Below are 123,462 nucleotides of genomic sequence, written 5' to 3'. Positions count from 1 at the left end.
TCGTGCACTGGATACGTCCTGTATTGGTTCTAAGATAAGGCTATTAAGTTACACTACATCTCATTAACTACTATCATTTGATAAAAAGAGATGATGGGATGTGAGACTTTAAGCTTCCATTATTATGGACATTTGGATAAGAGGATTGAGTGGAGGGTTGGATTACAAAGGTCTCAGTCCAAAACTAATAATTCATTGAAGAATCTCAACAAGGCCAATGAGGGCCTCACCTTCTTTTTCTTTCTTTTTATCACATATATATAGTGACTTCAAACAAGTGGGAAAGGTTGCCAGTCTCACTACAATGTCTATTGTTCCTGTAGGAGACAAAATACTTTCTGAAGCCATAAGAAAAAAAATCTAAAATTTCTACTTTTGTTCATACCTGCATCCACATCTGAAAGTGACCTGTGTGTGAATTTTTTTTTTTTTTTTTTTTTTTGGTGCTAAAATCTATTCATTTCCTTGATTCAAAAAAGAGGTTACAGTATCCAAAATTTCCCCATGAAAGAGGGGATACCAAGAAAACAGTCTCGGGTCTAGATAGAGCCCACTTCGAGATACGATGAGCCAGGCCATTTTCAGCCCGGTTAATGTGATCAAAGCAACAAAAGAAAAATGCAGTTTTGAGGGAAACAATATCCTGCACAATACAAGAAATAGAGGAGGGAGGGGGACAGACATTTGATGAGGGAGAGACAATCCGAATATAGAGATACCAAGGTAATCCCCAACCTGCGAGCAGACGAGAGGGCTAAAAGGATTGTCAGTGCCTCACCAACCACTGCCGGCCCCAAGGCGAAATGCTCTGAAGCAATCAAACAAATATCTCCACCTGGATCAAAAGCAACACAACCCACACTGAGAGCTCTAGGGATATCACAAGTAGCAGCATCCATAAAAAAAGAGAAGGTTCCCTCAGGCCGATTAAGGGGAGCAAGGGTCGAGGTCCCAAGCGAGCAAGAGTTTGAGGAGCTCGACAAGAGGGAGAGAGCATCCTCAATCTCTTTATCAATCGAAGAAATCCAAGTCCTGAAGGGGGGTATCGAAGATTTGAAGCAGCGCGCATTCCTCATCTTCCAAATCTCCCAAGAGACTATAGCATGGGAGGTAAAGCACACTCTTCGATCTTTCTTTAGAGCTCCAGGGGGGCCACTCCACTTCAGAATCCACTCCGAAAGGGAGAGGATGGGAAAGGCATCCACTCTCAGTGCCACCGCCGATGCAAACCATGCCTGCTTTGCCACCGGACAATAGAAGAGGGCATGCTCAGTTGATTCAGCTTCAGCACCACAACCACCACAAACATCTGAGGCAACAATCTGACGTTGCTTTAAGTTCTGTAACACTCCAATTGCACCAAGGCAAGCTTTCCACAAAAAGGTCTTAACTTCAGGGGGGGTAAGGGAGTTCCAAATACTGTTCCAAACCTCTTTTGGAGTAAGGTTGGCCTTCTTTGCAGACTTTGAGAAGTAGCTCATCTGTTGAGAACCCAACCTATATGCCGACTTCACTGAGAAAATGTCATTTGGAGCCGGGCCCCAACACAACTTGTCACTGCATCCTTCAGAGCTAATAAGGATTTGCAAGATACAAGCAACTTCGAAGGGCAAGAAGAAAGATCGCAGCTTCCCAACATCCCATTTGCCTTGGGAATCAATAAGGTCAGAAACACACTGAAAGGGACAGTCCGAAGACCTAGGGAGGTGAAGCCGAAAACCTTCAATCGATGGAATCCATGGGTCATCCCAAATATGGATAGAGAGGCCATCTCCGACAATCCACATCAACCCCTGGTCCAACAGCTGCTTACCAAACAAAATACTCCTCCAAGCCCAAGAGGGCCTACTCCCCGCTTGGGCCAACAAGAAGGAGGACGATGGTTAGTAGATACTCTTCAACAATCTTGCCCACAGGGATTCTTCATTTGATATCAGCTGCCACCCCAGCTTACCCAAGAGAGCTTGGTTTTGGATATACAAATCTTTAAAGCCAAGACCTCCATCAAGCTTTGGAAGTTGAATACAATCCTTACCAACCCAATGAATCTTCCTGTGTGTGACTTTGTGTGTACCTCAAGGGACACTCAAGTACAACTAGAAATATTTTGAGTAAGAATATGTACTAATAAAAAGAGGTGAATTTTTATCATCTTCTTGAAGAGAATCTTATGCTTCTCTTGGGAGAGAATGAATAGGGAGTCACCACCTAGATTAGGTTTTACAATCTACAAATAAAACATGACTTCATTTGAACCGGTCCGATCGTAAGATCAGGTTCAAGCCAGATTGCAATCTATGGAAAGCGTCAAGCATCCGAGTCCACTTAGTTAAACAGGTATTTTCATTTCTTGGCATTTTTATTAGATAATAAATATTCGTAACTAATATATAGATTAGGTTTAATGCAAACAACTAAAGAAAAAAAAAAAGAAAAGAGATGATGAAAACTTACATGATGCATTTGGCTACAAAATAAGAGTTAAAATGGATAGGATAACATAAAAACTACATTGAATATGTTAACATTCCTAAACAAGAAGTTATTTATAGAAATGACACTATAAACGTTAAACAAAACCCTAATACATGAAACAAAAATAATATGAACTGACGTGTAAATTATTGAAACATTTATATTGAATATATTTTTGGTGATTACTAACTTGTGTTTATTGATGAAAATTTTTAAATATAAATGGTCAAATTGATATCCTCTCAAACATCAAGAAGTTGCATGAAAGGCAAGCCCAAGAAAGTGAATGAAGTCACTAAGAAAACTTCACTAATTGGAAGATCATATCAAGTTTGGATGATATTACGAGCATGAAGTTGAGAAGTCTACTTGAAGATCAAGCTTCCCTTCTGGAAGGCCAAGTGGAAAGCGTCTCAAAGTATAGGCTAGACCATATCCATGGATGTTCATCATCGACGTTGAAGACTTAGAATTCGTTTAAACTTGTAACATAATTTTTTTTCAAAGTTATGAAGTGATTCTCAACCTCTTAGACCCATAGGAGTAAGCCTCATAAGTACCCAAACATGGCTTAATGGTTTAGCCTTAGTTAGGCGACTTTGTTTATAACCATATGAGAGCATTTTGGACTTATATTGGTATATGAGTAGGCATGTTGACAGAACAACTATGGGAGTCAAAATGCCATATATTCATGCATTTCAAGTCTAAAAAGTCGATCCGGTCGGTGTCCCGACCGGTCTGAAGCCCATCTACGTTATTTGAGGACAGTGTTGTCTAGAACCCTGTTCTTGCACAACCTGCAACTTCAAGGGAAATTTAAGAAGTCTTTCAAACGTAATCGGCCAAAGCTTAAAAGATATTGATCGATGATCTTATGAGTTAGATTTCATATGGTCCAAAATTAGGTCAATTCGGGCTCGGAAGAATAGGTTATGGACTTTTTATTGACCAGAGGTTTAGGCGAACTGGGGTGGTTGGACTATTCACAGGGCTTGGTCTGTTGCCCAAACTGCTATAACATGGTTATTTTTTAAAAGAAATTTCCTAATGAGTTGACCATCCATCAAGGCGGTCGACCAACTCTGCTGGCCACATATTGTTATACCCGCACCCGGTACCCTAATATTTTTCTTTCTTTTATCCTTGTGACGTGTAGAGGGTGCTGCCATGTATGCCGGTGAGCTGTTCACAATGGTAGTCAAACCAAGCTACAAGATTGTTGACTTCGACACGGGTTTGCCAGTCGAGGAAAGATTCCTCAATCGGGAGTGGGGAAAATTCATCGACGGTGACTTCATCGACTACCCTCCAAGTACCAGTCCCAAGAGTGAGGAGTATCGGGCAGCACACCCCGTATCGCCCTACTTAGACACTTCACTTGGTGACGAACTTAGCGTCGCGGTGGGAAAACTCTTCGGGATCACAGAGGTTGCACCTTGACGTGATAGGGGTAAGTGGTTGACCAAATTTTTGTTGTGTGTTTACTGCCCCCTCAAAGCCCTCGAAGTGTGGCCCAAAGGCCCTGACCCCTTATGGTGGGAACCACCTTCCTACTCGCATCGGATGCAAGGTTACTGGCTGCCTCCGACCTTGCATCCAATGCTGCTGACAAGGACCCTTGTGAGTGAGACCCTGTGGCTAAGGTGCTATTGGTGCCCTGCCATGTTTGACCCTACCCAAATAGACCCTAGGGTGCACTTATGAGGCCTTATCCTTATAGGCCATTAATAGTGGTTTTCTATAAGAGAGAGGTGGGTAGGACTATTCATTAGTCTTGGCTCATTTCTACCTAACCTAACCTAACCGTGCTTGAGAAGGGAGTTATGAGGAGAGAGGGCTAGCAAGGAGAAGGAAGGGAAAAAGAAGAAGGAAACGGCTGTTGAGTTTGGAGCTTTAAAGAGGGCACCTCGAGTGTACCTCAAACCAGGTGAGCCAAGTGCCCTTTTCTCCCTTTTTTCTCTCCTCCCCCTTGCTCGTTTGAGCTTGGGTGGTTCGTTGGTTGCAGCCCCAAGTTGGGGTTTTTTTTCCTTTTGAAACCCAAAGGGGTAGCTTGAACCATGTTTGGTTTCCCCTTGTAGGATGCTATCCTACTTTTCCTACATCCCTTGGGATCTCCAACTGGGTCTCTCGACCTAAGGTTCCAACCACCTAGGAACCCCAAATCTGGACTCGGAGTTGTTGGCTCCTTTAAACCCCCCCCCCTTAGATCTTTAGGTGTTGGGTGTTTCTAAGACCCAAATAGACTCCAAGACACCCCCCTCCCTAGTCCCTTGAGGCTTAGAGAACCAAATGGGACAACCCTGGGCTTTTAAGACCTTGAAATCGCACTTGGGTTGCATCGGAGGCAAGTCTGTGTGCCTCCGATGTTGCCTCCGATGTGGTCTGAGCCTGCAGAAAAGGTCGGAGGCAAGGTCGGAGGCAAGCCTGTTGAGTCCGACATTGCCTCCGACATGGTTTTCAAGGCCTATGACTTATGCAAACTGCGGGGCTTTTCATTGAGGCCTCTCCTACACTCTCTCATACTCTTATTCACTTCCGTAGGCGCCAACACTTGTGCTAGGGGGTGATCTCGTGCGGGAATCGTTACAATTAATCAAATTCCTAATTCAAGTAAACGGTGAGTGGGTTTGGGTGACTGTTTGAGCTTGCTTACTATTGTTTATTCATGCATTTATGACATTATCATTCAAGCATGATTGCATACTTGCATTTATTCTTATTTGATGATGATAATTGATTAGGATGATATGGATCTGTGTTGGGTTACAGTGCCAGGAAGTACTGGCACCGGAACCCCCGAATTACGTGGAATTGTATATTGCATCTCATTCTTGTCTGTATGCGCCGTGTTGTGCTGGTACCCGGGTGTTAGATGGAATGGGACGTTGACACACCCGGATGTACCTCTCAACACGATAGGATTCATGTAGTATATCTGTGGTTAGGCTCAGTTCCCTATGCTACGACCCTTACCAACAGGGGTTTAGGTGTTGGGTAACCGAGCACCTGCGCTGTGGAGAGTTAGAGAGGCCAGGCCAGGGGTAGTAATGGTTATCGGGTCTCCCTCTCGGGTGGTGATGACTACGACCGGCGCGGGCTCCATGGTAATAATTGAGGTTGCATTGTGGTGAGAATGGAAGGATCCACAGTGTCTTCCCGAATTATTGCAGTAGCATATACCCATTGACTTAGCATTGTGTGTTAGGTGGTAAATGAATTAATAATGGCATGCACCATGGACTATTTGTGATTGTGTGATTGTGCATCCCCTTTTCTCTCTCACTGGCTCGGTGGAGCTAACCCCTCTTGTGCACACCTTTTAGGTGAGGTCACAGGAGATGCTTATTTTGCAGGGACTCGAGGTTCGTGCCTCGGAGTACGATGATATCGGCACAGAGGACCCTGAGGCCGTGACCGAGGAGCACGGTGATGGGTGTCCTTGTGACGACTGCGCCTACGGGCCGTATTGATACATGGGACGTGTTCCCTTCTTTTGTCTTTTTGGGGCCGCGTGCCTTGTATAAACATTTATTGCTATACTTGTTTTGGGGTAGTTATGCTATGGTCACTCGGGATATCCATCCAACTATTTATGTATCATTTAACCGTATGAACATGAGGTAACTACTATAAACGCTTCCGCTTATTTTATGATCGTTGGAAATGGAATATTCCTTGCCTTTTGTACTCTGAATCTTATGGTATGTTCTTTTAGACTAAGACTGTGCGTTGGGACACTGCAAATCGTGATTCTGGTAGTCTTATGGGATGACACGTATCGTCCTAGTCACCCCTTTATCATTAGTTTATTTCTTAACGGGATGGGGGCGTGACACATATTTTGGTCATTCCTTCTCTACTTAAGAGAGTTTAAGAGAGTTTAAGGGACTTTCAATTAAGACTCTTGCACACATTTTCGTACCTTATAATCTTGGTTTAAAGGGTTTTTGAAAAATGGAATTATTAACGGTACAGGGTACCCTAGTTATTTATCCAAACAGACCTTGCTCATTCGAAAAGAAAAAAAAAATCACTGAAACACTTTTTTTTTTGGGTAAAGCTGAAACACTCTATTCTAGCTTCTAGATGAAAATGATTGATCACCAAACCTTTTTCTGTTTTGGGGTAACACACTTAACACTTCAGAGTTAACTCATCGATCATGTCTCACATGTTTTATGTATTCCGTTTTCCTTTGCTTGGCGTTGGGCGCGCATGAATGAATATCCCGCTTTCTACCCAAAAAAACAAAATCATGCCTCACATGTTTAGAGAATAAAGGTTAGTAGATAAATGCACCTATGTACAAATCACTTGCAATGGAGTGGTGGAACTTTTGGCAAAACTAGTGTTGCATTAGGCTGGCGAACTATTTTCCGGCTAGACAAAAGTGAGCTGGACAGCCCCTCTCTTTTTTATTGTTTTTGCCATGGTGCCCTTGCTGTTCAAGTCTGTAAGCTTGACACGTGGAAGATGCTTCATCCAACGGAGCAAGCTCGAGTAGATCCAAACTGCAAAGGCACCGTAAGATTAAGCACTGTAGACGATTTTTATCCAAGTAGATAATGCAATAGTATAAAGGAATTTTTTTTATGGAAAAAAGTTGTGCACAACGCTACCTCAAAAATGAAATTGTACCACCCCTCCCCCTCACATATCATTGTTCATGTGAGGGGGTGATATGTCATAAATGTCAATTTCCAAAGGGGGTTCTCTCATTGGCTAGAAATAATCCTCTCCCTTTAATTATAGTTTTATATACCCTTTAAAGTGTAAAATAATTTGTAATATAATTTTTTTGCTCTTCTGGTATAAATTTGTGGGAAAAGGAACACTAACCGGTGCTATGGCTCGGCATGTACCTAAGCCCCAGTACAGTCGCACGCGAAATGATCGGTGCACCCTTGATCCTTTCCACCTTTCCAGGGGGTGCACCGATCATTTCGCATGCGGTTGTGCCTAGGCACAGGTATACACCGAGGCACAACACCGGTTAGCGTTCTTTCTCTCTAAATTTATTTTTATTTTCTTTATTTTTTGGTAAACTTATTTTTATTTTCAATGAGTGTAAATCCTATCATTTAACATATGAACTTGAAGAATCTGCAAGACAATGCCAACTTTTGTTTATGACATAATCAAGTCATTTGCAATTTTTTTATACCCTTTTTAACTGTTGACTTAAAGAACTTTTAGGAATAAGACAAGAGGTAATCGAAAGAATGTGTTAAATTCTAAATGCACCCCACTATAGAAGTATAGATAGTGGAAAAAGTGGATGATTCTTAAAGATGTGACTTAGGGATAAAGTTCTCCGCACCAAGGGCGTAGGGTGTGCCCAAACACATAAGGGTGGGCAAAATGATCGACTTGCCCCTCCTAAATGCCCAAAAAATCCTTCCCCTATCCTACCCCATGTGTCTGGGTGCAGTCTACACTCCAATGCGCTGCCAGACAGAGAGTGTGCGCCCATTTATATATTACTATTATGTTTCTCTCAAAAAGGAATGTGCTATTTAATATGGCAAAATGGGATGCAAATCAAATTTGGACCCCTAATTTGATTATGTGAACTTAAAGTTAATACATAAATAGAGGAATGTGAGATTTATTACTTCCTAAAATTTTGATTCCACCTGATTTACCATATGATAGATATGGCCAGAGGAGCTGCACCTTGATGCAACTTCATGTGACTTGCGTTGCACACTGCACACCCAACTAACATTTGTGAGATGGAACTGACATATGATATGCTCACATGCACACTTGTTAAAAGAGCTCCCAAAACCTGTTAGAATGGCATGTGCTTTAGATGTCCTTCAAGAAATATGTCAAAATAAAGCAAAGAAAAATGTATCAACTTTGAACCCAATCTCCTCTCTACCCACCCCATTTAAAAAGTGGAAAATTTTGACGCTGGTTATTTATGTCATGTGAATGGATGATTTGATCATTCCAATTGTTCAAATTCAAATAATTTATAAAAGTATACTGACAACTCTACCCCTACCACAAAAACAATACTATTGACGTATTAATACTTGAAGAAATGGGATATGACTAGAAAATAACCATGACTAAACAAGAGAGGGAAAACATATAAGTGTAAGTAGGATGCTCTATTACCATAATTGGTGCAGAATGGATCTCATAGAGGTGTAAGTGGGGCCCTATCAGTGAGTCAAACCTAATCAGTCCATACCAATTTAAGACCCCACACCATTACCAATCGGTTAAATAATCGAGCTTCGTAGGCAAGGCATGGGCATGTTTCTATTTGATCGGTCAATTATCAGCTCATAATCAGGTTCATGGTAATTGGGGTAATCGGGCTATAATCGGGTTAATCAGACTATAAACATGCTAAATTGGATTGTAAATGGCTAATCTGCTAATTAGACTATTAATGATCCATAAATAATCGGTTAACGGTCGGGTAATTGTGCCAATCAGTCTCGATCAGGCGCCCATCAGAGTAGAACCAAACGCCCTTACTGATCGGTCCATAATCGGGCTAGTTCCGACACTGGTCCATTTACTAACCAATCAGTTTGGTGTGGGCCAGCATTTAACAACCCTACGATAGACCATGAGATTTACTGACTGAACCAATTGGCACCTTCAGCAAAGTGGGCAACTAGGAATGGCCAATGAAAGAAAAAAATAATTTTGTAATATTTGGGGACAATGTAGACATTTTCTATTTAATGAAAAAAAAAAAAAACTAGGAATGGCCAAACATGTGGGACCAGGTTTGGCTCAATGTGCAAACTTTGAAAATATATTATGAAAAACTAGCCATTAAAGTCAATAAATATATTAATCCAAGGTTCTTACTAACCTCACAACAAAGGGTGTCACATGTTGCTCATTGTCCTATTTGAACATGCCAATTTGAAATTCTCGACGTAACCTTCTGGAAAAGAGAGTAAGAAAATAAAAATCAATTTTTTCAAATGCATTACTGGAAAACTAGGTATTGACTCAAGCGACTTAAAAAAAAGGGGACGTTGTTCTCTACTTGGGAGCACATCTTGGTGTTTGTTGTGCTTAGACACATGGGGCAGGATTCCGATCATTCAGGGGGCGGGCCAGTCATTTCCCCCACCCCATGTGTCTGGGTGCATCATGCGCCCGCAGTGAGACTTAAGTGTCTTGAAGATTTTTCTAGCATTAAAAAGTGACAAGACTTAGTCCGAATATTCCTGAGTCGAATGTTTCTCCTCTCAAGTTCCCTGTCCGGTCAGGTTCATAGGTTCCTCTCATAGGGAGGGCAAAAATGACGACCTCACCCCATCCGGGCAGTGTGTTCGGGCAGGGGGTGAGATCATCATTTCCGGCCCCCTATGAGAGGAACCTACGAACCTGACCGGGCAGGAACCTGAGAGGAGTTAGATTCGACTGAGTCGCTTCTGATTGCGTATTTTTATGGACCTTTATCTACGAATTTTTCTCATCTCAGGTTCCCTGCCCAGTCAGGTTCGTAGGTTCCTCTCATAAGGAGGGTGGAAATGACAACCTCACCCCACCCGGGCAATGTGTTTGGGCAAGGGGTGAGGTCGTCATTTCCGGCCCCCTATGAGAGGAACCTAACCTAGCAGGGAACCTAAGAAGAGTTAGAGAGGCCAAAAATGACCATCCTACCCCTGCCCGAACACATTACCCGGGTGGGATTCACCAACCCCCCTCTATTAGAGGAATTTGGAGAAATGGAATAGATAAAAATATGTAGTTTTATATAGCATGAAGTGTCTCAAATGTTTTCAACCGCATGATTATGTTCCACCCAACTCTCCTTGAGTATCCAAAATGTTCTCACCTTGGGAAAAAATCGTGACTAGCCCAGCTCTCACCAAGTTTTGTTGAGGACAAGTCGAGTGTGAAAACATGATTTTCCATCAATGCTAAGATCTGAACTCATGTGTTTGGAATTTGGAATTTCATTCTCAAAAAACCTATGAGATTAGTGTTATCTTTGATTTAAAAAAAAAAAAAATCTTGAATCAAATGTTAACAGGGTGTGTAATCGGGATTAACTCAACATTCAATTAACAATGAACTTTAATCCTCAATTTCTATCCAAAAAAAAAAACTTTAATCCTCAATGTATTGGTCACCCTAGTTGCAACGAACCCAAGTTTTTCATCTATGCAACTCAGGCTCCATTTGGTTGCAAGGGTAAGTAAAGGAAGGTTTCCATCAAAAAAAAAAAAAAAGGGTAAGTAAAGGAAGGGGAAATAACAATGTCAAACTTACAAAAAAAAAAAATTTTGCAATAATTATCTCACGTGATTGTATCATTAACTCCATCCATTCTATATTTTTAAATTTCATTTTCTTTGCATGGAAATCTCTTGTATTTAAAAAGTTGAAAGAAAAAAAATTACATCTAAAATATATCATTACTATAAATCTGATAAGAAAATTTAAGTAATTTTATGTTGTCATGTTGGATGATGATTACATAAGCAACCAAACGGAACCTTAAAACCATGTCCCTTGGAGTTAGGATTTTGGCCAACTTGAGAGTAGGCCAATAAAAAAGGATCAATGGCGGGGAAGGAAACGTTGGAAGGGTTTAGCAGGTTTGGGTGGATTAGGCCAATGAATTGCCAATAGATCTCTTGCAACCAAACAGAGCCTTAGAACCTTCTCCCTTGGAGTTTGGATTTTAGCAAACTTGTGAGTGGGGCAATCAAAAAGAATCCTAACCCAACAGTGAGAAGGTGGAGGGGGAAGGAATGGACATGTTTATATTCGATCTCCATAATCAGGCTTATGCTAATTGAGCTATAATAGGTCTTTAATGGGCTAATCGGGCTACGAACAAGCTATAAACAGTCGGTCCAGGTAGATCTCGGTCAGCCTACAACCATGCACCGAGAATGAACAAATCTATCTAAACCCAACACTAAGCCATTTACTAACCGATTGGTCCGATTTCGAGCTTTAACTGATTATCGGAACCAGTGCCGGGTCAGCTTTTGACACCCTTACTGATCTCATAATAACATCAAAGAGGCTTTGAGCTAAGGGCTTAGCAAAGTTAAAATTGGACTAGGTCCCAACATGATCTTTTTCCCCTTCAAAATTTGATGTTGAGGTTTCTTCTCATTAGTCTCCTTTCCCTAAAGGCACTCTTATGTAATTTATTACATCACTTTGGCAATGATTGATCGCCAAAATTTTATTATGTTTTGGGTAAATTTCACGGACACCCCCTGTGAGTATAGGAAATGTCACAAGACTTACCAAACTTGGGAAAAATATCATAGACACTCCTTATTTTATGATTTTATTTCTACTTAGTCCACTCTGTTATGTCTGTGCGGTTAAGTGACTGTTAACTCTTTTTAAATGGTAAAATTACCCTTATCATAAGGTGAACTCCCCATAATACCCTTAAAGATAAAACCCAAATACAAACACCGTTGGAGACCGAAACTCAGAGGGAGGGGACCTGCAATTCATCTATGCTTCTGGAATTGATCCTTTGTCCAGCCAAATATGACTATTATCCTTTCAGATTCTCTTCCTTACCTTGTTTTTGCGGCTTTTCACTAATTCCTTCAAACTGTATATCGTCAGTAGAGATAGGGTTTTGTGTTTGTCAGTTTGAGCTCTTCAACTCCTTTTCCTTTTCGACCAAGAAAACCCTCGGTGTTCTCTATCATCTTTCTCGTGTTTCAGTTCAACCTTACAGACGAGGTATGCTTCACTACTGTTGCTTCCTCAGCTTCGAAATAGGAACTAGAAACAATTTTTAATTCCAGGAACTGAAAGGGTGGACCCTAAGTCAAAGCCAGCAAAAACAGGGACGGAGGAGGTTAGGTTATTGGTGAAATCAAAGATGTGATAAGGATTTAGAGATTTCGATCAATGAAGCAGAAGAGGGTTTAGATGCAGCAGTAAATAGATGCTGGCAACTCATTTTGGGTAAAGTAGAAAATGGAATTGGGGTTTCGGATGATGGGAACTAGAGGTTTCAAATAGGAACGGTTTCTTGGTAGTTGCAGGGAAGGTAGAGATGGGGAAGAAAACAAGTGGAGAAAAGAAAATAGAAATGGGGAGGATGACGGTTGTGGGTGGAGTTCAAAAAACAAGGAAAATAAAGAAATTTATGGTGAATTATACAGTAGGAAAGAAATTTTGTTCCACCAAAAGAGGGATGATGGGCGATTTTTAAGCTTTGTTGATATTTCTGTTCATGGCGGAAATCTTCAGCAAGATGATGTTAATTCAATAATCCGTCTACTCAGTTTGAAATGGAAAATTAGACTATTTAGGGAGAATTAAAGCACATTAGGTCCATTTCCATAAGAAAATCAGGTAATATTTCTGCAGTGATCGTCGCCTGAGATGGAGTGAGGGAAGAAGAGGGAATGCGAATTTTTTTTATTTAAATAATTAAGGGGGTTAAAATGGACATTTCTACTTTGAGTGCTAACTGTGCTTAACATCAGGGGGAAGGTTGATATTTTGACATAGTTTGACAAGTTTGTGACATTTCCTATACTTACAGGGGGTGTCTGTGAAATTTACCCTTATGATTTTGTACAACAGTACAACACACTTAACTCAAGAGTTTTAACTTCTCATGTATCATATGTTTAGAGAATCTAGATTGGTGGAGAAAATGTGTGTATCACATGTTTAGAGAATTTAGATTGGTAGATAAAATGCGTATAAACACGTGCAATAAAATTGTGGAATTTTTTGCAAGACTAGAGTTGGATAGAGCAAGGGGAATTTAGGGATAAAATTCTCTATACTGGGGGCGCAGGGTGCGCCTAGACGAGATTACCTCGCCCCATGTGTCTAGGCGCAAACTACTTCCAGTTGTGCTTTCGGACAGAGAACATGTGCCCTTTTTTTTAATCTGAAGTAGAGATTGCAAAAGTATAAACGATGTAAAATGTTTTGGTAACTTTTATAGATAATGGAGGAAAATGAGGATGTTAAGAGATTTGGATATGTGTGATTGTAATTTCTTGATAGATAGCTAATACATGCTCACTGTTGTGTTTCTCAGGGGTGGGTGAAATGACCAGCCCACCACCTGGATGACCCAAACCTCGCCCCATGTGTCTAGGCGCAAACTACATCCAGTTGTGCTTTCGGACAGAGAACATGTGCCCTTTTTTTTAATCTGAAGTAGAGATTGCAAAAGTATAAACGATGTAAAATGTTTTGGTAACTTTTATAGATAATGGAGGAAAATGAGGATGTTAAGAGATTTGGATATGTGTGATTGTAATTTCTTGATAGATAGCTAATACATGCTCACTGTTGTGTTTCTCAGGGGTGGGTGAAATGACCAGCCCACCACCTGGATGACCCAAACCTCGCCCCATGTGTCTAGGCGCAAACTACTTCCAGTTGTGCTTTCGGACAGAGAACATGTGCCCTTTTTTTTAATCTGAAATAGAGATTGCAAAAGTATAAACGATGTAAAATGTTTTGGTAACTTTTATAGATAATGGAGGAAAATGAGGATGTTAAGAGATTTGGATATGTGTGATTGTAATTTCTTGATAGATAGCTAATACATGCTCACTGTTGTGTTTCTCAGGGGTGGGTGAAATGACCAGCCCACCACCTGGATGACCCAAAACTCGCCCCATGTGTCTAGGCGCAAACTACTTCCAGTTGTGCTTTCGGACAGTGAACATGTGCCCTTTTTTTTAATCTGAAGTAGAGATTGCAAAAGTATAAACGATGTAAAATGTTTTGATAACTTTTATAGATAATGGAGGAAAATGAGGATGTTAAGAGATTTGGATATGTGTGATTGTAATTTCTTGATAGATAGCTAATACATGCTCACTGTTGTGTTTCTCCCTTTGGGTTTACCCTCATCAGGGTTATTGGAAGTTTTCTTTTCTTGAGGATCTTCTTGATGTTACACCTCAATTTTTATCGTTGGAGGATCAATAAATTCTTTCTTTTTAGTAAAGTATCAATAAATTCTTCGGTTGACCTATTGTAAAAAAAATATGGCAAAATGGATTTAAGTCTAGCAAAGTGCATGGCAAATGCAATTCTGTGCTTTTATTTTTTTCATGTGACATGCCAACTAGATAAAATTTGAATAATTGAATGGAAAAGGACACTATGTATTAGTTAGACGCCAAATTTAAGCCCCTAATTCGATCATGTGGTCCATCAGGTATTATACATTACCCCTTGTATTTCAAAAATTAGGCTCAAAGTTGATACACATGTAGGGGAATGTGGGACTTATCACTCATTAAAATTTGGATTCCACCTAACTTACCACGTGATAGATATGATCATTAGAGTTGAGACTTGTTGCATTAGTTGACAAGGACCAACATCTACTACCAAGGGGAGGAGGGGGAGAAGGGATGCCTAATTGACACAAAAACAATTGAAGAGAATCAATATCTTGACCTCCTAGGTGACATGCACTCAACCGACAATGCCTCCAACCAACCGGGCTAGTAGTTGATTGCGACTCATTCCATTTCACACACTTGTTTAAGGGCTCTCAGGACAAACTAGAATTATTAATTTTTTTTTGGTAAAAAATTAGAATTATTTGAGACCTTAAACCTAGGGTTTTGGTCTTGCATTATCACTTTTTCCTTTTGTTGGAGTGTGATTGGGCTGAGATGTGATTTGATTTATCATACGAATAACCAATCCTGATCGAGGGACAAGAATCCTTTCCTTCTCCACCTACTAACGAGTAACGACTAAATCACCCAAGTGGTTTTCCTGCTTTTGTTTTTATTTGCATGCGAGAATGGAAAACAAGGGAAAAGAAAAGAAAAGAGAACAAAGGAAAATAGGAACGTATCTGTTTTAATTGGTCGTCCCAACTGGACTCATTGAATGAATTTTATAAAAAGCATTTGAAAAAGTCACTTAGAGATCATCCATGATATTAAAATGTTAATCACTTATTGTAGAGATTGTTCAATCCACTATATTACTAGGGAGATTAATAGCGTGACTGAGTTCTTGGTTAGGAAGGTATTGTCATGTGCGTGTGAGACTACTCGACTATTTTCCACTCTTTGATTGTTAAATCTTTGTAATCTTAACATCTTACGTTGGACACGTTTCAATAAATAATCACGTTTTGTATATTTAAAAAAAAAAAAAAAAAAAAGAGGGATAAATTACACGTCACCCTTGGTTTTTAAACGAAATTCAAATCATCCCTTGATTTTTGAAAATATTCATCTGTCCCTCTCTACAGTAATGGTGTTAGTCTGATGTTAATTATTACTGTGAAATGACTATTTTACCCTTATACTAAAACATTATAATTCAATTTACAATACTACTCTTCAAAATCTATGTTTGGATGTCAAGAATAGTTTAGAGATTTAAATTTATTTAATCGACTGACATCATCACTTAACAGCATAAAACTAACGATAGAGACTCATATGTCATATTGGGGTCTAATACAGGGGGTGATTTGAGTATTTTAAAAAATCAGGGGTGATTGAGTTTCGTTTAAAAGCCAGAGGGTGACGTGTAATTTACCCAAAAATAAAGACATTTAGAAATAAATGTTTGTCACTGTTTTTTGGATTTCTTATATGTACTTAGTGTTGTGGTCCATGAAAAAGAGAACCGTAAGGAACATAGTGGAGAGCTTTGCGTTTTCCTAAACTAAACATCTACCGATATTAGAGTGGCCATGCAACCGGTATGTAGTAGAGGATATTCTTCATTTAGCTTTATACTTCAGTGAATGTAGGTTTGAGAATTTATTTTTTGTTTTTGGTTTTTGTAAACTAGGTTTGAGAAAATTGGCATCTACCAATAGAGGGTATTCTTTATTTAGCTTTTTACTTCAATGATTGTAGAGTGGCCATGCAACGTGTAGTGGAGGATATTTTTTATAGGAAAAAGAAGGCTGCTTGGTCACGCCAGACACATGGGTTGTGAAATGGCCACTTCACCCCCCATATCGGATGCTTGGATGTGTGCTCCCAATAGTCCTCGTACTGACACATGGGCCAAGCTACCAAATAGCGTTCTCTCTCCCATTATTTATTTAGCTTTCTACTTCAGTGAATTTACATTCAAGAAAATTGGCCTTTTGGTATGCCATACAATTTTTTTTCAATAAGAACAATATATTATTTCACATGTATACTCGAAAAATATGCATAGCAATGACATCTTTTGACAATGACATAATGATATATCACTTTTAACTTATTTTTGAAAACTCTTTTATACCCATATTTTAGGAACCTTTTGAAGATAAGGCAAGAGGTAATTGAAAGAAAGGAAAAAGAATGATGCTTGGTCATGTTGTTCTTGCACTTAGACATAGGAGTACATGAATTTATCATCTTGCCCCTTATAAAATAAAAAAATCCAATTCATTCTTAGTGATTCCCCTGTGCGCTCTCATTGGCCCCATGTTGGTGTAGGCTACTTGAACAAACAACAATCTCTTGCCTAAGAAAGAAAATGTCAAAGTTCTAAATGCACCAATAGAAACGTCATTCATACGCACCCTTTAAACTATTAGGAACTGAAAAAACTAATATAATCTGAGTGGGGGAATCAAAGTTACCTCTAGAGTCGGTCATGCGGTAGAATAGAGCTGCTTGGAGGTAAGGGTGTTAAACGGTCCGATTTCGGTTAAACGGTTTGGTTTAGTTCGATTTTGATTGCTTGAGGGTAGAAACCGTAACCAGACCATTTAACTAAATGATCTCATAATCAAAACCTAGACCGTTTAGTAAACGGTTTCGGTTAAATGGTTCTATACGGTTTTACATAGTTTTGGTTAGACGGTTCTATACACATTTTCTACTCTATTTATTAATACTAGTTATTAGTTAATAGTTATTACTTGGTACTTACTAAGTTATTAATCTTTTGTTTGGAAAAAGGAAATCATTAATGAAGAAACATGGACTTAATAGTTGCTACTTGTTAGGTTTTGACTTTTTGTTTATTAAAAATAAATTTTGTTAAGTTTTTAAAGGGTTAGACGATTTGGTTATAATCGGTTTTAATTGGATTACACGGTTTGAAACCATTGGATTAATCGACCTAAATCGAACCAAACCGATTAAATAAACGGTGTCATTTCTAAAACCATAATCGGACCATTTAACTAAACGGTTTGCCGGTTTCAGTTTAAATGGTTCGGTTCTATTTCAGTTTAGTTTTGACACCCTTACTTGGAGGGAACAAAGAGGCAAGCTTTTGAAAGTGGAGGCGTGGAACTCAGCTCGTTTAGCATCCACTTATCGAATGCGAATCCCCGCAGGTTGAGGTCTCTGCTATTGCGTTATTCTTGTTGGCAATAGCTGTCTATCACTATCTCTATCTCTATCCTCTCCACCCCAATTGATGAATCGTATCCTAAGTCCTGAGTCTATTAGCAAAAACGTGTTTAAAATAGAGTTTTAAACGCGTTCTCATTTTTTACCATTTTAAACATGTGTTTACCGTATGTTTTTCAAACATATGGGAAAAATGACAAATGGCAAGCATTCCTGTTTTAAACACGTTTAAAATGTTTCCATTTTTATTTTATTTTTTAACGTTTTTTAAGACCTTGGACTTAAGTGACCATTTCTCTCTCTCCCAAATTGTAATCGGTGTGATTCTTCACCAACGTAAAGATGATTTGAAGGGTTACATTTTTCATGAAATCACCTTCAACTTAAGGTCAATGCGCGGTTACCAAAATTAAAAGCATGTATTTGAAATAAAAATTTCTCAATTTATATGAGAATAGTATGTGCCGTTTTATTGGTTCCGTGTTTTTTGAAATATAAACCTTTAAAACCCATAACGTTTGTTTTTCGTTTTTTACCGTTCCCTATTTTTTTGACCGTTTTATTTGATCATTTGTTTGCATTTTTTACCATTTAAAACCCGTACAGTAAGACTTCATTTTTTATTTTTTTTATTATTCCCATTTTTGCTAACTATACTCCTGACTCACGCACTTCACCCCATTGGCCGACCCCTTATCCAATTGATTCAGGGAATTCTCTCTTATTCATTTAAAATTAGGAATCGGATCGAAATCAGCTGACACCGATCCCGATTTCCACCATTTGTAATCGTTGCTTCTTGAATTGGATCCGGACGATTTTAGGTAATTGGGATAATTCTTTTCCAATTCTGGTCCAAGGGGGATCAATCAGAACCATCTTGTTTATTAAACGGTCCCAAAACTAGGATCCGATCCCGTTTAATAATGGGATGGTTTGGTTCCGATTCCTAAACAATTCTAGACACTCAAAATCTCAAATAATCAAATATGTGCAAAATTCCTTGGTATTCAAATAAATTCCCCATTCATATAAATAATTGAATACATTCCTCAGCACAAAAATAATCAGACATCAATTCTTAAGAATACAAACACTCAACGAAGCCCAAAATAATTGATTACCCTTATTTTTTTTTTTTTGTAATTACAATATAACTCGTGTATAAGTTATAATTTTTAAGTATTAACTAATTTTAAATCAGTAGTTTAGGCATTTTAAACAAGTCTTGATGATTCCGATTCTAGACGATTCCTTATTGGGTTTCGGTTTTGGTCTTGTTGGAACTCATCTCAAAACCGTCCCATCCTAATTGGTCCCAAAATCAGCTCCCTAACCATCCCATTTAGTAGTGGAACCAATCAATTGTGGATGTTAGCAGGATGATTTTGAGACGGTTTTTCGATTCCGGACCCAAATTGACACCCTTAAACTCTATCAATATCGATACGAATTGACTGCTATCAATACTAATTCCTCAAACCATGCTCACGAGGGAGGAGAGTCTTAGGTAAAAGGAGATTCTTATCTAGGATGCAAGCAGTAAAATTTTAGTCGGATCCACACCTCATATATTAAGGGTATAAGTTTTGGATCGGAACCAACTCACCCAATAATTTATTGATCTGGTTTTGGATCTACTGATTAAGTTATTGGTCCGGTTTTGGATTTACCGATTAAGTTATTGATCTCCCAACGGTTCTAGAACCAATAGACCAACTAGGAACCGTTGGAACCAGAACCGATGGAATTAGTACAAATCCACATCTTAACCCTATAAACTAATAGTTAAGGGGTCAAGCTCTTTATTTTTCCAGTGTTTCAATTTTGATTCGTACCTTTTGATTCATACAATATTTTACTAAAGATTCAAATGTTAATTTAATGAGGCACAAACAGGAGAATTTGTCTTGAAAGCGGTACAACTATTTAAACTCCGTGAAAAGTCCATTTGAGAAGGAAAATTATCACCTCCAATTTGCTGACCGGCCCAGTTCCCCAGTTCCTCTAATAGGGGGATGGTGGACCCCACCCGGGCAGGGTGTTTGGGCATGGGTAGAGAGGTCATTTCAGCCCCCCTTTGTTAGAGGAACTGGGGAACTGGGCCGGTCAGCAAACTGGAGGTGATAAAGATCCCATTTGAGAATGCTAACTTAATAAGATCCTTTAAAATAATCTTGGTTTATGAACGTGGAGTTGTTCCTATTTATTAATTACATATATAATAAAAGGTATTTATATGGACTCATTTTGTGATTTGAGAAAAAAATCCATTGTGGGGTGCATATCTCATGTGATTCAAATTACATTTATTATAACATTATTGAATATATATATAATATATGAGAAGGTTTCTTTACCCAAAAATAAAATAAAATAAAATGAGGTTTCTAAAATTGGACTGTTTGAAACTAATTAGGAACTGGAACTGGTCCAACCATTAGTTAAGGATTCCAAATCTTGATTAACTTATTAATCTGGTCCTAACCTTCTAGGGCCGGAATCGTTGAACAACTTGACCGATATTCTAGAACCCAACCAATTGACACCGCTAGCCCACATGGAGACCTTTCTCCACTTGCATCTTTTATGGGGTATTGGGCCACCTTTGTAGTGTGGGATCCATAGGATCTACACCTAGGGAAGGTGTGAGATCCCATTGAAGGTCCCCCCACCATATGGAAGTGTGAATTTGATTGCCAACATGATGTCATCATTTGCCCTTATCGTCCACGTCGGTGCCATGTATTTAAAAATTAGAAGTTAATCCTAATCGTTTGTTCTTCAAATTTCTTCTTTTTAAAGGGAAGTGTGGCCTACGCTAGCACTCCCATGTGTCTATCTCTCTCCTCCTTAAAACAAAGGGGTAGAGGTGTCTTTTTAAATAAGGAGAGAGATAGACTCATGGGAGTGCTGGCGTAGGCCACACTCCCAGACAGAAAACTGCTTCCCTTTAAATTATGGAACCCCAGGTCCCAAGACTCTCGGTGAGTCCCTGTCTCCCAACCCCTACTTTATTAATTAAATTAAGGGAGAAAGGATGCCACCCGATCATGTGCTAGGGTGTGTACCTATGCCTAGACACAGGCGGACACAAAATAACCATCTCATCCCATGGAAATACAGGGGTGTGTCAGTCATTTTGCACTCATCTGTGTTTGGGCACAGGTACACGCCACAACACACAATCAGGTGGCATTTCTATTCCCTTAAATTAAAAATAAAGGACAAAAAAAAAATACTTGAACTCTTTTTGCTGTTTTTGGTATTATTTTATTTTTTATTTTTTTGACAAGTGTTTGATGTCATTTATAAACCCTTTTTTTTTTTTTTTTTAAAAACATCAAAATAATAGAAAAACTAGGGATGTAAATGGATAATTGAAAATTTGAATCGATCCGCTTCTGTATCCATTTAGGGACATCCGTATTCGTTTAGAGATATCTGGAAAAAATATTCAACTAATCTGATAAAAATCCGTTTGAAAAAAAAAATCCGAATACTTAACAATAAAAAATTAAGTAAATAATGATCTAGAAAGTTTTTGAAGATTATCGGGTTACACAAGACAGAGATGTAGACAGGTGATCGAAAATCCAAATTTGATCCGCATCTGAATCTATTTAGAAGTATCCGTATTCGACTAGAGAATTGGATCCAATCACATCCGATCCAAATCCAAGCCGAATCCAATCCATTTACATCCCTCTCTAGAACACCTAGGGAAGGTGTGAGATCCCGTTGAAGGTCCCCATATGGGAGTGTGAATTTGGCTGCCAACATGATGTCATCATTTGCCCTTATCGTCCACATCGTGCCGTTATTTAAAAATTAGAATCTAAACCAATCCTTGATTCTTCAAATTTCTTCTTTTCTAAATTATGGAACCCCAGGTCGCAAGATTCTCCGTGAGTCCCTATCTTCCCACCCCTACTTGATAAATTAAATTAAGGGAGAAAGGAAGCCACCCGGTCGTGTACTGGGGTGTGTACCTGCATCAGACACAGGCAAGTACAAAATAACCGCTCCATCTCCATGAAAATGCTGGGGTGTGTCAATCATTTTGCACCCGTCTGTGTTTGGGCACAGGTACACGCCACAACACACAACCGGGTGGCGTTTCTTTTTCCTTAAATTAAAAATAAAGGATAAAAAAAATCACTTGAACTCTTTTTGCCGTTTTTGGTATTATTTTATTTTTAGTTTTTGACAAAAAAAAATGTTTTTACAAGTGTTTGATATCATGTATGAATTCTATTTTTATTTAAAAAGCATCAAAATAATAGAAAAATTAGGGATGTAAATGGATAACCAAAAATCGGAATCGATCCGCATCTGTATCCATTTAGGGACATCCGTATTCTTTTAGAGATATCCTAAAAAAAAATTTGAATACTTAATAATAGAAAATTAAGTAAATAATGATCTCAAGGGTTTTTGAAGATTCAATAGGTTCTAGAATCATGATCTAAGAGATATGGATTGAGAGTGAATTGTATCCACTAGTGGGAGGAAGGTACGAGTTACACAAGGCAGAGATGTAAAATAAAAAATCGAAATTCGATCCGCATCTGAATCCGTTTAGCAATCTATATCCGATCTGAATCCCATCTGTTTACATCCCTAACAAAACCATAATAGAATTGAGACTTGAGACACTAAACCTTAGTAGGTATTTTGGTATTTTGGTCATGCACAGGTTGTTTCTGCTTAAATCACCCCATGCTTAGTAGGTGACCACTAAACCCTTAAGAAGGACAAAAAAACACAATTCAGATCGTCTACGGTGCAGCTGCCAGTAGCGGCCTGTGCGGCGCAGACAGAGCCGTGCATTCAATAACCGCCTTACCTCGTTCAAACAAGGCATTTGCAGCAGAGATAACTAGGGATGTAAATGGATCGAATTAAGCTTAGATAGTGCTATATCCGTATCCGTATCCGTTTAGCTTTTAGATGGATTCAGATAGTGCTAAACGAATACGGACATGGATACAGATTGGATATTTTATCCGTTTACATGTAAATATAGCTTTTCGGATAACTATAGCCTATCCATATCCGTTTAGCTTTCGGACAGATTTGAATAGTGCTATATGAATATGGACACGGATATGAAAGCAGATTTCGATAAATTTATTTACATCCCTAAAGATAAGATGGTCTTTGCACGTGCCACTCAATCTATGCCGCTCAGGCCACTATGGAGAGCGCACCGTAGAGGATCTGGATCCATAAAAATAACCCATGTCCATGCTCCTCCTTATTATCCCAAGTTCCAAGTTCCAACAAACACCTTTAATATCTCTATATAAATACAAAACGGAACGAACGATCCCGCACACCTCTCGGGCTTCTGAGTATCAACAAGGCCTTCAAGCCAGGTGTGACTTTGGAAGGGAAGAGAGAGAGAGGGAGAGGGGGCCGTATCGGATTTCTCTCGTGGGAGGTGAAGGTGAAAGTCGAGGTGGAGGTGGAGAAGAACAAGTTCAAACTTCAGATCACAATAATAGGGCAGGAAACCAAAAACCAAATCAGCAAAGAATAAAAGATCTCTCTTTCATTCTTCTTCTGTTTGATTCTTTTTTGGACTAAAATCGTCATGGCCGTCTCTAGCTGCGCTAGAGTTCTACCTTCTTTTGACTGCCGCCCCGATCCCCATTTCTCCGGTAACCCACGCGCTGAGATGCCCTCCTTCTCTTCTTCTGCCAATACCAAGACCAAGACTCGCTCCCTTCCCATCCATGGAGGATCGGCGGCGGGTCTGTCTTCTTTGATCCTCAAGTTCCCTCCCAACTTCGTTCGCCAGCTCAGCACCAAAGCCCGGAGGAATTGCAGCAACATCGGCGTTGCTCAAGTCGTTGCGGCTTCGTGGTCCAACAACTCTTCTTCTGCTGTTCCTGCTTCTGCTACCGACGTTAACCCCATCACCACTGCTCCCCTCGAAGACATCCACGTCGTCGACGGTCCCCAGCCGGTGGTCGATGGTGATTCTTGTAATACTGGTAGTCCTGTACAGTTTAAGGGTTCGGCCGCTCTGAAGGCCTCATTTTTGCGCTCCGATGGGAGCCTCGCTGTTCATGCTGGTACCCCCACTATCTCTTTCTGTCTATCTCAAACGTACTCTTACATACACTAATTCGATTCCAGTAACTGTATGTTTATTACTTCACTTCCTCCTTCCTTGAAATCATCTTTTCTTTTCTGCTATTTTTTTTTTAATCAATCCTGATTTAGAGCTATAGTTCAGTTTGTGGTTTTGAATTTTGATGCTTCTTATTAATCGGGAAGACATCCATTTGAAGCTGGTGCTTCCACTTCATCTGCAGACCAGAGCTTTCAGTGACTATGAACACTTGGTTATTAAGTCTTGATGTGCACCCACAACTTATGCTGCATGTTTGCTTATTTATTGATATTCTCTGTCTTCCAAACATTTAGAATTATCACAGTAATTTCTTGAGGTGGAGAGTAAAAAAGGAGGGTGTGGGGTTGGAAAGAAGATGCTTATGATGGACCTTCTCACTTGATCAGAACTGACAGAATAGGGTAAACCACTTTTAATCTCGGTGCCCAAATTTTCAATCTTCCATCACCCGTATCCTTCTGAGTTCACGGAAGACCCATCATTCAGCCCCTTGACCTTCCACTTTCTCTTTGATGGTTTTCCAATCTCACCATTTAGATTCACCATAGATAACGTTGTCGAGCCATTGTGACCCTTAAAACCCATCAATTACTGATTTTCACTTTTTTGATGAGTTTCCAATTCATTGATACAAAGAAGGGAAAATATGTAAAGGGAAGGGAACCGAAGGAAGGAAGTCAGAAAACCCATACCATGGGATTTATCGTGAATAAATTTCATGAATCTTTGTTGATTTTATGATTGTATGATGTAATTATATGATTAATCCGATTTGGAGAAGGGAAAAGCTAAGGCAAAAGAGAATTTGTTGTTTTGATTATTATTTTGTATTCCACTGAGGTGATTTTACTGTCTGTACTTGTATTCTTTTCTAGTATAACCATCATATATTTTTCTCCCTTATGGATTGTTCAGGTGAAAGATTAGGTCGCGGTATAGTTACTGATGCAATCACCACCCCAGTCGTCAATACTTCTGCCTACTGCTTTCAGAATACTGATCAGCTCCTTGATTTCAAGGTCTGTACAATAGCTGATATTCTAGCAAACTAGCCCCAGTCCTATTGTCGTAAATGTTCTTGTGCATCATTTTGCATTATTATATGAGTTTCGGTCCTAATTAATCTTTTTGAAGAAATGCCGATCAATATTTGTGAAGTATTTTATAATCAACTACTCACTACCAGGAACTGATTAACTAGTGAAGTATGTTGAATTGATTGGTGTAACTATTGTGCCCATACTTCTGAGGCATTACACTTTAGATATCAGTTGAATCAAGTTAAACTGTGTTCTGGTTGTCTGTATAATATCTGATATTTTACCTTATATATACTCTCATCGTCTGACAGGAGGGACGCTATGACAGTTTTGAATATGGGCGCTATGGAAATCCAACTACAGTGGTTGCTGAGGAAAAGCTAAGGTTTGTCCTGCTTCTCAATGTGTATGTCCACTGGCACTTGTACCATGGGATAATATTATTTCGTAATTAATGAGGTCTACCTGTCTTCTTAATGGAGCAGTGCACTTGAGGGGGCTGAATCAACACAGTTGATGGCATCAGGAATGTATGCTAGTATAGTTATGCTGTTTGCATTGGTTCGAGCTGGTGGTCATGTCATAACAACGACAGATTGCTACAGGAAGACTAGAATATTTATTGAAACCATACTCCCCAAAATGGGGATCACGGTAATATGCTTTCGTACATACATGACTTTTGTGTGCTAAGTTCTTGGATTTGTTACTAATATGATTTCAATGCATTTTGGAACATTCTTTCCATCAATCCAGTCGGTTACTATGAGATTCTGTTTGGTGGTCATGGCTGTTTCAAATTGTTTGCAAGTTTCATCTGAGATCCCCAATAATTTGTCATGTTATAATTAGATATTTTTATATTGCTGAACCTCTCTGATTTCTTTATTACTGATTTTTCTCATCCTCAATTTGCAGGTTACCGTTATTGACCCTGCTGATATGGAGTCCCTGAAAAGTACACTGGATAAGCACGATGTTAGTAGCGAATAAAGTGGTTTTGCCTTTTTTATTAGAAGATGAGAGACCCACATGACTTCTTGATGAATTATTTTCTCTTGCAGGTAAATCTTTTCTTTACCGAATCTCCAACCAATCCATACCTTCGATGTGTTGACATTGAGCTGGTTTCAAAGCTTTGCCATAGTCATGGTGCACTGGTCTGTGTGGATGGAACATTTGCCACTCCTGTGAACCAGAAGGCCCTTGCCCTTGGTGCAGACATTGTTCTGCACTCTGCAACAAAGTACATTGGAGGTCACAATGATGTGAGTTGTACTGGTATTTTTTGCTATGTGTGCTTAAAGAGTAATTGGCGTTGAGATGCCATAGAATGAAAATTAAGCAGTAAAGGAATCTCCATCTGACAACTTGTAAGCAATGTCTCTGATGCTCTAGGAAAAGCACTGTTCTACAGATTGAGAGACAAGTGTGAGCTGGATGTATAAATTAATCAACACACTCACATGTTCCTATACAGGTTCTTGCAGGTTATGTTAGTGGTTCTGAAAAGATAATTTCTGAAGTCCGTAAGATCCATCACATTTTTGGTGGTGCCCTCAACCCAGTAAGTTATTCAAATTGGGTTAGCCTTCTCTTGTTTTGGGATTTCGATCTTTTGAATTTCACCCATTTAGTGTCTTTAAAAAGCAGTTGAAGTAAGTTGGAAACTATTTGTGGACGTCATACAAAGTGATAGGTGTGATTTGTAGTTCTCACTGTTCTTGAGTTTGCATCATAACTGTTGTCTCATTTTGCCTTAGAATGCCGCGTATCTGCTCATTCGGGGCATGAAAACATTGCATCTTCGTGTACAGCAACAAAATTCAACAGCATTGAGGATGGCTGAGATTTTAGAGGCACATCCTAAGGTACTTGAATTCTTTATCTTTCCTTTTGTTTTTCCCCATCTGATCAATATCAGCTATATTTTGTCAATTTAAAATAATGAGTGTATGCTAACCAATAATAATAATAATGAGTACATGATAGAGGGCTGGGGCAAGACTGGAGGACGGGGGGAGGGGATGATGAGATATACTGAAAGATAACCCCCAACAGGATAACTTGGACTGCCTATGATGCATCCCTAGGGCCTGCAGGCATTGGAAGGTTGTCTGCTATTTGATTGGATTAACTTGGGCCATTGGAAGCCAATTTAGAATCTCCTTATCTATGGGTCTTGAGAACATACAGGATGGTCCTAAACACCTTAGATAATAGACAAGTCACAAGCTCATGTTTGCATTGGGTTTTCGATTTTCAATACTTTGATGGTGTTTGATGTGAGATGTATGATTCTTCCAAACGTATCATTAAAGTTGGTCAACACAGAAAGTTGTAGTCAATCACGACAGAAATTTGTGCATCCTAAAGCCTTCTCATATATCACAAACGTAAATTTGTCAAGAACTGATTGACAAGGTCTGTTCAAAGCCAAAGAGGCAACAACAACAATACAGCCATAAGCAGAACCAAAAGAGGCTAAACAAGAAGAAGAACTTGCTGTCCATAGTACCATAGTTGTCAAGGCGCCTAGGAAACTATCGCCTTAGTGGTATCAAACCACGTTTGGCCCTTATTTATGCCAAATATAATTTAAGTAAAACTTACTTAAGATATTATTCATAAATAAGCAAATACTCCCCTCCCATTTGAATCCAATAAAATAATTAAAAATTCAAATTTAGAAAGGATAAAAAAGTCAACCCCTCAATTCAAGAACCAAAAATTAGATTTTCGATGGTAGGTGAAATTTTCAACTTTCTAATGCTGGGGTTTTTCTCAAATCTAAAAATTCCATAAATCTTAATATGGTAAAACATTGTTAAAAATAAAAAGAGTGGTAAAATGTTCATTTGTTTTGATATCAAAAGAAAAAAAAAATTCATTCAAAGCGATTTTGACAGCATTTGCAAACACCATATAAGGTTTAGCAGAACATAACTCCTTCAATATAAATCAGATTTAAGCAATCTTAGATTTGTTGGAAAGCTGGTTTTGTGCTCTACCTAATACAAAAAGTCTCATGTAAAAATAAAATCATTTTGACCAGTCAAGTTCTTAGTGAACGAGAACATTTCTCTAAATCGAGAGTAGTTTAATTATTTATAGATAAGATCATATTTTCTAATAACAGTTAAACCAAATTTGAGACTAAGTATACCAGGACAAGGACTAATTCCAAGAATAGTATAAATTAAATGTATGTTTGTATGTTTTGATTGTTTCAAACTTCCAATAGCTTGCTTCTTAGTTCTGTTGTCATTATAGTTCTATGTTGATTTTTGATGACTTGATGTTGCTTAATATTGGTTTTTGATGACTTGATGTGGCTTAATGTTGATTTTTGATGACTTTGTGGCTTAATGTTGACTTTTGATGATATAAGGTATATAATGTAGCATACTAAACAATGTTAGAAAAGAGGGGAAATGAAAAAATAACACTTGGGCACTTTGGTTGCCTAGGTGGGTGCCTTGTCGCCTAAGCGCTTAGGCACCTCTCCACTGTCTTGGGTCGCCTTGCTGCCTTGACAATTATGGTCCATACTATAATTGACGTAGAACAAGAAGTAGTGACAAAAGAAGATGAGAAGATTGTTGTTCCCGACGTGGATACAACCCTAACTGTTTCATCCCATTGCATAGTACATGAGGTTGTGGGTGAAACAACAGAAGACTACTACAGCGAAGGAGGATGTACCCATTGAGTTTGTTATTTCCCAGACATTTCAAGACGAGGATGCATCATTAATGTTTCATGTTCTAAACCTGGTTTGCGATAGGTGTGGAGCATGAGACACTCTTCTGGCTCTCCTATTCCTACCCTACTTCAAAACTTGAGTACGAGTTTTCTAGAACCAAGGGGGAATAATGCAGTTATGGTGCAACATTAGGGTCTGCTTTGATAGTACTTGGTTATGGGTTTTTGTTCTACATGTTTTTATTTGTAATGGATTCAATTATAATGCCTAAATTTAGGTCCATAGGAGGTACATGAATTTTGTCTTTTAATTTAGATTAGTAATGGGGTCCATTAGCTATTACCTAGGAATTTATTCTATTTATATTAGCTAACTGTCTTGTGGAGCACATCCTAGTCAATAGGATAAGTTTAGAAGTCTTTTTTTTTGGTTGATGGGGAGGGGATTTGTGTAAGACCGCTTTCAGAAATCAAAAGCTTAGTAAATGGGAGGGGGGTTGGTTTTGATATTTTAAGGGGATTTTATTCTCATCGAAGGGTTTCATATATGACAGTGCACTGTGCATGGCCATACATGAAACCTTTTTCCCTTTTTTTTTTTTATGAAAGTCTTATAGTCTTGTAGGAAGTCCACAGTAGGTGGAAGTCTATTTCCCTTCTTTTTTTTTTATTTAAAGAGATTTAAACCCCCCCCCCCCGCGGAAGGAGTAGAAAAAAATTGTTTTTGTTTGTAAAGTGAGATCGTAATCTCCTCATGATCTAGTTCTCCTTCTTTCTCTCCTATAGTATCTCTCTCCCTCTCATATTTCTTCTCTTTTTCTTTCTCCCTATTAGCCCCTTCTTTTCGCAATCAATACCCTATTTTCCCTCTCTTTGCTGCTGTTACTGCTATTAATGGCATGGGTCCCAGGAGCTTCTCCACTCTGTTATAATCTTACAAATCAAAATCTATATTCTCATATCAGGTTAATTTCAGATCTAATTTCTGTTAGTTCTCCTTTAATCTCTGTTCTGTTATAGACCAATTCCAGATCTGGTTTCTCTGTTAGTAAGCTTCGTAGCTACTGTCCTGAGTTGTTGGGTTTGGATTTGAAACCTATCTAAACAGTCGTAGTTCCTTAATTATTCACTCGTCTGTCAGCAGCCTAATCAACCAAGTCCTGATTTGAGGAATAAGGTTAAAAGGACTGCATCATTTGGTAACAGGAATCATCTGTCATGTTGATCAGATTTTCACCTAGTCCTCTTTCAACTCTTTTTAGACGGAAAAGCTTGATACAATCCCCCCCCCCCCACCGGCCATAGATGTGAAGCCTTCACAAAGGGTCCTAAACTAAAGTTTTTGCTGCCCTGTTGGTAACTAACTTCTTTTCTTCCTTTCTGTTGCTCTACCTGTTTTTTGATTAGTAATTCATCTGTCCATAAAGCTACTTCTGGTACTAGAATATAATTTGAACTTGTCAACTTAAATTAATGAAATAACCTGTTGGTAGCACTAACATTTCTCCTCCTCCCCTTTTTCTTTAGTTTCTTTATATTTAATAGATGAAATCTGTATAAAAGTAAGAAACAATGTATTTAGTTGATGAGAGGAAGTGATGGGCCCACCCGAACAATAGAAGGCTCAAATAAAAGGATTGATGGAAAAGTCCGTAAAGAAACTGGAGTTTATAATAAAGGATGCAACCAAACCCACTTTAATAAATATCCCGATTGAAGGTTATCGTCTTCAACTTCCAGAGCTTGAACCAGCGTCAATGCTCTTAGTTTCAAGTAATGGAAATCGGCTGCCACACACCTAACCAGGCTGGAACTTGGAGAATAAATTTGTAACCCGGGACCCTACTAGATGCAAGCTATAATCAGACTAGAAATCAGATTTACGACTATGCGAAACTCCTGGAACTGAACCTGGTGCTAGAAGGGAATCAGTTCTGCAAATCAAGTCGATCTCACAAGACCCATAAGGTTTTCCTACCAGACTATAGTGGTTAGGTCGGCCAAAGGACATGTAGCAAGGTTTCAACCTTCGAAGTGAAGAGAGTAGAGATATGGGAGATTGATTCAACAGTATATGAGTTATGCTACCGCTGGAAGAATGGTGGGGAGAGAGCTTAACTCTATGTTGGACTCATTAACTTCTAAATAGACTCTTATCACTAATTGGCTAAAACTAAAAAATTACAAGATAAATCCAACTAATAAAAATCTTAAAAATTAAAAAAAAAAACTAAGATATCCTTCTAAACCCCAAAAAACCTAATTGGACCCCGTTCGTCTTCACATGGGTCCCCTAATGGGTTTTGGCTGGTCCAAGGAATTGCTCCTGCATCAGGAAGACTTCAATGGCTAGTGATGACTGGATAAATTCCATTTCTTGTCTATCAAATATTTAGTTGGCCAACTTAATAACATGCTTCAGTTGCATTTGTTAACAATTCTCTGGAGTAATTTTGAGCTGTTTTTTGATTCTTTGGAGTGTTCTTTTCCTTTTTTGTTGGAGAGAAATAACTGAAAAATTGAAGATTGGGGAACATCTTACACACGAGGCTGAAGCCCCATAACTTGCTATGTCTCTGTGTTATAATTATTTGGACCAAGTCCTGCGCTCAGAATATGTACTTGAAAATCAGCTCATCTCCTGTGTGCCATTTTGTACTAGTATACTAACCTGTTATAATTGCAGGTGGCACGTGTCTATTATCCAGGCTTGCCAAGTCACCGAGAACATCACATAGCCAAGCGACAAATGACTGGTTTTGGTGGTGTTGTCAGTTTTGAGGTGACCGTTTTAATTAATATGTCAAATGTGTGGTTTTTAATATTGGTTTCCTTTGTACTATTTTATTTGAGGTTGATCTTGATTGGGGTTTCTTTTGGTGGTGGTTTTGGGAAATCGTTTGTTATTTGCTCATTCAGGTTGGAGGAGACTTGATGGCGGCCACGAAATTCATTGACAACTTAAAAATACCCTATAACGCTGCATCTTTTGGTGGCTGTGAGAGCATTGTAGAGCAGCCTGCAATCATATCCTACTGGTAAATATCTTGAGTTACATTCTTTTTTATTTTGTTTTGATTAGTTTGTTCATAAATCACTTCTGAGAAGATATCGATTACTGGTATTGCCTTTGACATCCCTCAGTTGGAGTGAAGATTGCACCATGCACCTTGAATATTGCTATATAATAGATTCATTATCATTTGTTAAACAATTCATACTATCTTAATGCACTTTTGAATCAGGGATCTGAAACAATCAGGAAGAGCTAAGGTTGGGATCAAAGAGAACTTGATAAGGTTCAGCTTTGGAGTAGAGGATTTTGAAGACTTGAAGGCTGATATACTCAACGCTCTAGAGACCATATAGGGGTGTGTAAGTGATTACTTTCAGTAGGTGTTCTGGTGGGACTATATCTAAATTCTGTCAGTGTTTTTCTGCTATGGTTATTCAAGGAAAAAAAAAAAAAGGTTCTATGTAATAGCCAGCCTGGACAATGATTTGATCTTTGAACTATAAGAAGACGCGAGTGCTTCTTTTTTGATATTTCAGTTCCTAATGCTATTGTTGATCAATTCAGATTTTCTTTTTAAGTTAAAAGATCAGCTCAATTTTTTCTACAGAATGGAAAATTATCAGCAGGTCCTGTGTTTTTTTTGCCTTGAGGAATAGTGATGTGACAATTCTAACTGTTGGATATTTAGGGAATTATACCTTCTCGTGAGCTCCTACTCCTTTTTATGTAATTTCAAGGATCATGATATCATAGAATCCAAGCTCAATTTATGGTGAGGTTTTTAGTTTACAGGGTTGGCCTTGGTGCAACGGTAAGATTGTTCCATTGTGATCAAGTGGTCATGGGTTTAAGTCTAGAAACAGCCTCTTTGTGAAAGCAGGGGTAAAGCTGAATACATTGTGACCCTTTCAAAACCCCGCAATGGCAGGAGTTTCGTGCAGTGGGTAAGTCCTTTAGCGAGGTTGCCAAATTTTATAGGTATTTTAGTTAATATTCATAAACTTGATCCATGTGCTATTGATGAATTGTGTGAAAGACCACATTTACTTCATACAGCACTTTTATCCCCTTATTTTTGGGGGTAAATTTCACGGACACCCTTGTATTTAGGCCTAATTACACAGACACCTCAAAAACTTTCAATAGTTCATGGATCACCCCCGATGTTATTGATCTATTACTATTAAGTCCATTCCATTAGGTGTTTACAATTAAGTGATGATATCATTGGGTTAACTCTTTGTAAAATGATGACTACCCTTACAACAAGGTGAACTTACCGTAATGCCCTTATTTCTTTTGCCTCTTCGCAAACCCATCACGACACCATGGAAGGATTTCAGGGTTTGTCGCTGCGCTTAACCATAGCAACTGAACTAAAAAAAGATTAACAAATACAATTTGCCAAAGCTATCATTGCTGAGTGTAGACTAAAGAACTAATTGGTCGTCCTAAAATTTTCACATGAGAAGCCCCAAAGAACATAAACCCAATTCAAACCATGAGCTGGAAATTCCCCCGAAATATCCAAATAAAAAATTGAATATTGATTTAAGGCTCATAACCCAGCATTCAAAATCCTCCAGAAAACCCTAGTTAGAGCTACAGGGCGAGCTCTGAAACAAAGAAAAGGCCAACTAAAAGTAGAAAGAGAAAGATCCTAGTTGAGATTCCATTGTACTTTTGGCATTCTATTTTCCATTAAAAGCTTTTACTGAAAATTTGTTGAATTTGGGATTCGTTCAAACAGTCCTCCGATGCTTAGAAGTTATTCACTGCCAAGTTATAGGTTCCGTATGAAAGACAAAGAGGAGATAAAGAGGGAGGAGAGAGATAAAAGGGTCTTTGAAGGAAGGAAGAAAGAACTAATGCCAAAGATTTTGCATTTATACCCACTTCTGCATAAGAAAAGAGTCATTAAATGATTAACCACTGCCCCACTGCTTTGCTACTGTAAGATATCTTTGTTTTGGCCTATTCTTTAGTGTCGGTTCTCACGTCCAATTGCCTCCCTACTTCTGCCGCCGGCTCCTTCTTCAAGCAAGATCTGGTAGATGAGTTCCACCTCAGGTACTCCATGACTCCCGCTCCCTTCCTTAGCATTGATGCCCCCATCGTCTCCATCATAACTCCGGCGACTTGAAGAAAGGTTAGGGTTTCTGTTGGTGAAGTGAACGAAGGTATGAACCAGATTTTGGGGGTTAAAATGGACATTTTAAGTTTTAACTTTTAAGTTAACGGTGTTAAATGTTAGGGAGAAGGTAGTAATATTGAAAATTTTGTGGTGTCTGGGTAATTAGGCCTAAATGCAGGTGGTATCTTTTTTTTAGAGGGGTGGGGGCATGGTTTGAGGTATCAGATCGGATCGGCCAATTTTGACCGGATCGGCTCGGTATCGGCCGAGATCGATCCGATCCAGCTGTACGAATGGGGGTAAAAATGTAAAAAATTAGTTTTTTTTTTTTAAAAATTTTTTTATTTATAAGAAAACAGGGACAAAAGTGTCATATTTGCTCGAGTTTGGGAGATCCCGATCTGTATCGACCGATCCAATCCCGATCCAATCCAATCCAGCCGATACCGAAATCACGAACCATGGGTGGGGGTTGGGGGGAGGGAAGTTATTACTGAGTATGCTCAATCCAAAAGCACTCTTGACATGGTGTAGACTGTAGACTTTTAAGCCATGTACACTTACAGTTGACAGGCCAACAGTATCGGTTTGGAATTCTTTGATGGATCATCTATCAAAATTGGTGACTTAATATCAAAATTTATAACCTACATGGAAGATCATTTTCCTTGGATTTTTCAATTGAAAGGGCTTGAAGCGATCACGATCAGATATATATATATGATTCCAGTCGAATCGGATTGAAATTAGCTGGATCCGATTCCTGTTATAAAAAAGCTGTCAACTTTTAGGGATCAGGTTGGGATTCTGGCTGAATCAGAATCAGAATTCGAATCTTGTTAAGGAGGTGCGAGAGGTAAGGAATTTTTGCTTTTAGGTATCTCCCTGAATCATGGTTTTAGTGCAGGACTCAGGGAGGGGGGACATGAGAGAGAGAGAGAGAGAATGTGTTTTGTAGAGGGACACAGGGAGGGGGAGGGAGACGGAAAGTGAAAGAGCAGAGGTGGAGAGAAATTGACAAGTGGCGGGGAGGAGAGGAAGAGGGAGGGGAGAGAGGGGTGAGGGGGAAAGAGAAAAGAGGGGGAGGGGGGGAGTTAACATAGTTCCCCTGCAACATATCGAGTACTTGGATTTATTCTCACACCATCTACAATTGAGCCTTGAGCCAAAGGGTGTCAATCAGTTCGGTTCAAGATACAAAATATCAAAACCAAAATCGAACCAAGAATATAAACACATGTTCAAATCAAAATCAAATCAAAATGACTCGGTTTGATTTAGTTTCAATACTTATTTAATTTCATATTCATATTTGGTTTCATTTAAACCAAAATCAAAATGATTTTTCTTCTATTTGATTGGGTCCGATTTTAGATGGTCGGTTTCGATTCCAAATTGACGCCCTTACTTGAGTTGGTCCGTTATCACGCTAACATTTTTCTTCTTGCAGCAATTGGGCCTTACACTCCCTCTAGCTCAACAAGTCCTAGGCAACTTGTCACAAGTCAATTTTGTAACCGCGTGGCGTTTCCTGCGCTAGGAAATGGCTTATCACTCAACGAGAAGCTGATTAATCACTTCTTGGAGGCTCAGAAGAGTAATGTTCGCCGTCCGGATTGCAACGGGAGGGAAGGGAGAGCAGCGAGGTGGTTGCAAGGGGAGAGGGAGGGGAATATTGACAATGTTTGAACCGGATTTTTTTTATACCAATTCCCTTGGCCGAGACCGATCCTAAATAGCCCAATTCTAATGGATTGAGGCCGAATTAATCCGATCCGGATCTGATACAAATCTTTAAAACCCTATGCCTCGGTCCGAATCAACTTGGGCGACCTATATTAAGGGAATGACACCTCCATTTTGGCTATTATGTCACCAGTCTCCGGCGGTGGCTGACACCTTGGTCCACGGCCGCATTTTTTGGCCCATTGGCAAGCTTTCTCCTTTCTGAGAGAGACATCCAGTTTTGTGTTTCTAGCATTATAACAGTACAGACAATATACCATGGTTTGAAATCGTTCCTTTGCAAATTAACAGTAACAAACTAAGAATTTCCTGGAAAATGAGAAACAAGAATTTCTAGCTTCTAATTAAAAGATTTCTAATTAAACCAAAGACAAATGATATATCGAAGTGAAACAAAAATCCTCAGTAAATTATAAATATGGGGTTGGGAGGGAGGCAAGCAGAAAGCTGAGTTTCATCAAAATTGAAGAAGTTTATTAAGGAGTGAGGGGAGGGGAAAACCTGAGGAGAATACTATTAATTGGGTTAATGGAGCTCGCTTTCATTGAGATTAAACTAAGATGGTATTGGGAGACTAATCCACAATGACTGTCTTTGTATAGCTTATGAGAAGGGAAATGCAAAATTGGCAAGTTCAGATTCGGATTTCTTCCTACACATCTCATCTCTCAACTTTTGCCCGGCCTATTATAATCACAAACTATCAAACACTTCCAAAAGAGAATAGAGAGAATGGTGGATGAGAAGACCCTTGGAATCTCAAAAATATCAACACATACTCTTATTACAAAAGTAATAATCCTGTATCCCCCTCCTCCCCCCTCCCCCTTTTTGAAGAACAAAGTGTTACATGTTTTGCTGAAGTGTCTATCCATGGATATAAATAACTAGTAGCTCTGCAAAGTTTTTCTTGCTATGGAGATCAAAAAAAAAAGTCAATTACATGTTTTGCCTTCCTAAACATGAATATGACCTGACATTCAATATCTCATATCTAGCAGAAAGTGCCGAGCTCAAGACCCATGGATTTTCATGTGTTGGTGACATTAATCTGCCACCTTCTCTCCAATAACCTGCAAACGCCTACTCATCTTCATCCTCGTCATGGTTGAAAGGTAGCGGCACTGACTTGAAGGCACGAAACTTACCGACGTTGTTTAAGTGCTCATTCTCCAACCTGATGAATTGATCATTCAATTTTCTCGTCAGAGAAAGTTCTCAGTATTGAGTTTAGGTACAATAATACTGTGTTGCTTGATTCTATTATAACATATATCAGGTGTTCATCATTTTACTTTCTGGCTTGGTAATCATATTGAGTAATAGCTGAGACTGCTTCCCAGTTTGCAAGTGTTGAAGTATGTACACCAGAATACCGTGGGGGTATTCTGGTCATGTTACAGATGTATTTTTACTTTCTTTGTATTTCCTAGTTAAGTCGGCTATGCTAAGGGTATTTTTGGTCATTAGTATGTAATCTCTTCTATTATAAATACAAGGCTTGTTTGATCATATTGATCACTCAAGCAATTACTCTCTAATTCAGATCTGTTAACATGGTATCAGAGCAAGTTTTGGATTAGGGCAGTCTCCTTTTTTTCCATTCTCGATTTCCCCTTTTCCTTCCTTTCATTCTCGAGCTCCTCTTCCCCTCTTTCCCCTTTTCCTCTTCATTCTCCCACTAGGGCAGCACTGATGAGGTGATCTACAGATCTAGTTGCTGCCCTCAATCACCTCATTCAATGTTATAGAATTTTTTCAGATCGATAGGAGCTTGTACTCTAACTGCGACTTTTGAAGACTTCAAGGTTTTTGGACTGATTCAATCTACTCTTACAAGGGATCTCTCCACATTGTTGAAGCTCAAGAACTGCAACAGATTCTTATTGGACAAGGTCCTATCTCCAGCCATACTGCGGCTTCTCTCCCTGATCGATTTTGCTCTTATATTGGTTTTTTTTAAAACCTTGCAAATATCGATCTTGGGGTTTTACTTCTCTGTTGATGCTGGTTTTTGGAAGGGTGGTTCAACACTACTACAAGTACACTCGATCCAAGTTTCAGCACATTATACTAGTTTTTTTGCTTGCACTCTACCCTACATCGATCTCACCAGAATCAAGGTTTTTTTTCAAAACCCTGAAAAAGTCGTTCTAGGGGATTGCCTCATTTGTTGCTGCTGGTTTTTTGGGACAACTCTTCCTACATTTAAAGAGGTTTCTCCTCCAATTTCCAGCTCATATCTTGGAGTATTTATTGGGTTTCTCATCACCACAGCCCCTCTCTGCGATTTGAGTTTCTCTGCTGAATAATGGCTGACTCTGAAGTCTCTACTGGCACTTCTTCTGCTGATGGGTATGGTAGGAATGACAGCCGTGACCTTCCTAATCCTATCAAATTGGATGGAAGCAATTACCTAATATGGTCTCGCTCTGCATACTTTGCCATTGCTGGCCGTGAGCTTACTGGCCATTGATGGTACTACTGTTATGACAACTAAAGTTGATCCTCTTCTGACCAGGTGGATCTCCAATAATGGTTTCCTCATCTCTTATTTGATTGGCTCTATGCAATCAGACCTTGCAAGTGGATTTCTTCTTCTAAATACAGTTGCTCAGATATGGTCTGCCTGCAAGGAAACATATGGACAGCTTGGTAATGATGCCAAGGTTTATAAACTCCGGAAGAAATTCCTTCATACCACTCGGGGGGAATTATCTGTCTCCAAGTACTATGCTACTCTTCGCAGCCTTTGGCAATAGTTGGATCATTTTTCTGATTACCATCCTTCCACTCCTAGTGATATTGTTGCTTATAAGAAGCATGTTGACAAGATACGGGTCTATGACTTCTTGGCTGGATTAAATGTGGATTATGATCAGATTCGGGTTCAAGTGTTGGTCACTCTCCTTTTCCCACACTTGAACAATCCTATGCCTTGGTCTCCTCTGAAGAAAACCGTAGGCCTACTATGCTCCATCCTCCACGTATTGAGAGATTTGCTCTCTAGACTGCTTCCACGGCCATCCCTGTCACTGTTGGAAACTCCTCTTTCGGTGATTATACTAAGGGCATTGTTACTTGTGAGCACTGTAACAAGCCCTACCATACCAAAGAAAAATGTTGGAAACTTCATGGGAAGCCAGCGGACTTTAAAGCCAAAGGTGCTGCCAAGAAGAAACCAAATAAGAAGGCCCATCACTCTGAGTCTGCTGCTACAGCCCCGACTACTAACACTAGTCTATCCCAGGAGGATCTACAGGCATTCCTACGTGTGCTAAGGACTTTTGCTGCTGCTGCCTCTACTACATCAGCTACTGCCAACTCCCCTACTCCTTCAGGTTCAAACTTTGCTCGGTCAGGTATTTCATTTGGTGGTCATTGCGCTTCAGTAGCTTCCCATCCTTGGATCATTGATTCTGGAGCTACAGACTATATAACCAGGTCCTCTAGCCTTTTCCATCGCTATTCTCCCACTTCTGGGAAAGACAAAGTCAAGGTAGTTGATGGTTCCCGTTCTTCCATCTCTGGAAAAGGAATCATCAACTGCACTTCATCTCTTCCTTTGTTTTCTGTTTAACACAATCCTAATTTTACTACGAACCTTCTTTTCATTAGTAGTATTACTCGTGATCTTAACTACAAAGTAACTTTTTTTCCTTCCCATTGTGTTTTTCAGGATCTGGCCTTTGGGAAGATGATTGGATTGGGTAAAGTGCATGGTGGCTTGTACCTGTTTGATGATGGTCGTCTCACTCCACCTTCATTACCTTCTCCACACTAGAACTCCTTAGTCTCTTCTGAAATTTACCAATGGCACTCTAAACTAGGTCACCCTCCATTAGGAATTTTAGCAACTTTATTTCCTACTTTGTTAAAAAATTGTGTTAAGAACGATTTTTTTATTTATGAGGCTTGTGTTCTGGCCAAACAAAATGCTCAACTTATTCTATTTCAAATAAAAGGAGTTCTTCACTTTTTCATTTGGCGCATAGGGCCCTAGTCGTAAAACTTCACTTTGTGGTAATTGTTGGTTTGTTTCCTTTATTGATTGTCACTCTAGACACACATGGGTATATCTTATGCACACAAAAAGTCAAGTTTTTTCATGTTTTCAGCATTTTCATAAAATGGTCCAAACTCAGTTCCAGGCTACTCTCAAAGTTTTGAGAAGTGATAATGGCACTGAGTATCGAGAAACTCAATTTCAAAAATATTTTGCTGATCATGGAATTATTCACCGGACCAGTTATGTTGATATCCCAGTCCAAAATGGTGTGGCTAAAAGGAAGAACCGCCACTTATTAGAATTGGCTAGGGCGTTGATGTTTTCACGCCATGTTCCCTCCCAATATTGGGGGGATGCTGTTATCACTGCAACTTATCTCATTAATCGGTTGCCTTCTCGTGTTCTTGACTCCCGCAGTCTAGCTGAGATTTTACATGGGAGTTCCTCCTTCGTGGTTTCTCCCAAAGTGTTTGGTTGTGTGTGTTATGCTAGAGATACAAAATCTCTTGGCAAACTTGAACCTCGTGGGTTGCGGCATATTTTTTTGGGTTACTCTCCAACCCAGAAAGGATATAAGTGTTACCATCCCCCTTCCCGTCGTACTCTGGTTAGTATGGATGTCGTTTTTCATGAAAGCCTTTCCTATTATTCTTCCTCACCTCTTCAGGGGGAGAGTTCTAGTTCTAGTGAAGATGTGGTTCCCCCTCTCTTATCTCCTATAGCTGCTGCCCCATCTCCTATAGCTGCTGCCCAACCTCCTTTGGCTGCTGCCCCTTCATTCGAAGGGAATCCTTTATAGGGGGAGCTTGTAGAAAATAATGGTGGTAATGTTCCTAGTCAGGGGGAGTTAACTCCAGTCCAGAGAACCATCAATGACTTTCAGAAGAGAGACAACTCCAACATTATCACCTATAAAGGGATGTTCCAAAAGAGGGCAGCTTCAATCCACTGTAGCACCAATACCTATCCAGTTGCCGACTCAGGATCTAAATCCTTCTTCTCTTGGTAAGACCTCTTCTTCTGACCTACCTATTGCTCATTGCAAAGGTACTAGGACTTGCACCCAACATCCCATTTCTCGCTTTATTTCTTATAGTTCTCTTTCTCCATCTTTTCATGCATTTGTGTCCTCTCTTTCTTCTGTTTCCATTCCTAAAAATTGGCAGGAAGCTTATACAAGAAGCTTATACAGATGGAAAGTGGAAGGCAACAATGTTGGAAGAAATGAGAGCATTGAAAAAAAATAATACTTGGGATCTTGTAGCTCTTCCCCCAGGGAAAAAACCAGTGGGATGTAAATGGGTGTTTGTGGTCAAACAAAAGGTTGATGGGACTATAGATCGATATAAGACACGTCTGGTTGCAAAGGGCTTCACTCAAACATATGGGATTGATTACCAGGAGACATTTGCTCCTGTTGCAAAGCTGAATATTGTTCGAGTTTTGCTATCTTGTGCAATCAATCTTGGATGGGATCTACAACAGCTAGATGTGAAGAATGCCTTGCTAAATGGAGAACTTGATGAAGAGGTGTACATGGATATTCCACCAGGTTTTTTTGTGACAGTAATCAAGGTAAAGTGTGCAAATTGAAGCGAGCACTTTATGGGCTGAAGCAGTTACCTCAAGCATGGTTTGGCCGGTTTCACAAGGCCATGATTTCTGTGGGTTATAAGCAGAGTAATGCTGATCACTCTCACTTTATAAAGAGGGTTGGTGGAAAACTCACTATTCTTATAGTCTATATTGACGACATTGTGGTTACTGACAATGATGGTGATGAGATCGGCCGATTGAAGAATTTTCTTGGTCAGGAGTTTGAGATTAAAGATCTAGGGAAGCTACGGTACTTTCTTAGGGTTGAGGTTGCCAGATCTTCTAAAGGTATCTTTCTCTCCCAAAGGAAGTATGTCCTAGATTTGTTGGCTAAAACTAGTTTGTTAGGATGTCACCCTTCAGATACTCCTATGGAGGCTACTGTCTGTCTCAAAGAAAAGGACGGTGAGCTTGTTGATAAAGGCCGATACCAAAGACTAGTGGGGAAGCTGATTTATCTCTCACACACACGTCCTGACATTGCCATCGCTGTGAGTACTGTGAGTCAGTTTATGCATGACCCCTATTCTTCTCATATGGAGGTTGTACTTCGGATTCTTAACTACTTGAAGTCAGCCCCTAGAAAAGGCATTCTCCTGTCTCCTCATGGTCACCTACGGGTAGAGGCGTATACCGATGCTGATTGGGCTGGTTCTACAGATCGCAAGTCTATCTCTGGGTATTGTTCTTTTGTAGGTGGCAATCTTGTCACTTGGCGTAGCAAGAAGCAGAATGTGGTGGCTCGTTCTAGTGCTGAAGCAGAGTTTCGTGCTATGGCACAAGGCATTTGTGAATTACTTTGGCTGAAAGGCTTGCTACAACACCTTGGTGTTCCTGTTCACCTTCCTATGATGTTATACTGTGACAACAAGGCTGCAATCAGCATTGCATACAACCTGGTACAGCATGATCGCACCAATCATGTTGAAGTGGACAGAAATTTCATCAAAAAGAAATTGGAAGAAGGTTTGATTTGTGTTCCCTTTGTGAAGTCTACTGATCAAATTGTTGATATTTTCACAAAGGGGTTGTCTGGAAAATTGTTCCATCATAATTTAGTCAAGTTGGGCATGATTGACATATTTGTTCCTACTTGAGGGGGAGTGTTGAATTATGTACACCAGAATACCATGGGGATATTTTGGTCATTTTATAGTTGTATTTTTACTTTCTTTGTACTTCCTAGTTAAGTCGGCTATGCTAGGGGGATTTTTGGTCATTAATATGTAATCTCTTCTATTATAAATACAAGCCTTGTTTGATCATATTGATCACTCAAGCAATTACTTTCTAATTCAGATCTGTTAACAGTAAGGTTGATCATAAACAGCACACACATAATTACCTGAAGAAAGTCCACATGCCCCGCCGAATTATCTCCAAGCAAGCCATGATGGCTGATAAGGCTTTTCTGTGCAAGAAAGGCGCTTCATGAAAATCCAGCACTGACTGCATCCAAGATAATCTCAGTAGGACATTAATAATCTGCATTATGGAAAGAAAAGCAATGTCAAAAGAATTGATCTTGTAGCTCCTGAAACTCTTCTTTGCACACTTTTTTCCCCCATACTAACCATGGCTGCAAAGTAGACTCTGTGATCTGACACGAGGAGTTTATCTCTCAACCACCGGTTTCTGGACGTCCGTTGCAGAAGACCCCAGTCCATGACAAGGTCCCAGTATGTACCGAATATTGTCGCAATGACTGAAGTAAGTCCAGCCATGATCTTCAGGGTCATACCCTTTTTTAGATCATAAGATGTTCTCATGACAACTGCAACAATTGTAGACAAGTATTTCATTCCATTATATGCATGATTTGCGCCTTTCTCTTCGAACAAGCGGCGGAGGCACTACAACACTATACTGTCATGAGTGGCCTTCTTAAGATACATAGACAAGCATAAAGATAAGGTGCAATTGAGCTACCTGAAGGAAGCGGATCCAATATGGAATTACTGCTACAATGATATAAAAGGCTTTATAAACATCGCTCTGCTGGCAATTGTTGCGCCTCCTTTTGAAGTCCCCCCAACCATAATAGCAAATGTAGAACTCCAGACTTCTAAAGGCCTGCACCTGAAGTAGAACGGAGGTAGATGTGGCATATGCATCATAAAAAAAACCAGTGTCAGTTGCATAACAGCCCAAAATTTTGAAAGATCAGTGAATTCATATTTTTATTGTGGTAAATGTATTTAAAGATATGGTATTGTATAATATTACTTCAGACAATTTCCTAATAAAATAGAAAACTGCCAAATGCATTGACAAAGTAAAGCAGAGAGAAGATGGTTCCAATGAAGCTATGTAGTCCATTTGGTTACTGAGGAAAATTTTAGAAATGAGGCCTTGAATATGATGATGTATCTAGTCTAGTTAGTTTTCACCTACAAACAGAAAGACCATTTTCTTTGTTTCTCTTTCATAACTGGCATATTAATCAATTGGATGTGAAGAATTCTAATTCAATCTAAACCTTCAAAGGATTATGATGGATCTCAAATGCAAACAGGCCCAGTGATAGGCTATTCAAAACCAGTTAGCAGGACCCTCCTCAGCACCAACGATTGGGAAGTAGACCTTACTGTCGGCAGCAAAACATATCATCCTAGGAAGAAGATCTTCTGTTGTTTCTGCTGAGTAACATCTTGTTGAAACTGAAGAATCAAAAACGAAGAAGAAATAATAGAAGAAGAACAAAGGAACAAAGGAAGAGAAGTGAGGAGAGAAAACGGATCGGGGGTGAGAGAAAGGGGAAGGGGGATTAATTGTAGGATCAAATGCAACCCAAGAGTGGGGTGAATTGGGTTTTCATAAATTTAAACATGATAATATCCATAATTACACAATGACAACCACACATAAAGATATAAGACACAAAAATATTGAGTGCCATGAAAGATCTTACCAAGTACTTGTAGTGTAGTGAATGCAAGGGAGAGATAGAGGTACAGACAATGTCGCACACATGAGATTTAAAGTGGTTTGGATTCACCAATCCTACATCCACCACCCGACCCACATAGGCCAAGGGTTTTCACTATCAAGGATCCTTTTCCAAATGGCAGGAATCAAGCCTTACACGTCTCAATCACAGTCCTTTGGAATGAGCACCCAGATCACATAGATCAAGGATTTCTTCCTCTTGTTGCAGAACACATTTGCAAGCACACGTACAAGAAGTACAAACTGAGCTACACAAGCTCACACATCATAATGACTTCTTACAAGCCTAAAACTATACCAAAATTTAAGCACACAATGATTCTTACAAGATCACAATCCTTCTCAAGATGATATTTTCATTCTAGTGCAGTTCCTTATTATTTCAAGTGACTCAAGCCTTTTTATAGGCAATAAACTAAGTATTGGAGTCAACAAATTAGCTGTTAGAGTCCAGAATTTGTTTCCTAAAAAATGGGAAGTATTAAAATCATTTTGGTCTTCAAGAAATCAACTTCAATATCCAAGAAAAACTAATTGGAGCTATTAACATCAATGAAGATGTTTGGAGTTCCCACTCAGTTGGTTAGAGTCAAAGTGATGCGTCTAATGTGTTTAAATCCAGTCAAACATCACTACTGCAGAACATTAAATGTTAATAGGATGGAAGTCCGTGGAAACAAGGACTCAGAAACCATGGTCTTTGTCGAGACGGAAGCAAGTAACAGAAGTCTGTTAAGACTATCTGTGAACAATCAATATAAGGCACAATTGTCCATTAGAGAGTTCTTAGTTTTGACTTAATTTACCATCATAAGCATGGATGACTATCACTATCTCACGGAAGTCTGTGATCAGTAAAGTCATTCAGTTTTCAAAGTCAAACCTCCTAATTTCTTCGGTTTGTTCATTTAGGTCTTTAGTTAACTTTTACTTGGGTTTTCTCATCTTGTGGACATCAACATAAGGATTACATGAATATATAAATACAGAGCAAATCTTATGTTTTCAACTTGATCCACTTTCATTTTCATACATTCTTCAATTTGTTCTTCAAAGTTGGATCAAGCTTTAGCTTCATGGAAGTCTGTCATCAACAGATCTTCTTCAATCAACTTTTCATTTCTTCCATCAAAGGTTCCACCTCAAGTACTTGGGCTTCATCAATCTCTCAGCACATTAACAAACATGCTAGAATATTCAAACACACACCATACAAGGTTTTGTTAAGATATGTACATAGAGGGAATGCATCTATCATGGTTTCCTTTAATACTTTAAGTCTTTGGTTGTTACTAGGAATTAGGAGTTCATAGTTAGTTATTTTCCTATGTTAAGTAAGTTTTCCTATTCTAACTATATGTAGAGTTGCAGACTTGCAGTACAGCTAAGTTTACCTTCTATAAATAAAGGACTGCAGCCCACGATAGACCTCAGTCTATTGTGGTCTGGGAATTCTTCCTCTCTTCTCTCTTTCGTCTTCTTTGGTTCTGGTTTCTCAAGTTCTTAAATTGTTACATGGTATCAATGCGATGAAGATTATTACCACTAGAAGATTACTGCTATCGATTCTTTGGTTCTTCCCCAGATTACATTATTTGGTTTTTTTTTTTGCTTAGCCGGTCCTATTTGTGTGGCCAGATTTTACAAAATTTCCATTGGTCAAGTATATTTGCAAATTTAATGCTTTAGTGGGTCCCGGTTCGCATCAGTTTAAAATTTGAATTTTTTTTTCGAAGATTGGTACTTGCATGGAGATTATTTGCTACAGTGAGGGGGAGCTTGGAGATTATTTGCAGCTATTCTTGATTATTGTATTTTTTTGTGACGCTAATCCTTTGATATGCTAATTATTGGCCTATTAATCCTTTGAGATGCTAATTATTGATCTATTTGTCCACGTGTAATGCTACACGTGAGGGGGAGATTGAAGATTATTTTTATATGCTTAAGCCATTAGTTGAAGAATTATCTGTTCATGTCATCAACTCATCAGTTGAAGATTTATTATTATTATTATTTTATTGGTTCGTGTCCTCTGCAACATTTTTATTTGTGAAGATGGTTTTCAGTAACAAAACACATTTATCTGATCCCAACAACCTGATGCTGAGTTATCTGGTCTACAACAATCTGATGCTGTCTAGTTCCCAACCACCTGATGATGTTTGGTCGCCAACAATCTAATGTTGAGTTATTTAGTCTACATAAGAGTGTCAATCGGTCGGCTCGGGTTGAGTCAGTTTCGGTGTGGGAATGGTGAATCCAAAACCAAAGCAATAAGGAAAGTTCAGCTTTGGATCGGTTTGGTTTGGTTTCGTGTTCATATTAGTTACTTGTATCTGTGTGTTATCGGGTCGGCTTCAGTTTTTGGACCGGTTTGGGTTCGATTTAACATACATATTTACGCAAAACTATGAAAATTTCTGATTTTTTAATGGATTGCAGGTTGTTATCGCTTTCTTATCGGAGTAGATCGGTTTGCTTTCGATTTAGATCCAATTTTTGAGCCGGTGTCAATTTCAGTGTCAGGTTCTTTTGTTTCTAGTATGGTTCGGTACGGTTTCGAGGTTGTAATACCCAATCCGAAGCCTACCCAATAAGGCCTCGATTCGGTTTGGTTCGGGCCGGATTATTTGTTTCGGTGCCAAATTTTGACACCCCTAGGTCTACAACAACCTGATGCTTCTACTTGGATCGCAGTAACCTATACTGCCTATTTATCAGTGGAATTTTTTATTTGAGACCTCTGTTTGGGGCTCAAGAGTGAGACTGGTCTTTAATAAATTATGTGATCTTTGCTAATCACATCATTGCTACCCTGTTGATTTGAATGCCTTCCATGAGAAGGGCTTATGTGTGGCTATGGGAGTTGCACTTTTATCTGTCTTTGTTTGAGCAGGTAACTACTTACTACTTGTCTTCATTGGGAATGGTTTATGATAACTGTTGAATGTAGCATTTTATCTTTCTTTGGGAAGATTACTACCTACTACCTGTCACTTATGATGTAGCTGTTGGAAGCTGCATTTTGATCTGTCTTTGAGAAGATTACTAACTACTACCAGCCTACTAAGATTGGGTTCTTTTCTTGGCAGATCCTTAATGGGAAAATTCCAACTGACGAGGTGCTGGTGAATCTAGGTATTCCTTTGGTCTCTAAATGCTTTTGTTGCAAGATTCATTTTGAGGGAATCTACCACCCATGCGTTGATTGCTGGACAGCCTCTAAAGTTTGGGATTACTTTAGTAGAATTATGGATGTTGATTGTCTCCTTGCACAGGATATTGGAGGGCACATGCTTTTTTTGGCAAAGTCTTGCGACCACTAATGGGATTTGTGAGTTTATCAAAGGTATTTTACTAGCGTTCATTGTTTGGGAACTATGGAAAGAGAGGTATCCGTTCAGCCTCTACAATAATTGAGAAGGTTAAGTCTTGGATTAGGGGGCTTCCCTATCCATCAAAATTCACAAAAATTTTGACGATGAAGGATGAGCTGGTCTTGTAGGTATTTCAGTTATGCCCTCCCCCTATTGTTAGGAAAATGCTGTTGCCGATCTATTGGTACCCCCATTTAATTTGGTGACATTAAATGTGGATGGAGCAAGTAAGGGGAACTCAGGTGTTAGTGGTGGTAGAGGGATTATTTGGGAACATAATGGTGGGCTGATTGCGGCCTTCTCCAATTTTTATGGGGTTTGTTCTAATTCGGTGGCTGAAATGAGAGCCTTCCTTGCTTGATAGCCTGAAGTCATGTGCTGAGTTGGGGTATGCAGGGTGTAATGTTAATTCAGATTCGGCAACCATTATACGGTTTGTGACTCAAAAAATAATGCCAGTTGTGGAGCTGCTGGTACTGGTTTCATGAAGTTCTCTCTCTCTCTCTCTCTCTCTGACAGGCTGGGAGCCACCATCGAATTCAATTACAGAGAAAGCAATCGGGCTTCTGACTTTTTGGCAAATTTTGCATGTGGGTCATTGCGTAATTCCTTATTCCATTCTGATCATGAGTTAACTCAAGAGTTGGGTCACATTTTACGGGAAGACAAAGCTGGATTACTAGTCTTTAGAATGTAATTTTTATCTTTTAGTTTAATTTTACTGTTTGGGGTGGTTTTAGTTTTTTTAGCTCTGTGAGAGTGAATGAGTTGTTTCCCTTGGGTAGGGGTAAGGCGGGTTGTGTCCCCTCCTTTGTATTTCGGATTCATATAAAGCTTAGGGGCTGCCCTGGGTCCCAGATAATATTCGCGCTAAAATAAAAAATGAAAAAAAAACCTATTACCAACCTTCTTTGAGAAGTATCTCTGACATTGCTGTTGCTGCTATGATATTGTGAATTGGGATTTGTGTTCACTACCACCTATTGTACTCGTTGATTGGATTTGTTCGACGCGACGATTATTACCTACTGATGCTGATGATGATTTATGTGCTTGAGCTGATATTGCTACCTGAATGAAGTTCTCTCCATGCTCACTGGCGTCTACAACTGCTATTCAAGACTGGTGTTGCTTTTAATTTCTATTCTTGTTGGTCCAAGTTGGAGCTTTCCTCTGATATATGTATACTCCATCTTGAGGGGGAGTGTTAAGATATGTACCACGATAGGGGGAGTGTCTCTATTGTGGTTTCTTTTATTCAAGACTGGTACGTTTGTTGGAGCTTTCCTTTGATATATGTTACTTCAGCTTGAGGGGGAGTGTTAAGATACATACCATGATAGGGGGACTGTCCCTATTGTGGTTTCCTTTATTACTTGAAGTTTTTGGTTGTTAGTAGGAGTTAGTAGTTAGTTGTTTTCCTATCTTAGGTAAGATTTCATATTCTAACTATATGTAGAGTTGTAGTACAACTCAGTTTACCTTCTATAAATAAAGGACAGCAGCCCACGATAGACACACAATCTTAATCTATTGTGGTCTGGGAATTCTTCCTCTCTTCTGTCTTCTCTTCTCTCTTTCTTCTGCTTTGGTTTTGGTTTCTCAAGTTCTTAAATTGTTACAGTTTTCATATCCAAAACACATAATCATTTGGAACCTTCTAGGTTCAACATTAACAATTTGTGAGCAGTACTATGAGGAGAGAGAAGAGAGAGGTCCAACTCCGTTTTCAGATGAAAATATCTCCAGTTCATTGACTAATCAATTGGGGCTTACTTGCTTTATGGGGAAACAGAAAAAACAAAATTTAAAGACCTCAACATCTTCCTAAACATGTAATAAAACTTCCTCAATAACATATTAAATAACTCTTCTAAATAGATTTGTTGGAATATGTACTCCAGAATACCGTGGGGGTATTCTGGTCTTTTTGGGGTAATTTTTATGTTATTAAGTGTAAGTCGGCTATATGGGTTTTAGTCCCACATTGCCTATTTTAGTCTCTTGTAACTTTCCCCTCTATTATAAATAAAGGGGCTTACCTATCAATTAATACAAGCAATTATTCTCTCATTCTCTCTTTTCTAGCCCACGATTCTGCCAACATGGTATCAAAGCTAGTCTGATCTAGGTTAGAAAAAGAGGAAAAAACCCTACTCCTCTCCAATCGACTTCTTCCTTCTTCTCTCTTTCTCGGCTTCTCCTCCTTCTGGTTTTCTTCTTCTCATCCTTGTAAGGGGGCAACACTAATGAGGTAAAAAACCTTAACCAATGATTTAGTTGCTGCCCTCCTCCACTCAATCTCTTTTTTCCATTAAAATTCTGCTGGAACCATCTTTGCGAATTGGAGCTTTCCAGAATTTTTGGAGATCAACTTCCTATCACTATTGAAGGCTGACCTTCCACCATTGGAGCTCCCTTTGCTCTCTTTTCCAGCACCTTCCTACCCTATTCCATTGACCTCCTTTCCTTTTTTCTATTTCTCCATCTTTCATTAACCTTTCCAGCCCCTACCCTAATCGATCTCAACTTGTCAGGGTTTTTCAAAACCCTGACTCCAATCGATTTTAGGGTTTCTCTTTTCAAATGCAGCTAATTTTTTGAGGGTGATTCCCTACTACTACAAGCCATACTCGACCTAAGTTTGGACCCTTTCTGATGGCTGGATTTGTTTCTACAGCAAAAATTCCTTAACTTGCTAATTTGGTTACCTGCCAAAAACTCTGACTTTCAGGTTTCAGTTTTTGCTAATTTTTGGAGGGTTGATTACTCCCACTTCAAGGACCAATCGACCTCAATATTGCACCTATCCAAGTTTTTTTGAAGACCCCTACCCCAATCAATCTCTTCTTTTTAGGGTTTTCCAAAACCCTGATAAAAATCGATTTGGGCTAGGGATGTTTACTGTTGTTCAAGTGCTTTGGAGGTGGTTCTAACATTAAAAGAGAACTCTCCTTCATCAGTTCAAAGCTTGAAGAAGGTCCTTTATGCTGGTGTAGTGCTATAATGCTGCCCTGCTCTACTTCTGCGATTTTTTGGAGTCTCTCCCCTTTGAAGATGAGGTCTCACTCTTACTGGAGATTGATTGTTCACCTTGGAGGTTCCATTCTAGCAGCCTTGGTCAGCATCTATTACATGTCTACATCAGCAATTACAGCCCCCTTTCCCTAAATCGATCTCAATTTTTGGGTTTTCTAAAACCCTAACAACAATCGATTTTAGGGTTAGGGTTTTCCTATCAAGTTCATATTTTGAGGAGAGTCTTATACATATCAGAGGAGTATTCAACCCATATTTCAGCATCATTCATCAGTTATTTTTGGAAACAATTCAGGTTCATTCTTATGGCTTGATTTTTCCAATTATCAACCTATTTTCCTTGTTCCTATGTGGCTGGCTGCTTCAACTACCTATTGGATCTACTGAGTGATTATCTTATATATGCTGGTTCTATTGAGCTTGACTACATATATTGCTGGTTTTATTGATTGGCTTCTGTAAGCATGACTGGTTGACATGTTACTGCTGCCTTTATGTGGACTATTGCTGCCTTATTATTAAGACTGAGTATCCTACTATTGGAGATCGAATTTCTTTCATTATTGAAGATTCAAATCTACTAACCTGGAGATCAGCTTATTTGGGATTACAACAGTGTGTTCCAAAGTTATTGGTTGCAACTATGAACCTATTCAGTTATGTGAAGCTTTTCTGGCTCATATCCGGCTCACTTTGAGAGCTTGATCCAAGCATTGTTCACAAATTCAGATCTGATCCAAGTTTTTTGTTGAAGCTTCTTACATCCATTGCTGTCCAAATATCTTCGTCAGATCTATTTAGCATGTGGGAGTTTATAGTTTGGAATTTTGCACACTAGTACTTCCTTGTGTGAAGATCGATCAAGTTTTTGCAGAATGGTACCTTCTCTGTCTACAAATTAGACCTGTTTTTTTATAATTCAGATCTGATCATTGGAGATTGGTGTTTTGGAATTAGTTTGATCGATTGAAAGAAGGTTGTAAATTACTGTGTTGCTTTGTCCATGGTTCATTATCCCACTGCTTCTTTTCACTTCACCACCTCCCAAACCATACCTTTGGCATATACCCATAACCACCTTGGAAGTTTATGGTATTCTCTAAATTGTCATTTCTTCTCTTTCCATTACCCTTGGCACCTTTTGGACAATTTTGGAATATTATGTTTTTGCCCTATCACTTACATCATCTCTGTTATGTCCATGTGTACTACACGTGAGGGGGGGATTATGTACAGTATACTGCAGCCATTGCAGGAACGCTTGGTGCAAAACATAGAAGATCAGAGTTTTCACCATTGCCAATAGGTATCTACTTTGTTATTGGGTTGAGTTTGCCGTAAGGGGGAGATTGGTATTAAAGTATTGAAGATGTTTGGCTATTGCCTGCCCATATGAGGTTCTACAGTTGGGTTGATTTTTTCTGCTGCTTGATTCATCTGCTCGTTACCCTAGTTACTTATCTTCAAGATTATCATTCAGAGATTCATCACCGGACAGCAATAGAAGATTGGTGAAAGCTGCGTTTTTGGAAGACATTCCAGTCCCGGTTTGCTGATCAAGTCTGCCCAAGTTTTGAAGATCTATTTTTTCAAGTTCTTGAAGGTTTATTTGGGAGCTGCATTCATCTTAAAGCTGGATTCTGCTACAACTTATTTTTTCCCATTTTGTTCAAGTTGGGCATGAGTACCTTGTATGCACCAACTTGAGGGGGAGTGTTAGCGTTATTATGGAGTTCTTTTTTTCTTTAGTTCAAGCTGGATTTTCTTTCTTTAATTCTTTGTATAATCCAGCTTGAGGGGGAGTGTTGGAATATGTACTCTAGAATACCGTGGGGGTATTCTGGTCCTTTTGGGGTAGTTTTTATGTTATTAAGTGTAAGTTAGCTATGTGGGTTTTAGTCCCACATCACCTATTTTAGTCTCTTGTAACTTTCCCCTCTATTTATAATAGAGGGGCTTACCTATCAATTAATACAAGCAATTATTCTCTCATTCTCTCTTTTCTAGCCCACGATTCTGCCAACAGATTCCACTGTAAATATCCAACCCCGAACCATTGGGTGGAGGCACTCACAAGTATATGAGGCAACAGAAAGCTTTAGGGGTAACTGATGTGGGACCTTCTCCCAACACTCTCCGTCACGTTTAAGCAGGAAAAAACTGTGTACACGTGCACAAATAGAACAGGACAGAATGGACAATTGGGTGGAGGGACTCACGGGTATATGAGGCAACAAAAGGCTGTAAGGGTAACTGATGTGGGACTACTTTCCCAGCACCGACAACTAGGATGGGCCCATAAGACAGGTAGCTAATATAATTTTAGAATAAAATACAATTCCAAACTAACAGCTAAGTGGCTGCCCTGCTATTACTATTGACTTAAACTAAAAGACCCAAAACAATTTAATAAACTATCCTATGTATCTATCCTCCATTATTACTATACAACCAAGATATAAAATGCAAATTAAGGGTCCAAAATATAGGATCAAGCCACCTCAAATGGTTGTAATCATGATCCAGCATCATTCCCCCTTTGTTTGAAAAAACAAAAAACTCACCCTTGATTTTTGAAGTAGAGAAGGATGTTCAACATAGGATCTGCATCCATCTTGACCAACTGAAGTTGATGATCAGACCTTGATTAAAAGGTACAAAGTCAGTAATAGAAACTTCAATGTTGAAGACGCAACTTCAAAACAGGAATTCGACTGGAACCAGTTTATGCTCTCCTCCACGGGTTGCTCTTCAACGATTGCTGGTGCCACCTCGTCCTCCATCATTGGCGGCTTGTCATCTTGCTTTTCCATCCACTGTTCAACCAGTGATCTCAGGTTGTCAAAAGTAGTGTCTATAGTTCGAATGTGGGAAGCGGTTGACTCCGTAGGTTCTCAAGTTGTTGCCAAGACTTGTCAAAATTCTCTCTAACCTTTGGGAAGTTCTCTTACGCAACTTGAATTCTTGAGAGAAACCAAATGTCTCATATGGATTCATGGTTTCTACGGCCGGATTTAGGTAGGCTAGGGTAGGCTCTAATTGTTATAATGCAATCTGAAACTTCAAAGGATTAAAGATCTTAGATGCAAAAAGGCCCAATAATAGGCTTTTCAGAACCTGTTAACAGAACTATCTTAAACACCTACGACTGGGAAGTAAACGCTATTGTCAGTATTAGAACATGTCATCCAAGGAAGATCTTTTGTTGTTTCTGCAGAGTAAAACCTTGCTGAAACTAAAGAATGATATCAACGAAATGAAAAGAAATAATAGAAAACGAAGAGAGGAACAAAAGGAAGAGAAGGGAGAAAACAGATCGCAGGAGAGAGAGAAAGAGAAGGGGGATGAATGGATGATCGGTACTGTGAGGAGAGAGCAGCATAGTTGTCAAGGCGTCGCCTAGGCGTCAAAGCGGATCTCTAGGGGCCTAAGCGACTGCCACCTTAGTGCAGGGTGCCTTGCACTGGTTTAATTGGTATCGGACCAGGTTCTGCCACTTATTTATGCCAATATCATTTAAGTAAAAGTTTTCATTCACTAAAGACATTATTCATAAACAAGCAAATACGCCCCTATTTGAATCCAATAAAAATAGTTAAAAAATCAACCCCCTAGTTCAAGGACAAAAACTGGATTTTTGGTGGTAGGTGAAATTTTCAACTTTCTAATGTTGAGTTTTTTCTCAATTCTAAAAATTCCATAAATCTTAATATGATAAAACATTGCTAAAAACCCAAAGTGCCGTAAAATATTCATTTCTTTTGATATTTGAAAAAATATGTTCATTTAGAGTGATTTTGACGGCATTCACGCACACCAAATAAGGTTTGGCCGGAACATAACTCCTTCAATATAAATCAGATTTAAGCAATCTTGGATTTGTTGTAAAGCTGGTTTTATGTTCTACCTAATACAAAAAGTCTCATGTAAAAATAAAATAATTTGATCAGTCAAACTTCTTAAAGAACAATAACATTTCTTTAAATCGAGAACAATTTAATTACTTATTGATAAGATCATCTTTTCTAAGAACAATATAAACCAAATGTATGTTTTGATTGTTTCAAACTTCCAATAGCTTGCTTATTCAGTTCTACTGTCTTCTAGTTCTTTGTTGATTTTTTATGACTTGATGTGGCTTAATGTTGATATAAGGTACATATTGTAGCATACTAAATAATGTTAGAAAAGAGGGGAAACAAAAAATAACACTTGGGTGCCTTGGTCGCCTAGGCGGGCACCTTGTTGCCTAAGGGCTTAGGCACCCCTCCACCGCCTTAGGTCGCCTTGCCGCCTTGACAACTATGGAGAGAAGAGAGAGATCCAACTCAGTTTTTGAATGAAAATATCCAGATTTCATTCACTTATTGATTGGGGCTTTACATGCTTTAGAGGACAACATAAACAAAATTCTAACCTCAACTTCTTCCTAAACATGTAATAAAGCTTCCTAAATAACTTAAACAACTTAAATAGCTCTTCTAAACAGATCCCACAACCAGAATGTGCCCATAAGATAGTTAGCTAATATAATTTTAAAAAGAATAACTTCCTAACTAATAGCTAATGGAGCCCACTACTAATACTATCGACACTTAATCCAAAGACTCAAAACAACTTCAAAAATCCATTCACATATCTAAGTACCCTACATTATTACAATAAAACCAAGATACAAAATAAAAATCAATGGCCCTTAATTGAGGATCAAGCCACATCCAATGGTGGTTATCATGTTCCTGCATCAAATTCCTTCTTGCAAGACAACCACACTCAAAGGAGTCTCTGTGTTTCAGCCACCCTGTTTGCTCACAATCATTAAGCTGATAATCTATGTAGTGGCCAAAACCATCTTTCCTTGTGTCTTCTTTTCCTCCATGGTTTTTTTTTTTTTTTTTTTTTTGTTGTGGGGGTGGGGGTGGGGGGTTCTGATGTTATGATGTTGCAAATTGTAATAAGACTAGAAACCAAGAAACTAACCATTTATAGATTCAACAATGCAATTAGTGTGAATTAATTGCAATCAAATTCTGTGACAAGTTTCAAGATTTAAGCATGATATCAAACCTGGCTAGTAAGCTGATCTGCCAAGAAGAAATCTGCGAGTGTAACCTGCAGAGGGAAGAAATGCAAATAAAAATAAAATCTATAAGATATATATATATATATATATAGGTCTCTACTTTGGGCTATTCGTTTTATTACCTTGTAAAGAGGAGCAAACATACAGCGTAGTACACTCTGGAGAAAGAAGTAGCGAGTTGAACGATATATCATGTTAACAGGGCAGACAGTTATAAGAAGTAGAACCTGCCATGAAAGACTTCTAGTTACCTTATTACCCAAATGTTTGATCTTATCAACTAGACACAGACCTGAGATTTCAGAGACAGTGTGACAGATTGAATCCAATTTATCTGACAACATTGAAGGGTGCATCTTTCTCTATAATATTAGTTTGTAAAAGAATTGTGACCAAGATAAACGTATTTCAGAAAACCGAACAGTCTCAAGTATATCTGAACAAAATAAATCATAAAAGGAAAGAAAGGATGCCACTAGAATTGTTTCTACTGGGCATACAATTTTGTCTCCACATTCACCAAACATATAGATCTTTTATAAAATAAAAAATGGATCAACATATATGCAAACTAAAACCATTAGTCATTTATATCATATAACAGTAGAAAGTTATGTGCAGGAATATTACAATGAGTAGGCCCAAAGGGACCAATTCCCTCAATGCTTCGAAGCTTCTCAGGTCTTGTTCCATTTCCATCTCCAAGGTTGACAAGACACCAGTCAGTGACAGTACTGCTAGCCCTGTGCTGAGAAGAAAGACTTCTCTATGACCTATATCTGTGCCTTGATTGAAGTCAAAAATAAATGGATAATTGACATGGTAATGTCTCCAAAAGTATATATTTGCACCATACATAACCAAATGCAGGACAATGAATCCGAACAAGCTGCCATAAAATTTAGCAAACCAGTTAAATAAACAATTAAACTAGCTCAATCTATAAATGAAATTCGATATAATTATAAGGAACGTAAAAATATTAAAATAATTAAAAGTAAGAGCTGCAATAAAAGAAAATTTTTCAATATCACAATGGATTTAATTAATTTTTCACATTAATCACTAGAAGACGTTAATCCATTCAGTCCCCCTAAATATATAGGTTAAATTGAAATTTTAGCAACATCTATATGGGGACGAACTTGGGATAACAATGGAAACTAGAAACATGAACTATACTTTAAGGGAGCTTATTGTACTTACCTGTAAAGTGGAAAAATATTTTCCATATACTGAAAACGTCCTTCACTATTAAGGATGTCCTTTACATGTATAAGCACAACTATAGCCGCTATGAGAGCAATGGAGCAACCAAAAAGAAAGCCTGTGAACATCAATAAACAAGTGAAGAGTTTATTTTAGATTGAAGTCTAGAGCAATCTCACGTAGTGGAACTCTTTTTCATCACTTTAGAAAATAAAAAGAGGTATTTAAAAAGAAAATGTTTCTCTAGACTCTGTATTCTTATAGCATTCTCTAGAGAGAAATAACCAGTTCTTCAGGTAATCTTACCCAAGAAAAATGTTATTCTATGCTTTTTTTTTATTGCTTTTGGCCTTAAAGTATTCATCCCTTTTCTGCGGTTTCCATTTGAAAAGTGCTTAATGAAGGTAGCCTCTACCTTCTCCACAAGCCTTCTAACCTGCAAAGGTAAATAGTGCACCACATAGTAAACTTAATTAAAAACAGAATTTCATCAAGGATAAAATAACACAATCAGTATGTCATTCAAGATTTCCTAAATAGTTACAAACATGATTCAATCACAAAAGCAGAACCTACAGATTTAAGCAGTCCAGATCCAACAAACTCCACACACCAGTACATCCAAATGTAATCAATGATAATGGAAGATAAACTATGATACAATTGCTCTTGTAGATTAATAGAAATATAGTTTAGTTGATTAATGCCTGGAAACAGGAAAGGGATGTAAATTAAAGATTTTATCTGAATACAGATGGAAGTGGGAAAATTATTTTTTTGAAAGAGAGGAGGTTTCTCTTCTATTCATGTTACCATTTTGTGCTCTATTTATGGTTCACAGATGAAAGATAAATGCATTAATCTAACCTCATCAGAGCTTCCAAGGTAAGAATTGTCAATCATATTTAGGTAAGACTTTGAAGCACTCCTTAAAGTTATCTGCAATATTAGAAAATACAGACACTATTAAATGGTTGTGAACATTCAACTCAAATTCTCCTGAAGCAAATCTACCAAAAGAAAATTGAATTGAATGTTTATATGCAAAATTTTAGTCATAAGATTAATAGAAGTCTCATAAGGTATTTGGGAAGGACAAGATCCATTCCATTGGAAGAAACTTTAATGGCCTTTGAGCCACCCATTCTAGTCTCCAGGAAGTTTGGTTAAAGGAGCAAGAAAGATCTTACCTTGTCATACTTCTTCATGATCTTGGAAAATGCCAAGATATTCACAAAGCTGTTACATCCAGTAGAAAAAAAGGTCAGAGATACTCAAAAAAGTGAAAATAAGTTGTCCCAGTTCAAAACAAACATCCAAACTAGTAAGCTGGGATCAAACTTGTGACATGGCCATTGGATAGAATCAAAACAATGTTGGCCACAGGATTGAACCCCTAGCCTCCCTTTCTTGTTTGGTTCTCAAAGAGGAGGCCTTGTATAGACAAAAACAATTATTACCTGTAGCTTTTTATTGTTCGAAGCTTTTGGTGGAACTCAATAAAAGCTCTCTCCAATTGTTCTTCAATTTTCCTCAGCTCTTCTCTGCTGAAAGTCGATTCATGGTTCGAACTCACTAGCATGCTCGTAAGTATCGACCACGGAGTTTCATCTGTGACATTGATCTTGAAATTCTCCAAGACTTGTGCTGGAGTTGGCCTGCGACTAGTGCTATTCCTCTTTCCTTCAACATTCTTCTGATTGCTTGTTTTGGCTTCATTAGATCCTTTGCCCTTGCCTTCTGGACATCCTTCACTGCTCAACTCAGTTTCATTTATTATGTCTATATGTGCCCTTCCTTCACATCAATATTGCAGAGTAAACTATAAGGAGGTGTGGCCTTGTGGACCTAATCAGATGGAGGTGCTCATGCTTCCTAATTGTGCTGTAAGTCCCTCATGTTTGCTGAAATTGCACCGCTTAATATAGTTCCTGGTCGTCTAAAAGGAAAGACAAGTGGAGCACATTCATAGGGCCATGTTTCCCTCTCCCAACCCACCTTATTCCACCATGGCACTCTGCAAGAATGCAACTTCAAAGACCCATTCCCTATCAATCCTGCTCTAATTTCTCCCCCGTCCCTCAAGTCAGCCAAAAAGGAAACACTAAGTAGGTAGAGCATATTGTAAGTAATCTAATGAGTCTTTTGGAAAATGACTTCTTTAAACACAATGTAAGATGTCAGCTGGCTTAGCTGTTAAAGTCTCTGGGTTGTTGTAATCGATACTTGGGATAGAGTTCTACCTTCACCCACCATTTTTCCTTGTATCCACCCCCCTATTCCTCAAGTAAATTGTGTACCAAATTAAATTTGTATGACCCAAAAACAAAAAAAAATGAACTGCAATTAAACCCCAATCTCTGCCCTGATAAGGAAATAAGTCAAAGAGTGGCAAAGTGACCCAAGGAGTGAGCTCCATTGCTCTTTCCTTTTAGATGACATCTCTTACATTTGTATTCTTAACTTATGGTTGACAGGGGGAGTCTTGGCACTATACATGTGAGATGGTGAGCAAAAATTTGGCAAACATCAGGACCTGCAACAAGAATTTACCCAATGGGGAGGGGGGAGAGATAACTTGGTCTAATCCTTTTCAAATGCAAAGTTCTAGCCAACTGCAAGCTAGGGAAATTGAGAAAAACACACAAACAAGAAATTTCTCAACAGTCCGAAAAATTGGTTAAAAATAAAGAATTATAAATAATATGCAAAGCATATGCCAAACATAATTATTTTGTATTGCTAAGGTAAAAAATTATAATTTATCTGCAGTTCAAAAAATGAGCCAAAATTAGAGCATAATACAGTAAAAACATTTGGAATACAATGCAAAGAATAAGCCAAGGAATGCTCATCTTTTGGTCTCCATAGAATTCGAATTGTGAAGAAATTATAGCTACTCTATTTGTTTATACATGAAGTTACTAATTATGATTCAAGCGATGAGCATACACTGCCACAGATAAAATTTCATTTTTGGTCCAATAATGGCTTCATGAATGGCTTTAAATTTCCTGTCATTTATGCAAGAATGCCCCCTATAGGAAATCCAGCCTAATTTCCTTGCCTAAACAAAAATCCATAATAATTGAAAAGGATAAAAGGCAAATTGTTATTGTCACAAAGTACGTCATTTTTTCAAATGTCACAGGGCATCTATTCTGCCACATGGACAGATGATATGTCCATTGCGACCGTTGGATAGAGAGGACATGGTCTAGATTAGCCGCATGTTAAAATTCAGAGTCTAATTCAATTAAATACCCCATTTTGTACTCGCACACATCCCATGTATATCCATGCATGCGTACCAGAATTCTGACAATACCATGCACTCTCCCAACTCTGAGAGAGGATAAACTGTTTAGATTAAAAAATTTTAATCATAGTCTCCCATGGGCTGGATAGAATGGAAGCCACATGACACAATTAAGAACCAGTTTATGGGTCTTCAGCTAGAAATCAGCAACCCGGCTCTCTCTGGTTTGCTGATTGTGCAAAGAGACATGTACTTTACATAATACAAATTAGGCCAACGGTCAACCACCGAACTCTTTTGTCTCTTTGTAAACTTTTGTAAAATTGTAATTAAGATTTGGGTTTGCTGTGTTGAATGGTAATTAATGGTAGAAAAGGTTATACTTTCAGATGATACGTACCAGATCCAGATGTTCTAGTGTTGTTGACCTTGGAGGAGGGACTAAGAGCTTCTGCTTCATCTTCTTCAGCAGCTGCAAATCCAAGCCTCGGACTGTTATTGTGAACCTGTAGACGGAAGGCAACGAGAGCATCTACCTGCTTGTTGAGCTCCTTGGCTTCCTTCTGGACTTCCTCAACCTTAGACTTGTAGAATTTGAGCACCTTATTGAATTCCTCATCCAGTGCGTGGAAGAAGAGAAGCTCGTACTCCCCTCCTTCCTCTGACGACATGAGGAACATCGTCTCGTATTTGCTCGTCTCAGAATTCTGATCCTCCCCTGATGTCACCATGTTCACCAGAATCACTTGTTCCTCTTCAGGAACCGAAGATGATCCCTTGGTATTGTGTCGACGGGTCAGCCCACTGAAGTCCCTGTACGCAGCGGATCCCTTCCGCTTCTGGGTGCCCGTCATTGACTTGGACGGCGTTCTTGAAGTGGAGGTCCTGTTGGAATTCCGCTCTCTATCTGTGTTGGATTCGATATCTTTCAATATGGACTTGAGGAGGTGGTAGTTCATGTAGGCGTCCTGCCACTCCGGCACCATCTGTGACGCCAACTCTTTTCCGAACTTCATAATTAATATGCTCTACGGTGTATCCTTTTTGATCAGCATAAACCACTGCTCTGTTTTCTCAGAAACTCGAATTCCTCTCCCATTCTTCCATGAAACTTGAGAGAAAGAAAATGGGTTTTTTTCACCTGCCTTGCCTGTGAATTTGTCTCACCGAATTTCCTAGCTGACATGAAGCAGCAGGTAACCATTCATGTGAATAATGGTGCGTTCTTACGCTCTGAAAATTTGAGCGTCTTCATCTGTGATGCATAAGAGGAATGGTTAGTTACCCAGGCTTCGTTTTCTATGTATCCATTGCAAGCGCAACTGCAGATGACAAGTGGCGGTAACTGTTGGAAAGTGAAAAAAATCTCTGAATTGACGAAGGAGAAGCAGTTGGTGATTGATGGTTCTCCTATGCCGTAGCCTACGGCTGAGGAATATTTATTGTCCAAACAACAGAACAGAGAATGCTTAGAAGACAATTGAATTGAATTTAATTTAATTTAATTTAATTTATTTAGTAATTATTTTCATTTTATCTGAACAAAAAAAAAAAAAAAAAAACAGAGAAAATTAAGGGGGTCTGTGTCTAGTGGACGCCATTCCATTTGTAATTTCAATGAACAATGAACTGTGTCAGTCAGAATGGCTCGATCAGATCCAGACCATCTCTCCATATAATTCGTAACATTCCATTTATGATTCACCTCCCTAGCTACCAGTGGTCCAGTACCTGCCAATGAAGAAAATTAAAAACCACATTGGATTAGATGGTTACTGAAGATGATATGTTTCATGGATCTTCCCTTCCTACTGATGAAATGATATGAGGCCACTTCGGTGTTCCATTATTGTCTGGATCTCATCTTTTCATTTGAGTATTGTTTTTATGGCCTGGCCTGGCCTGGTCCGATGTGGATGTTGTTTCATAGAACACTGAAGTTATGGAAGCCGACTCCTTGTGGGTTTTCTTGGAGGGAAAGAGGCATACAAGAAGCTTTGTGGCCTCCTCTTAAAGTTCTCTCATTCGTTAGGGTGGCAAAAAAATGTGTCAACCACAAACTTTCATGCCCGTGGGAAACTTTCAGCACCTTCATGAAAATAAAATCTCCTAAGCCAAGGTTTTCTCATATCATCGTCGAAGATTCATAAATACAGAGAAAGCAAAACAAGGTGTTGACTTCTTTGCAGGGCTTGGTATCACAGTTTTTCTACAACCACAACAATCTCAGTCTTTAACCAATTTAAAGGGAAAAACTGAGGTCTAAACAGAAAAAGGAATGAAGGGATGTGGAAAAGAGGGATGGAAAATGAAATGAAAAATGAAAATAGAAAATGACAAATGAAAGATGAAAAATAAAATTGTTGAAACCTTGTTAATTCCCCCATGGCCCTCTCTGATTTTGTCAATGAGAACACCAGCTGCCACAATGAATTACTATTTTCCCACTCCCACAATAAAAAATGAGATTTTAAAATTCAAAATAAAAACCGACATTCATTTTAACTTTTATTTTGATGAAAAAGAAAGAAATTCTATAACAGTCACAAATTCTGGTGGAAAAAATTTTTTGGACAACATCAACTAGCTATCCTGGGATTGGGTATTGGGTAATCTCCATATGATTTCTCCCTCCTGCCACTAGACGTTGCTAGTTCATCTGTTATGGAGTTGCACAATCTTGGATCCAGTAGAACAAGGTGTTCATGGCTGCCCATAAGAGCTTTGGGTTCAACTTCTGTTGAATCAGTTGTGCTAATGGGGGCTGCATAACAAATAACCAGTTCAGCGCTACATACTGAATAACTCCACCAATTCCAGCAGAACCAAGTTACCAAAAGAACATACATCAAAATTCAGTTTGATGCTCCATTTGGGGAATATCAGTCTTTTCACAATAATATTTCTACTGGATCTAGAATATTTATCATGATTGTAATTGTTGAAATTCTCCAGAATACATCTGAGTTGAGGCCCACCATACTGCCCTAGTGATCATTGTGCCCACCACTTGATCTGCACCCTTTCTTACATTACCGAATGCTTTGTTTCTTTCACCCCAGATGATCCAAATTCCTTCCGAGGAAATGCCAAGAACTGACTAAGTCAACCATGCTATCCAAGGAAATGCACTTGGAGGTCAAAAACATGAACCCACACCATTTTTGCAAAACAGCAATCAATAAGAGGGTGAATATCGACTCACCAACTCTGGCACATGGGGCAAAATTAGGCTTTAAAGGCCTGTGACTCCTTGTTTTGGAGATTGCCGTAACCCCGTAAGTGTTATATTTCTCAAGAGAGTCTTCCCACAGATGCTGTAATCATTTTTTTTCTCCTCAGTGGATAGAGGGATCATGCAGTCATTGGCCCCATTACTCATGATTGCAGTATGTCCATTGACTATAACGCCCAAAACATTGCTGACAGTCTGACACCTCCATTGTAGAAGCCAAAGCTAGAGCAGAAATCAACAGAATTAGCCAGCAAGCTAATGGAATAAACATATGTATTGAAGAAGAATTCAAGATAGTGACAAAGTATCAACAAAAAACAGCAATACCTTGCAAGGTAGATTACTAACAGGGAAGACATTCATTTGTTGGCAGAGAAGATAAGAAATATCCAGGTTCCCCAGATGTTGAGCGAAGGAAATCAGGCAGCTAATTATCTTGCACAAGAGAGGCTCATTCAAAGAATCCCAGAGATCATCCTCCACATAATAGTTTACTTTCAGGTGTTCCCTCAACTCTTGACCGTTTCCTTTGTTTTGTTTTCCCAATTGTATACCCACAACCACCCACACCCCCCCTCCCCCAAAAAAAAAAACAAAAAAAAAAAAACACAGAAGAAGAATAAGATAGAATTTAATTCCATGTGCCTGCAGAAACTACAAGTTCCATTATGCACTTCCACTGTAAGATCTGCCTCGATCATAAGCATACCTACTTAATGGTATATCACCTGGAGGACTTAATCTCAAGGGTGTGCAGGGCTAGCACTCCATTTCCAAAGAACAAGCGCATGTCCCGACATAAGCATGCCTCTTTTTGATAATAGTTTTGTGACCTAGTAAGGCATTCCTGATGGAGGCTTAGTGTCAAACAGCTGGAAAGGTGTGAGAGGCAATTCATGCAAATACAAGGTCATATTGGAAGCTGGAAGGTGAAAAGTGGATTCCAACCAGAGAATAAAAATCATGGCGCTTGCCTAAAAATTATTTTCGGGAAACGAAGACCAACAAACTCTTTGAGTATTCCTAAAAGCCAGTTGACTGAATGCATAGCAATGATCCTTACTGAAAGTGAACTAGGGTGAACTCAAGAAACAACCCAGTAAGTCAAACCTTGCCTCCACCATACTTAAATGAAGGAAAAGGTGAAGATTTGAGTGAAGCAACTTTTCAGCAGCATAAAATAACAACCACATTTTCTGATCAATTTATTCCTGTGCCTAAGACAGAAACTTGCACACCTAGGATGTTCTCTTCTGAAAGGCTCCTTACCTAAGAAAGATGGTGATGTAGATCCCAACCCCATGCATGAGCTGACATACAATCCAAGGAAGAAGATCCAGTCCAGACAAAACCAGTCAACTCAAGCCTAACAAGTCCCTAACTTTGGGACAGAATTGGACTAGCCAATTTGTCTTCATCAAGCCATCCCCTTAACAGTTTCTACCAGCTTCTAAGCAGCTTCTCATTAGTAGTTTCTAAGCAGCTTCTCATCAGCAGCTTCTCATCAAGTATCTACTACTATTTTCTTAGCTAAGCCCTCACTATATATAGAGGCCTTATTGTAAGTTTTTGATAGAATAGAATGAATGAAAAAAAAATGAAGTTCGTTTCTGCAAACCATTGTCCTGAGAAAGGCTGAGAGATCAACTGAGAGAGTTAAGGGTGAGAGGCCCACGGCTGAGACAGCCCTCTATCCCCATTACCCCTCTATCCCTCCATCTTCTCTTCTATCTTCTGTTTTATTTGCTGATTTGTTCCCTTAATCTGAAGTTTATTGATTGAGATCAAGCTCCTGCCTGGGGTTAGATCATTCGTGATTTAACCATACATTAAATTGGTATCAAAGCTATGGGAGAACCAAGCTCCAATCAGCTGACGGATAATGGTAGTCAGGAGCAACTCATCCTAGCAGTCCAACAACTGTCCGATAAGCTTGCTGATATGGACCGAGAGATTAAAGAGATGAGGGAATCACAAGCCAACAGCCAACAACCTACGGTGAACCATGTTCTTAGGCCTGTACCACGTCCACCTCATCGAGTTTTGCAAGCTACATATCCAGATGAGCATGAATATAGTGAGAAATTTGATCCTAATTATCGACCATATGATGACAAGCAACAAGAGAAGACAGACTCAATAATCACAGCCATTGAATCCATTCCGGAGATGTTGGTGTGTGAACCACAACTTGATGATGATTGGGCTGTTGATGCTGCCCTTGAAGGAGAAGAGTGTGAAGATGCCCTGGATGATAACAATGACATCTATGAAGTTAATGTTGAAGTTCCAGCCATTTCTGTCGTCATAAAAGAGTCAGCCCTTGATGTTCCGAATGTCGAGGCTTACATTGAAGAATTTAAAGCAAGCAAAGTTTAGGTAGTGGATGATGTGGAAGTTGAACACTTGGAATTTGTTATTCCACCAAAGTACTTTGAAGAACCAACTCCACACATTCTGGATTACGTCTGTATCTTCAAGGAGCTACAAGAATATTTGAATGGACAGAAATTTGACATTCACCACACCAAGCTTACACTTACCATCTTCTAAGAGGGGGAGAGCTGATGTAGATCCCAACCCCATGCATAAGCTGACATACAATCCAAGGAAGAAGATCCAGTCCAGCCAAGACCAGTCAACTCGAGCCTAACAAGTCCCTAACTTTGGGATAGAATTGGACCAGCCAATTTGTCTTCATCAAGCCATTCCCTTAGCAGTTTCTACCAGCTTCTAAGCAGCTTCTCATCAAGTATCTACTACTATTTTCTTAGCTAAGCCCTCACTATATATAGAGACCTTATTGTAAGTTTTTGATAGAATAGAATGAATGAAAAAAAAATGAAGTTTGTTTTTGCAAACCATTGTCCTGAGAAAGGCTGAGAGAGTTCAGAGTGAGAGGCCCACGGCTGAGACAGCCCTCTATCCCCATTATCCTTCTATCCCTCCATCTTCTCTTCTATCTTCTGTTTTATTTTCTGATTTGTTCCCTTAATCTGAAGTTTATTGATTGAAATCAAGATCCTGCCTGGGGTTAGATCATTCGTGATTTAACCTTACATTAGATGGTCTTCAAAGAAAAAGGTAAAAGTGGAATTGAATTTTTGCAAAATTCAAATCCATCCTCCCCTCACTGCTTTTGAGAAAGATTGATTTCGCCTTCATTATAGTTTACCTTGAAAGCAGCAACCTACACAACATAGTGATAGCAAGAACTGAAGCAGCATTCCCCAACCACAGAAGTCATTTTCAAAACCTAAAAACCTTTCACCGACCCATGGATCTTCAATTCCTTTTTGCTGCCTTAAGAAAAGGTCCCTAGATAACAGATCACTTCTTTAAAAAACACGGCTAAATTTAAACCAACAGCTTTTCAAGACTTATGCATCATTAATTACATGTGTCCACAATAACGCTTTCTGATATAGTGTACATATACTTGTTACTGATCATCATTGAAACTCTCTTGTTCTGTCTAAGGATTTGAAAATTTCCAACAAATTGTCAAGTTGAAAAATTATACGAACTTGTGGAAAATTTAGCAAGGAAGTGCATAAATGACAGTGATTCAACTATTCAGACAGAATGATTGACTGGTTCAAGGTCATAAACATCTCTTAAAACTGCAATACCTTGGGTCCATAAGCTTCTAAAGTAACTCCTAAACGTTACCTTGTTGATAGTAAATTTTCCGCACAAGAGACCAGCCATTCCTTTTGACATCCCATTGACCCAGCAATGTTTGTCCCTATGTCTATTTGATCTTCATCCATCACAAAGGAGCAATCACATAAAGAACATACATAGACTATTTCTATGTTTTTCAACTTCAACCCCTTCCTGCTTCAAAAGGAACATAACAAAAGTAACCTTAACAGTCATTCTAATCCTGCATAGACCACCCCATCATCTCAACCCATCTAATAAATGGGACCTATCACATGGAAGATGGAATCAAGATTCTGCACTAATCCATAAAACAAAAGCCATGGGAAAGGATTGCAGCAGTAGAAATACCTGTACTCTGTACCATCCATATTTGTATGCATTTTTTTTTAATTAAGTTAGGAGGGGGGGGTTGTGTTACGCAGGGATGAATAATATCTATATGTTCTTCCTTATACAGCATACATTACAAGCTAATCCTTTGTCTGACTCCAAGTTGATAATTGCTTATGTTCTCAAAGGCACTAAACCGTCATGCAAGTAATACCTACTAAATTTTCAAAGCAGAAGCCATTTCATGTGAAATTCACTACTAGTCTGACATGTTTGCTTACAGTGATAGTAAGACAGTAATGTCTGCTCTGTGGACAGAGCAAACCTTTTGGCCTCTATCATATGAACAATGAATGCGCACTGCTATGATGCTTTTCCTGTAGTAAGATAGTAATTTCTGCTCTGTGGACACAGCAAACCTTTTGGTTTCTACTCTGATGTTCATATGAACGAATGGCGCACTGCTATATTTTACATAATCACATTCGCCTTCCAAAAGAAAATACAATTTTGGTGTGCCAAAGGCATACCTCTTTTCTTTCTGCATGCTTGTTAAGTACAAGTAATCACTTGTGTCCTAACTGCAATGAAAACAAACCAAGTCCCTACTGCCTTTTGGAGATCAGACTGCTTCTGCTTCTTTCAATTCAGGATTTTCTTGAAGAGTCCCACTTCTTTCCTTCCTAAACTCTTTGTAAGCTACTAGCAGATCCAAACCGTCTATATCCTTAAATTTGTGGACATAGCGTTTCACAAATTTATCCTCACTAATGCAAAATGCCGTTGCATAATCAATCTTTTTTGAAACCAAACCCCTTGAACGCAGATTTTGTATCCAGCTATAACGGGGCATCAATCTCTCTTCCAGGCTAAGACCCATAATCAGGGGACATTTCAGCAGCAGCTCACGAGGATTATCCATTGAAGAGAGAAAGAAATCCAATTTACTCTTCAAGTTCTCTTCATTCAATCTAAAAACTGCGGGAGATGACTTGAATAACACGTACTTATCAGATTCCTCAAACCCGTAAGTACTGAAAATATCCAATTTCTTGGAAAGGTTCTCTTTGGAGACGGTAGTCACCACATGCAGGGCATTCGCATAAGCCTCCGGTGAAGAACTACAAGCTAGCCCAAATTGCTCCACAATCTGACAAGCCACGCTCAGCTGCTCCAATTTCATAACCAAAATATTAGGAGACTTAAAGATAAGCGTCGATAGAGACGGCCCCTCAAGGCCCTTCTGAAGCAAGAACCCAACGTTTCTCCGCAAAACCTTATCAGGGTTACTGGAGAGGATCCAGGGACATCGCTTGAGAGCGAGCCGAACCTTCTTGTCATCTTGAAGGAGGTCACGTAAGACATCAACGCAGGGAACAATACGACGATCGACGCTGTTGCTCAAGCAGCTGGCGGAGGAGGCGATGAGGTCCGCGAGTTCTTTGCCGGAAGCACCGAGAGACTCGAAAAGCTTGACCTTGGGAAGGAGGGAAGATTCTACACCGGCAGTGAGGATGATTGGTCGGCGACTGATGACCACAGAAAGTTGGGATTCAGAGAGGCCGATGCCGCGGAGGAAGGCAAGGACGGCATCGGGCTTTTTGGGTGATTTTATGTGGAGGAGGCGCTTTGAAGCGTGTATGGCTTTCTCTCTTGACCACCCAAAGGAACGTATGAAGTAATCCTCCATGAATGGGGAAGATTCTGAAACCTGAACTGATGGTTCTGATGGTGAAGTTGAGCAACAGAAGGGAGAAGGTGGGAAGGAAAGGCGATAGATGGGAGATGCAAGAGATCTAAAGATAGGATGCTTTAGAGCTGTCAGCTTCAGCTCCATCTTCATTGCAGAGAAACAAGCAAACCTCCTCCACTAGTCAGACTAAACGACCGAAGCCTCTGAAGCTGCTGATTGGGTTTAAGCATAGGAGTTTTAGATTAGCCTATCCACAAAGAAACCACAATTACAAGATCAACGGCTACATTTCAACAGTTGGGATGAGAAAGCCAGCGAGACTAAACTGAAAGAAGAAATGGCCATGGCCACTCTCCTCTCCCTCCCCTCCTGTCCTCTTCTTGCTCTTCTTCATCTGCTTCATCTTCCTTTAAATCTGCAATTTTTCCCGTCCGAATTGAATCGGTCAGATACAGAATTGGTGATCCGATTGCGATTGCTCGAACCATGATGATCAGGATGGCTTTTTGAGAGGTCTTGATCCAATATGATCTCAGCAAGAGCAATGCTGAGTTGTGATTCCATATCAATAGCTCTTGAAAGAACTGATGCTTTCCCTCTTGAATCTTTATTCAGAAACTCCACTTTACCATGATTACTTTGAGTTGCACGTTCAAGTCTATTCGAGATCGTACTTGATACAAGGCCTAAGTTATACATGTATTTTTTTTACCATTTCTCCTTGTCATTTTTGGTCTACTCTTGGTTATTTTAGTTCCCTCAATTTAAATCAAATCATTCTTTCATACTCGAGCATCCAAAGGCTTCTCTTGAATATGGTCATGTCACACCTCAAACGATTTTCTCATAGATTAATTTTCTTTTTAAGTTTTAAATAAATATTATTTAAACCGACTAATGAGGTGGGCCTTGATGCAATGGTAAGGTTGTTGTTCGAGTCTGAAAACAATCTCTCTCTTTAAAAGAAGTGATAAGGTTGCATACATTATAACCCTCCCTAGACCCAATAGTGGTGAAAGCCTCGTGCATTGAGTACGTCTTTTTTAGTGAGACTAGAAGATGGGATTGGGTGACAAGAGGTGGGGTGGAGGTGGTGCAAGTCACGCACTAGGGCACTTGGTTTGGTTTATATCTAAATTTGAGTTTAGAATTAAAATTTCTATTGTTAAGCTATATATATTTTAAGGGAAATAGTTTTCTGTCCGAGAGTGTGGCCTCTGCCAGCACTCTCATGTGTCTATCTCTCTCCTCCCCAAAATAAGGAGGCAGAGATGTCTTTTCATATGGGGAGAAGAGAGATAGACTCATGGAAGTGTTGGCGTAGGCTACACTCCCGGACATAGTTCTTTTTTTCATATGATATTTTAGTTTGATTTTGTAGTTGAATTCTAGAATTCGACTTAGAATTCTGATTGGAATTTTACTTTACACAAATTTTGGTACCTTAAGTGATGTTTGGTGTACATTCTCATTCTGAAAATGTGAATGCAAATGCATTTTTAACTGAGAATGAGAACTTTGTTTGGATACATGTTTGGTCAAAATGCATTATAGATTTTAGAATGCTCAGGTATTTCATCAACATCTCATAGACAAGAGTTGGTTATATTGGTCCCAGCCAGAGAAATGTAGCAATGCAGAGCCTAAAAAACAATCACCTCTACTTCCAAAGGTTCGAGATGTAGAACCAGACATTTTGGAAGCAGACTCTCAGGGTGAAATTGATGCTGTTCAACTAGAAACATTGAACTGGCTAATGCAGAAGCTACGACCAAAAGCTCAAGTTCAGATGGAAGTTTTTTTAATCTATCTTTTTTACCATCAAAAAACAAAAAAAAAAAAAAACAAGGCTTCTGCTCCCACGGCTGCTATGCCAGTGGAGCAGTTGGCAGTAAAGAAGACAGAAAGTTGAGCTTGTGATCGATATCTGCTAGCAACAACCATTTAAATCAGGAGAGAACACCCGAGTTTTGGCCAACAGAGGGTGAGAAAGTGGGTCAATTAGGTCCATCAAAGATAAGCAGCACCTTACAGGTGACTTCAAATCGTGGTAAGAAGGCTTTGGATAGACAAAATGAAGTCCAGCGACATGAAGAAAGCCGAGGAGGAACGCCAAAAGGGATTCCTTGGCCATTTCATCCAAAGCAAACATGTGGGTGCGATCAGGCAACTGCGACATCACCGCGGAAGTCTTGTGGACGGCCACCACCTTTCCCGTTGCCGCAGGGTCCCAGGAGCTTCACCGATATCCCTAGAAGCATATTCAACAGGTCGCCATTGATTGGCCTAGGGTCCTAGATACAACTTCTGCATCGTCTTCTTCATCTTCAACGTTGATGAGGATACATGAAGCTTGAGAATGGATGGAGTTGACGGTCTTGAGGAATGCTTCTTTAATGGCTTTAAAGGGAGAGAGCAGAGTCTTCCAGGCCTACATCTTGAAGCCTTGATGATCCAATTTTCATCAGCCCTTCAGCCTAGCGAGGGAGGGAGGGGAGAAGGCATGAGAGAGAAAGACAGAGGGGTGCTCACGATCGTAGTCGTTATTGGTAAACCGATGGTCTGGCCAAAGAACCCAAATGTGAAATGGATTACAAGCACGTTCGTTCCAGGATTTGAGAATGGGGAAACCAGATCTTAAAAAGAAAAACAAGTTCTCCATTTTTTCTATTCAGGAATTCCCAGTTTAGATAGAAAAGCAAGCAATTCTTAGTAGCCCTTCCCAATTGCATTCCCTAGTGCAAAGCAGGATGAAGCCATGACATCTCGAATGTGTTTCTCCAAATTCAATCAGATTAATTATATCAAAATAAATACATTGAACTGTGTAAATAAACGAGAAAAGTAACAATCAACATATTAACAAAAGAATGAAGAGACCAAGACTTGTGGAATCAACGGGAAACATACACTTGTTTTTGCCTCCGTAACTTACATGGCTGGTAATGGCCATACACTGCCATTAACGGATGGCAAGTCATAAACAGAGGATCTCCGGACTCCTATCTTGCACTTTGCTGGATAGAAATCATAGAATTTACAACCTCCGATTGCACCAGGCCACAGATTTACTTGCAGCTTCATTGGATAACACTTGAGTTACCTGGAACTAGCAAGTCAAAACAATCTGTCCTCTCGCAGAGACACTCCTGTGGGTTAGCATAGAAATAATCTTCCTCCTTGGGCTTGTCCCAAATAACTCTCCGGTGAGCAGGCTGTCCTACCCTTTTCTCATGTGCCAACTGAACAGCAATTGCAAACTCATCCCATGAAACTGTCCCATTCTGGTGCAAATCAAGCAGCTCAACAAGATTTTTTCGATCCAGCAGGATGCTCTTCTTAAACCCGAGATACCTGCACAAGAGACAGTTCCACAAAAGCATGCATTATAACAACAAATATAAGCTTAGGTATGACCAGAACATATGAACAAACCAAGAATGCTGAACATTAACCTGCGGTGACCTTCAACAAGTTTTGCCATGTTTCCATCATAAGTAGGGATGAATATGTGACTAGCAACTGAAACCATAAAATCCAGGGCTGCCATTTGAGATGAGTGATTCTGGAATTGTTGCAGATCCTTTGGATCTAGCAGCATCTCCTTTTTCACCTGAAATCACCATTGATCAAAATAAAATTTCTTCAGTTTGCGCTTAATGCAAGCAGGTTTCCATTACAACACTAAATTTCAGTAGAGGATGAGCAAAAACTTTCTTTATAAATGCACACAGGTAGAGTTGGGACCAACCATTTAATATTTCTCACTAAGGACTGATAGGCTAGATGTGTTTCTAATCTTTCCACCTTAAAATTTTCATTCTTCTTGTTGTCCTCCGTATCCCTTACCCCTCCCACTCTCCCGGATAAAAAAAATGTTAAAATGGGGAATTAGATTTAAAAGGTAGGATCCTCTGGTAGTTCACATAATCCATCTCCTAGAGAGGAAAGGTGGAGGAGCACTGCTATCAAATGGTAGCCACAGATATGTATGTGTGCCTCAAGCACCCGAAAGGTGGAGAGGATGAATCCTCATGCACTAACTGAGCATCACCCTCACTAGTCAGCAAAGTTTGCCTAGTGCATGAGTTGGTGCAGAAGACAATTAAAAAGGCCCAAAAATATTAAGGGTGGTAATAAACTCACAATCCGTGGAAAAGCAGCTCTAAGTGCAGCAAGTCTCCGTCTGCTACCATATATCTCACCAGAAGCGATATAAATCTGAGTGTCCTTCTGGATGCCTAATGCTTGCAAAACTAAAGCAGTCTCCTCTGGTGTCAGAGGGCACAAACCTTGGGATCTCCTCTCTGAAGATACAATCTCTTTCTCTCTCCACCAAGGATATGCATATCTGAATGATTCACGACACCAACAACAACAAAAAGGAATTCAACCACATTTCATCTTTTGAATTAGTACTACTGGTAAGGAGAAAGTGTATTTCTATCCGCAGAACTAGAAAGACAGATTTCCAACCCTCAGACAATGTACACATGAGGGTAAATTTTCAAGCCTGAAATTTGATGAACTGGAATAGCTATGGGACACATTCCTCCAAAAAATGCTGTCAATTTTAAAACTCAATGATTGTGCTAAACAAGGGAAATGCCAATGCCGCCAGACCTTTGATATGTCAAAGAAAGCCCTCCTAAAGGTATTCTTTAGAATAACAAAAATGAAAAAAAGACCTGCATAGATAAACACTGAAGACTGTCCTTACTGCTCATATGGTATGAGAGTGAACCACCATTTGATGGGTCTCACATAGAACTCTCCTTGATGGGACATCTAATAGTACTCAATCCAGAGTTAAGAATCCCTATAAAAGAAATAAGCCAGCAACAAACCTCATCCTCTTCAGCTCCTCTGCTTCTTCATCAGTGCAGCCTTGAGTACAACCTGAGAACGCCAACATGTCCATCTCATATCTCAGATGCAATGCCACAAAATTTCCCCCCTCTCGAAGAATTTGAACCAACTTGTGCCCTAACGCCTCGATCTGAGGAGTGAATTTCAATGCCTGGAAATTGACACGACACCTGAGCTTCTGAAAGTTGATAGGGAGCCCATTGTTTGCCACACGTGTGTCTGTTTTATTAAAGTGAATCCCTTTATACTTGCTGAATAGTGGCAGAATCTGCAGGATCGATGAGAAATTATCAATTAAAATGAAGCACCATGCTGCAGTTCATATCAATCCTTATGAGTGCTCATCAACTACAGGAAGCATGGTCTAAAATTCAAATCAGACAACTCAACTCAACTCAACTCAACTAAATATCAGGCAGATTCATCACACAAACTTGATCAGTCAAAACTCATCAAGTCAAATAACTCAAATCGAAGTAGCCAGCTGGTGCAGCTGGTAAAGGCATTGGCTTGTTGTTGCCATGTCCTGGGATCAAATCCCGCCTTCACCTGGACGGGTAGGGTTAGGGGTTAAGTAGTCGAGGGGAAAGTGGTAAGCATACCCAACAAAACAACAAAAAACAGTAAAATTATGTATAATAAAGCCAAGCTGACCCAATCATTGCTTATACTTTGAAATTGCCAGTTTCTTTATATTTCTTATATTTTTCAATATTTAATTGGATTGAAAAGGGGAACCAGCTCTGACAGAGCTGGAAGCCTTTCTGGCTGTGACACCTATTTCCACCATGTCACTCACAAAAGTTATCAGTATATGACAACATCAATTTTCTACAGGGACATCATCTATTAGAAGCTCACAAAAGTTATCAATATATGATAGCATCCATTTTCTTCAGGAACATCATTTATTAGAAGCTCAACACAAGGATTGGAGAATACGGATTAGTAAACAGAAATCCTGATCTGGGCCCATCAGGATCAGACAAACCAACCTTGAGATTCTTAACCAAAGTTAGCTAGGATTGGCTGACCCAAGCTGAAACTAACTCTGATCATGATCGGGCCCTGCCAATCCTTCAATCCCCGTGGTCCATACAGAACCCTCTTGACAAAGGTTGTATGGTTCTCTCATCCTCTATAATAATATAGATGCTATATTCACATTCTTAGCTACATGGCATTGAATAGCATCACCCAAACTTTGTGAACATGTAACCCATATCATGATCTCATAATGCCTTATTTCTCAATCTAATCCAATAACGTCTTGTAACTTATCAAAAAATTTATAAGGAAATCCAATACAGCCATACAACTTATTAAAGAAATTCAATAATGCAATGTAAAAGAGTAATGTCCAATAAATTATTTGAATAATCAATTCTGTTTGAAGACAAGGGGAAAGCCCAAACATGGTGGGTCATATGGTTGAAATAAAACACTTAATTTAACGTGTGGCCTTATCAAGGGAGTGTCCCATCTAACCTGATTTGTGTAGGTGATAGAAACTGCCAGCAATATTGATGCCAGAACAATTCTCTAAACATTATAGTCGTACTAAATTCTTAAATTTTGAATTACCAGTTGTCACTGAGGAATCCCACTCCTTTTATAGATTCAGAGGTCCATAGTGAATTTTCAATTGAAACATAAATTTTTTTCTTATGATTATGTACATGTGCTTGTTGTGATTTAAATGTCTTTTGGCCCCACCCAATATATCAGACAAACATTCCAATAAATGTCACCTAAAATTCCTAGCTTCTTATAAAAAAAAAAGAAGGGCATACCCAGTGCACGAGGCTCCCACCACTGCGGGGTCTGGGGAGGATCATAATAAATGTCACCCAACATTCCTAGCTTCTTATAAAAAAAAAGAAGGGCATGCCTAGCTTTACCAAGTTTTTTCAGAGAGGCTGTTTCTAGACTCGAACTCGTGACCATGGTCAAAATAGAGCAACCATATACTGTTGCACCAAGGCCCACCCTCTAAAATTCCTAGCTTCTTAAAGCCTTCTTAATTGTTCCAAATATTCAGCTTGATTTTACGATTGATTACCCAGGTTTTCCTACATCAAATTGGTATATCTATCACATTTTGGAAAAGGACAATAAGCACCCTTTCCACCCCCCCTAAACCATTTTATTAATAGAAGACCTTTCAGAAAATAAGAAATCAAAATATTTTTCACGCGGCACAAACACAGAGATCTTGGTAGGTCCCCAAAAGAGGGAACAATCATTTCCCGTGGATAAATTAGAAAGTAAAGAAGGTCCCCCCCCCCGGAGCACACACACACCAAAAAAAAAAGGTAAAGAAAGTTCCAAACCTGCTCCAAGTAATATTTTTCACTCGACCAGCTCACTGGTGGCATCTCTAAAAGTTCATATGCAGCATTCCTACCAAGCCTCTTTGGCAGCCTCTTGATAATTCTGACTTCATCTCTCAAGGAATTAATGAAGTGTGTTACACTAAATATGTCATCAAAATTGCTGCCAATAAAAATTACAGATGTTAATATTTTTCCCCGTTTTTTAATCAATAGCTGCAACACAAAGATGTTCAATTACAGATGTTGCAGGCAAATTGAATACCTGGGGTCTGCCCAAAAAGAAGTCTTGTCAAGCTCTGGAACAACCAATGTGAGGTTCAAAAGCCTAGCAACTGTCACCATGTCACAGATCTGAAATGATAAATAATAATTAATAACAGAGCATATAGATGTGGAGGGCCAAAGCTGACGAAGCAAATTGATAAAATACAAACCGCAGCACGCATTTGATTCAAGCCCCCATTGCAAGACACCTTAAGATAACCGTTGCTTCTATAGATTCCTGCAATATGCATTTTTAAGGAATTAATTACTGTCTAGGAAACAAAGTTTTTCTTTTTTTTTTTTAAATAAAAATAAAAAAGTAAAGAGGTTCACAATAGCCTTTTCTTCCACATCCAGAAGAATCTCCAGGGCCCTGGACATGCCAATAGGATGGTTTCATTAATAAACTAATCAGTAGAATTACACACAGAATATGCATTTTATAATAATGGATATTGACAACTTCACTGGCAATAAATAACAACTAATTGACTAAGATTTTTAGCCCTAAAAGCAAGTAGGTTGACATTAATATGCTGCTTATAAAAAAATGGACAAAAGTCTATCGCTATGCCAATTGCAAACCAGCAAAGTGAGTGAGTGAGTCTGTGGTCCAGAGCAATATACCACGTAACTAGAACCCCCCTGTAGTATACGAAGTGCACAAAATGCGCTGAGACTCATGATTGTGCCCCATCCAACTACTCAAAGTGTTGCACTGATAACCAGCAATCCCTCACGGCCTCACCCAAAAGAAATTGCAAATATTGGAGGGTTTTTTTTTTTTGGGGGGGGGGGGGGGGGGGGGGGGTGTGCCCTGATTTAATTCAATTAAACGGGCATAGGCCATAAATCTTGAAGAATGGATAAGCCAACCCACAAGATGAACTTCCAGAGAAAATCATACCCCATAGGTAGGGTGCCCACAGACTCGGTCCATCAAATTGAGCATATCACCATGCAGCATGTAAGTGATTCACCCAGCAAATAAAAAACAGCAGAAAAAAGTTAAAATCCTTTCACAACAGCTGGTAAGAAAATAGGATCAATGTCTACAAGGCTTAAAGATCTATCCTTGCAAACACCAGCAACACAATTATCTCAATTCTGTTCGCATGTGAAAGAAGATTAAATCCCTTCTCAAATTTTAGTACCAATCCATCCATGATCTCTCTGATGAATGAATTGTGAGTTGAGATATGAACTATCAGAACTTTCAGCCTTGATTTGGGTCTCAGCTCTCTCAGATCCAATACAACTCTTCGGGGCTAACTTAAAACTGTAAGCAAGACTTCCAAACATTCACCATCTGTTTGGATTTTAATTTTGTAAGTGAGCTGATCTAGAAACATCTCCTTCCACTGGAGAGTAAAATCAAGCAAGTGTTAGCAGTTGAACCTGCCACGGATGGTGTGATAATAGGGAACATTTTCTTTAAAGGACATATCCAATAAATCTATCTTAAAGAGTCACTTATATCAGCACATGTATGGATATATGAGCATATCTTATAATGCAGTATCCTGTATCTTAATAGTCACCTATATCAGCACAATACATGCATACTTTCTTCCCTTGAAATAACTTTAAACCCCCCACCCCGCCAAATAAAATAAAATAAAATAATAAGCTCATTAATAAGCCGTTGGTGCTGAAAGGTCAACACTTTGGCAAAGGCTGATTACACCCCAACTCTTGTATATCACTGAAACATAAATCCAGCTGCTCAGAGATATGGCAAAGGAGTGTTGAAGGCTACACTTATGAATAAGAAACTTATTACATGTCCAACATTTGAAGGAACTGAATTCATAACTGCATTTACGGATTTTTTTTTTTTTTCTTAAGTATGGCAGAAAATTGGCAGAAAAGACGATTCAAAAGCTTCCCTAGAGAGTAAAGATATAGAGAAAGGACTGACTTGGAGGTGAAAGACGTAGGGGCAATGCAGTGGACTCTGCGGGAACATGAAGCTGTCGGGGAATTGAAACGGTTTCACTTGGAGGCTGAAGCTGCCGGTGCATTATTGGAGCGGAAATTGAAGGAAGCTCTTCTTTACGGTCCGAGTTAGTGAATCTTGATAGCTGGTTGGACAAGCCAGTCAACAACTGTGGATGCCAGAGTTCCCCAACGGCAACCAACTGAACAAGGCATGTCCATAACAAAATGCTGGAACAGATGCGAATGAACCACACTTGGAGACGGGTCTTGGGAATTACTGGGGTTGGAAGCTTATCGCACCTCAAAGGTATAGCCTCCGATCTAACATCCATATTTCTTGCAAAATCCACTCAGCCGCTTCATCCAACCATTCCCCTCACCAATCATAACACCGATTCCACTGATCCGATCCAAACCAAACATAACGAAATGATCTCCACAAAAGCAAAAACATCGAAGTATATCAATGCGGACACATTCGACACCCCAACGCCAACGGCGAGATAATCGAGAGAACAAACCCTAGAAATCGAAGCAGAGTGGTCCAATAAGTTCAGCTCCGAATTATTGTTCTCAATCAATGAAGAAGAAAAAGAAGGAATACCTGCAAATGAAGAGACGAAGACAGATTAATATAATTAAAATTAAAGACCAATAAAAAAAACAGTGAAATTTCGATAGATACCCTAGAAATGAAGGAAGAGCGGTGGTGTGTGTGCCAACCAGACTTTGATTCTGATTCACCGACACAGAAAGAAGACGAAAATAAATGAACTCACCAGAAACCAGAGACCAGAGAACCCTCTCTCCCTCGCTCGCTTGCTTTGCTTCCTTCCTTCCTTCTGTTATTACCAATAAATTATTACGAATCGTTTGTTTGATTAGGTTCCCTGTCCGTTAGTTGGTTACTCGATCACACTCGAAATCAATAAGAAGCTTTTTGATTGTTATAAATGAGTTTTATTATGGAAAGAGATTCGATGCCCAGAATGCTCTAATTCCCTGAAAGCCTTGCTAAGAATGATTGATTTATTTGATTGATTACCTCTTTAAAATTCAAGAATCACGGAAATGAGAGAGAGAGAGAGAGAGAGAGAGAGAGAGGGGGAGGGGATTCTATAAACTATTCTATAAACTATTACTAAACCTAATCATCTTTCCCGGTTGGTAGCTTTCAAAGCCGTTGAACGAATAAATCCAAACGGAGGAAGTAAGTACGTTCCACGTCTATTTCGTCGTCTTCTTTGGTCAGTCATGGAAACTTTTTTTAATATAATTATAAAGAGGTTTGGCTTGGTTTTTGGTTATCTGGTTCGATGTCAATTTTGATTATTGGTTCGATTCTATTCGATTCTATGATTTCAATTTGAATCAAACCAAATGGAAAATTATTAATCAAAACTGAACTACTGGTTTTGTTTCGATTTGGTTCAGTTAAGAGTAAAATTAAAGAAATGTCGATTTTTAACTGTTTATGGAGTAATTTTGACTTGAGTTCTATTAGTAGTAAATAAATAAGGAATGTAATTTTAATAATTGACTTGGTATACTAAAGAATATAATAATAAATTGACTAAATAGGCATTGCAAAATGTCCATATTCTACAACTAACGACCACCGTCCGATCTGAGGTGAGTAGTTGGATGTGAGCAGTGGCAAAGTGGGGAATGAGGACGTGTGGTTCATTCCCTTCCTTATAATTGGTTTTGGATTTTTTTTTATTAAATAGGAATCGTTTAAGTCCGTAGACAAATGAATAAAAGAAATTGAGGAATAATGGAAAGATGTTTCTCTAGTTGCGTGGTTGCTTCCATGTAATCTTAAAAAGTGGGATTAAACCAGCCAGTCGAACCGGGTTAGACAGACATTTAAATAAAAAAAATAAAAAAAGAGGCAAGACGTTGCTGCCTGGTCACGTAGCCTGCACCAGTGCAGGGCAAGGTGGGGGTGGAAGAGTAATTTTATTTGCTCCATTTCTCCAAGTTCCTCTAATAGAGGGGGATGGACCCCACCTGGGCAGGATAGGATGGTCATTTCCGTCCCCCCCCCCCTCTTAGAGGAACTTGAGGAAATGGACCTACTCAAGAAATGGAGCAGAAAATGGTTCGGGTGGAAGGATAGAGGGCGGGAGTGCTGGTGGAGGTGTAGATGGAAGTGGTTTTGGTCACGAGTAAGGATTTTGGAGTTGGTGTTGGTTTTGACGGTGGCACTGGAAGCAAAGGAGGTAGTGGAGTTTATGGTGAAGGTTTCATGTAAAGTGTTTAGTCCTGGTTGTTAGATAGATTGTAATAAATGAGAGATTAAATAAATAATTTGTTATTTTGGAAAAAGTGCTTTAGTCCCACATCGGAAAACTACAAAAGTTATAAATGATATTTATTATATTACCTTCTGTATCTATTGAATTAAATCGAAAAAGAGAGACATTCTACGGTGTATATGCGAGGACAGCGTAGCCGTCAGCACACGCGCATGAGCGGCGTGGGCAGTGGGCAGTAGAGGCGTTAGTGGCGTACGCACACACTTAGCACTGATCTGGTACGTTGATTTTGATCACATCCATCAGATTAAAAAATCCTACGGTCACGTCTGATAGGATATGACTGTTGTGAACAGGTTCATCTCTGGTTTAATCTGGACCGTTAGATCGGATGGCAATCGATCTAATGGATACAGAATGAATAGATATGTCTATTCAGAAGAAGTGCTCCACTTCTATAAAATAGAAGTCCTGTGTTCAAACGAATTATCTCTCTCTCTTGCAATTAAGTATCTCTAAGTGGAGTTCTGTGTTTTATATTTATTGCTTTGTTGATTCCTGAAGGTGAATTTGTCGTGTGGAGCAAATATCTCCTTTAAGATAGCGAGATTGCATTCAAAGCAGTTTGAAGTTTTCTTCTTCAAACAGAGTTTTTCTTATACTGGTTGTGAGTATGGCACTGGTGAGGGTAAGGGGTTCAGTCATGGTGAGGGATATAAAGGAGATGGAGTCACAGCCTCACAGGGAGAGGGAGTATTGGAGACTCGCGGTTTTTGTGTACAATATGTGTAACGGAGGAGGAGCTAAAGGGTGGGTGAAGGTGGAGGTGGGGTCAAGGGTAGGAGTGGAATTGAGAAAAATGGATATGGCCACAGTTAGAAATATTTTTAGTTTATAATAAAACCAATTAATAAAGAAACCGCAAACATAATATATGAAATATACCCAACCGTAGTTTTCTTAAACATTGGATACCTCAACTATAATTTATCAAAGAAAGAAACGATCGACGTTTCCTTTACCCTATGTGGTGCAGAGAGTATCTCTTCAATCATAAGATCTGACCTTCTAATTTAACCAAGGAAGGGTATTTAGTCCTTCGTCAATAAGGGATAGAAATTAATGATAAGATTCACTATTCCAAGCATCCAATCATAGTGCCAATCACTGTGGATGAAAAAATTTATCTCTGGAGTCTCCATCTTAAGCAACGTAAAACTTCAGTAGAAAAAAAAAAAAGAAAAACAAAAGAAACAAGACAAGTCATACACCTCACAATTGTTGCCTTATTGGAGTCGCAATCACTAAACCGAAGCATGAGAAGGAAACCCCAATGGAGTCAAAGTTAATCATATAGCTATTAAGTAACCTGCAAAGATATTCATTCTTGGGTGTGTTCTTTAAGAAAATCATCCATATAAATATATAAAGGGAAAGAGATTGTTGCCTGATCGCATAGCCCTTGCACCAGCACCAATGAGAGGACACATAGGGACATCAATATGGATAAAATTATTTATTTCGAGAAAATGGGATGGTAAATTTGCATTCTCTTGTGTCTGAGTGCTGGATCCACATGACCAAACAGTGTTCATTTTCCTATAAATAAAAGAAAAAGAAAGTAAAAATAGGCACAATGCATGCAACTTACAACTAATACACAATGGAAAAGTCTTACCAACTTGACCAGCCAGGGGTTTGGAGACACTTGGTGTGACTTCATTAGCCACCTCATGAGGTCACTCTGGGCAGCGTTCATTTTCCCATAAATAAAAGAAAAAGAAAGAAAAAAGAGGCACAATGCATGCAACTTAAAACTAATACCACAATGGAAAAGTCTTACCAACTTGACCATCCCGGGGTTAAAAGATACTTGGTGTGACATCATTAGGCACCTCGATCATGTTCTTGGTTTCTTTCTCTATAAAGATTGAAAGGAGCTCTTTTGAGGGCTGTTGAGTTCTCCATGGGTATCCACCAAGATTGCCCTCTAAGCTCATATTTTTTTATCATCTCTATGGAGGCTCTCTCGTGTTAGTTATTAGCTTATAGGGAGTTTGGCTTGTTTCGTAGGATTCAAGTTGCTCATTTTGCACTTGAGGTGTCCCAGACCACTTGCTTTTTGCGGATGATACTTTTATTTTTTGTGTCGTGCTACTATCGAAAATGTTTTAACCATTAAATCTGTTTTAGAATTTTTCTCTGATTTATCTGATCAATACATTAATCGTGATAAGAGTTGTTTGTTCTTTAGCAAAAATGTTTCCATTCATGACAGACAACATCTTGGATCTAACCTTGGGATTAAGGAGATGACTAAGGATTCTATTTATCTAGGTACTAATCTCTTTCATCCAAGATCTAAAGTCTCAGGTTTAAAACACAATTGTGAAAAGAGTTGAAACCAGGTACTCGCTTGATAACCTTATGGGTGTTTCTGTCATGGTTATGTGCTGAAAAACAGCAAAACAATTTTTTTCATTTTTTGCACTGAGAAACCATTTTTGACTCGCTTGGTAAACCTGTTCTTAGAAACAAGCAAAACCCTTTTTTTTTTTAAATTAACAAAAGGATATGTTTGGCACACTTTTTCAATTTTACAAAAGAGCATAGTGAACGAATATAGAAGTTTTTTATCGGGCACACTTTTCCAATTTTCAGCTAAGAAACGACAGAATATGTCCAACATGTTTTGTCAAAAGTCTTCTAGGGAGCATAAATTTTGATTTATGTTTCCAAAAATAGTCACAAAAAACATTTCGTTATCAAGCGATTTTTAGGTGTCTTTCCGTTTCTCAGAACGGAAAAACACCAGAAACTGTTTCTCGTAAAGTTATCAAGCGGGCTCCAAGTTATCCACTTGGAAGGCCAATCTTTTGTCTTATGTTGGTAGGAAAATTCTTACTCAATGTATTTTGGCTATTCTTTTTTACTTAATGTCATATTTTTCTTTTCCTAATAACATTTGTTGCGACATTGATTCCATATGTTTGAACTTTTGGAATGAGAAAAATGGTAATTCCAAAAAACTTTACTTCATTCTATGGCACAAGGTTTGCTCCCTTAAGGATGTAGGTGTTTTGGGATTGCGAGATTCTTCAACCGCCGCTTTGCAAGCTCGGTTTCACTCAAAGCCCTGAAAAGGAGTGAACGATCATTTGAGTCAAGAAAACCATTCGGGTTGTCTGAAGCGGGAACACAAGAAACACAAATCTACAAGCCAGGAGAGAAAATGTACATGAAAGCAAATGGACAGGGAGCCAAGCAAGCAGAATGTAAAAATAAATCCCTTCTGATTAAACTAGGATGGAGGTTGCTTAATGAAGAGGGGGCTCTATGAGCTTAGATCCTAAGAGTGAGATATAATCGATCTATTTTTGACACAAAAAAAAAAAAAAAAACTATATCTCGTAGTGGATCATGAGTTGGAATAGCATAGGCGGCATGCTTTCCATTCTCCAATCATATGATTCTTCAAAAAATAGGTAATAGTCGTACTTCTCATTTTTTTTGTTTAATCCCTGGGTGCCTTCTTTACCTTCTCTCAGCCTACCTACGGGATGTACATCACGGGAGGTCTCAGTCAAGGTTTGTGAATTTATTTATATGGATACTTGGAATTTAATCTCTCTCTCTCTCTCTCTCTCTCTACTTACCTACATGTTTGGTATGTGAAGTTCTTAAGGTCCCTTTGTCCAATTCGAAAAATCATTGGTGGTATCATCTATTTAAAGATGGCTCTTTATTCACCAAATTGGCTGTCAAAATCCTGGGTAAAGATTGTTAGGGTTTAAGGTTTAAGCACAAGGTTGCTTAAAGCAATACACCCTGTATATCAAGTTTGGAATAATACAGGTTGCTGCCTCCAGCTAGTATTTATAGGAAAGACTAGGGTTTTTAGGTTAGATGGGTTCTATCCAGTAGGGCCTACCACACACTGATTTCTTATTCAAGTAGACTTATATTAGGACATATTTTAGGGTTATATAATATACCTAACAAAGATATCCCCTCCCCCTCCTCCTCTCCTTTTGGGGAGTTGTTTACCCTAACTTCTCTTAAGAAATTGTGGAAATTCTTTGGAAAAGTTAAAATTTATGCCAAATGCAACATGTTCCTTTGGCAGATTATCCATGGAGGATACCAATACTTGAAATTCTAGGTAAGGGGATACCTCTAGATATTTCTTGACCTCTCTGTCACGGTCACTCTGAATCTATTTGGCATGCCCTCATATCATGTGAATTAGCTAAACATATATGGGTAGTAGGGGTCGCTGGGTCTATGGTCTCTTGTATCAGGGATCTTTTGTTTTGCTAGAATTGGGATATGCACTAATAAGCAAAATAATTGAAGCTAAAGCCAGAGGTCTACTACTGTGGCTATTAATGGCTCAACATTTTCGTTGGAAGACTAAGGGTTTGGATGGATTCTAGACAGCTAAAGGACTTGGTGCTAGAACCGGACAAACATCGATGGCCTTGGAATTCTTTCTCCATCCTTTTGCATATTTCTTGTCTTTTTTCTAATTGTACTTTTTGTAATCAGCCCTTTAATGATCTTATTATCCTTTTGAAGTGTCTAGCCAACAAGGTCATTAAGGAGAAATCGAATTTTTGGGCTTCAGACTTGCTTGTAAACATTCTCTCATTATTGTCTTTATGGACCAAGTTTCCCTCCACACATGGTGAATGGGATCTCATTCGATAAGGGACAAGAGGAGGCGGGAATGGGTATTTGGAGGGTATTTTGGAACACTCTAAAACCCTAGGAGTGAAATTATTGATCGAATGACGCAATAGAAGAAGGGTGGGGTAGATATCTTTCTAGCATAGACGACGTCGAATCCACATGGTAGAAGAAAAGGATGAAAACATCAATTTTTCAATAGATTTCAGAATGATCCTTACAAACCCTAAAATGACATTTTATAAAGGCAAATACAATTCAAAATTCAAAAAGTGTGCCAATAATTCAAAATTCAGAAATTGCGCCAAAATTCAATTTTGAAATTCAAAATTTGAAACTTCGGCGGGCCTTTTCGCCTTCAAAATGTGCCCGGATGGCCAAAAAACGTATACAACAACACCGTAGGCACAGAACTCCTAAAGAGCTTCTCAAAATCTTCGATTTGATATATGATTAAATCCATCTTATTTAATACCTCCAGCCACTCTGTATGAATTTTTTCTACTCCAACTGGCTCAAGCATTCTTCTACTATTCCCTCTACATCATCGAATCACTCTCCCTCATTTTAGTAGGAATCATTAACAGAAACATTTGCTTCCTATTACTGCACAATAAATCGTTGAACCAAGTAAGTGCTTAGTGGCTAATGCACTGCCAAATCCAAAATACAGCATTAAGGTTTAAACCCAATAACATAATAAATAAGGGACCACGTTCTCTATGGGGAAGTGTGGCCCCTAAACACGTGTGGGGGCCTATGAGAGCACATGTGTTGGCATCATGGGGGTGGGATTTTCGCCTTTCATGGGGTTGAGTTTCATGGAGGTGAGGTGGTCATTTCAACCTCTTTGTGACTGGACGTGGGTAGTACACTTACCCCATAGAAAAACTTTTATCCAAAAAATAAATAGACTTTTAGGGTTAACCTTTAAATTAATAAATAAAAAGGGGGAGAGGGTTTCACACACTACCAACGTGGGAAGATATATACATGCCACACCCAATTAATGTTTTGTAAAAGGTATCATCCATGTGGAGCCCAATTTTTCAAAATAGATAAAAAATAAATAAAAATACATGTGTGGAGTCCTTGCTTTTGTGAGAGGGTGTGTAAAAGAATCTGCACATGGATAGCGTAGGGATCTTTTGCTTATAAAAAAGTTTCAAGTGCCTTATGCATTTCACTAGGCAAGGGTTAAAAACATAAGGCTTCATTTGATTGCAAAGGAAATTAAAAGGAATGGAAGTGAAAATTTCAAAACTAAAAAGAAATTTTTGTAATCATTACGAGACATGATTATATTTCACTTTCCATTGTATTTGAAAAGCAAAATAAAAATTATGTCTAAAATATATCATTATTAAATATGGTTAGGAATTTAAGTAGTTTATACAATCATATTGGATAGTCATTACCAATTCTTTGTAGATTTGAAAATTTTCACTTCCATTCCTTTTAATTTCTCCTACAACCAAACGAAACCCAAAGTAAGAGTCCAATGCATGGTGAGTTGCATAGTTGATATCAAATGGGCCACTGCATTTGACATATGACCAATTCAGTTGATACATGTCGGCCAAATGATATAAAAGACAAATTCCTTTCTCCTTAGCCCCTACGTTCATATAGCATTTTGATAGAAAGTAAATTGGAGATTGGAATGTGTATTCCATATTCATTAAAGAGGGCCATCGTATGGCTATATACAAAAGCTTACAAAACTGTTGAGAGAATATCTCTCAAGATAAAAGGAAACTTCTTATAACGGGGAAGGGATAAAGGAAATAAATAAAAACAGAATTACAGAGATAAAAGGAAATAAATAAAAATAGAATTCCAGAGATACAATTACATGGTTCTAGGAGAGAAGATTGAGGAGAAGATGAGGGAATGAGCTAGACATATAAGCTGGCACTAATACTCCCCCTCAAGTTGGAGCATGGAAATTTGAAAATGCCCAACTTGGATCGTAGATACTGAAACTGCTCACGGCCAAGAGACTTAGTGAATAAATTGGTCAGTTGGTCATGAGTAGAAACTTTGGCCATTCTAAGAAACCCCTACTGGACCTCTCACATATGACAGGACAGTCAATTTCAATATGGTTGATGCGCTCGTGAAAAACCGGGTTGGTGGCAATGTGAAGGGCAACCATATTTTACAATAAAGGGTAATGGGAGCCATAGAAGGGATGCCTAGATCACGTAACAGCCATAGAGCGATACTCTGCCTCGGCCGAGGAGCGAGAAACTGTGGTTTGTTTCTTGGTCTTCCATGAAATACGGTTGGAACAAAAAAAAATACAATAACCAGTGGTGGACCCGCGTGTCATGGGACAACCGGCCCAATCAGAGTCACAATAAGCCTTTAAGGAAAGGTCAAACTGTTTAGGATATCCAATGTATACTTGCGTTGAGAAATATAAAGCTCGTTGGTGGAATGAGTTACCTCAATGTTGAGGAAGTACTTTAGGGGTCCAAGATCCTTTGTATGAAAATGCTTGGCAAATTTGATCCTTGACTTTGTTGCATGGAATCAAAATTCGGTCAAAACCAGTCGAAACCACCGAGACAACTCAGTTTCGACAGGTTCCGAGACGAGTTGGACCTAAACTTTGAAAAATCTATTAATTTGACATGTTTCGCTTGGTTTCGGTCCAGTGCAAAACCTGTCAAAACCAAGGCTATGATCAAAAGATAGCAAAAAAAAAAAAATGCGAGTTAAACTTGTAATTAAACCGATGAAGCTAACAAATTTACACATTGAAAAATCGTAAAGATGCTCACCGTGTAAGACAATGAAAGGAACAGAATACGAAACCGGAATGAAGAATAAGGAGAAGATGAAGATGTAGATGATTGGAATTAGTGGCACAGCGGCCATTAAGGATGCGGTAATTAATTACAGTTAATCTGCCTGAACCAGATTTTCAATTCCACAAGAATCTAGTGTTTTGATCTTTCTTCTTCTGCAAGGAAGTTTTGAGAGTTCAGATCAGGAATATCTCTCCCAAAGATTCCTTTCGAGAAGAGAAGAGAAGACCCGGGAGATGACGAGGCAGTTGCAAAGATTATTTTTGAGGACTTGGTTACACAAGACAGCGAGCGACTGTTAGTTTTGGGAAATGTTCTCAGAACCGTCGGGCAAAAATATGCGTACTCCTGCGCATATTTCACCCCTTAACTTATGACGGGTTGATACTATTACACGTGTCTGACGGCTTTAAATCCATTACACCCACCTTGTTTAATTAGTTAAAAGAAAGAGGATTATTTAATTATAGATTAATTAGACAAATCAAGTATTCAATTCAGGTTAACTTGGGGATTTAATTAAGTAATTAATCAAGAAGTTTTAAATGGAAAAAGACATTATAGAAATCCATGTAATGGGTACTAAGATGCGCCGCTACATAAACAGAGAGAAGCGTGGGTTGGAGAGGTGGTCACCTCACTGTGGACTCTCGGAGAGATAGAGAAAGAGAGAGCTGGAGTTATGTGGTGTGGGTGAGTCATAAACATGGAATCCAGTTTTCAAAGTACATCATTTCTTACCTGGAAAATAGAACTATTGCAGATCTACTTTTCTGCTTTGAAAGATACGTATTTTCCAGCTTGCCTTTATGAATTGAAGCTCCAAGGCTATGCCATTTACTTTTTCAATGGTTTTTGAAGGCAGAGCATGATAATACTACAGAGAGTCACAAGACTATTTTTGGAGATCATGTCTTTTCTTCTTTTTGCTTTCAAACCAATGTATTATTCAGGGTTCAAGTACTTTATAATTATGTGAACTAATTATAAATTTATAATACCACTATAGTATCTGTATCGTACCAGTGCGTACGTTAGTAAACTTAGGTCAATAACCACAAGTACTATTTTCAGTGATTTTTTTATCAATGTAATTCATGGATTGTGTTTAAAATGTGAAAAATAGGCAACCTGCAAAAAACGAAGCCTAAAAAACCTTGTTTTAGGATCGAAACCTTGGTTTCCCCATCAATGGAAAAAATCCAAGGTTTCGACCAAGATATGGTTGAAACCGAGACAAACTCAATTTTTGGCTGATCGAAACCCAAGTTTTAGAATCTTCCTTTGTTGATGGAGGAAAGATCAGACCCGGTAATGACGATATCATCAACATACACAAGGACAAAAACGGAGGAGTCCCTTTGGTGTTTAAAAAATGGTGAAGAATCAACGTGGGATTGGTTGAAACCGAAGTGCAATAGAACCTTGGAAAATTTAGAGAATCAATTGTGAAAAGCCTATTTAAGACCATACAGGGACTTATGTAGGCGGCAAACGAGACGCTCCCCCTTCCGTCAATAACCAAGAGGGGGGTCATGTATACCTATTCATCAAGGTCCTTATGTAAAAAGGCATTGTTCACATCTAACTAATGTAATTTCCAGCCATGGGTAGCAGCAATAGCAAGGAGAGTGCAAACAGCAACCAACTTAGTGACAGAGGCAAAAGTTTTGTGGTAGTCAACCCCTTCAATCTGGGTGTAACCTTTGGCCACAAGACGGGCTTTGTAACGATTGATGGACCTGTCAGATTTTCCTTTGATTTTATAAACTCATTTTGACCCTATGGGCCGCTTGCCAAGTGGTAAGGGAACCATGGTCCAAGTGTGATTGTTTTCAAAAGCCACAATCTCAGCGTGCATAACATCACGCCATTCTTATAATTGCATAGCTTCGAAAAAATTTACAGGTTCACGAGTAATGGACAAAGAGCTGAGAAAAGAGAGGTGAGTAGGGGAAAAACAAGTATGTGATATAAAATGAGATAAGGGGTGGGAGGTACCTGAACCAACAGTGGAAGAAGAAGTTGCTTGAACATTGGAAACATAATAGTCTTTGAGGTATTTGGGCGGGGCACGGAAAAGGTTAGGTAATGTTTCTCAGGTGTTGGAAGTGGGTATGGGTTCATATGGGGTGGGTGGGTTGGATGGAGGGGTGAGTGCCATTGGAGACGGGGAAAGGTTTGATGGTTCGGGGGAAGGTGAGTCGGATTCAGGTGGTTCGGGGGAAGGTGAGTCGGGTTCAGGTGGTTCGGGTGAAGGGGAATGGGGTTCGGTTAGTGATAAGGAAAGAACATGTGAGGGAGAAGCAGGTGGGTCTGGTATTGTGTTGTAAAGAAAAACATGTTCATGAAATAAAACGTCACGGGAAACATAAATGCTTTTGGTGTTGGTGGAGAGGTCAAATATATGGTAATCCTATTGGAGATTTGAATGTATAGTCCATATTCATTAAAGAGGGCCATCGTATGATTATATACAAAAGCTTACAAACTTGTTGATAGAATATCTCTCAAGATGAAAGGAAGCTTCCTATAATGGGGAAGGGATAAAAGGAAATAAATAAAAACAGAATTACAGAGATACAATTACATGATTCTAGGAGAGAAGATTGAGGAGAGAAGAATGAGGAGAAGATGAGGGAATGAGCTGGACGTATAAGCTGGCGCTGATACATTTCTTCACCTTCCAGTGAAGGCAATATCTTTCATTTTCTTTCTGTTTAGGAAGGAGCATGTGTAGGAGTATTTTGAAGTTTGGGAGAAGGTTCTCTAAGTAGGTAGCTTGGAAAGAAATCTTCAAGTGACACCTCAATATCTGTCGTGTGGCAATTCAGGTGGGACTCAAAGTTTGTAAACATGGAGATCCTAAGGTCCCCTGCTCACATGTATAGTTTCAGCCCAATTAGAAATTTTCAAGTGACCAAATGTAGATTTTGAAAAACCCAAGCCTGCAAGAGAGTGCACAACAGTTGTCGAAGTAACAGTATACATCCATGAAAAAAATATGGGTATGATGTATTTGATTGATTACGTTCTTAATTTTGATAAGTGGCCAATAGATATCACTCTCAAGCAAAAATAAAGGGGATCAGTTAGAGATTCCTTTCCAAGTTTTCTAATTGGAGGAACTTTTTCTTTATAAGCTGTTTGTTTAATTTCGGTTTTTATTCAGTTTCATATTCGGTTTTAATTTTTTTCATATTCAGTTTATGTCATAATTGATGTCATATTTAGCCTTAACAGAGGAAATAAAAATAACAATGAATAGATGAAGATCTAATTTAGTTTAATTCCACTATTGGCAAGAAAAAATTATCTCCTTGTTGAAATATAGTACCATTGATATGGGTCCGAGATTTTAACGCAATGATAATCATCGGCAATGGACTCCTTCCTCTAAGCGGAAGGCTATTGTAATAAGGGAAGCTCTTCCGAGGAAGACAAGAAGCCCATCTTGGTCTTAGGGTGAGAGTACGAGGAGAAAGATGTTTGGCGAGGCAGAGAGGACATCAAAGACAAGAGAATAGTTAGAAAAAAACGGAACTGTCAAAAAATGGAAATGAACGATACGAGTTTTAAATGGTAAAAAAATACAAACGAACGATCAAATAAAATGATAAAAAAAAATAAATTTAAAGAATAGTGAAAGTCGGAAAACGAATATCACAAGGTTTAAACATGTATGTATATTTCAAAATAACGGAACCAATAAACGACACTATTCTCATATAAATTGAGGAATTTTTACTTGAATATATGTTTCTAGTGTTCAAAACAACTGTAACATCCAAAATTTATCTATGTATATTTGACAACCCATTTTAAATTTTAAGACATGTCATGTCCAAAGGTTTGTTGAGCAATGTGGCTTGCCTATGGTGTTGCTCATTGTTGTCAATACATCCAACACACTAATGGAGTCATGCATGTTCAGTTGGAGTTGAGAGTCATCGCTTTAGAAATCCTTTTCAGTAGATGCATCAGTTTGTACCTTAATTTTGGGATCCGTGAATTGACGACTTTTAGTTGAAGGTTATATCATGATAAATGTAGCCCTTCAAATCATCTTTACGTGTACGTAAGAATTAGATAGATTGGAGAGAGAGAGAGAGAAGGAGCCATGGTCAGTTAGTCGAGTTAGTGTAGACGACAGGCAATTATTTATAAAAAATGTCAAAAAAACGAAAACACGTTTAAAATAGCAAACGTGTTTTGCTCTAACTAGGGGCAGAGAAAAAGAACAAGCAGCATTAGAAAGAAATGGTTTCTTTATTAGTTTAAAGTGAGACAATTGACACATGATGATGTATGATCGCATGGTGCACTGCCACACACTTCTATCAGTCTATGGCACCATTTCCTGTCACAGGCTCGCATGCAACAACACCACTCTCTAGGTTTAGGTATGAAAAAATGGTGTTTGTGTTGGACAAGTGTGTGTCCATCAAACCCGGTTCGGTCCGGTCCAACTCGGTTTATCTTTGTATTGAACATTTCTACATTTTAGTTTGATATTGTCACATGCGATATAAACTTTTTGAGCATTATGTGTCCGTAAGTTTTACTTAAAATGGTAGTCACGACTAGGGTTTGGGCTGGGCACCCTTATCATATGGTCGTCGCATTGGGTATGCCTAGACATGTGATGTCAGGGTACGAATGCGAGTGCTCACATGTTTGATATGTGCATTGGCGAAGAATCTATTTTGTCGATTCCCTCATGTATTACTGCCAGATGTAGGAAGGGATAGACATGTGTCACCGACACTCTATACCTAAGGGAACCCTGTCACTGCAAAGTGTGATCGCATTCTTTGGTTCATCAATGACTGAGACTCAAGAGAGTCAAAGCCGGTGTTTTGGGAATACGTGAACACTTTGTGAGTGAAGGAGTTATCCAACCCGGTTACCACTGCCTGATTGGGGAACACCAAGATAGAGACTGTCTGTGCATGGTCGGATCAGAATCTGGATCCAATGCCGTTTTGGAAATGGTTTTGCAAAAATCTATTTTACATAAAATGATACATTATTTATAATTATTTGAACAAAGTGTTTTATCGAGTTTTGCGGGACCCGATCAGATTCACAAACGCTAGTATATGGACATGTACTATGGATTGGGGTTTGGCAGTACATGTGTACATGCCCTAGATTCCATAATGATGGTGTTGATTAGTGGGGGGGTTGTATATGATAAATAGTTATCATATAGGGAGTTATTTGGAATTTGCTATTTTAATTAGTACTTTATTTAATTAATGGATATGGTGCTAATTGTAATTATCCATTAATTATTAAATAAAATAATTAATTAATACTTTCCCTGTTAGATTCTGCTTTTTCACCTGTGTAGCACTCTGAGTTTAAACAGAATTGCCAAACTAAGAGAGAGAGTATGACTCTCATTGGGATTAATTAATCCATCAGGGTTTTTAATTAAACCCTAGGCCTATATATAGGTGACCAAAAATGCAAAGGGCAAAGCGCTCCACGTTTTTGGCAGACCCTCTCTCTCCTGCGTTTTGGTCTCTTTCTCTCTCCCTCTTGTGATCTCTCTTCTTCTTCTTCTTGCTTCTCTCATCTGTGTTTGAGAAACCCTAGATCTGTGCTGAAGAATTCGAGAGCATCTGGGATTGGTTTGAAGAACCTTGGTAGCACCATTGGAGGTTCAGATCTGTTTACTTGGAGCGCTCACTGGAGGAAGAACCATTGTCTATTGGAGGAGCAACACTTGAGGCTCACCAAGTAAGCAGTTCTTTATTAATTCCTTCAGTTATTTAATTATTAATATTTATGGGATGCGAAAGAAACTCGAATCGATTAATTTCCATTGCGCATTCGAGTATGGGATGGATCCCTCTTGCCATGTGATGGACCCCTCTTGCCATGTGATGGACTAGAGATGAATTTCTCCGTCCCTATAGTGATGATAAATTTTATGGGACACAATAGGGAAGGAGAAACCTTAATAGCGATGCACCAAGATGACCATGGGTGACCATGGGAAACCCTAAAAATTGCATGGGGCACCCATGAGACACCATGGGATAACCCAGGGCGTGCAATACCCTAATTTTGTAGTATATTGGTTTCCCTAGGGAACCATGGTTTGATCCCTCCTACAGTTAGGATGTCACCTCTCATCAATCGACTTGGTGAGTTGATCATTTCATGGAATTTGGTTCGATTAAAAGTTAAAACCTGAAAAGGACTCCTGGTTTTAAACCAAAACCGAACCCATAGGATAGGATAGAATAGGTACTAATCATAATATGTTCCACCCCCACCCCTAAAAAATCCATTATTGTTTATTCATCACCCATCATTATGACGTATTTTACTATTTATATTTAGGAGGAGAGGGAATAAGGATCTGAATCATCTACTGCCGAGCTGCCCGGCAGGACCGTGCTGCCCAGACATGGTGCTGTGTGCAATAACCACCTTTTACCACCACTCGGGCAAGGCATTTGGGCAGGGATAAGGCGGACATTGCACGCAGCACCATGTCTGGGTAGCACGATCTTGTCGGACAGCTCGGCAGTAGAGGATCCAAATTGGAAGGAATAAACATATGGGAAAGAGAATGCTACCTAGTTGCATGTGGTGTGCACCCCTATGCCCAGACACAAGGCCACACAAAATGACCACCACACCCTAAGGAATTTCCACCTTTCCATGGGGTGGTGTGGTCATTTCATATTGCCTTGTGTCTAAGTGCAGGGCCGCACGCCGCATGCTAGCATTCTTTCCCCTAAACATATATTTAAATTTGCCATGATGCCCAAATGTAACATGAGCGTAATCCTAGTTTCCAAATTCTGTCCTTCTAATAATGAAAAAGAACGTTGCTTGGTCGCGTGGCTCTTGCTCCTAGACAAAGGAGCGTGAAAAATTATCGCCTAACGGCCAACTCCTCTTCAAATAAAAAATTACATATGTATTGACGCCCTTGCTTGCACTCTCATTGGCTCCACACGGCCAAACAACGATCTGTTGCTCTAATAATAATAGGGTAAGAGATTGTTGTTTGGGCGTGTAGTCCCTATTGCATAGGGGCCAATGAGAGTACCCGCAACAACTTTAACATGGGTGAGATATTTGATTTCATGGAGCTGGGGTGGTAAATTCATCCACTCTTGTGTCAAGCGCAAGCCGAGACCATGCAACCAAGTAGCGTTTTTTTCCCCTAATAATAATGTAGGAACGAAGTGCATAGCTTAATGTGGGCAGACTCCATTGGAGTCGGATTTGGCTCCTGTCCTGCCGTGGCGGGAGCTGGATCGTCCAGCACCCCCCTGAGATTTCTCCACCTGGCCAACAATGAATCCAATGGCCATAAGAGAGAAACAATACTTTAATCCTATTTGGACTTTGAAACCCTCGTTACCCGAACCGACCCGATTTGTTCAAATAGAGAAACCAAACCCAAAAAACCCTCGTTATGGACCTGGCTCCTCGTTACCCTTTTCATCTTCCCCCTTTCTGGCTTTCTCCATTAAACTTTGTTAATAGTTGATCTAAATCGGATTCTCAATTGTTGCAGGATCCAATCCTCCTCCAATTAAGAAGAAGAGAAATTTACCAGGAACCCTAGGCAATCTTCTCTTTCTTGATCTTGCTTTTATTGCTGTTTTATCTCTCTTTCTTTGTAGATTTTATGGGTCTGAGAGATTTATGGATCTTATACTATTTAATTGACTTCCTATGGGTGTTAAATAGATCCTGAAGCTGAAGTCATAGCCCTGTCACCAAAGACTCTAATGGCTACCAACAGATTCTTGTGTGAGATATGTGGGAAGGGTTTCCAAAGAGATCAAAATCTTCAACTTCATCGACGAGGACATAACCTTACATGGAAGCTCAGACAGAGGACTAGCAAAGAACCAAGGAAGAGAGTCTATGTATGCCCAGAAAAGAGCTGTGTTCATCACCATCCTTCACGGGCTCTTGGTGATCTCACTGGTATAAAGAAACACTTCTGTCGAAAACATGGAGAGAAGAAGTCGAAATGCGAAAAGTGCTCCAAACGGTATGCTGTGCAGTCAGATTGGAAAGCTCATTCCAAAACCAGCGGCACTAGAGAGTACAGATGTGATTGCGGCACTTTATTTTCAAGGGATTTGAGGATGGCGAAGCTAAGATGAGTAAATCCCCTGTACCAACAATGAAATTCCCCTCATTAGTGTTTCAGAACGAAAATGTGAGAGAGAGAGAGGGAGAGAGAGAAAAGGAGAAAGAAGAAGAGGAGAGAGTCACATTACCTCGCCGTTCAAAATGGAGCTGAGATCCTAGGGTGAAAATGGAGAAAGGCAGAAAGAAGGAAGATGAAAGAGGTAAACGAGGGTTTTTTTCGTTTGATTTGTCTATTTGAACAAATCGGATCGGGTCGGGTAACGAGGGTTTTAAAGTCCAAATGGGATCAAAATAGTGTTTCTCTCTTAAGGCCGTTGGATTCGTTGCTGGCCAGGTGGAGAAATCTCAGGGGGTGCTGGACGATCCAGCTCCCGCCACGGCAGGACAGGAGCCAAATCCATTGGAGTCTGGATCAACTCCAAGAAACCAATTACCCATTGAACTCTCTCTCTCTCTCTCTCTTTCCTCATGCAACCGTCACCCATTTCGTCTTCCTCCTTGTTCACCACAGAACACCAACGCCCCACCACTTACAAAGGATTTTGGCAGATTCCCATAACAGTGATTTATAGACTCTTTCTAGGGTTCAGGTTGATTCGTTGGCCAAATTATTGCCGAAAAGTTCTACAGGATAGTACCGTTGAGACAATAAAATCTTATGCTTGAAAGACCTTAATCAATTGATAGAGTCGTTGAACTAAGCGAGGGAGAGACATTGACGAAAAAGAGTAAAAGATACCGTCAGAGAGAGAGAGAGAGAGAACGATATCTATAACCTTGGGAGGGAAAGATAAAACATCCAGGGAGCCCAGCATGCCAAGGGGCATCCAGCCATTGGGCTATGCCGGACACATCCTTAGGCATGCATCGAGATGTGTGTGGTACAGCCCATCCCTTGGATGCCCCCTGGGCACTCCCTAACCGTTGAGCTCCTAGAGAGGAGTCGGATCCACAATTGTGGGCCAACAACAATTATGGCTTGAGGATCCGGTGAGTTGCCCGATTAGAATCAGAATCAGTCAAGCATCTCAAGCCTGATCCCGATGCTAGATTATTCTTGTAATCCCCCTTTGAAACATCCACCATTCATGTTTGATCTTCATTTTCAGCCATTGTTTCTTTCTTTTAGTCAACAAAATAGCAGAAAATCAATAGAACTTACTTCTTGTTATAAGATCCTTAGTTTATTGAGTAAATGAACTCTAACAAATCACCACTTACTAGGATTCTGACTGTTCCCATGTCTGAATCCAAATTTTTAAACATTGTCAACGGTAGGCTTGTTATTCTCAACGGTCCATTTATAATGAAGTGCCTTAATTCCGAAGGCGCTCATTAGCCAAAAAGTCCTCTGATGGCTCGTGACATGTTTCCCAAACTTTTGATTTATAAAGTGCATAAACTGCCACCGCTCTAGCCTAGCCATCATGAAACTCACGATACATTCATTGTCTTAATCCTCAATTAGTAACTACCTAAAACAATTTGTCAGGGTAAAATAGGAAATTTAACAGATACCTTCATTCCTTCCCACTACATAAAGGGTTAAAGACACGTACCCCTAAAATGCACCTAATATTCCTCATGTCCCCCTAAATTTCTGATAAATTCACTCACCCCTGAAAATTACACCTACCACTCTACTTTACCTCCTAAAGCCATTTAAGTCCACACCATTAATTTTAGGGTTAAATGCTAAAAACTGACTATACCTTCCTTTCTTTTATTTTTGTTTTAATTTTAAAAGACCTAATTGCTTTGACCTATTTGTTTATGCCTTGGAAAGACATTGTTGCCCTAATCTAATTTGAAAATACCCTTTTACCCCACTATTTGTTCTTAAGACCTAATCCCAACCTACCCATATTACTGTGAGTAATGTACAATTATATTCTTGTTAAGGCATAATTACCAAAATACCCTTATGAGTAGATATATCCATTCTCTTCCATTTTGCGCAAAGGAAGAATGAGGAAAGACCAAAATGCCTTCATCTTCCAGATGACCAATACTACCACCACCGCCACCACCATCCACCATCACCCTCCATCACCGCCCTCTTCCTCTTCCTAATCTTCGTCTATTTTTTTTGCTTCACTTTTCTTTGCATCACAACCAATATCACCTCCCTTTCTCCTTGCATTTCTAAAACCTAATCTAATTAAAACCCTCAACACAAAGAACTCAGCCCAGAGTAATCTTCTTCCCAAATGGCAAATGGACAAACTCCAGCCCCAGCCCCAATCTATAAAAACCCTAACCTTAAGAGAAACCCCCAAATCAGGAATACTAGAAGCCCTATATCCTTCACCTCCTTTGTTTCTCCTTTGGCTTTGCCCATCCCTTCCTTCACTCTGCGGCTCTGACATAGTTGAGAGATCTTCTGATAAATACAAGAATGCAGACATCATCGTCTTCAACATGGGACACTGGTGGACTCATGAGACCTTCAAAAGGGTGTATTCAGATTCCTCTCGTCCTTGGCTTGGTTTGGAAATTATCCATTGAAACCTCTGTTTCTTAAAGAAACTAAAGAAGAAAAATAAAACCCATTACTTGCAGAAAGGTCTATTACCAAGAAGGTAGCCATATCTATGATGAGTTTAATGTTGTTGAGGCGTTTCGAAGAGCTGTTACAACTTGGGCGAGATGGGTTGATGCCATTGTAAATTCTGAGAAGACCCTGGTTTTGTTCAGAGGCTATTCTGCTTCCCATTTCAGGTACTCAACTATTAAACTCTAAACCATGAACAACATCTGTCATCGCCATTAAATCTAGGATGAAGAGAAGTGAATTAAAAAGTTTTTTTTTTTTCTCTTGCTGTAGTGGTGGGCAGTGGAATTCAGGTGGGCAATGCGACCATGAGACTGAACCCATCAGGAACGAGACGTATCTCTAGGCGTATATGGATGGTGGTGGTGGCTGCGGCAATGGGTGGTGGTGGAATTGGGTATCTACATTTGTAAAAGAACAAATAGTGGGGGTAAAATCTTCAAATTAGCTTAGGGCAGGTTGGGGTTAGGTTCTTAAGAAGAAATAGTGGGGGTAAAAGGGTATTTTTAAATTAGGTTACGGCAAAAATATCTTTCCAAGTAATGAATAAATAGGTCAGGGTAATTTGGTCTTTTCAAATTTTAAAAAAGATAGAAGAAATAGTAATTTGGTTAGTTTTTAGCGTTTAACGTCTAAAATTAACGGTGTGGACTTATATGGCATTATGGGGTGAAGTAGGGGTGGTACGTGGAATTTTCAAGGGTGCATGTGGACCGATAGAACCTTAGGGGGCATGAGGAATATTGGGCACATTTTAGGGGTACCTGTATTTAACCCTTAAAAAGTGTAGATTGTCATTCCTTTTTTCCTCTTTAGAATTACAAGTGAGGGATTTTCTTATTGACACCTCACAGTTGTTACCTTTTTTTCTCTTTGGTGTTATAGATGAGGGGTTTTCTTATTTACACCTCTAATGTGTTAAATAATTTTTCATCGAAAAAAAAAGTGTTAAATAATTTATAGTTTTATTATTTTAACCTTTTAGTGTGATATTTTTTTTTTCAAATGAGGGTAATAATGTCATTGCACATGTATACTAAAAAATGTAACGTTCTTTATGGGGGAGCATGATGATGGCGGGATTTCTACCTTTCATAGGGGTGGGGTGGTCATTTTGCCCCCCACTGTGTTTAGGCATGGATAGTACACTCTCCCCCCCCCCCCCAAAAAAAAAAAAAACTTTTCTCTTAAAATGATGTCACTTTCAATTTATTTTTTTGAAAACCTATTATTACTCCTATCTAAAAGAACTTTTGAAAACAAAACAAAAAGCAATTGAAAGGTGTAAAATTTCAAACACACTTAAGGAGATGTCATTTTGACAATCCCTACAAATAATTATAGGGCTTAGGGTTTCTAGTCTAAACACATATATCTGCAATGTGGTAAGTTTGATGGGGCTGAAATTATATATAGAGCAAGAGGTTGTTGCTTGGTTGTGTAGTCTCTGCATCAATGCAATACCAATGAGAGCACGTACAAGGCCATTGTTTAGATGGGATTTTTTTATTTAACTAGGGCTCAATTGTCATTTTGCATGCTTCTGTATCTAGGCATAGAAACCACACGACCAAACAACTTTCTTTTTCCCTTATATATTTATTAAATCCCAATATCCCCTACACACTTCAAGTTTCAATCCAAACTAGTCTTAACAAAACAAAGAATTGTTACCAAAAAAAAAACAAAACAAAACAAAAAATTGAAAAATCAAGAGATCCAACATAAAGATATTAATTAAAGGGCAAAGGTTCTCTAAGCCGCTGGAACGTTGGATAGTATACGCTAACAACTTTCTATCTACCTCTCTCTTCCTCACACGTGACTTTGCTGCCCTTCAATGTACAATACAGTTTAATAGCATCTCATTATTGTGTTCGTGCTCCTCTATGCTGCTTGCTAGAAACCTCTTCCTTAATTTAGGCTTCAAAATTTTATACCTAGCTAATCAAGAACATGTCCTCTTGAGGATGACCACATCGTCTTTCCATGTGATTCAGTAAGTGCACATGACCAGGTGCTCTTCCTATACCTACTAAACTAGTGGTTTTTGACTAAAGAGAGAGGCATTGAGACGACCCACTAAGTACACTACTACCTATGGAGATAGCCTGAACTGGGCTTGTGACTCTTATTACTAAAGGAGATACGTTAGGCGGGCACAGGTGGACTATACACTTCAAACCATTATAAGCACTTGAGCTCAGGACGAAGAGAGAGCATTTGCGGCAGCAGAACACTAAATTTATTAGCATAGTACTAGTGCCACACGAATGTGACCTCTTAGCCGAAATAATGTTCGGAAATAAAAGGTTGGCTCCTCACCCAATCGGCAGATGAGCAGCCTCCTCACCAACCTTTCCTCATTGGCTTCATTGGGCCGCAGAATGAAAGATCTCTCCCAATTAGCAACAGGTAATCATTTTCAAGCCACGACTCCATTGTTTATTAGTTTATCTAAGTTTTAAAATAAAGAATCGATTACAAAATCGGCTCCTGCAGATTCCAATTCCGATCAGATCCGAAGTGGTCCGGTTAACCCTATAATCGACCTGGAACGGCAATAATCGGGAGGAATGTCCAGGTGAATATTTTGATTAGAAACAGCAAAAATTCAGAATTGGTCTACTTTAATTCATTCCATTTTTTACAATTGAATCATACCAAAATTTAAACCAGTTTTAAGTGCTAAAAATTAGCTGGCTGATAGATGATGTGGACAACTAGTCAAATTTCAAGCACCAATAGAGCGGGCACATCATAAATTTGAGCTGTCATCAGAAGCTTCTCATGCCAAGTCATCCAGAAGAAATTGACCCTAATTTTTCAGAAACTGTCTTCCAAATAATACATGGGGAAAGGTTTCTCTCCACAAAATGACTCTACTACCCTCATATGTATGAATCCATTCTACCACACCTCATTAGTGTGCTCCTCTATGCCGCTTGTGTCTTAGAAAGCCCTTTCCCATAAAACATTGATACAAACAAGACAATAATTACAAAGCAAGAAAATTTTGGGGGTAGTTTCATTCAAGACATGTAATCCGTAAAGGATTCTATTGCATTAAAAGTGGGGGAAAGCGTCTTGGTAGCATAGAAGTGGCAATACAAGGAGTTTTTTTTTTTGGCTGTGTTTTGGGGGGGTTTCCCAGATAGGGATGGATAGTTGGGTACACCACACCTTTGATTGATGGAGCCAAACAGAGCTATGGATCTGGTCTATGTTACAGGAAGACATATATATACAGAAGGGGAAAAGGATCACCATGACGCAAGAGTACTATTTCCCTCTCACAAGGGATTATTATTTTCTTCCTCCGGCTTTGACCATGTGGATGATACCATCTTTCGCACCGCTATTGGAGTGGCATGCAGATTCCTCCCCACACTGACATCATGAGGAACCCTTTCCCTATACATAATTACATACACAGAAATCTATACTAAAACAGTATAAACCAAAAAAAATAGACATATATACTAGAACAGCATTGGATGAAGGCTGGTAAGAGGACCAACACTATTGACCCTTTCTATACATAAAACTAGAGATTACAAGACATCCTGTCTGCAAACTGGGCACGAACCATGTCCAAGAAGCCACTTGTCTACACATGTCAAGTGAAATGTGTGGTGGCACTGTGGCAAGCTCCTAACAGATTCCCCCACTTCAACATCCTGCCATTAAGCCAATAATTACCAAAAAATAACAACACAGGTAGAAGGTTAAAGAATTCCTTAATATGTAATACAATTGTCTCATCTTTATTGAAATATATGTACCTGCAAACAAATTGTGCAGCAGATGGTATCACCATATTTTGCCTTCTCTTCATCTGTGATCACATGCCATGGCAGTTTTTCCAATGACTCCCCTGACAACCCTATGGAGGGCAATTCGCCATATATATCATAAATCTCATCATAACTGGTGTTAGCAATTCTCACCTGCTCACATTAAACAATCCATTCAAATGTCACACCAAACTATCAAGTTGCTAACACACAAGCATAGAGCATAACAACCTCCCCCCCCCCCCCCCCGGGGGGTTCAAAAATCTAAGTCAAGTACACAAACAAAGAAAATCACAGAAGTGTACAGCGAAACAAAACAGACCCAGACAAGAAGGATGCCTTTAATGCATAGACTAAGGAAGATATTTCGTAACAAACGCAGCAATTTGCACACAGATGCTTCACATTAGGATGTTCCTGTTTCTACATTTATCAAATAGGTTAAATATAAAATAGACTGATATTTGACAATGCCACAATTGACACCAATTGTAACCTGCCATCTGCCCATCTCATAGTTCATTTCACACATATCTAAGTGGAAATATAGTCCACATTATCATCATCATCATCATCATCTAATAGAGTTCTAATTTTCAGTCTAACCTGGCTTCATCACATGTCAATACAATATTTTGAAAGTCACTAGAAGTCCATTTGGTTTGAAGAACAGAGACCAATGGACGAAGAAAGGGAAGACCCAATACGTGTTGAGCCATTTGGTTTAAGTCATGATAGGCCAGTAAATTTGACAATACACGATGGAATATTCAGTTCAAGTCATTGAGATAGACCACTAAATTTGATTAGAGACCTATCCAGGGAACTATCCATATATCCAATGGTAAGAGTGACCCAAATCATCAGTCAATGTACCAAAAGCAGGAGACAGTACTGGAAACCTTTAAACTGTCATTTTTATTTTTCCAAACCTTTTACCCAAACGCCATATGCATTACCTAATGTGGCTTCTTCGCATAGATAAAATACAGAGGTGGTATCATTTTAGAAGAAATAAGCCTTGGGATTGGTTACATTTGAGTTGGGCCTTTGATCCAATGGGGTTTCTCTGTAATAGGCCACTTTAGTGGGCCTAAAATATCGATAGGAAGTAGGAATACGAGAATTTGTTTAATAGTTAGTACACTTAAGTGTATATTTCTTTATTTTAAATGTTATAATAACATTTAGGCTGAAATAGGTCTCTACGAGTCCAGCCTTGTTTTAAGCTGCTTTCCTTCATTGCATGCATAGCTTTAGTCAGTTAAGACTTAAGACTACCTCCATAGCAAGTTATTGGCCAGAGGAGTTCTAGGCTTAGTTTGAATATGTTTTTGTGTCTCTTATATAAGGTTGTAAGGGGCTTCAACCCTGCAGATGAATTTGATTAATGAAAATTGGCTTTCCTTTTGATTATGTGATATTCAAAGCTCTCTCTGCTGTGGTGATTCCAAGCTGGGGTTTGGTGAGAGACCAACCCTAAAGATTAGGTGGGTAATGAAGACCAGTAATGTAGCTCTAGATAGGCAAAGGACCTACTAGAGGCCAAATATCCGGGATCTAATGATAAAGGAACCAAGGGGCTGCTGGTTCTGCAGTTGCAATAGGGCAGAATTGAAGTTTAGGTCAATTTCTAGGGTTTAGGTTAGAATCATAAGTCAGTGTGATAGATGATAAAGCTAGGCAGGTCTAGGGGAAGCTAATGGTATATGTTTGATGTTGTTTGAGTGAGAAAACAAAAAATCAGAAAATTAGGGGTAGGGTTTCGGGTTTTGGGAATTAGGAAAAGAGTTGAATTTAGGGTTTGGAGTGGGGGTTTGGGCTAGGGCTTCTAGCCGAATGTTAGGCAGTGGGATGAAAGTTCAGCTGTAGTAGGAAGGGGTTCTGATGGTTAGATTGGTCTAGACAGAAATTTAGGGCTTTCGGGGTTTTACAGAGATAATGTGGATTAGGGTTTGAGTGGTAGAATGGGAGCAGAGCTTAAAGTCGAGTGGAGGGGATGCTAAGGGGGAACTGTGGTCCAAATATGGGGGAATTCTGATGAAGGATTGATGCTTAACAGAGTTAAGACTGTTTAGGGTTTATGGAACTCAAATAAAAATAAAGGGGAATCGATTAGGGAAGGGATTAGAGGATTAGAAACAGAAGTTGGATGTAGGGGTGTCAATGGGTCGGGTTGGGCCGGGCCTGCCTAAACCCTGACCCGACCCTAGAGGCCTTAACCCTGACCCTGACCCTGACCCGACCCTGTCAGGGTCAAAAAACTCTCAACCCTGACCCGACCCTGCCAGGGTCGGGTCGGGTCGGGCCGGGTCGGGTTGGTCCTGATTTATGGCACCGTCCACGTGTCTCATTAGAACATGTTTTTGTAACATAGGATCTCAACCTATGGGACAGCTAATAAATATGTTGAAAAAAATGGCGTGTGTATAAACTCTCTCTCTACAATTGTAACGATGTCCCCTTAATAGGCCTGGAAGCTTATAGGGGCTACAACTAAATAACAATCATGTCAGTGACTCTTTTTATGGTCCTGATCAAAATAGTAGATGATCTACTCTTTTTATGGGTTCCCACTTCATGATGATGACAAAGCTAGTAGTTATCTATGTACAATTCTCTTCTGTTTTTTTTTTTTGTCAAGAAAATACTTATATTAAGTATATAATATATATATATATATATATATATATATATATATATATATATATATATATGTAATATTATATACCTATAATTAATACAGGGTCGGGTCGGGCCGGGCCGGGCTAGGCCCAGGATCTAAACCCTGACCCGACCCGACCCTGCCAGGGTCAGACTATAACTAAACCCAAACCCGCCCTCAGGGTCAAAAAATCAGGGTCGGGCCCGGGCCGGGCTCAGGGCGGGTTCGGGCGGGTTCGGGCCAGCCGGGCTTTATTGACACCCCTAGTTGGATGTCAATCTGCAGCAGACTCCTCTGGCAGCAAGCTTGAGCAATGGAGAAGGATAGAACCACCTTTAATGGAGATCCTCCTGGCCGTCTCGGCACAAGGAGTCGTAGGAGATCCACCTACCCTTTCCACCTTGATCGAACCACAAGGATGCAACACTCTCTAAGGAGCAAACAACAGCAACAATGGCAATAATATTCAATCACGATTTTGGGAGGCTAATCCTTTTCTGAGTTTTTTTATTAATATATATTATAGGGCCAAAAGGCCTAGTACGATTCAGCCTTGGAATAGAATTCCTTGGCTGAATAAAATTACAACTTAATTCCCTCCTAAAATCGTGGAAGCGGAGAATTCTAACTTACAACATTAACTTAAGAAAGATTCCTAAGTAGCCAATAGGATTTAAGACCCTATCAGCCAATAGGATCATTTCACTTAAATTGAACCAATTGGATACAGCCAATTTGAACTGGTTCAATTAAAAACATAAAAATAAAACTAAATATAGAAAATTTAAACAAACTACTAAGTAAACTAAGGATGGGGCCAAGGGCCAACCCTAATTAACTACTCAATGGGCCCCACGTGGGACTGGGGCTGGTTCTTCTTCTTCCTACGGATGTGGCTTTTTGATGCTGCATCAACCAGTCACAAGTAATAACCAGTCCACAAGAGGATCGCAAACTTCAGGTCCAGAAATAGTAAATACTTCGATCGGGTCTCAGATTTGCAGGAATTTTCAGAACATTTAAATAAAAAAACAAGAAATCGAAGAAGGGAAGAGGAAGATAGGGTAGTCTCTCTCAGACTCGGGTCTCTCACCCACGGCCTCTCACCGTATTTTGGTCTCTCACCAATGGCATCTCATCATACTCTCTCATAGAACAAAGCACAAAGCTATGTTTTTTTTCTCAATCGTATTATTCAAATTCATGTACAGTAGTACCTTACAAACTTATATAGAAGACTCAAAAACAGACTCAAACACTAAAAAGGAAAGTCTAACTCAATCTTTAACTAATAAAGTAATATAAACTGACTAGGAATCTAAAATAATGAAAGAAACTGATTCAAAACAGGATTCTAACTAAACTAATGAAGTAAATCCCGTTTTCTTACCTTCTACCCATATTTTAAGCCCATTAAAGTGGTCCATTACAAAGAAAACCCATGGGATCAAAGACCTAACACCTAAATAGCCCAACCCAAGGCTTATTTCCAACATAAGCCCTTTAGGTGACTTATCTGCATCAGTGGGATTCCTGATTCATATCCTTTTTTTACTTCTCTTCTTCTTCCTTTATTAAATCAGGTCAGTGACAGATCTTATTTTTTCTGGCTGATTTCTAGCTTTACTAGTCTAAGTCAAACTCTTCCAAAAACTGCCTTTTTGTTCTGATTTCTTAAATCTGAGTTTAGAACACTATTCTGATTCTGTTAATGAATAGATCTCATTATTACTGTTCTAATCCATTAAGTTTCTGCCATTGATTTCCAAGATCCTTAATTCCAATCCACTTTTCACATTAGTTATTTGATTATTCCTGATAAAATATCATTCTCTGATTTCCAATTAAAGGTCATTAATTTTCTGATATCAAGATCTGTTCTTACCTGGTTTTCAGTTCCCTCATTCAAGTAGGATTTTTACATAGTTCAGAATCTGACCGTCAGAATAAGATCCAACTTTGCAGAGTTGTTCTCCAGCCCATAACTAACCTTCAACCAGATTTAGAGTTTGATCTCATCTGTTTTATTTTTTTGTTTGTTTAATGATTTTCTCCTGATTGCTGGTTGGGTTCTTTTCTTGCGATCTTGTCACAAACTAATCTCCCTCTGGGTTTACCCTGGTTCGAGTTTAGTTCTGCATTACTTATGGAGAATGTATAATGTAGTCCTAGGTAGAAGTAATCCCACTAGGAGCCAGGGTAATGGATTCACCTAACAAGGCTAGTCGATTGGGACAGCTTAGGCTAATTAGGGCAGAATGAGGGTTAGGGTTAGGGTTTCGAGCTAGGGTTTTATTTGGTAATGATGTGCAGGTTTTTATGAGTCTATTGGTGTAGGTTTGGATCAATTTGGATGAAGTTGGAAATCTAGGGTTTCGGGTTAGAGGCCTTATGAAAATGGACTGTTTGTGAGATCTAGGGTTTAGGGGTGGATTTTGAGAAAAGGGTTTATAGGGTATTAATGGGCAGGTCTAAGGGGGTTATTTTGGTATAAAGAAGTTAGGGTTTGGGAAGGTTTTAAAATTCTGCAATTTAGGGCAGAATTTGATTTAGGGTTTTAATGGAGGTAAGGGTTTGATGGATGGAGGGGAGTTTGGACTAGGTCTAATGAAGGGGAATGGCTGGACAGATTAGAAGAAGAAGGTTTGAAATCAAATCTCATATTCAAACTTACTGGATTTGAAGAGACCTTCAATGGTAGCAACTTTGAAGATGAACAATGGGGTCTCCCAATCTACAAGATGCAAGGAGATAAGTAGCAGCCCTCCCGATCTTCACGATGCAAGGAGTCGATTGAAGATCCACCAATCCCTTCACCTTGATATTACTCACAAGGCAACCTTGATATTACTCACAAGGCACACTCACGATGGAGCAAAGGCAGCAACAAAGGCAGCAAGCATAAAGCTGAGTTTTTATTAATCAAAATTCGTATTCAATATTTGGCCCCCTTAGACCCTTATATAAAAGACTCAAAATTAGACTTAGACACTAAAAAATAATGGCCTAACCCAATCCTTAACCTATTAGCTAACTTAAACTGACTAGGAAACTGAAATAGACTCAAAAAAGAGTCCTAATGACTTAAAAACAACTTAAACTACTTAAAATAAAGAAGATTCCCTAGTAGCCAATAGGATATAAGAACCTCTTAGCCAATAGGATCATTTCACTTAAATTAGACCAATTGAACCAATTGTATGCAACCAATTTAAACCGGTTCAATTAAAACACACAATAAAGTTCAATTAAAACACACAATAAAAACTAAGTATTGGGCTAATCCCGTATACAACCTATGTACCCCTATTTTAGGCCCAAAAAAGTGGCCTATTACATTAGAAACCCATGGGATCAAAGGCCCAACATGTATGTAACCCAACCCTAGACTTATTTCTAATGAAACAAGCCCTATTTGGTGATGAATCTGCATTAATGTATTAATGTAAACAGGCATGGATAGTTTCTTCATGAAAAAGTAGGTCAAGCCATCCAAAAAAGGGTGAAAGTAGCAAATTCTAGTTTTACTTCTGCCATATTTAAACCCTATATGTGAAAAAATTGAACAAAGAGAGTGAATTTAACCTTTACAATGGATAGGAGAAGGGTAAATAACATTTTTCAAATTGTCTATGCCTTTGAAGATCAACTATATGAATAGTTCAGACATATGTGAAAATAGCACATCTCAGCACAGCAAAATAAATTTTTCTATGAAAAAAAAAACTCAAAAGCAATCATACAAATCAACTAGGTCGTTCATGCATACATATATTCTTCTAATTTGACCTGTTAAGCAGGAATATAAGCATAACCACAACTGAGGAGAGTAACACCACCTGCCAACGGTAGGCTGTGAACATTGTGGGAGCAAATTGTTCCTGTACAAATCTCCCGTGGAGAAGTTCCTCAACAAAATCTGCCTGTAAGGCAACAGAATGAAAAGTCAGAATTAGGCCAAAGATCCCAAAACCACCTTTCCAGAACATTTACAAAAACATGAAGCACATGTATATAATGGCTGAAAAATTGCAGTTACTCATACACAGTCATGAAAGTAGAGGAAGAACCAGAAAAAAGACACATATTTACCGACCATAGATGATGAGCTCCGAGAGACAGAAGGCTCCGAACACCAGTAAGCACGAGAAGCTTCCAAAACCTCCACAGAGAGGATAGCCCCAGCAACAGCTCCCAATCCAGCTCCGCGAAGGACACCGCCGTCTGAAGCTCGACCTGCTAATGCACCAGTGACAGCTCCTGTGAAAGCCCCAGCTGTATGAAAAGTTGAGTAAGACCAGGATAACAATATCGTCATAATACAAATAAGGTGAATTATTATTATAACAAAGGTTTATTATTTTTCCAAATGTAACAAGACATCTATTGTCACCTAGACAGATGATATGACCATTCAGACAATTGGATAGAGAGGACATGGTCTAGATTAGCCACATGTCAAATTTCAGAGTCGAATTCAATCAAATACCCCATTTAGAATTGGCACATATCCCATGTATGTCCATGCATGTGTACTGCTACTCTTGACATTACTGTATACTCTCCCAACTTAGAGTGGGAATAGAAGGTTTAGATTTTAAAAAACCATAAAAATGGATGGTTATATTTATCTTGTGCTTTTTGGAAACATCACCCTCCATTGCTACATGGATAACTACCCTACAAATAATCATATTAATGCCATAGCAACTTAATGGGGAAAAAAATATTTTTCATACCTATGTAACTTACAGGCAACTCCATTGGCATTTTTTGAAAATATGTTGTCCACATCATCATCTATCAGTACAGAGCGTTTCAGTTCAAGCCAATTTTCCCACATGGAGACTTGAAGGTTTGAAAATCAGTTGATGATACAACTTTGTAATACAAGGTTGAAAGTCCTAGCTGGTGGGCCACACAATAGAAATGGGAAATGAAACTTGACACGTGGTTAATTCAATCCAACAGTTGGTTTGACCAAAAGATTCCTTCACGTGGCTCGAAAAAGCTGGACCTGCAGAGAGGTCTCTCCTTACACAGGCTATGTAGGAAACATTCGCCCTAACATATTACACTTACCCTATATTTGATTATACTTAAAAAAAAGAATAAAATATAACATCAAAGCTTATGTGCTTAAGAATTGAGTCACTGATCACCCTGATATTAGAGGGTATTTCAGTCAAGTAACAACCACCAGAAGACTTTTAGGCAAACAAGAACTGAAGATGATAATTGAGAAATTTTAAAAAATAGAATCACATTTTCACAAGGAAACTTGTTACAAACTGTCAGGAAGAAAAATAAAGTAGTGGAACGATTTAGACTGTGTTTGGGTACCCTTTTGAGACCCCCCCCCCCTTTTACATTTAGAAAACAAAAAACAGAATCCAAGCAAAAAATACCATTTGGTTAAGTGTTTGTTTTTAAAGCATGGACAACAGGGGGAAAAAGAGAGAGGAAACAAGAAACTTTAAAAACAAAAGGTGCTTCTGAGAACATTTTTTTGTGTGTGAATGCGCTTCAGAAATTTTGTGCAACATTTAAAAATACCCATGCAAATAACGAGGCTATTACTGTAATTTTTCTTTAAACATAAATTGGGTTTGGAGCAAATACCAAGACAATGGCCTTGCCATCTCCTACTCTCCTCCCATCTCAGCTAAAGGCCTGATTTGGTATGATTTCTATTTCAATTTTGAATTGATTTCATGAAATAGGCAATAAATAAATTTTTGGTCCAAAAATTGAAATTGTTTTGGTTGTATCAATATGAAATATTTTAAGAATAAAAAAAATCCATTTGGTAGTTCAATTTTTGAGAATAGATTCTCTATATTTCTTAGGGCAGGGTGGTGGTGGTGGCGGTGGCAGGAGGTGGTGGCGTGAGAGTCGTGGTGGTGGTGGTGGTGAGGTGGCAGTGGCGGGATAGTGGTGGCATTGGTGGTGGTGAGACCATTAGGAGAAGAAGAAGGGTGGTGTTTCACTTTTAACATGAAATTACTATTTTCCCATCAAATTAACCATATGCTCATTAAAGAGCAAGAGTGAAGTCAAAATATCAAATGAAATAAAAATTCTGAAACAGCTCCTCAGTTATTTCAGAATCTCTATTCCACTTGATTTCTATTTCACTGAAATAAGGTGCAAAAATCAAACCAAATAAATTCCGAAATAGAAATCACCCCCTAAAATTGAAATAGAAATCATACCAAATTAGGCCTTAATTAGGCCTTTCGGAGAACAGAAAAATAGATAGAAGGAACCTTAATCATCTTCAGAAGAAAAAGGGCATGCCCAGGTCTGGGTAGGATCATAATGTACGCAGCCTTACCCCTGCTTTCACAGCGAGGCTGTTTCCAGACTCGAATTCGTGACCACTTGGTCACAATGGAGCAACCTTTACCATTGCACCAAGGCCCATAGAAATCAACTCCTATAAGACAAATGGAATTCCAGTCATTGCATGCACTTGTCTACATGGACCTCCAATTTACAGAAAACAACTCCCATAAGAGTTTCAGAAGCACCACTTTGGATTCTCTAAATGGATCCTGTTACTAGAAACCATTAGAATCTTAGAACCCCGTTTCTGTTAAAGCTCAGAGGAAGAAGCGTTTTGACACGCCGACTATCGTTTGAGGTCATTCTAACTGTCCGATGGGAACTTCAAGGATAGGCCACATTGTTAACTATGTAAGCCATCCCAACCATATAGCCCAGCATGCATAAGGATTTTCCCTGGTTTTTCCAATAGTCCTTTTCTTCTTCACAGTTAAAAAAAAAAGATTTTGTTAAACAATTTTAAAGCATTATAACACATGGATAAGTTAGACTGGCATGGAATTTAATCAAAATATTGCTGATGTAGAGATATGGTCATTCGATTGGGCTCTAAGGCGGGCATGTACCTGGCCCATATCCAGGGTTTATTCAAACCCACATTGAGCCAACATAATATGAAGAGATCGACTTGCATATCTTATGGGCCCAACGGCCAGCTAGCTTGGAGATCAAGTTGGAAGTTTAATTACCAACTGCGTGGAGACTCGTTAGGTATATTTTTAATTATTTTTATTTCCTATTTCAGTTATGATTTGTAATAGCCAATAGGATTTACTTTTCCTAGTTAGATTAGGATTTTAATTTAGTTTCTATGAATCACTTGTTAGGGTCATTGACCATAGAGAACGATTGATTGAGATTAATGAGATTTGAAGAGTATCACCCCTACTGGAGAACAACTGTCACTGCATCAATTGTTTGATCTAATCACAAATTTGTCGTACAGGGTGAACTCTATGGAGAAACAGTTGAATGCACAGCTGGCTGTATCATTGTCTGTCAATGTAGTAACACATTGTGGTAACAACTACTCACAACCACAACCCACCCCAGAGGATCACATGGGTGAACATCAACCTCCACCAGCTACATCCCAGACTACCAATCAGTACCAAAGAAGGCTGGCACAGGAATCCTTACACCACAGGACCATCAATAATCCAACCTACCAAGAAGACTATACCACAGCACACTTTGATCATGATTTGAACTAACGGCGAGGTGATGAAAGCACAAGGTTAGGCTGGAGTTAAAGGAGTACAATGGGAGACACGACCCACAGCTATTATATGATTGGTTGTGCGCCCTCGACGATTACTTTGACAGGTTCAACCTACTAGAGGAGTGAAAGATGAAGCTGACCCGTACAAAGTTAACAAGGACAGCAAGGGAGTGATGGCGCACTCATGAAGATAAGTTGTATCATCATCAACAAGAGCCTACAACTTGGGAAGAGATGAAAGAGATGCTGAAAGAGAAGTATCTACCATCAACTTTTTGACAACGACTACATAAACAGCATAACACTCTTCGTCAAGATTCTATGACAGTTGAAGAGTATACATGGAAAAATTGGATGATCTTCTCTCACGTATGGGTGCTGATGAAGAAGACGACCAGTTGTTTTCGTGACAAACATTCTCAGTTTGAAAAACTGTTTTGAGAAGGACCCTTGAAACTGAAGATCTACTTAACTCCACTCAGAGTCCTAACTCACAGTCCGGAGAGGCTAAACAGAATTTTTCAGCAGGCAAGCTGATGCAGATTCATCACCCAAATGGGATTATCTTATTAGGAATAAGTCTAGGGTTGGGATATATATATGGTGGGCCTTTGATCCCAAGGGTTTTCTATGTAATAGGCCACTTTAATGAGCCTAAACTAAGGGTATAGAGGTTGCATACGGGATTAACCCAATACTTAGTTTATTTTTATGTTTTTTAATTGAACCGGTTCAAATTGGCTGCATCCAATTGGTTCAATTTAAGTGATCATGTGACTTGGTTAAGTGGTCATGTGATGTAAGTTGGGTTGGACTAGGACTCTATAAGTCCAGCCATGTTTTGAGTCTATTTCTTTTAGTATTTTAGTTTCCTAGTCAGTTTAAGTTACCTAATAGGTTAGGGATAGGGTTAGGCCATTCCTTTTTAGTGTCTAAGTCTCTTTTTGAGTCTTCTATATAAGTTTGTAAGGGAGGTCAGCATTACATACGAATTTGATAAATAAAAATTAGCTTTATGCTTGTTGCCATTGCTGCTGCTCTTTGTGAGTCTATATCCTTGTGGATCTCAAGGTGGAAGGGATTGGTGGATCTCCAATCGACTCCTTGCATCGTGAAGATCGGGAGACCCCATTGTTCATCTTCAAAGCTGCTGCCATTGAAGACCTGCAACAAGTAAGAAATTCTGCAACTATTCTTCTTCCTTCTAGAAGGTCACATACAAGGTGATTTTTTAGATCTACCAAACCAGCCATCTGATTGAACTCAGATTTTCACCATACCTTTATTAACCCTAATTTGGGAAGTGATTCAAATTTGACCTAATTCCTGTGACCTGATTTGAATATATTCTCATATTTCCCATTCTACCCTTAAGCCCCCCTTCCATTATCCTAACCTAAAACCTAGATTTGACCTAAAACTGCAATTCTGTCCTAGTGAAACTGCAGAACCAACAGCCCCTTAGTTCCTTGTTATTGGTCCTGGTTTAATTGGCTTCTAGTAGGGCTTTACCCTATCTAGAACTACATTACAAGCCAAGTGTTCCTACCCAAGTTCCACCAGCAACAGCAGACAAAGGTAAGGCACCAATGTCTACTGATGAAGAAATCAAGACATTCACATCACCTAATGGCCTAGGAACCTATAACTTGATTCTTGGAAGTAGCATAAGCAACCGAGCAGGAGACATTCAACTATAAATTGTCCTTCTATGCTCCAAATCCAAACCCATATCCAGACATTGAAATATCTTCCTTGATCAAATGAGTCATGAAGTTTATTTTGATTTGGCATTTAAAGTCAACCTTTTCATTAAAAGTAATTTGATACTCAGGTTAATGCTAGACATTCACAAACACTCAAACAAGCCCTAGAATCAACCTGTTATAACAATAATTAAACCCCAATCATGCTCCAAAGACTATAACACTCTCATGTGCAACAAGCATCACTCAAGACACTTCTCCAACTCCCTAGACTTTTCCCTAATGTAAAATGTACACACAAGTGCCTTCCAACCAATTGTACTCAAAAGATTCATCACACCAATAACTCCCTACCCCTTCAGCAATTGGCGAAGGTTAGTGAGAAAGGATCAAACACAAACACTCCAAATAACATGATGTGTACGCAAACCACCAGAGATGCATCTAAAATTGCTCTCTCACACGTCTTCCAACATACATACCCTCTTCTAATATACCCCCTTTGATAACATTACCTATCTTCTTATTCACAACAAACAATAATCTCACACATAAATCCCCAGGACCACAAGCAATTACCATTTCATGACTACAGTAAATTAATTCAAAATGGGGACAAGATGAAAACATCAGCAAAATCACCAGCTAGAAATTTGACAAGCTTTAGGTTTCATTGCTCTTAGACAATGAAACAATAGGTATACACAGGAGAGAAGACAGTTATCTCAAATTAGAAAATAATAAAAGCGAAAATTTTCGCTTTCATTGCAAAAAAATTCTCTAAGCAGACAATGGAATCGATGTTTGCAGATTAACAAGATCACTGGCATTTAATGTGAATATGAGCGGGTGGAACAGTAATCCCAAAACATAGAACAAATTCAAAATCTTGGAGTACTAGAAACAACATAGAATCCAATAACTAATAATAGCAATACCAGGTTGAATGCATAGCTTAATTCATGTATAATTCAACCCATATATTGGCACTCAATTTAAGACTATAAGAAAATGAAGCAGACATCGAGTTACCTAGGGCAAAAAGTCCTGTAAGAGCTCCAGACAGAGCCGCAACGAAAAATTTGGGAATATAGTAAGACATCCCATTCTCCCTGTCTTCGATTCCCCCGTCATCACCACTTGACATTGCTGGAACATTAGAATGAGGGGGTGACACTCCGCTTGAAGCCGGGACAGAGCTGCGGCACAATCTACAAACACCGGAGCCGTTACGGAATCCGTCACAGTTGCAGTAACGGACCACCTCCATCGAGGTTGAAATGAATAAACCTAATTTCTCCGATACGAACCCTAATTCCTTCACGTCAACCGCGAAGGTCCTTCAAGCAAGGACACGTTTGACCTACACTTTTGTGCCAGTGTTCAGCAAACCATTACAATTGACAACCCAACCATGCAGCTAAAAAGTTGGGGTTTTCATGAGGGAAGGTACGAGGAAATGACAGAAGGAAGAAGAGAAAAAGGTGAGAGGTACGCTCTGACTCGTATACGCCATACCTGCTAAGTGCTAAGAACTTTTCCTACACGCCAAGCCAACCACGGGCACATGACAGATCAGATGAAAATGGTCGATTCCACCAGTTCAACCCAAATCGAACCCAATGCTTTCCGGTTTGATTTTTCAAAACCGGTAGAAGTGAACCGATCGGATCAACAAAATGGCCTGACCGAAGCCAAAAAAAGAAACCGAACTCAGAACCAAATCTATTTAACAAAAAAGGGACAGTAACATGATGACAAACCGAAAAAATTGTTTTTAATTGCTCTTTGGAGAGAAAGCTGTTTGGTCGCATTGGCCCTGCACCAACATGGGGCCATGGGAGAGGATGTCACGCATCCAAGATGGGGGTGGGGTGGACCGGGTGGTCATGTTGATACCCACTGTGTTTGGGCATAGAGGCGGGTGACCAAGCAACACTCTTTTTCCTTTACTCTTTAAAAAGGACAATTTACATCTAGCACCCTTAGGATTTTAAATAATTACATCTATCACCCCTAAGATTTCATCTATTTCATAAACTTCCCCGGTATTTTGAAAGATTCTTGCAAACATAACCCTAAGGTTAGATGAGAACAGTTAAGTGATGATGTCATCTCCCAAATATTAACTAAATACCATAATATCCTTAATTGAGGTGTTTTTACATATTTATCCCCATTTGTTTGTAGTCTAACCCTGTTGATTAATTTCTCTCTCCTCTCTCACTCCTTCCTCTCACTATCGGAGTCCCCTACTATTGTCGGAGTAGCCCTCGGAGAACCCTTCCGTTGTTGCTCCCTCTATGGCTATCTTCTCCTTCCCTTCCTAGATAAGTTATTCCAAACTGCCCTTGTCCAAGCTTACGCCCAAAGGGGTAAAAATCTTTAAATGTCTAGTTTTTGTTTGTAACACCATATCTATCAGGACCCCTATTGTTACGCCCATACCCGGGCCCTGACCCAAACTCCGAATGTACGTCCAAAACCCGATGGATCTTGGGTCTTACCCACTAGAACCCTGTGGTGCACCGATCCGGTGCTCATTTTTTTTTAAGGAAAATCTCCGGTAATGTCATACCTACCGAACCAGAGGCAACTACCAGACCTGTGTAGCTGTACCATGCACCTGATGATGGGCAACCTAAGGTGCAGACCTTCCTTAACCAAAACAGGATTAAAATTCATTATAAATGTTTAAACATGGTTTAATGGCCACAAATGGTGCAAGGACAATGCCCTTGGCTTGACATAGACCCTAGTGGGACTCACGTGCAAAAACAGCGGGAAATTACCTACTAGTCCATCCCTACTGGTCTATTGGATCAACCAGTTGGATCGACCAGTACTGCTGTACAACTCAGAATTCATCTTAGATGTGTGGGGCCCACCTTCCCGCACCCCGGATCACCTTCCCGTACTGAAAATGATTCGTGGAATTATTGCCCGCACAATGTGACCATGTGGAGCCCACATTGAAGCCATTTACCTTGAGAATGCATTCTTAGAATGTGTTTCCTTCTAAAACACACTATGCCAAACAAGACCTAGTGGCTGGGTCTATAAAAGACCAGCCTTAACTCAGAAAATGCCCCTGGTTATTTCGTTGAAGGAGAGGAAGAGAAGGAGAAGGAGAAAGAGAAGAGAAGAAGAGGAGAAGGAGAGCTAGAGCTTGGACCCATTAAGGTAGGCCCCAAACCCAGCTGTCCTCTGAGATATACTTCATTTCCATGGTTGTAACCTTAGGTAATTGTCTCTGTTAATGGCTGCACAACAATGTTTTGTGTCAACAAAGCTAAATATGTTCTACTAGTTTGATTTCTACCTAGAACCTTACAAGTATGCCTAAATATGTTATGTCTAGCCTAGTACATACCTGTGACAGAATAAATATAAGCTGTAATTATTGAAAAACAGCTTTAATTAATTGATTTTCATGGCTATGGTTGGTTTTTTAAAAGTGCATCATGGATATGGGACTTAATAGCTCTATGACATAATGATGCAAGGCTTTAATCCCTAAACCAGAACCACCATAGCACTGTTATGCATCTCCTTAGATAAATTTCTGCTATTTCTTGCTAAAATAGCTATACATGTTGGATTAGGAACCCAAACCCCCAAGAACCCCATGCATGTTGGATCTATTGCTATGTATATGTTAGATAGCATATATGGAACCCTACTGCAGTCCCTGATTGTCCATGCATGCACCCAACCCTGAGATCTAAGCCAAACTAGCCTGAACAGCTGAGATTTTCGTACTGCTTGTGCATTGGTCGATTGAATCAACCAGTGCATGAAACTGAAACCTGTGTTAACCCTAACCTATCTATGGGTCTGTGATGCCCTGCATGGGGAACTACATGAAACCCAACTAAAAATAATGCCCTGCAACCCTATTTAAAGCCAATCTGACACTCCAGGATGGGTTTCGGGCAACCAAACTTGTATTTGACATGGGACCATGATCCCAATCACTGATGGAAGTACTGTTGTGCCATCTAAAGCCATTGGTGGGAACCCTCTCCAAATCTGTGACTGTAACCCCTACTGGCCAATTGCTACTGGTCCATTGGATGGACTAGTACCAATCAACCACTGTAGGAAATCAAAGCCTGTGCTGACCCTGACCTACCCCAAGGTTTGAAACACCTTTTCCTAGGCCTTTTGTGTAAACCCTAGCCCAAACCTCATTAACTCAACCCTGTGCCTACACTTGGAGCAATGGGTTGCTTGTCGCAGGTCCATTGGATAGACCAGTTCAATCAACCAGTGTTAACCATTTATGAAGGACTTGACCCTAGCCTCCGTATTTACTTAGAACAGTACCTGGGCACCCTTTTGGGTCTAAAACCATAAGCCCCTTTTGATTTTGGACCTCAGCAGCTTACTGGTCCATTGCCACTGGTCCATTAGATAGACCAGTGTCAATCGACCACTACTGCTGACATGGCAATTCTGTGTCCTGCTTGGTCTAGAGGTTGGACCAAGGTCACCCCTAGTTTCCTAGGATAATTTGGTAAATGTTAATGTGATATTTCTAATTTATTTACTTAGGTTTTGATTGTCCGTCTAGCGACGCATGTCCAAGCACTTTCGTGGATCAACAGTTTTTAGAACTAACGGAGTACAATCAAGGTTAATGGATATTAGATCATCCTTGTAGGTGTAACCTTGTGAACATTCTAAAGATAACAAAATTACTTTTCATTATTTATATCTGTGTTACATTATTATTTATTTGCTTTTAGACTTTAAAATTTCTGATGTAACTGTGGATTGTGATTATGAGCATGTTGATAAAATAATTAATGACTAAAATGCATACTATGTGAACTGTTTAGATTAGATGCCGTAATAGACGGTTTGAAAATGAAAGGCATGGTGAGCCGTAGTATGGGCTACGGGAGCACCGTGCATTTCATACTGGAAATGAGGTTTGTGGTAGCCCGTAGAATGGGATACGGTTGACACCATTCAACTCATACTTATCATATAGATCATTGGGCTAGGTGAACAGACCCTTATGCTACAACCCTTCCCAACAGGGGTGCAGGTGTTGGGTGATCATGGCATCCTGAATGTCGAGGATAGCAGAAGCCGGATCAGTTTGCTATGGTTAATAAAGGGTTCGCCAAAGGAGAAGTTGGTGCTCACTACCTAGCGTGGGTTCCACCTGCAGTGATTGAGGTGGCAACCGAAGACGGAGGAGAAGCGACGGAGGTTGTTACCTGAGTCATTGCAAGTAGCATATACCTAGTGACTTAGTTGTGATGCTAGGTGGACTAGAGTAATAAAATTGAACACAACATGTAGATTGATGATGATGATGATGGTTGTACCTGCTTGTATGATTTTTTATTCATTCGCTGGGCTCAGTGGAGCTCATCCCTCATGGATTGTTTTTTTTAGATGATTTTGTAGGTACCAATTCATTTACCAAAGTGTGACAAAACTGTTGATGAAGTTGTAGAACGTCCATACTTTGCTGTCCCATAAAGATCTTATAGTTTTGTTACTTCCATCCTTTCGGAAGCGTAATCTTTTTGTATATTGTATCTTCAAACATAATAGAATATGTATATGATATAATATAGGTACTTGGGATCATACTATAATTAATATAATCTATTTTGTAGGTAGTTTCTCTTTTACCTTCCGTTGCCTCTGATATTTATTTATTATCTTTTACCCTCATTGTGTGTTTTGTGACATGTAAATACTGCTTCTAGATCCTTGGGGTTTGGCGGATGTGGTTCGACATCCGGGTCACCCACCCGAATCCTCCCAGGGGGTGGTTTGGGGTGTGACACCTACACTCTCTGTTATCCTATGATGGGGCTTCTTGGGTTTGACAAGCACCTCTATTAGAGGAGTTGTTGCTGGCTCTTTCCCGTGAGATGGTGGCACCACTTAGCAGGCCATCCCAATGTTATCTCGATCAAAATGAAAGATTAGGTTTGAAAACGTTCCTTTTGTTTAAAATAAGCATTCTTAGATTCTAGGGTTTGAGTTTTCAGGGATTCTTAAGCAATTAACCCTGCAAAATAATCATGGGTGGTTGTGAGCGATTAACGTATGATACGCCCAAAAACAGCCAGCCAACAAGCAGTTGACACATGGCAGGATCTTATCAAGTAACCCACTAGAAGGACAACACATCACATGCCACAAAACTTGCCTTGAGGGCAAGCAACCGATTCAGGGCATGACTCAAAGAGCAGTTAAAACCAACAACATATAAGAGAAGATTTCGTTCCCCACTAGGGAACATCTCCCCTCATTAAGGGGAATAACCAACTCCACTCCACCACGCGTCAGACAATGGAGGGAAGGAGGAGTCCAACCACACTAGATATAAAAGGGAAGGGGGAGGCCCAGGTACGCTATTCTGAACTTTACTTACTGATCTCTCCATACCCCTTCTCTGACTATTCATCTGTGCACCAGATTGACTTTTGCATTGGAGAGTCCCCCCTCGGAGTCCTCTCCTGGCCTCTTCTTTGTCCTTCCCACTTTGTAGGTTGCACACGTCATTAGGAGACTTTTCGACGGCAACAGATTGGCTCCCACCATGGGGCACTGAGAGAGAGTAAGACGAAAGCTAGCTATCATGGTGAGCACGAGAAACAAAGGAAAATCCAACCACGATAAGAACCTGGCAGAGCCAAGCCATCATAGCCCAAGCTTTGAGCCGAGTGTTCAATACACCTACTCACCCCCGCGAGGCTTTGGCCTGGTCAGAGGCTCACGAAGCTGAGCATCGGCACAGTCAGGCAAGCAATGAGGCCGACCAAAGTAGCTACAGGGCCAACCTGACCTTCAGGCTCCTGTTACACAAGGGAAATTCCTAGCCCTTCAAGAAGAGCTCTGAAAAATCGCCCAGGTATTCCAGCAAGCAGGCCCAATTAATGCACAATAATAAGACCATGGGGTCATTCCGCCCCATGTTGCAGATGATGATGCCAGCAAACATAGTAGCTCAGGATCAAGAGATTCAGAGCAAGATCCTCATCACCGACGAGGGAAACGCTAGAAGCAAGGCAAGGAAAATAAGGAAGTACATTCAAAGTTGGCTCCCGTCGACCCCGCGGTAAAGCTCCTGCCGAGGATGACCTTGGTAGGCAAATGAAGGAACTACAGGAAAAGTTCAACAAGGGCTTATCGAGGCAAGCTGACGCTGAGAAGCCAGTTTTCTATGGCACAACGACGCTTTCAGACAAAATCATGAATGTTTGATTCCCCAAGGAGTTAAAACTGACGACATTGGACAGCTATGACGGCACTATGGATCCGGTGCAGCACCTGGAGGGATTCAACTCCCTCATGGCCCTTTATGGAGCTTCGGACTCCATCATGTGCAGGGCCTTCCCCACGACCTTAAGGAAGGTAGTCAGGATGTGGTTCAATCGTTTGGAACCTAAGTCGATCAAGGTTTTTCAAGAGCTCTATACGGCATTCGTTACAACCTTCGGTAGCAGATGAAGCTACAATAAAACACCAGTGAGCTTGACCACGGTGAAGCAGAGGACTGGCAAGTCTCTCAGGTCATACCTTACTAGATTCAACCAGGTGAAACTAGAGGTTGAAGACTTAGACCTGACAGTTAAATTCATCGCCCTTTTGTCCCGGATCGGTGATAAAGATCTCAACTGGGAGCTCTGTAAGAAGCAGCCCAACAACCTTACTGAACTGCCAAGTGTATTGCGAAGAGTATATGAATGTTCTGGAGACCATGGATGCTAAAATGGAGAACCAAGAAGGATGATCTGAGAACAAAAGATATGAGAGAGAGGAGCATGAATATCACAATGAAGGATGGAAGAGGCGACGATCCGATAGACAACGATCTAAGAGCCCTCCTAAACAGTTTGAGCTATATACACCGCTCACCCATTGAAGGTCCGACATTCTAATGTGGATAGAGAACGAGAAGTTCATCAAGTGGTCGCCTGTAGACATTGAATTTTGTCACCCCCGACAATGATGACAACTGGACACAGACAGACATCGGTATCTCTCTCAAGAAGGACTCTTGCCCCTACAGTTTGAGCTATATACACCGCTCACCCATTGAAGGTCCGACATTCTAATGTGGATAGAGAACGAGAAGTTCATCAAGTGGTTGCCTGTAGACATTGAATTTTGTCACCCCTGACAATGATGACAACTGGACATAGACAGACATCGGTATCTCTCTCAAGAAGGACTCTTGCCCCTACATTTGAGCTAAATCACCCTAACATCCCTAAAAATGACTTATAAGACTCTTTTACCAAACGCTGAAGGAGGTACGACAAAAAACAGCCAGCCAACAAGCAGCTGACACATGGTAGGATCTTATCAAGTAACCCACTAGAAGGACAACATGACACGTGTCACGAAGCTTGCCTTGGGGGCAAGCAACCAATTTAGGGCACAATTCAAAGAGTAGTTAAAGCCAACAACACATAAGAGAAGATTCAGTTCCCCACTAGGGAACACCTCCCTTCATTAAGGGGAATAACCAACTCCACTCTGCCACACGTTAGACAGTGGAGGGAAGGAGGACTCCCAACCACACTAGATATAAGAGGAAGGGGGGGGGGAGCCAGGTACGCTATTTTGAACTTTACTTACTGCTCTCTCTGTACCCCTTATTTGACTATTCATCTATGTGCCGAATTGCCTTTGACATTGGAGAATCCCCCCTCGGAGTCCACTCCGGGCCTCTTTTTTGTCTTTCCCAAGTTGCAGGTTACACAAGTCATTAGGAGACTTTTCGATGGCAACAACGTACAACAACAGAAAGCAAAAAAGAAAATCACAAAAGCAAATATAAAATCCATTTGGGGATAGAAGTGATGG

General features: G+C 39.3%; 6 protein-coding genes and 1 long non-coding RNA gene across 10 annotated transcripts; 3 read left to right on the top strand and 4 right to left on the bottom strand.

Moving 5' to 3' along the window:
* Positions 1 to 23,238: 23,238 nt before the first annotated feature.
* On the top strand, positions 23,239 to 32,254 carry LOC122671282 (cystathionine gamma-synthase 1, chloroplastic-like). Its single transcript, XM_043868411.1, has 12 exons — positions 23,239 to 23,263; positions 23,363 to 23,854; positions 24,832 to 24,935; positions 25,268 to 25,341; positions 25,442 to 25,610; positions 25,875 to 25,934; positions 26,021 to 26,224; positions 26,437 to 26,523; positions 26,720 to 26,827; positions 31,348 to 31,443; positions 31,581 to 31,699; positions 31,907 to 32,254. The coding sequence occupies exons 2-12, from the start codon at positions 23,371 to 23,373 to the stop codon at positions 32,028 to 32,030; spliced, it is 1,629 nt and encodes a 542-aa protein (XP_043724346.1). The 5' UTR covers positions 23,239 to 23,263; positions 23,363 to 23,370; the 3' UTR covers positions 32,031 to 32,254.
* A 4,319-nt stretch (positions 32,255 to 36,573) lies between these two features.
* LOC122671281 (phosphate transporter PHO1 homolog 3) lies at positions 36,574 to 61,151 on the bottom strand. 3 transcript variants are annotated; one of them, XM_043868407.1, is made up of 13 exons: positions 60,482 to 61,151; positions 58,283 to 58,619; positions 58,013 to 58,061; positions 57,690 to 57,761; positions 57,129 to 57,258; positions 56,820 to 56,940; positions 56,244 to 56,502; positions 55,736 to 55,840; positions 55,598 to 55,642; positions 43,092 to 43,241; positions 42,737 to 43,015; positions 42,508 to 42,647; positions 36,574 to 36,734 (listed from the first exon to the last, which is right to left on the bottom strand). In XM_043868407.1, the coding sequence occupies exons 1-13, from the start codon at positions 61,095 to 61,097 to the stop codon at positions 36,641 to 36,643; spliced, it is 2,397 nt and encodes a 798-aa protein (XP_043724342.1). In that variant the 5' UTR covers positions 61,098 to 61,151; the 3' UTR covers positions 36,574 to 36,640. The 3 variants fall into 3 exon arrangements, with proteins under 3 accessions (XP_043724342.1, XP_043724344.1, XP_043724343.1); XM_043868409.1 differs by lacking the exons at positions 36,574 to 36,734; positions 42,508 to 42,647 and having other exon boundaries at positions 42,799 to 42,936; XM_043868408.1 differs by lacking the exons at positions 36,574 to 36,734; positions 42,508 to 42,647 and having other exon boundaries at positions 42,831 to 43,023.
* Positions 48,490 to 59,069, top strand: LOC122671283. The gene is made up of 3 exons (XR_006334328.1): positions 48,490 to 48,738; positions 51,405 to 51,408; positions 59,058 to 59,069. It is a non-coding gene; the product is annotated as an uncharacterized LOC122671283 (long non-coding RNA).
* A 5,340-nt stretch (positions 61,152 to 66,491) lies between the features above and the next one.
* On the bottom strand, positions 66,492 to 69,184 carry LOC122670370 (transcription termination factor MTERF5, chloroplastic-like). Of its 2 annotated transcripts, none has more exons than XR_006334202.1 (2): positions 67,791 to 69,184; positions 66,492 to 66,506 (listed from the first exon to the last, which is right to left on the bottom strand). XR_006334202.1 is itself a non-coding variant. In XM_043867217.1 (2 exons), the coding sequence occupies exon 1, from the start codon at positions 69,156 to 69,158 to the stop codon at positions 67,938 to 67,940; it is 1,221 nt and encodes a 406-aa protein (XP_043723152.1). In that variant the 5' UTR covers positions 69,159 to 69,184; the 3' UTR covers positions 67,791 to 67,856; positions 67,890 to 67,937. The 2 variants fall into 2 exon arrangements, 1 of the variants encoding a protein (XP_043723152.1); XM_043867217.1 differs by lacking the exon at positions 66,492 to 66,506 and having other exon boundaries at positions 67,791 to 67,856; positions 67,890 to 69,184.
* Positions 69,185 to 71,919: 2,735 nt separating this feature from the next.
* On the bottom strand, positions 71,920 to 78,921 carry LOC122671976 (rhamnogalacturonan I rhamnosyltransferase 1-like). The gene is made up of 8 exons (XM_043869477.1): positions 78,399 to 78,921; positions 76,648 to 76,715; positions 76,476 to 76,564; positions 76,211 to 76,373; positions 73,856 to 74,145; positions 73,155 to 73,359; positions 72,464 to 72,621; positions 71,920 to 72,362 (listed from the first exon to the last, which is right to left on the bottom strand). Exons 1-8 carry the CDS (start codon positions 78,748 to 78,750, stop codon positions 72,089 to 72,091), a joined length of 1,599 nt encoding a protein of 532 aa, XP_043725412.1. The 5' UTR covers positions 78,751 to 78,921; the 3' UTR covers positions 71,920 to 72,088.
* A 19,765-nt stretch (positions 78,922 to 98,686) lies between these two features.
* LOC122638237 (protein trichome birefringence-like) lies at positions 98,687 to 99,233 on the top strand. The gene is made up of 3 exons (XM_043831104.1): positions 98,687 to 98,780; positions 98,886 to 99,044; positions 99,151 to 99,233. The coding sequence occupies exons 1-3, from the start codon at positions 98,722 to 98,724 to the stop codon at positions 99,221 to 99,223; spliced, it is 291 nt and encodes a 96-aa protein (XP_043687039.1). The 5' UTR covers positions 98,687 to 98,721; the 3' UTR covers positions 99,224 to 99,233.
* A 3,027-nt stretch (positions 99,234 to 102,260) lies between these two features.
* Positions 102,261 to 116,102, bottom strand: LOC122672930 (NEP1-interacting protein-like 2). The gene is made up of 5 exons (XM_043870442.1): positions 115,648 to 116,102; positions 109,436 to 109,614; positions 109,179 to 109,262; positions 102,663 to 102,827; positions 102,261 to 102,557 (listed from the first exon to the last, which is right to left on the bottom strand). The coding sequence occupies exons 1-5, from the start codon at positions 115,883 to 115,885 to the stop codon at positions 102,432 to 102,434; spliced, it is 792 nt and encodes a 263-aa protein (XP_043726377.1). The 5' UTR covers positions 115,886 to 116,102; the 3' UTR covers positions 102,261 to 102,431.
* Between the last annotated feature and the right edge of the window lie 7,360 nt (positions 116,103 to 123,462).

This window comes from Telopea speciosissima, chromosome 8 (assembly GCF_018873765.1).
Source record: "Telopea speciosissima isolate NSW1024214 ecotype Mountain lineage chromosome 8, Tspe_v1, whole genome shotgun sequence".
Taxonomy (NCBI): domain Eukaryota; kingdom Viridiplantae; phylum Streptophyta; class Magnoliopsida; order Proteales; family Proteaceae; genus Telopea; species Telopea speciosissima.
The sequence above is the reverse complement of the archived record's forward strand: the minus strand, read 5'-3'. Positions and strand labels throughout refer to the sequence as shown.

What these genes read in the sequence shown, in the direction of transcription:
- LOC122671282 (XM_043868411.1), top strand. Translation starts at nt 23,371, where the DNA reads ATGGCCGTCTCTAGCTGCGCTAGAGTTCTACCTTCTTTTGACTGCCGC. An exon ending in TTGGTGGTGCCCTCAACCCA is followed by an intron (nt 26,524 to 26,719) that starts GTAAGTTATTCA and finishes ATTTTGCCTTAG; the next exon opens with AATGCCGCGTATCTGCTCAT. An exon ending in TTTTAGAGGCACATCCTAAG is followed by an intron (nt 26,828 to 31,347) that starts GTACTTGAATTC and finishes TTATAATTGCAG; the next exon opens with GTGGCACGTGTCTATTATCC.
- LOC122671281 (XM_043868407.1), bottom strand. Translation starts at nt 61,097, where the DNA reads ATGAAGTTCGGAAAAGAGTTGGCGTCACAGATGGTGCCGGAGTGGCAG. An exon ending in ATTGGATCCGCTTCCTTCAG is followed by an intron (nt 43,016 to 43,091) that starts GTAGCTCAATTG and finishes ATAGTGTTGTAG; the next exon opens with TGCCTCCGCCGCTTGTTCGA. An exon ending in GGCATGTGGACTTTCTTCAG is followed by an intron (nt 36,735 to 42,507) that starts GTAATTATGTGT and finishes TCAATTCATCAG; the next exon opens with GTTGGAGAATGAGCACTTAA.
- LOC122670370 (XM_043867217.1), bottom strand. Translation starts at nt 69,158, where the DNA reads ATGAAGATGGAGCTGAAGCTGACAGCTCTAAAGCATCCTATCTTTAGA.
- LOC122671976 (XM_043869477.1), bottom strand. Translation starts at nt 78,750, where the DNA reads ATGGATGTTAGATCGGAGGCTATACCTTTGAGGTGCGATAAGCTTCCA. An exon ending in TGAATCAAATGCGTGCTGCG is followed by an intron (nt 76,565 to 76,647) that starts GTTTGTATTTTA and finishes TTATCATTTCAG; the next exon opens with ATCTGTGACATGGTGACAGT. An exon ending in AAAAATATTACTTGGAGCAG is followed by an intron (nt 74,146 to 76,210) that starts GTTTGGAACTTT and finishes TCGATCCTGCAG; the next exon opens with ATTCTGCCACTATTCAGCAA.
- LOC122638237 (XM_043831104.1), top strand. Translation starts at nt 98,722, where the DNA reads ATGCAGACATCATCGTCTTCAACATGGGACACTGGTGGACTCATGAGA. An exon ending in CTCATGAGACCTTCAAAAGG is followed by an intron (nt 98,781 to 98,885) that starts GTGTATTCAGAT and finishes CATTACTTGCAG; the next exon opens with AAAGGTCTATTACCAAGAAG. An exon ending in TATTCTGCTTCCCATTTCAG is followed by an intron (nt 99,045 to 99,150) that starts GTACTCAACTAT and finishes CTCTTGCTGTAG; the next exon opens with TGGTGGGCAGTGGAATTCAG.
- LOC122672930 (XM_043870442.1), bottom strand. Translation starts at nt 115,885, where the DNA reads ATGGAGGTGGTCCGTTACTGCAACTGTGACGGATTCCGTAACGGCTCC. An exon ending in TACAGGACTTTTTGCCCTAG is followed by an intron (nt 109,615 to 115,647) that starts GTAACTCGATGT and finishes CTTTTCATACAG; the next exon opens with CTGGGGCTTTCACAGGAGCT. An exon ending in CTCGGAGCTCATCATCTATG is followed by an intron (nt 109,263 to 109,435) that starts GTCGGTAAATAT and finishes GTTGCCTTACAG; the next exon opens with GCAGATTTTGTTGAGGAACT.